The 144,179-nt window shown below is 43.6% G+C and overlaps 1 long non-coding RNA gene across 3 annotated transcripts; it reads right to left on the reverse strand.

Annotated features, from left to right (window-relative positions):
• Nucleotides 1-12,845: 12,845 nt before the first annotated feature.
• On the reverse strand, nucleotides 12,846-113,216 carry LOC128918957 (uncharacterized). Of its 3 annotated transcripts, none has more exons than XR_008469786.1 (5): nucleotides 113,104-113,216; nucleotides 66,766-66,896; nucleotides 63,914-64,046; nucleotides 60,516-60,712; nucleotides 12,846-12,969 (listed from the first exon to the last, which is right to left on the reverse strand). It is a non-coding gene; the product is annotated as an uncharacterized LOC128918957 (long non-coding RNA). The 3 variants fall into 3 exon arrangements; XR_008469784.1 differs by having other exon boundaries at nucleotides 66,750-66,896; XR_008469785.1 differs by lacking the exon at nucleotides 113,104-113,216 and adding an exon at nucleotides 67,064-67,135 and having other exon boundaries at nucleotides 66,750-66,896.
• Between the last annotated feature and the right edge of the window lie 30,963 nt (nucleotides 113,217-144,179).

Raw genomic sequence — 144,179 nt, forward strand, 5'->3', positions numbered from 1 at the left:
AAAACAAACATTCCTACGCCTGGTTTGAAACAGAGACGCTGCCTGGTGTCAGCTGGGTGGATCGCTCCTGTTGTCATCAATCGAATTAAAGTATTGATCTGCCAGGGACCAGGGCGTGTTTAAGGGAGACTCATCATTTCCCTCCCTGGCGACCTCTCAAAAGTGGGGATGCGGCTTACGAGCGAATGTGGCAGGGAGCCATTTCTACTCCTAGGCTTCAGCTCAGCCCCGCACACGGAGCCCAGGAGCCACCGCCGCAAGAGAAATGGGAAATGGAACATGTACCTCTTCCTCGGAAGATGCCACAGAAGCCCCACGACGCTGGTCGTTAGCGAGAAGGGGTGAACGGTTTACCTTCAGAGAGCTTCTGTAAGGAGAAACGCTGAAATAAAACAAGCCGGCAGTGGAGGGAAGCGACGGGCTTGCACGAGCAGTGCCGCCCTGCTGCTCGCTGCCATCCCCCCGAGCAGGTGACGGTGACCCATGCCGAGGGCTGCCTCGCTCCTCCGTGGGAGCTGCCATCCCCCGTGGCACACGGTGGCACTCCCGGCCACAACGGGGGGCCTCGGTTACATCCAATTGCGCAAAGCTGGATCAGGTATCATAAAACCAGCTTTGCTTAGTTAATCCTCTGATTGATTTTAAGGCCTTGCAGAGACTGAAAGACTATTAAGAGATTTGTGTTGGCGGAGCTTCCCAGCACAGGCACCGTCTGCGCTGCCGCTCACCTGACGCTTACCCAGTTGTGGCCTGAGCCCCTTCCCAGTGCTGGGCACCCTTAAACCTTCCGTTCAGATCGTATCAGCTTTCTCTTTGCTGAAACTCCGTCTGGAGACTCACGCCCATAGCGGAGCAGAGGCCCGGCAGGATGCTGACCCCAGCACCAGCTCTCCGGGCATCCCCCAGGACACCCGCCTGGTACGGCGTGCCCCCGTCCTGCCTGGACACCGCTCCAGTAGCCATCATCCTCCCTTGTCCTGTTCCGCTGGGACTCGTGTGCCTGCAGCAATGGTGCCAACACGTTGAGGGGCCGGAGGGTCTCTCACCGCAGCCCTCGGGAACTGCAGCCCCAATGTGCTTTGCTTTTTTCTGCTGTAATTTTCATCCCTACCCTTGAATCTCACCTTAAGCAGTTCCCTTCCCCCGGCTCACAGAGCACGGTGTTGCCTTACTCCTGGTGCTCCGGCTGGCAGAAGCCCTGCAACACATCCCCAGTTGTTCCCCGTCTCACTTCAACTTCCCCAGCTCCGCTTGGATGGGATACAATGTGCTGAGTGTGCAGACGTGAAACGCTTGCTCTTGCCTTTGACTGCTCATGTGCCTGCCTGTTTTCTCCAGCACCTGCCTCCTCATGTCCAGATTCAAACTCCAGATAATGGAGCCCTGCTAGCCTCCTGGGCAGGGTTGTGTATGCTGGAAGAAATGCTGGCCTTGAAAGTTGGGCGTGAGTCTGTGGGATTCTTCAGATACTTTCTGCTACTGGGACTGTCTGGAAGAGCCTGAAGTCTGACCCTCAGTTCCTATCTCAAGTTCATGCCAGAAATGATGCCCGGGTAACTGGCAGAGCGCTGTCCTGGACTATGGCAAAGCAAGACACAAGCAATGATGTTTTCTCCTGCTGCTTAGGCACCTTCTTTGCTGCAGCGGGTGGAAGCGGTCCAAGGAGGTGTTTTTAAGCAGCAGTTCAAATCATTGCTCCACTCTTCAGAGCCCATCCAGGGCACAGGCACCCTGCTGAGATGAACCCCAGGCACCCCCGGGCAGCAAAAGCCACTCATCAGAGACCGCCGTCAGCACAGACTGGTGCGGGCCCCGGATGCCGGGGAGTGGGATACACACAAGCCCAGCTGCAGTGGACTGGTCCCGAGGCAGATGGAAGCAGCAGATACCAGCCTCCTCCCCGGTGCTGGCAGACTGCTGCTCTGTGGCTCCGGCCCCAGCCTGGCATGTGAGACCAGGCTGTAAGTGGTGCTGTTGCTCAGGGAGATGCAGCCTCCTGGATTTCCTCCCTTGGTTATGCTACAGCTGCAGACATGGAAGTCTTGGACTGCACCCAGTCTCTGCTGCGCGTGATGCAAAAGGCACTCCCGAGCCTCACTGCACAGCCCGCTTTACTGGAGACAAATGCTGGGTGCTGCACAGAGCCGAATTCCAGCAGAGCAGGGCACGTGGCAGGTTGCGTATGTGACACGAAGCTTTCAGTCACTCGGACGCTGCTGCCAGATCCGGCCACTCGGCAGCGCGATGTCGTCCAGCAGCTTCTCCGCGGCATGTGCGAGGGCAGCGTGGCGATGCGCAGTCCAGGTCTCGGAGGCAAGAGACCCACCACAGACTGCTAGCTGAGCCAACTGAAAAAGAAGTTTATTGCAGCAGCTTGAAAGAGGATGAAAAACTCAGGGGAGGGCTCTTAATGTGCCAGAGGCCTTCAAATGGAAAGATCCCAAACCAACAAGACCTGGTTCTAAAGCACCAAACTCTCCGTCTGGCTCCGAAACCGCTGCTTGTCCCTGCCACAGGGCTGGAGGCATCACACATCTGGTGCCTTTTGTCGACGTGACCTAAAGAGCAGTCCTTGTACCAAAAAGGAGAGAGAGGATGGGGATGGGGCTCTGCCGGGATTCCCAGCACTGGGAATAGTCCAGCACGAGGTTTGGAGGGTTTGCAGTGAGAACGTGAAGCAACTCTGCTGCTTGTCAGATGACCAGGAAAGGGAGCAGCAAGAAACTGCAAACTGCTCAATCTGGCATCAGCTCCACACAACACAGTGGAGGAAACAGTGCGGAATATCTGGGAATAAGGTCTGGCAACTGCTGTCCGCCAGAGGCTTCTTAAAAGTAGGTTGTGCCAAGCAAGTCCAAAAGACTCCTTTGCTTGAGACACTGATTTTGCAGATGACAGAATTCATTTCTATTCCAATAGAACAGTTGATATGATGCTGCATGATGAACTTAAAGAAAACAGGTGACACTGAACAAAAAGCCTCCCCAGGGCAGAGCCGGGGTGGGGGCTGGAAGCAGGCCGGGGTCGGGGCTCACAGCAAGGGCTCCCTGCTGGACACGGGTGTCACAGCGCTGCCCCCCCCTCGGCGCTGGCTTTGCCAAGCAGCGGGCTGCAAGCTGACCCCACGGAGGATCTAGTTCCCAGACCTGTTCTCTTGGGGAACAGAGATGGACAGCGGGATTTTGTGAGCCTCTAACTTCAAAAGATCCGCAGCCATGCCGGGATGGGGATGTGCTGGGACCATATAAGCTGCCTTGTTCCTGCTTTTTTAAATAGTACGAGAATTTTGAAGCTGCAAGACAGGAATGCGGGCAGAGACCTGACGGTTCCATGTTGCTCAGCTGAGCAAAGCTCTGCTTATTACCCGCAACCCCCAGAGGGAAGGAGGGAGGGCCGGTTCTGTTTTTGCTTAACCAGGGTCTCCTGCCATTACAACATTATAATATCAAAGAACTTTGTGCTGAGAACTAGATACAATGGCAAGAGGAGCCCAGAAAGGACCAAACCTGAGGATCTCAGTGGGGTTTGCTGCAGGAGGGTAGGATTTAAGCCATAGTCTGGAGAAACAAAGACTCAGGGGACAGGATCAGTCTCTAATTACCTTGCAGTTAATGTGAACGAGCAGCAGAATGAGGAGAGGGAGGGGCAGGAGACAGCAGCATGAGAAGCGCTGACCCGGAGCTAGGGAAGGAAAAGCTTAGGCTAGACGCAAAAAAAAAAAAAAAAAAAAAAAAATCATGCTATAAAAAATGACTGGCATAAAACAGGCTCCTACAGGGAGAGGCGAAAAACTTACTCACAGGAAATACTTACAAGGAAATCGGTTGCAGGGTTAGCAGGGAAGATGTAAGAAATGACTGCAGCCAAAGGGCCTTGCCCAGACGCTTTGGCAGGAGCGAGTGGTCTCTCCCTGCGGGTTAGTCAGCTGGCAGCAGTTTCCGAACGGCCCTGGGTACCTGGTACCTGTACCTGCAAAACGAGCGGGCACTGGCAATTTAACAGAGGCATCATTTTCAGCAGGAACCGTGTGGACACGTAACATACTGATATTTCAAAAATAACAGAGACGTGTTATTTAGAAAACACTCTAAAGGGGTAATGAAGGCTATTTCTAACCATCTCTTTTTCCAGGAAAAATGTATTTGCAGCAAGCACCAGGTGCTGTTGTATTTTAATCTAAGTTAAGTGACTCCTGTTCCTACTCTGGTACCGAATACTCAATTACTCTCAATAAATCATGCTCAGTCCCACATCCCCTCAATCATATTAAGGCACCCCTCCATGAGCACATCCAGTCAGACTTCCACTCAATTGATCATGTTCACTGAGAATTCCACTCAGCTGATCCCAAGCAGCAAGGCTTCGGCTGTGCTATTCTTCACAGTCTTTTCCAATTTCTATTCCTAATAACCTCAAACTGCAAACAGAAGGTGGCTCCTGGATAGGAAGGATTTGTCCAAAAGAGGTTTTTCAGGGTAGCGCTTTTCCCTTTTCATCTGTTTCTTTCACTTACTAGGCGCTATTTCTCCCCAGAGCGCAAGGCTCTGCTCGGGTGGAAGCCGGGCACGGCGCCTGGCCACCCCGGCACAGACCGACAGGGAGAACGGGGTCGTTTATCAGGTTTGTTCTCCCTGGGCCTGTTCCAGGGGGATCCCCCCTTGCTGCGGATCCCCCCAGCGCTGGAGCAGGGCTGCTGCGCAGCTTCCAGCACCCACAGCACCCCCAGGGACCCCCCTGAGCATTCCAGGTGCCTCCGAGTGCCGCCGGGGCCCACCGTCTAAGTACTGGCTGGAGCTGGATGGGAATCCGGGAAATGGGCCTTTTCAGACAAATCCTTCTGAGGGAAACAACATTTTTTTTTCAGATTGTCATTCTGAGGGCTCAGAATTTTTCCAAAAATATCCTGACGGAACCAAAGGAATATAATTTCTTCGGCATATGAACTGATTGTACCGTAAATGTAACATTTGATATTTAGACATTCTGACAACAGAAATGCAATCATGTAGAAAACCAATTCATATGACCTAAAACCCAAGTAACAAATAATGTGTTGAAACAGGAATGTTAATATAGATCCTTCTGCGCAATTAGAATGAATCTCGCTAATACTTTGAATATTGTCCAATAAATTGTCTGGCATATCTTTAATGAGATTGAATAACTTCAAACAGTTGAGAATTAGAGTTTGGCTGCACTTTTATAGATGGAGCCAGACAGCAAAAACAAGTAAACCAAATGGTAACGTAAACTTCAATGAGAACATAATTCTACTCTGTTAGTTGACTAATGATTTTGGCTGAAAATGTACATTCACCAAACTGCCCCTTGGTATTGTAGTGAGTCAAATCCAATTTCCTATCATCAAGCTTGTAGATAGCAGCCAAGAAAATTATGTTTAATTGAGTTGAACTGTAACACTGAATTTGTAACTTTGCTGAATGGGGATTGTCTCACTGTCTGGGTTTCTCACCCAGTTTGAGGTTTTACTTCTGCATTTCAGGAATTAGGCAAGAGGCACATGTAGCAAGTTCTTTTGAAGGAGGCTAAACAGAAATAATTAAAAGGAATTTGGACCTGGCCTAAAACCTCTATGAGACCGGAGCCTCTTACTCCTGACAGGATCCAGGAAGCAGTGCTTCCACATTTATTTAACAGTGAGAATATATCAGTTTGTTTGAAAACATGGAAGTTCTGCTACTCCCCAGGTTGCACCTACAGTTGTGGTAGACCTTACTACGAAGCGCTGCCTCCCATGGGAGATGAACTGGCGGTTCCAGCCACGGCAGCCTGACAAAAATTCCCACCAGCAATAAACATCTTATCTGTCAACCTGACCTTGTACTTGGCTATTTCCTAAAAGAACTATCTAAGGTCAGGAGGAGAATTCCTGCTTTGGACTTGCAACTCGACCTTTGAGTTTCAGGATTGGGCCTGTCCACAGCTGAGGAGAGTCTTCTGGTTTCTTCCCACCAAGAACTTGTTTATTGTAGCCTCAGATGAATCTTTCCTATAACTGTGGTTAACCTCTTCCTATGGTTAGGCTCCTTATGATTCACCTATGCTAAGCATTTTGCAATTAAACTCCCCCATAGAGCAAAACAAGCCTTTATTATAGCTGCAGAAGGCCTCTTTGTCTGGCTGAACCGGGTCTTCTACTTTTGTTCCCATGACTTTTTCAAAACAGGTTTGTGAGTTCTCATCCCTGGGTTGCATACTGCTGTGACCATAAGCTTTCACGAGACGCTTTTAAATACAGACAGAAAAGGTGGTGGTGCTGGTGGTGGGGGGGTCTTTCCGTCTACTTCATAGAGACCTCTATTCTCTGAGGCTAATCCTTTGTCCTTTGGTGGAAAACAACAGTCTTATGAGACAGGTGAATCATACGTTCCCCTCTAGCAAAACGAGCCCCCAAAAGAGAGCAAGGTATGGATCTTGGGACATTCCTAAAATCACAAACATAAGCAACTGGCAAAAAAAGGGCATCTATCACGGAAAAAAAAAATAAAAAATCTGCACCGTGTAAACAGCTGCAAAAGCGAATGCATGAAAACAAGGTCTAAAAATTTAAAAGTGAAAGACACTTTTGAGTAAAAAACAGTATCACATATCTAATTATTGGTGAAATCTATCAGGAAAATCTTTTATGTTCTGAAAGACTACTCACAGTTCAGTAACAATCCTTCAGGATTTCTGTTTGAGGGTTTAAAAGCTTTTCAATAAATTCACGGGAAGAAAAGAAAGGTTTAGTTCCAAGTCTGAGCCAAAGTTTGCTGTGTAGTTAAAAAGAGTAAATGAACTTGTGGATTTGACTCCTCTGTTTCCTTCTCACACAGTGTCTTCTACACTTGAACGCCAGAGCACAGAGCCTGAACACGAAGGCTTCATGTTTTATTAATGGTGTCCAATTCATTTCCTGTTTTCATGCTGATAACCTACCGAGGGAGAGGAAGGGAACTCAGGTGGCAAGACCTCAGATCCATTTTTCTTCTACCCATGAACAGTTCACAAGTGGGTATTTCACTAGCAAAATCTCTTTATTGCATGTATTACTGCATTCTCTGGGAAGCTTAACCGGGACGGCTGGCTTCACAGCTGCTGGCGTGCACCTCCGAAGGCCTCCATGTTTTCAAGGCAAGTTCTCTTCAAGGTTATAGCTTTTAGTTTTCCATTCAATCAACGCTCAGTAGCTATTTTCACTACTGCCCTTTCTACAGGACTAACCTCATAATACACCGAACTACAACCCTGGCAGAAATCTCCTAGTCAACCAAAATTCGCATTAGCGATACCATTCACTCTTTGTAGAAAAGCCAATTTGTTCCCTGTTTAAGACAAACCAATGTAACGTTCAGACCAGTAGCTATTCCCAGGGATTTTATTTTTTAACTGAAATAATGTTACCAGCCCTGCAAAATGGAGCAGGTTTTTTAAAAGCCTCATGCTTTCTGCAAATTTCCCAATTTTTTTAAAAAAAGCATAATTTTCTCTGTGTCTGTAATATTTACCATGAGTGAGCATGTCCTTTACAAAAGGCCTTCTTCAATACAGTGCTGAGAGCGAGTTCCTAGAAAAGACTGACTTTTAAATATCCGTATTTATGAGCTGAAGAACAAGAATGTCACCTTACTACTTCAGATTGAAATCCTTCGCAAAAAATTAATTTGGCAGTTGATGGAAATGTTAAAAAGTGTCCCCGTATTCAATAAAGGGACCCTTCCAGGCCCTTCCTTCACCCTCTGGCAGGCTCATCAGATGGGAACTTGCTGAAGAGGGATCAGTCTTGTCCAGTACTAAGCGCACAGGTCAGAAAACCATCCCTCGTTACTGCGATGCAGGAGGAAACGTCCCCTTCTAGATGGTAACCTCTTGTCCTGTTCCAAGGACAGGATCTAGACATGAATCGAACTGTGCTCACAGTATTCTACGAGACAGAGCTACGGTGGGGTGGCTCTTACTGGGGGGGTACTGCCCATGTGGGAGGTAAAATGTATTAGGAAAAAAATGTAAACTGTATCCTGGCACCTGGGGAAGCTTCAGCTTGTTCAGCACCTGCCAGACCTTCTCCACTCTACGTCTTACGGATGTTTGAAACACAGACCTGGCTGGGCCAGCTGTTGGAAAAGCGGACTGAACCTCTGGTTTGACTCAGTAGCAGTTCTGAACACCTTATTAGCTACTTTCTTCTAGAGACATCAAACAGAAGAGATGAATAAGCTAAAAACTGACATCCCACTCAGAGCAGCAAGCTCCCACCGAGGAACGGAAGGGCTAGAGCAGCTGGGTGGACACCTGGCCAGCAGCAGATACCGTGCTCTGATCCTGGGTCTGTCCCGTGCTTGTTCACATCCATGTTCAAGAAAGAATCCCACTTTTCCTATTCTTCAAGCTGGTAATACAACAAAGGCCTGGGTCTCATAAAACACTACTACAAATAACATAAAATTACTTCTCAGAGAAAGACAAGAAAAATGAAATTCCCCCTATGAATCTTGTACTGGCCAGAGATGCTCCAGTCTGTTTCAACGCTTCACACTCCCTTAAAGCAGCAAACACTTTAACGACTCGCCTCCAGCTGCTTCTTCCTATAAAACCCATTGGCCACTCTCCCAACGAAAAAGAAATATTACTTTTTTCCACAGCCTGTGAGCAGCTCGGAGTGGCTGCGCTCCGTGGCAGGGGGTGGGGTTGCACCACGGAGCTCCTGGGGTTTCTTTTAGGACATCTTTCTTTGAAAGATAACCAGAACTGTGATGAGATCGGGAACCTCCTCTGTGTTGGCAGGCAGACATGCACGCCCGGAGGTGCAAGTGCAAGTGTGTGGTCTTGGGTGTGGGGAAGAAAGGAGAAGGGTGGTGACCTGAATGTTGGAACGGAGTTCAGAGTAGACTTTTTTTGGGGTTTTTTTTTTTTGTTTTGCCATTCCTTGCATTGGGAACCCCAAGCATGAAAAAGCAGGAGTTCCCTGCCCCACCAGCGATATAATGAAGGCATACCAAAGATGTGCTGCCTTCTGCTTTCCGAGCCTCTTGGCTGTAGACAGCCACACTTTTCACCCTTCCTCTGAAACCATGAGGACTAGAAATAATATTATTTTTATCAATGAGAAGGTAAGAAAACCCGTGGAGCTAGGACACACAGGAATATCCAAATGCTGCAACAGTAGTCAAAAAGTACGCAAACTGGCAACCTCACTCCCTCTAATACGTTTGACACAAACGTTGAGCTTGGACCTGATATACACAGACCCCTACGCCCCGCCTGAGACTCAGTGCTCAGCTTCTTGGTGTCTCAATTATTTAGCCCCGGACTGCCAGGGCTGGAAGAGAGACAGGACTGAGGAACTCTTAATATCATCCCTTATAGAGAGTATTTGTTTGATGTGTTGTTAATCTCCAGTGACAGGTTCCACAGCCCACCCCCCCGAGCCTGCTCTAACAGTGACCCATCTCTACCATCAGAAGCGTTTCCCTTTTGTCCCCCTCCAGAGCCCAGCTGAAGCCATTATAAGAAACATACAGGAGAACAGAGTACTCCCTCCTCTTTGCCCCAACATTTTACATATACGATGGCTGCTCTACCATTTCCCATTTGTCTTGTCTGGACTGAACAAAACATACTTTTGTCAGTCCCTCTTTGCACACCATGGTTTCCATTTAGTCGTTCTTGCTGGTCACTTCCAGATGCCCATCAGCTGGAAAAGGTCTCACAGATTCCACTTCAAGCCTTACTGCTGTTCAATAGAGCGTAAGAATAACTGCATGTCTTCAAATGACACTCATGCTTGTACACCTTAGTACGGATTTTTTTTTTTTGCAAAATGAGAGCTTAGATTGCATTTTCAAGCAATGAAAGTAAAGTGTGGTGCAGCGCGAGGTGTTAAAGTAGCTGCTATTAATGAAGGTCTGACTGGGCACAGAGAAAAGAACTCATGTCCCCATCCCTAGCACCCAGTAAAATATGTATTGCAAATAATACTTTGGGAATCATTTGATCACGGCCCAGATGGCATTGCTGATAGATCCAGGCATCTGCTTCATTCTTCTTCTCTTTTAAAAAGTTTTATCTAACAATCACTCCCCCATAGGGATATATGGCACCTTATTCAAATACACTTTAGACCTGCAGCTATTGACTCTCCACGTACCTTGCCAGTGTATTTTCTTATCTTTCACTTTAACACCTGAAAACTGTGAAGTCCTGTGTGGAGGCAGCAGGCTTTTTTGGTTGGTTTTTGTTTGGTTTTTTTTTTACTGTCAATGCAATAATCTGTGTAAGAAGTTACGAAGTTTTCTGACTGCAGGGGAGAATGAAACAATTTGAAATCCTTGATCTTTCTTTACGGTCATCTGCCACTTTGAACGCTGGTTATTCTGACGTCGGGCTATACGAGGAGGGATGTTTACCACTGAAAAGTGAGTAGCTGCCACCTATCAAGGCATCCCCAAGCTCTGCAGACGGGTACTGTCACAGGGTGGCACGTTGTGTAAGCACCCCTTACGTGCAAGTTACTCTACATTCTTGGCAGCAGACCACATGAAATTTCCCTTCAGATGTTGATGGGATAAAAAAAAAAAAAATTATATATATGAAAATCACCTTATCATTTACAATGCAAATCTTGGAAGGAAAGTTAGTAAATTAAGTTAGAGATTCGTCTAAATTAAGCTGGCAGTCTATTCTGGTGCTTCAAACTTTGAAAACATTGCTGGCTGACAAAACAAGCCCTGGAATGATTAGCAAAAACCCTCCTTCAGAGGCAGCAGACGAGTAATCCCTTTGAACCTTCACAGCACATCATAAACGCTCAGCAGACTTACAGTGTGGCAGTCCCAGTGCTATCAATTATTTACCCTTTTTCTGTTTACCTTCAGGCAGCAAGTAATTATTTTTAAATATTAATTTAGTTGTGTCATGTACAGTTTGTGGTTTAGCCCTGAGATCTGAGATATAGAAAAGCAAACTGCATCTCAAATCACATTTAGCTAGTGACGCATTGATAGTCGGATCCCCACTCCAGCTACTCAGCAGCTACACTCAACTTCTTCCATCGTTAGAAACAGAACTCCGTTCATCGCAGGGAACTGAAAGCAATTTTCTTAATAGGAAAAGACAGTTTGTTTTTTTTTTAGCCTAGAAGTCCCAGAAATTGTAAAATCTAAATAGGAGAATATTATTTTATTCTAAAAAGTTTTAGTTTTTTTCATATGAAGATTTTTTTCTCCCCCTGTTTTTGTTTCCCTCCGAATTTTTCCCAGAGTGTTTCATTTTCTTTATCCTCAGCTAATTTAGGCTAAAAAGAAGTGGGCTGTTGTTTCTGCAGCCCTGAGAGGCAGAGATCCTAGGAGACAAGAACCGCTTTTCTGCACTGAAAACACCATTTCTTAGAACCTGAAGAGAGAGGATGGCTCCTGTCAGCTCTCATGAACGCCCTTCCACAAGGGACTGGTTCTTTCTTTTTAAAAGTTTATACTAGAAAAACAAATACCCATTGTGATATATTTGCACGAAGATACAGATGCGTGCCCACAGAGAGGTCGATGCAGTATCAAGTTCAGGGCAAACTGCTGGTTCCACGGATGGCAGCAAGACCGGTATCTTCCTGAGGAAAAGCATTTTTGAATTTGGGAATTTTTTGGTGTTCATTTTTCTGCACTGTTGCACTTTCAGCCTTTTCTTAGCATGAGCTCTTGAAAGAAGCCTTGATTTTACCTGTGTCTGAGACAGAATCAAGGAGAAACACAATTCTGACAACGAAACTTGGTATTGCTGGTATTCTGGTGGTGCTTGCAGGCCCCAGGTGCCCAGCTCCCCCCTCTGCCAGGCGCTGCACAGTTCTATAAACACCACAAGCATTTCCTGACAAAGAACACGCAACCACAACGCTGCACTGGAAAACAAATACAAGAAAAACCAAAGGAATTACCTTATGCTCACAGGATCAAGCTAAGGTGAAACACTATTCCAGCGAAGGAATGTTTATAAAATGACCTAGTGAAGATCAGTGTTTCACAAAGAGAAAAACCAAGAACTGCTTTTGGTCAAGTCATATCCTTCCCCTGCCCCTGCCTTTGCCTCATGGATCACGTCTACTCCCTCCCCGCCAATCCTGTCCCATTACTGTTGCACCTACAACCTTGATAAAGTGAATTCACGTTTTCAGAGACAGAAGGGCCGTCACGCATCTTGTTTCAATCTAAGGAGGAAATAGCAACTGCTGATTCACCTCCAGTCCGTGTCATCCTTCCCTCCCAGTTGTAAAGGCAGACTGCAAGGCCGAATACCAGTAGCCTAGTTCATATGCATCCTGTGACTGGAGACCCAGCACAACACGTGAACTTGACTTTTTGTAGCCTGAAAGAAGTCTGCTATCCAACCGAGTAGGTCCTTGGGAAGAGCCAGAAACTTTGCTTTAGCTCTAATCCCTAATATCATGCAGCATGGTTTAGTTTAGACCTTTAATGTTAGCTGAGTGTACTTTACAAAAATTCTATTACAAAGGATTTTTTCTTGAACCAAAGCAATCAGAAGCCTCTCTCTTCTGTTTCCTGAATTCCTACTCGACCCTAGGGTCAGACATCGGTATGCGAATTTACATATTACGCATTATGAAGCCATAAAGCCTCCTTGCTCTGGAATTCTTATGGGACATGCTTACCTCTGACTCTAACGTGGGAAGAAAGGACAAGGACATCTAAGAGGGGGCCAATCAAAACATCCAAAAGCAAAGAAAAGGCATTGTGGAACAGTGTCACAAAAGCAAAGCTTTATTATGGCAACAATACTCTACTTTACTGTGACAGAAATGAAAGTATCTATTCTCTTAAAAAAAAGAAAAGGAAGTGGAGAAAACTAGTTCTGTGATGAAGGAACTTCTGAATAGCAAGTATCTGAACTGGACTTTTCCTCAGCATCACCGTTATCAGGGGCTCCATGGAAACAGAAGGGTCACAAAAGTGATCATCAAACCTGCAGCAAAATTGGAAAAACAGAATCAGAAATTCAATGCTAACCATTAAGAAAAGTATGTTTAAAACTGTTAGAAGATCAGCTGTAGAATTCAGCTCTTCAGACACAAGTGGTAAAACAGTGGGGGCTTGTTCTGACCTGTAGTTTATTTTGGCTCTCTGCAGATGCCTCTCCAACAACATGGCACAAACTGGAGCAATAGAGTGGGCCTCCTGCCCATTATCAAAATTAATGAACTTGTAAAACTTCTATCTGATCCATGGGCATTGTGTCAGTGTTAGCAAACATCTCCGAGCTGGGGAAACAACCTCAATTTGATTGGCTTGGCTCCCATTTACCTCAGTAGCAACACTGACCAGCTGCTGCCTGGACGGATGCCAAGTTTCTCTTAATCTTGGCGAGCAGATTTAGATCATGTAGTTCCACTAAGTCATTTTGTCCAAGGTGAATGAGGACAGCGGCTGAAGAACCAATTCATGTGTTAAGGGTCACGACGGTGGCTCCACTCTTCTCACCAGGTGCCAAGCTGGTACACTCTGTTCCTGAAGCAAGTAGGCAGAAAGCCACAGACCCCCAAAGTGAATCAGTTATTCCAAAAGCGTAAGTATAATACGCATCAAGAGTACGTATATTCTACCCTACAGGGCCAATAATTTATTTTTTCAGGTTAAGTCTGTCTCATCTTCTGCTACAGATTTTTACAGCCAAGTTATTTCTGAACTGAGCTATGAGTGGGTCAGTCTTCTCTTTGGCCTGCTTTTGCTAGGTTGCCTAGTAGCTGTTTGATGACAACAGTTTCAAACTGAACATGGACGCAGGGGAACAGAATGAATCATAAAATAATGGGAAAGAAAGACCTCTCAGCTGGGTAAATAAAGGTTTCTCTTTCTTATAAATCCACACTAATTCACTGTATTAATGAGTAGCACACTAGTATGACATCGCCTTTTCTTCATGGCCAGCTACTGGTTCCTTTGAAAAAAGCTATTGAGAGAGTCACAAAAATAATAACAAAGGCAAGAGCAATTGGAACTAAACATTCATTGGTTTGGATGACTGTGAGTTAGAAACAAATCTAAAGTCTAAAACATCTAAAATAGCACTGAAAATCAGGCCCCTACCTGAATATACATCAGAAGTCATTTCAAGGGTAGTAATTTTGTAGCCCTCACATATTTAAGCATCATTTAACTTTGCTGGTAGAACTTATTTTTCAAATACATCACACAAGTAAAGCTGATACCCATGGTATTGTGCACGAGCTTATTTTTTGAGGGGGGAAAAAAAAAAGAGAGGCAAAAAAGCTGAGTTGAAAGGTTATGTTTAAAAAAAAAAAACAACCCACATCTTCCCACAGACACACGCCCACCCCAATAGCAAAACTCCCCAAAATAGGGAAGTGTGATACAGATCCAGCTCTGGTAATCCACCTATATCTCCTGTTAGAATGAAGTGATGCACAGTCTCCTAGGCATATCGTAGAGATCCACATATCCTCAAACACCTTGTCTAACCATTAGTCATGACAGAGTGAATGAATGAAGGAATAAAAGAGTTATAGCAACTAGACATGTAGGTGACTCATACAGATACAAACTAGTTTTGTCAATTCTATTTTTTAATCAAGAGAACAGGCAGTACTACTGAATATCATACTGTGGGTGTCACAACAGCAGGTTTTTCAGACAGAATTTAAATGAGCAAAAACACAATGCAATGCTCCAGAAAGAATTCTACCACACGGACTAAAGGCAGGAGATGCCATGGTGCAGATAGCTCCAAGTCGAATGCTAGCTGTTTGTACCTCCTGGAAAGCAACATCCAAAACTGTGAGCCAAACCTTAAAAATTCTATGAAAACAGTGTCTCTGTCCTGTCATGGACGCTTCCATTTGGTCTAAAGAGCAGACAATAGAGGTCCTCAACCCAGTGTTGCAGATTAGGTAGAATACCTTAGGAGGTAGGACTGAGGGCTTGGTTGTGGCAAAACATTACTTAATAGCATGGAAAGCCAGCATAAAGGAGAGAAGACAATGTTGTAGTGTTTGCAGTAGTCCAGGCTGCAGTATTATTTTTAGCTTCCAGAAGGTCGGTTGCTTTATGCCAGATGTATAACACTGTTGCTGTACAACCAAAGATGAAAATGGCACAGATTTCTAAGCCCAAAACATTGCTTTCTTTGATGAGGCAATCTCCATATCAGTCACAGAAGATGAAAAACATTATCGTGGATCTATTGTCTACACTACTAAAATACAGGAGTATTTAGAAGCTGAAGCACCACAGACCAGGTCTGGAATCAGCAACAGGAATGCAATACCAGTCCTATGTCATTCCTGAGTGTAACATGCCATACTACATTGCTCATAGTATGAGTGCAGCAGTCAGATACTCTGATTTCAGGTAGAAAGCAGCCTGTTATCAGTTCAAGTTCTGTAACAGCTAGACAAGACCCAGGCACCACTGGTATCTGACTTCAGGCTTCAGCCTAGCTCTTGCTTTTGAAAATTTTCACAAAAGTAAATCTCACAATTAGTGATGTAATTGAGAAGCAAACAGGAAGGTCTCTGATGTGTTATAAATGTTACATGGCGACCTGTTATTTTTTAACACAATTTTCTACGGGCAATTCAAGCGCATGTAGGCAGAAAAACTTCTGTGCCTGAGCGCCCTTCAGTTTCTTCGTGCTTTAAGAGACACTGGCGCCCTCGGCGCTCTTCCTGCCCGGGGACGAGCTGCCCCAGGCACCCGCCCGGGGCCGCGGCCGGGCGCTGTCCGCGGTGCTGAGGGCGGCGCGGCCGGGCGCTGTCCGCGGTGCTGAGTGGCCTCGGCGGACCCGGGCTGCGCCTGCGCAGCCGGCGGATCAGTCAGGTTCCTGCGGGCCTTTCCACGGGAGAGAGAAGTTCCCTGAGCCGTTTAGGAAGTTCAGGCAGACACCAGCACTCGTTATTACCCAGATGAAAGGGAACCCAACCATGAGTTAGGTGAAAGTAAGTGCAGTCTGTTCAGCTTTCTGCTCAAGATGAATTCTGATTCCCACAGACGGTTTTCAGGGACAATCAGGGCAGCCAAGAAAACAGTGACATGCAGAAATGGCTGATAAAATTGCAATGAAACGTCTGTTGACATTGATTTTGAGCCTGCAGGCAGAGATGAATGATTGAAACACTAGGCTTGTTAAAGCTAGAATGCTTTTGATTTCTCTTCTCTGTGCTGAACAAGATTTAGCTGGAGGGAAGTTAACAATCAGCTAATTGACATTGAATTAACCATGAAATGCAGTATAACTACTTTTCTTCTGAAGTACTCTTCAGCAATGCTTTAACAAGGCTTTTAATTATTGATTACTGCTTATAACACACAGTAGATCTCCTTTTATTTATTTTAAAATCTGGTGTCCTTCAAAGGTGTCAGATTGAGTACTCTCTGTAGTTCACCTCTCTGCTAATGGAAACCAAACAAATAATCAAAGAAAAACTGTATCTTCTTCCTCTGGCAAAGCATCATAGCACAACACATCAGTTTTCCCACTGTCCAGTTCAGATTAAGAAACAGATATGCCATAAGAATAAGGTTAGGAAATCCACTGTAACCTTCGGTAAAGGGGAGGAAGTTGAGGGAGAACTATGTTGCATTTTCAGATAATCCACTGAATTGGCTATTGCCTTTGGGACGTGTCATGGTTTAACCTCGGCAGGCAGCTCAGCATCACACAGCTGCTCACTCACTCCCCCACAGTGGGATGGGGGAGAGAATCAGAAGAGTTAAAAGTGTGAAAACTCATGGGTTGAGATAAAGACAGTTTAAGCGGTAAAGCAAAAGCTGCATGTGCAAGTAAAGCAAAATAAGGAATTCATTCAGTACTTCCCATCATCAGCCACATGTTCAGCCATCCCCAGGAAAGTACAGCTCCATCACACATAATGGTTACTTGGGAAGACAAACACCGTAACTCTGAATGTCCCCCAACTTCCTTCTCTTCCCCACACCTTTCGTTCCTGAGCATGGTGTCCTATCGTATGGAATCTCCCTTTGGTCAGCCAGGGTCAGCTGTCCCAGCTGTGTTCCCTCCCAGCTTCTCGCCCACCTCCAGCCTACTTGCTGGCGGGGTGGTATGAGGCAGAAACGGCCTTGACACTGTGTAAGTCCTGCTCAACAGTAACTAAAATATCAGTGTGTTATCAACACTATCTTCATCACAAATGCAAAAGCCAGTGCCATATGAGCTACTATGAAGAAATGAACTCTATCACTGCCAAAACCAGTACAGAACAATAACAGCATTTGAAGAAATGTCACGTGCATAAGCAAAAAAGAAGATGCTTGTTTGCTGCACATCTGAGAACGAGGAATGGTACTGACAGCAGTGGGCACAATTACCATCAGTGCAGCTGCATATGCTGCATGTCAACTACAACAGGGTTACTGCTCAGCACACGCTGGGGAGATGACAAAATCTATGTTGCTAATGGCTGCGGAGACTGTGAGAGTAGAAAATTGCTCAGAGAATTACACTGAATGCATCAGAACAATGACCAAGAAAATACTGGTAAAAATCAAATACAAGAGAAGACAGATTTTTGTGTGTTCAGAAGAGATGACTATTGCAGCAGTGGACATCACTCCTTAAGGTAACTGCTCTCTCACCTGTGAGGTGTTCTCGTTTCCTTACAGTAGCACAGGGACTTGGGGAAACCAGCATCTTCCAAGAGACCTCTATCCTATAAGCAACTTTAAGATAGTGGTCCTTCTCTCTCTGATCCTCTTGGTCTTGTCAAAAAATCATGCCTTGGCCCTGAGAAATCATCCTAATCAAATGTTCATCACTGTAGGAGCATGCTCATCACCACTATCGACACCAAAACTTTTTGTAAAATAGAAATCCCAAGAGTTTTCAAGATGACAGCAAGGCAGGCACATGCTGCCTGCAAAGAGGGGACTGCACGCCAGCAGGGCCGAGCCAGATGGGGCATTGTGGGATAAATCTGTTACACTAAGCACATCAAGGTGCAGCGTGCACAGAACTGTAGGTAAAAAGCTTATGGGAATTTCTCTCCCAATTCACTATAAACGGGGCAAAGAAAATTGTTCCAGTGGCTCCCACCACATCTAGCAGATTACACTGCCTACAGACCTTAACCCTCCAAGGGGCAGCCTATGACACTGTGTTCCCTTTCTATTCTCCACTGCTGCAGTGCTTTCCTTCTACCCTCATCAATAGCCAGGAAACAAGATAAGTTTTAGGGGCTTTTTTTTTTTTTTTAAAAAAAAAAAACCAACCTAAGCTGTATAGCACAATTTATCAAGCAAGCAACACTGCCTAGAGGGAGTGGAGTGCTGAAAAACGGAGAGATACAGTATCACTTAAAGCTCTGAGTTCACACAAAGCATTCCCATTCAGCAGGTGTAGACATCAAAATAAATAGCCCTCTGGCAATCTTCCAGATGGCCTAAATCTCCAGGCATATTCAGCCTGATTACCTTAGATTTTTTTCAGGCTTGCTGTCTCTGCATTTACTTGTTTTAAGTCCCTTGCCAGCTACAGAGAAACAGCTGTGTCTGGCCTAGGGTGTGAACATCTGGTTCTGACTGTCATATCCAGCTGTGAGTCTTCTGCAACACAACTCCATTAGCTACTAGTATAGACAAGTGCAAAATAATGAACATTGGAAGAAACAATTTTAAACTACTCATTCACAGGAAAGGGGGTCTAAATAAGTTGTGGCTTCTCAGAAATGTATCCAAGTATTAACGAAGAGAGCAGTGAGAATATTGGGCAGGTACTCTAAAGTGCAGAGGCCAGAAACAGTTCCCTACTGAAAGGACAGGGTGACTATTACTCCCTCGTCAAATGACTGTTTTAATCTTTAATCCACTTCAGCCTACATTGCTGGATGTCGTCTGGGTGTATATCCTAATTTGCACCAACTGCTATCAATAATAATCAGTGGCACGCTGCCTTCCCAAATCCTGAGACCAGATTCAGGCACTTTAACACAAAAGCAGGTCTCTAGGAAGCACGCGAATGGCAAGGAGAGCTGCAGGATCAAGTTATCTCCCACAGGCACCAGCAAGCCTGGAAGAGTCAGGCAGGCTGGGCAGGTGAGGAGCACTACAACTGCCTGTGCGAAGTGTCTGCTTTGCCTGAACCATGAGGGACAGCCCCAGGCCCTGTTCTGGAAGAGTGTTCAGCAGAAAGAGCGAGAGGGGGATTTCACACATGTAGGTGCTAGTGGCGTTACATGTGCTTGCTGGAATCATCAGTCCGGGCCAGACTGCGCTCAGCTTCTCCCCAGCGAGGACTGGTAGGAATTTGGAAGGAAGAAGGAAGAGGAGACAAAGAATATTAACACTTTCCTGCATGCCTTTGTCTCCATGAAGGATCAGCCAGTTTTCTACACTCTCCATCAGCTCATGGGTAAACTTTGTGGCACACACAGCCCACGTTCTGCCACAGGAGAACTTATAAAATGTCCCCAGACAATCTAAATCCGGAGCATTCAGAACTAGCTCAGGCTTGGACTGCAGACTCTCAGAAATAAAAGAGAAGAAACAAATGTTTACCAAAGCAGCACTGTGAGGAAGATAGAACGGGACTCTCTTGTGCCTCATATATCAATACAACTGCTAACCATACAGTAGGATAAAGCCTCCATCAACCTGTGCAACTTCATTACAAGAGCTTAATTTTATGCTACACCTCCATTTTAGCTACCGATCCTGGTACAGCTACCACAGTCTGTCTCTGCCCAGGGCATACCCATGGCATTGGTATAGCTTGTGTTGCGTGTTCTCTGACAGCCAAATCACTGTGAGCTATACTATTAACTCCTCCACTCTCTCTTCAGATGAACACACACTATCATGTACATTATGGTGATGTTTGGCCTCTGTGTTCCCATGCAAGTTGTGGATTTGCAGTGTGCTCAGACAGAGCCGGAGGCAGCTCTGCTCTTACCCTGTCCTTCCAGCCGTAGCACTATTTCTCTCCTGGGGGAAAATTACAGGTTCTTCTCAAAGAGGATTAGTTCTTGTCTCCCATACGTTTCTGGGCTAGTCATCCAGGCCGCTGGTCTCGTGGGGAAAACGTTCCTAATACACCACTCCTCAATGTTAGGTTTGGCTGGTGGAGCTACGGGTTCCATGGATTCCTCCATCCCCCATTCTCTGATTCTGGATGCATTTACTTGTCAAGGCCAGGGAGTGTAATTAGAGGGAACACGTCCCAGGATGCCTCTCCCACTTCTGGCAGCTGACAGAAGATGTGAGCTCAGCACTGTTGAATTCCACACCTCAGTCACACCCTTTGGAAACTCTGCAGTACATCCATCATACCAATAGATCACAGTGCCAGCCATGGTGACCACCTACAATACTGGGTCACAGAGCTGAAAAGACTGCAGTTCTATTTTATCATCCTTGAAGAGGAGTCTCCCTCACTGCAAGCACTGGCACTCCCATTATTCCCTGCCTACTGCTCCACTTATTCTTTGTGCATTAGTGCTCCCCCTCTTATTGTCCCATGTGTTTTCTTTTGGATGAGTGGGTTTCAAAACAGGCTTGGACAGCTGAAGGCTTTCCCAGTCTTGATTTGTTGGCTGGCTCTTTTTGTTTCTGAGAGGAGCTCTCAGACTGTACTGAAACGGTCTCCTTCACTAACCATTCTTGATGGCCCCCTTCACTAACCATTCTTGATGGCCCAACAGGTTCCCATTATACTAGTTAACCTCAATATTAATACTAGAAAAGTTTTATACAATATAGAAAAAACAATTACAGATGGATCTGAGAGCAATATATGTTTCAGTAGGTTACGATGTCGTGAGTTACTTTTGCTTTCATAGATTTTCTGCCAATTGGGAATTTTCCCTCAAGGAAGTTCCAAAAACCTTCTCAGCCTCTAGGAAACTATTTGTTTGGCGCAGTTAAACTTAGGAGCTCTTAAAATTTTGTCAAACACATCAAACCAAATGTCCCCCAGGCAAAGATCTTGCACAGCAAGTTTCAACCCACACAAACTTCTAGTGCTAGCTTGTGAACCCCTGGAAGCGCAGGCTTACAAAGGACACTGCCTGTAGAGGAGACCTTCTAAGGCTTTGATCCTCCATAAAAAAATATGAATATGAGAAGTTTCCTTAATTTCACCAGAGCTGGTGCACTGGTTGTATGGTACCTGTTTATTCATTCGTTTTGTATCTAACTGTAAGTCTTTGGGGCTAAGACTGGCAGTCCAGGTTATAAAGCCCCTTATGAAATAGGGATCCAGTCCTGGCTGGAAGCTGCTGTATTACAGTTAATCATCATAACAGCCTCAAGGCCTAGCTGTCTGCCCTCTTCTCCCCCCATACTTTACAAAGTGGTAAGCAATCCTTCTGCACGCACCTTTCCAGAACTCTATCTCGTGGCACAGCCTCTCGTGGGAAGCTCTGAATAGGGAACGTCCAACGCCAATGGAAGGCAGGCTGGCCTCCAAAGGAAGCTGCTGCAGCAGGATTTCTTGCACACCTGGCCTCTGTACCAGGCCACATCCACCCAAATTCCAATACTGTGATCAAACCTGATAAAATGAATTTCTATAGATGCTACATGTAATCCAAGTTGAACGTTCACTTTTTTAATTATGCAAAAAAATTGAAGTAAATGATGAATTACTCAAGACACAAGTGTACCTTTATGTAGAATGGTGCCCTGCACACTTGCAGCTCTGTTTCTTATTTATAATACAGTGTAAGTTCAGGTAACTTGAAGGACAAGGATCATCCAGCGATGCAGAGCACCATGTCACGGCCTCTCCAGTGTTCACATTTGTCTTTTCTTACTATACCTAATAAAGCTTAAATGGCAAAAGGTGACATACTGTATGTGTTTTATCTCATTATTAATTAAGCATATTTATCTCTTAAATCAGATGTGACTTGCACCACAACATCAGTAATTAAATTAAATATTGATGTGTGATGGTTGTGCGCCGAGGCTGCATGGGTAAGTGGAATTGCCATATCTAATTAACGTCTTGCAGGAGTAGCCCCATTAGGTTTGTTAGTTAAATCTCCAAATGGTGATACTAACAAAAGCGTAACTACCACTTAACAACCCTAATTAATAGGAGCCTCATCGGATTTGATGAATATCTTCATCCCTTTTTTGGGGGGCTGTTGACTAGAGTTCTGTTGTATTATTGTGAGGTTGTGAACTGTTTAGAACTGGCAACTCTGCTGTGCTTTACCTTCAAGTCTGCGTGGCACGGCTGCCTACCTGCTCTTCTGAAGGAACATACAGCAGCATCAGGAGGTTAAAGATCAGAACAGCACTCGAGAGGACCCTCCCTGCCCTTCTTTCAGCAAGGGCTCAGACTTCCCTCTCCAGAGGAGCAGCATGTTGGACACGTGTGAGAGAGACTGTGTCTGCCTAGAGAGCCCACTTGCGCTCTCTCAAACATGCAAGGTGGGCTGGTGGCCTAGGTTTTGAAGTGTTACCTTCTGCCTTACTATATACAGCAATTTCTCCTTGGACAAGGCTACGAGGATTTCCTTTTTTTTTTTTTTTTTAAATGCTCATTAAATTCCAGTATCTTACAAGCAGTTCACTGATGCTATCACAATGCTGAGTACCATTTTACTGTACGCTGAACTGAGAATACAAAATTACTTCACTTGGGATTAGATAGAGATTCCAGCCAGGATTTCAGGATGAACTGCAACTATATCACTCCTTGCAAAACATAATCCAAGTAGTAGTTGTTACATATTCTGGGTATGTTACATCATTTGAAGTGACTAATGCTCCCGTTCATTTAACTACTACAGATGCTATTCTCCGTTGTGACCGAGGGAAAAAAAATAAAATAAAGTGCATTATGAAACTGTTCCCCAATCTGTGCTTTGGAAACTGCTTCAAAGCTAGCCATCCTTCCCGAGAGTCAGAGAAAATAATTCTCCACTGACAAGACTCCTTCTGCTACTCTTAGAAGTAAATGACAATACAGGGCATTGTGTCTGACCAACTGAGGGCTGATGTAATTCCATCTTCAGGTTCTGGCAATAAGAAGAGTCTTGAACACCAATTTTCTTCCCTTCTTCCTGATTACAGCTCATCTTGGCTGGGCTAAAGATGTTTATTGTTTGCCATAATGAACTGGTACAAGTGATACTTCTTATTCCCTTGTCACCATGTCTTTCTGCCTTTCTTACTGCTGTTTCTCCTACAAGTATCTGCCTCCCCTATTTTATTTACTTTTCCACTTGTGCACAGAGTAAGTTACAATTTGGATTTTAAAACGCTGTAACAATTTGATTAGGAAACAACTGCATATTTTGACTTAAACACGCTGGTCCAACAGCACAGAACTGAGCTAAATCACAGCCAAAACAGATTGTTTGCTAAGTGGAAATGCAAGAGTGAAGAAACATACACCTGTATGCAGACAGACCGATCATTTAAAAATTAGCAAATATTACCGGTAACAGAATCAGTCAGCATCTGTCCTGAGCTTTGTATCTTCAAATAGTTTCCAGGATCAGCTGGTTAAGCAATGCTGGAGATGACCATTTGTCTATGTAAGTAGCCGGTCAAAACATCTTTACGTTCTGGGAGCCCAGGATCAGCTGAGTCCCCCATGGGTACAGTTTTACAGCGTACCGCTCCTCCAAACCCAGGTCTTCAAAGCCAGCACCGCCACAGGACCCTTCAGCGTTACCCATCAGTCAGCAGCGACACAGCTCTGCCCAGCATCCCACACCTTCACCTCCATCACGCCGCGCTGCGCTGCACCCGTGCTGTCTCCCCTGGTCACCCTGCCCGACAGCGCGACCTCAGAACCCACCGCTCTTGGGACACAACCGGCATCAAGACATACTGATACCTCAAGAGCAGGGGCGGTTCGCTGTGCTATTTGAAAGTCATTTCCCTCCTTCACACTCAGTTGGAGCAAGAGGCCGCAACAACATGACCACCCATTTTACCAGCTCTTCAGGCCTTCACAGCGTGGAGCAACAACCGAGATTTTATTTCGTTAACTACTCCGCAACAACGTACAGCTTGTTTTTGAGCAGGAGTTTTCCCAGGCCCTACAGAGCAGTGACCCTCCTAAGAGACAAGCTGAGCACCTCCGATGCTTTGTGGCTGTTCCCAGCGACCGCCTCACTCACTTATTCCTGCCACAGCAGCTGCCGATAGCTGTATTTCTCATTTACTGTACCAAACCAGAAGCCTAGCACACCCCCCCAGTCCCTACACGTCAGGAGAAAGGTGCCATCACATCACCTTTACAGGCTCTTTTCCTCTCACAGGTACCACCCGCCAGCATGACTCAGCAGCAATTAGTCAGTTAATCAAGGCCAGGCCGCTTCAGCCCTTAAAAACAGCGTGATTGCATAGAAAAGGCATTTTTGTCCTTTCTAGAGCCTAGTTAGCAAGAAGAGTCCAAAGGGAAACAGAAAGTGCTAGACCTCGTTTCAGCAGATACTGCTCTGCGAGTAGCACAGCACCTAGCCAGGGGGGAGAGACTTCTTTTGGTCAGACACAAGCGCTACCTCTGCCTGTTCAGCCGGTATAAGCAAGCTCAGAAGTTCTCACCATGCAGATACTAAATGCAAATGTTTAACTGTGACAAGTGCAAACATATTGCTCATGTTTTAGTGAAGCAGCAGAACAAGCTCTCTTTTTTTTTTTTTTTTTTTTTTTTTTTCCCCTACAGAGCAGAATCATACCTGCTTATGGCATGAATCTCCCCAAGCGTTTTGGGATGCAATGTTGGCAGCTCTTTTCCTAACACACTAAGGGCCAAATGAATTATCCCTCGTGCTAACCAACGAGGCTGCCTGTCAGATTTACTGATATTCCAAGTAATGTCTCAAATGAATTTTTAGAAGCGTGTGCAGCAGCTAAGTATTTAGCAAACTTCACCATCCCTTAGGCGTCTGTCTACACTGCTTGAGGAACCTGACTCTCTCATTTTGTATTTAGGATTTTTTTCTTCTTTTCTACTGAATGGGCATGCTCTTGATTGAATGATCAGTATTAATATATTACAACATTTGAAATCTACCAACAGTTTTGTGGTTAGTTTTCCTCGAAGGATGCAATTTCCTTTATTAAGACCCAGAAAAATTACAAAACACACAGATGAAGGTGCATCCATTTGAAATAGTCTTCTACAAGCCAAATTCTAAAATGCATCAAGTGAAACAACCTTCACTACCTTTAATCTTTCACTCTTCATATTTTTATTACACACAACACTTTATTATGAAGATCTTATTATTTTTACTACAGAGATGTTAGATATTTAATAATACTTTAAAGATATATTCTTTTAACGTGTTACGTGTTGATGCTGTTACCCTACTCGTCCAAATCCGCGTGACAATCCTAACTCAACCCAAGCAAGGTTTCTCCCTGTGTGCAAACAGATAAGATTTTTCCCACTGAGAAAAGTCTCCTGCAGAGGACTCTCATTTTATGATTGCTTTTGGCCAGGTGAGGTGGAGCGGCCCTTTGCTCCCGCTGCCAGCCTTCCTCACGCCTGGTTCCTCAGGCCCACGGCCAGACAATCACGCTGCCAGCATCGCACCCCAAGAGAGCGGTCCCACACAGGCACACACTCAAATGACTATTTTCTGCCCAGTGTAGGGATATCTGACGTGGAATACAGATTTTTTGTAATGCCACTGGTCACAGTTGATGGTGTTACTCTCAGAGAGGGCACAAAAACAACCTGAAAAGGAGAAGATATGCTGAAAAACAGGCCTTATCCATAAAGGAGAGGAGATCGTGGCAGACAAGCGGAGGAACAGCAGAAACAAGATAAATGACTCTTTTAGTAAAATGACTCACATTCCAGACTGGTTTGGGACCCCGAGTTACCGCTAGTCAGCCAGCCTGCTCCCTAAAGACAGCACCGGCCTCTGCTCGCCGGGTGCTCGTTCGGCTCCCCCTGTTCCCGTGCCCACTCGCTCATTCCAGCAGCGCTGAGCTCCCGTTTCCCTCTCCAAGCCATCCGAACTTTGATGGCAGTGGAACTATCCAGATTTCATGCTTTTAAATAGCACATGCTGTATTCAATGAATTTCAAAGACACGCTAAACCCAAATTACTGCTATCCATGGATCTTGAGAAGCTTTTATAAATGGCTGCATTACAGTGTAGTACAAAGCAGTGATTTCCATAATGCTTGTCTAATGTATAGAGCATTTTACATAGAACAGGCCCTGTTTCATCTTGAAATGCTTTTTAATTAATTCAATTCATTAATACTGCTTGTCATGGCTAAACTCTTGAGACTTAACAAAAACTTTACTTCAGCAGTTGTCAACACATTTCATTAAAACATATGTTTTTGAATGCTTTCTGATAACATCACTATTCTTCATATGCAGAGTGCAGTACTTAAATGTATTAAACAGAGAAGAAGAGGGCTAGCAAAAACCTTTACTCTATATTGACAACGCTGCCTTTAGAGATGAGGAATGGGTGGGCCAGTCTGGGTGTCATTCATTTCGTGACCCCTAAATTAAGCAAAGTGAGACCTCTCCCACAGTTTACACGGGGACGTCCTGTTCTCCCAGCACCTTTCCAAGGGGTCCTCACTTCTGTCACATTCACGTGAAGGCAGCAGAGACAGAGCTTAGGTAGACTTTGCAGTTGGGCAGACCTTTTAGGTTTGACAGATGACTACATGTTGGACAATATGTTGGACAAAGGGTGGGATGAATTCTCTTTTTCTGACAAGGCAAAAACCTGAAGATTCCTCATTGTTGAGGTCAGATCACTAAGGAATCTCAAACTAGCAGCAAAATCTGGAAATCTGTGCAAGACAAGCAAGCAGAGGGGCAGTACGGGTGGCCTAAAGACGTCGCGGCACTCCTTGACCAGTTACCGGCCGCCCTGTCCGGCAGCAGGCAACGCCCGCGAGGCCGGGGGGGCTGCACCCACTGGCCTGCTCCAGAAACGGGGGCTTCACTCGACAGCCCAGAGGCGCAAGTGCCTCCCCACCTACCAAACCATGAACAACAACTGCTGTCTGCAAGACGGCACCCCAATTTGTAAAGTTTCCTTGATTTCCCAGTGAAGGCGGAGGCCTGACCTCGAAGCCCCAGTTTATCAGTTGGCTGCTATTTTTTGCAGGGTGGGTACAACGAACACTACGAAAGCATCACTCAAGAACCCGTCCCCTGTCCCACTGTCTCTCCAGCTCAGAAAACACCACAGCCCTGTTGACCGCTCTCAGGCGCACTGCTGCAGCTTTTTGCCTCACCTTCCCACTACATTACTATTCTGGAGCAAATTATTAAGAAAGGCCCCTTAATTTCCATAGATGAGTCCTATCTGGACTTCTCTGATCTGTAGTAATCTATAATTGCGGATTTTATCTGCGCTGTCTCAGGGACGTGTTCATCACCAGGAAGGGAACTGTTCCCTTCACAGTCCCACAAGGCAGCCCACCCGCTTTCACGCTCTCCTTCCACCTCCTTTCATCGCCCCCGAGACACACGCTGTCGCGCAGAAGGTACAGCAGCACCGGGAGGAAAGCGCTGTTTTCCCCTCCGCAGCCAAAGACTTCGAATGCCTGCAACAAATTACATAAAAGCAAATTGTCCAAGACAGGGTGACAGCCATATATTAATATTCAAGAGTTCAGAACATTTGACCTTTAAATTGCATACCTGGACAGAATGATGCCTTGTGCTCTGCATATCGTTAACCAGAGCACGGTACTGACCCACGGATCCAGGAATACTCTGCTCCACAGAGGAATGGGATCCTGTTGAACATTTATACATCCTGGATTACAGACAATACCTCCTTCAGACAGATCAAACTGGCGGGGGAGAAAAAGCAAACCTGCCCTATGCCTCCTCCCAACGCTCCACGTCTGTGTCTGCTCCACGTGGAAACATACGGGGCGAGGAACAAGACTGGTAAACTGGCCTTCTCTGGATGTGTGACTTACAGAAAACACATTTATTTTAAACAATAGAAAAAAAACATTTGTCTGGATACTGGTGTTGGGGTTTTTTGTTTTGTTGTTTGGGTTTTTTTTGTTTTGTTTTGTTTTTTTTTTAAGGCAAAATGCTGTCCCAGGAGAGATTTGTTAAACGGCCGAATAATGTAAAACATTGAAAACACTTTCTATAACATTTCCACTGATTATTTAGTGTGTCCTGCCTATATCCCAGGCCATGCTGTCAATCTGTGTTTTAAGCCACCTTTCTGTCTTGCTGGCTACGGTCTCTAATGTATTTTAATGTTGTCTCCTGTGTGTGTTTTGTGTAGTGGAATACTTTACAAATCAAAATGTTATTGGGGAATAAGCCCATGATCTCCTGTGTAACATTTCCTGGCTCTACTGCACACACATCTATTGTTCAAGATTGAATTGGTCCCAAGAAGCATCAGAGCATGTGAAAGCCGCTATGAATTTTGCAAAGTAGCTTCAGGGCAGTAAAGCACGTCAGAAGAATAAGGTACAAAATCTGAAAGTCCAAATTTAGGAATCTCAGTCAATATTAAAGACCAAAAAAAAATAAGTCAATGCCCTTGGTTATAGCTTATACACTTTTGCCTTGTGACATTCCTAATATAGTTGAAAGGAGCATGCATAGCCAGGACACAAAATAAATCCAATTATTAAATAGGTTTATGTGCAATTAAACTGTTAGCCTTTGCTTAATATACATGTGATTCACAAGACTGATTTCATTAGCCTTTTTTTTTTTTTCCCTCATAGTCATCGCATTCCTCTTTTATTCTGTGTTTTTTTACCTCTCTTACAGTGTGCCTTCTATTTAGTCCTCAGGAAATTAAGGTCTTTTGGATAGTGTAATGCGTTTCTGCTTGAGCTAGCTCAGTTGAAATCACTCATATTCAACTTTGCGCAGCATTTTTTCATACAGATATCAAAACTGCCAAGAAATGTCACATTCCACTGAAAGGAGGAGACAGAGAACATGCCTTTATCACAACTAATCTACAAGATTTCCCTCAGAAATTCCAATAGAGCCAATAGAGTTCCAATATGAACTCCCACATCCAGCGCTTCCCAAGGGACCGCTCCAGTCATTAGGGTCCTCTGGCCAACGAGCGCTTGGCAAACAGGCGAAGGGACCAACGCGCCGTCGTTCCTGACGTTAACTACCTTTGTTACAAATGGGATTCAATTCGCCCTGTCGGAAGCAGTAGTATCTTTTTCCACATATGACTGATTTTTTTCTCGTTTTCTTTTTCCAAAGCTGCAGCGTACTATAAGATTAAATTGAAGGTTTAAGATGAATTAATTGTGTACTTATAATAATAACAATAATAATAATATATTAAAAAACCTATCGAGACAACATTATACTTCAGTATATCTGCTTTGCTGAAACCATTTTGTGTGAGAAAAAAATAACCCGTGTCATCCCAATTCACTTAAGGTCCGTGCAAAACATGTGAAACCAAAAAGTAACCAAAAATTCTCTATTTAAATTTCCCTGAAATGAACTGAAGTTTCCATGTTTACTGAGAGACAGAATTCCTCAAGGACATGGTTCAGAGAATTACCCTGATAAAACAGACAGGAATTATAGAGAAGCGTATGTGCGGGGGAAAAAAGAATATTTTATGTGTAACTAAGCACAAGAAATGGTAAAAAATAAAAACCAGTAACAAGAAACTATTTCCAAATTTGTTATGTATGCATACAACATATAGCCTAATGCAAAGTTATATGTTGCAGTTATTTAATATCTTTCTTCAAAGGTTTTGCTAATACATCAATGACTGAACATCTAAAGGGGAAAAAATATTTCTCTTTATAGTTTTAGATAATTGTCCCTGAAAAAAACCCAAACCTTTAATTACAACTCAGATGAAGAAAGCTTGATTTGTGTGCTGTGCCCAAATGCTGAGGAGTCGGATGTAAAATATTTGTAATATTTAGGGAACCCTGAGTTTTACATAAAAGTAAACAGCATTGCCTGAAGGCACAATTTCCAGCAACACAATAAAATGTGCAGTGAATTTATGGCGGCCATCCATTAGCTCTTACCAAGGCAACGTCGCCCATATCTGTCGTCCATCATTATAATAGAGGGTTAATGCACCGAATTTACATAAAAAAGTCATATTGTCTGCATGAATTATTTACACTCTCAGCTGTTTTTACAGCTTGGTTTCAAGCTGGATTCTGGGAGAGATTCTGCCAGTAAATTACTCTGTGGAGACCTGACTGTAGAACTACAAACAGGGCTTGCAGTGAAAAGAAAAGCAAAGGGGAATGCACAAGGCCGTCTGCGGGACGGGAGCACACGCTGGGCTCCCCTCCCACAGGCACAGGAGGAAGAGGTCGGGCAGCAAGAGGCAAGAAAGCTCACCCGAGACGTTCCGTACACGCAACTACGTGTTAGCCGTTTCTTTTTCACGGCTGCACGCATCGACGCAATCCTGTAAATTGAGACACTGTTTAAAAAAAAAAAACACCCTCAGACAACACCACCCCCCCGCCACGTATTTATTGTGCACCAACACCAAGCAATCCACTTGCTGACTTCATGTGAACGCAATTTTTGCCTACTTTTCCTTTACAATAACACGTACAATTAAAAAATGTCAGGAAAACCCCCTGACATTTTCACTGGCAGGGACGGAGCACATTCCATGTCCTCCTTCCCACCAGAAAGCCAAAGTCGCAACATACAGTAGAAAATCGGCAGAGATTTCAGTGAAATCTTCTACTTTCACAGACGGTTGGGCCTAACAATTTCAAACCCCCCTGTTTTTCCAGGTGTGTTGAAGAGCGGGGTCCACGACCCAAGTCCTAGATTTGTGCCTAGAGCGATGGCATCGAAGTGAAAACTTCAGTATACGAAAAGAGGTTCTTCTTGGTTTGATCAGATTTTAGCACACGCGCACAACCCTAGGGAAAGGCAAAAGGAAAAAAAAAACAAAAGCTAAATCCCTAAAAACTCTTTGAAAGCTTGGGAAACAGGTCCCTCGGCAAAGAATCCTCCACAGACATTTCAAGCAGGGTTCGGAAGGTAATTCCAGAGCTACAGACCTGAGAGCCGAGCAGCAGGCTCCCTCCTGCTGAGGTTTACGGCAAGGACGATACATCCTGTCACAACGGGGAAAAGATAACTAAAGGTCCCTATAGAAGCGCGATCTTTTGCTATTGATTTCCTCAAGATTATACCACAGAAACCTTTGTCCCCTACTACACTGCGAACAGCCTATTTCTCATGAAAAACACCACCGTGCGCAGCACACATATTTTGATGCACCCTAAAGGTTCCCCTTGTTTTTAAATTAAAACACCGGTTTCCTTTTTTAAAAACAAAAGGCAGCAGTCCCCTTCCTCTGGCAGGTCTGTGCCTCCTCAGGCAGCTGCACCCGCTGCCCCGGCTCCATCACCCGGTGCAGGGACACCCCCGGCTCCGTCACCCAGCATAGGAACAGCCCCGGCTCCATCACCCGGCGCAGGGAAACCCCCAGCTCCGTCACCCTGCATAGGAACAGCCCCGGCTCCATCACCCGGCACAGGGGCACCCCCGGCTCCGTCACCCTGCATAGGAACAGCCCCGGCTCCGTCACCCAGCATAGGAACAGCCCCGGCTCCATCACCCGGCGCAGGGACACCCCCAGCTCCGTCACCCTGCATAGGAACAGCCCCAGCTCCTTTCCCCCGGCGCAGGGACACCTCCGTCTCCGTCACCCTGCCAAGTGCTCCGGCAGGGCCGGCGCGGCTCACGGCCGGGGATCTGGCAGCAGCTGCTCTGGGAAGGCAGGGGACAAGGGCTCTTTGGAGAAGCGTGGGCTGAGAAGTCTGAGAAAGGTCTGGGCTCTGCCTGAGGATCCACTGTCTTTGTGCAAAGAAGCAAGTAAAGAACGTCACAGAACTGTAACACAGGAAGGTTTGCACAACCACCCCGTTCAATGTGCTTCTGACCGAGGGACCTATCCCTGGAGAATGTCCCTGTCTCTGAGGCCTTCTGCTGCTTGCTCATGCTTGAACAATTTTTACAGCCAAGACTTTTTTTCTTCCCATCCTCGTCACCTCATTTTAGCTCTGGGCTGCAACGCCCTGTCAGGTAACTCTGGACCTTGGACCGAACAGCCTTGGATCCTCCTCTCTCTCCTGTACTTGCTCCAGCAGCACGAGGACAGAACTGCTGCCATCACATCTTTCAAAGACTGTTCCTTATGCCTAAGACAGAACTTGCTGAACTTTGTATCGAAGCCAAAGCAACAAGGACTGCACAGGATTTACTCTGATTGCTGAGCCAAAAGGGGAACAGCAGAAGAACTTTCTGCGCTCCCTGGGGGGATGCTTCTCTCCATGGTGTACGATGCCCGATACAGCCAACAGCTTCACAGTTCTTAGCAGCTTTTGCTGCTCACAAGCTCTGAAGAGCAACAAGAGAGCCTTTGCCCATCCTCATTTTGTTGATGCTTGCCTTTCCTTTCTGATTTGTTCCTGCCTATCCATCCCTTCTGCCCTTTTATCACATAATTCACTTGACGACAGCTCTCTGACAGCCAGGTACCTGAGACTCAGGTGTGCCTCCCTGACTGCAGCAGGCCACCTCCTTGGGAAACAAAAGGAACTCACGTTTTGAGGGTTTTTTTTTCTCTTTTACAAAAGGGAGTGGACATAGACAGATGAAAGATAAGGAACAGCTCTGCTGCTTCAGGGTATATTTTTGCCAAGCCAAGAGACCTCAGACTTCTGCTTGTGATTAAATGTAGTCACGGAAAGCAGAGGGGCTGCCCCAGGACATGGGAACGCTCAGCAATGTCTCGCTACAAGAACGACTTAAGGAACGTGCCTGTTACATTCAGACTGACACAGTGGAAATTGTCTTGGATAAGCAATGACATCCAGCAAGCTCTGGACCACGGTTATTTGATGGCAGTCAGTGAATGTCACCAGAAACTATGAAAGCTACAGGGCCAGGGAGGATTTACCATTATGAAACCCACTTTCTCCTTGAAAAATGGGATTTCAGATGTTATTTTGGGAGTTATTTGAGCTAGCTTGTTTCCAGCTCGTTCTTTGGTTGATTAAAACTGGGATTATCCAATCCAGATCTACCAGGAATTTCCACAAGCTTTACCTGGCTCCTTGATCTGCTATTCCATAATAATCAAGTACTGTAGTTACCGTGGCAACTGACATTAACTGATGCAAGTGATATTAACTACAATTCTTCTGTTTCCTCTACAGCGTATCACACGCTTGGTGTCAGTCTGACTTTAGATCCTGCTGGTCCAGGTCAGAAATCACCCTCCAGACTCCTGCACGGCAGAGCCCATGACCCGACGAGTGAAACCCCGGCACGGTCCCAAGTCCCAGCCATGTTCCCACAGGAGCATCCCTGCTGTAATCACACCAACCCCACAGCTCCAATAGCCGTTTTTCCCCTGGAGGACGTTCAGAGGAAGGCTCTGTGGCCCAGCCACACTGCGAGAAAGCTCTGTACAACAACAGCATGTGGTACCGCCAAATTACGAAGAGACTGGACCAGTATTGGTAATTCTTCCTCCTGATTGTTTACACCCTTTAAATATTTGCAGACTTATCATGCACCATCCTCAGCTGCGGGTGAGCCAAGCTATACATATTTATCTCACTTAATCTTCCCTCATAAATCAATCTCTCCAGTCAATCTCTCCACTCCCTAATTATTTTTGTTGCTCTTCTCTGAACTCCCTCCAATGTGTCAATCAATATCTTCCTGGTAATGAAGTGCTCTGTAAGGAGCACGGTATTCTAGAGGTAGCTGTTCCGAAGCTGTATACAGTGCAACGATGCAACCAATATGGATTTTCAGTCTTCACGGGAAGGATGATCTAATGGTAAGGACACCAACCTTGGGTTTTGGAGACCTGGGCTCAAGTTCCTGCTCCAAGAGACTCTTTGTGTGACCTTGGTCAAGTCACTTCGTCTGTCCTTTAGTTAAGCATCTATAAACACTGTGCTGTTTGGTACACACGATGATATGTGGGGCAGGATAAGGATCCGGCTATTTAGACAGGAAACACTAATACTTAACCAAACAGCAGTTTTCTAGTGTACTTCATTTCTATTGATGCGGAAGTAGGTCCTTGGTACAGCGCTGTTAAACACCACCAGGCAGCAGCGTACCGGCCACGTGGCTTGCCAGTTATTGCACCTGTGACTTTTAGCATTTGCTGTATTGTGACCACATCCTTTTGTTTTACTTTTAGCTGACTCATTTATTGCATATTTATTCAAACATCAGGACAGGCTTCAGTTGCATCAAAACACACATCTTTTGAAATCCCAGAACTGAGTTGTAGATTTCCTTCACAGGGTGCAGGGGGATGCAAAACGTTACGTCTTAATACGGCTGTCAGTACATCGCTGTGCCCCAGTGGCAGGTCCACGGTGGGCTCTGGGGGTCCATCTGCTGCCTCAAGGCACCGCGTGAGCAGTATCAGGCAAGAGTGGGCAGCTGCCGTATGCAGAAGGCCCTCATTTCCCCCATCTTACACCTCGCACCGCTGACTTCCACAGAACATGCACAGAAATCTGCCCGTTGGATCACTCGGGTCTCAGACCAGTATAAAAGCAGGACCAGACTCTTCGAAATGGTTCACCCTGTTACTTTTCCATCAACTGTATAAACATTATGCACCATGAAGTATATATAGAGACACGCAATTAATGCACGATTAAGGCTTCTCTGACTAAATTATTGTAAATTTTTATTTTAAGAATCTCATGTTCTTTTCCTTTCTCTTTTAGAGGAGAAGGTTAAGAGTATCAAAATAACTGAAGAAAGCACAGAAGTCTGAGGATTGCAGTTATTATTCATCAGGCTCCCAGAAATGCATTATAATGTACTATAGGCTGTAAGACTAAAAATTATTCCCCTCTGAAATGGTATTCACACAGCTTCTGCTGTACTGAGGCGTACATCGTAATATAATCATAATAACTAAAGTAAGTTTCCCTTGGGGATTATACCTCTGTGTGATTTAATCCTTAAATTTGTTTTGCTTTCATCCCCAGGAGAAGAGAGATTTCAGTTATAAAGTATTCTTCCTAGAAATATCAGACACTGCACATGCATTCATAATCCGCACTTACATTTACAAAGCCCAGGCCAGGGGGTAAGCAGAAATGGAAGCATAAGTGTTACCATTTTGTTTGAAGAAACATGGGTTTCTGTTTTCTAAAAAAAAGAAAAAAAAAAAGAAAAAAAAAAAAGAAGGGCACAGCGGAGGGAGGAGTCCTGCTCACGCGGGAAAGCTCCCCATATAACTTTCCCCTCATGTAACAGAGGAATCGATCCACTCCGGAGAGGGCTGTCGCTCACAGTGTCTGAAAAGTAAAGACCAGAGAGAAAGGGGCTTGCGTGGTAAGAAACAAAGCCTGGGATGAAATGGACACTTAGTGTAAAACCGCTTCAGAGGGTAGGTCGCTGTGACTTTCAACAGGACTCGGGCACCTGAGGTCCAGGTGTTCCATGACGTTTTGCGGCCAAATTTCAAGGTGAACTTCCAGAAGGACTACGTATCTAAAGCCTCTGAAGCTTGAAGCACAAGTTCCCAAATCACTTTGCTTTTGCGATAGTAATTGGTATAACAGCTAAATGTCTGTAAAAAAGAAAATCTTGAACTAGGCTTCTTAATGATTTAGATACTTTGAGAATTTGTCTATAGCGATCTTGTTTCAACTAATTGACTTCTGCATGCCTGGATCACAAAACAGACACCAGAATGTGCCAGTTACATGCACTGTCCCACGGCTACACAGACAGAAAGCGAACAAGATGCTTCCATGTTCTTTCTTGTCCTTCTAATGCGCACGAGAGAGTGAGGAAGCGAAAGTATCACACCCGAGGAACACCATTTTACACCATCTGCGACAGTGAGTGCTGACACAAGCTGCAGGCCTTGAGTTTTTGACACGCTAGCCATCCACTTCCCGGTCTGTTCCTTCACCTGTGGAACAACTCCCAAGTTTTGTCTTTAGAATTAAAGCTTTCACGTCTTTGTTCGAGGCAGTACCCATGACATGGGATACCCATGTAAGACAGGAGGGTATTTCCAGCTCACATGCCCAGTATTTTCTGGTGTAACCGCACCCGGGTTTTTAGGCTTCACAATGACCTATGAACAACAGCAGAGCCAGAAGTGCCTTCAGCAGGTTTTGACTTAAAGCCTCAGTCATAAAACCCAAAGGTTGAACAGCAAAAAGCTCTACTGCTGCAGGAGCTGCCTAGCAAAATCCATACTACGAAACAGTTTGGAAACAGCAGCTTAAGATGCACAATGGTCTAATAACAGTTACATCTGGTGAATGATATTCTAGCCCCATATGTAGTAATTGCTATCACAAAGTGTGAAAAGAAAAGCAGCCGGAAGCATATTGATAACGCAAGGCCGCCATGATCTGTTTATCCCATTGTTAAGGCTGTTGTTAAACACAGTAGTACTCCACTGAGTGATTTTACCCAATAACAGTGATTTTGTCAGCAGATTAATCATTACTCAGTCATCAGCACACCATGCTTTTCCTCTGTACACAGGTTTGTTCACAACGCATTTTCCTAAGTGAAATGGAATGCATGTTCTTCAGCTGGGATAAGGGTGCTCACCTTTAAAAAAAAAATAAAAAATTCATTCACAGCCAGTTGCACTTGGGATATACAAACCAAAAGGAAAGGACAGTCTAGTGCAGAAAACTTCATTTGCATCACACTAATCTTTATATATTTAGTTATTTTCAAAAAGGTGGTCCTGAAGCACAAATTAGATCACAAAGCAAGGCTTATCCGTCAACAGCTTTTGCCTATAGGAAACTATAGGAAAAGTTCACATTCTGTTACACCTTCTGGAAAAAGTACTGAAATTATCTTCTTCCCATGACAGTTTTCAGGGAAACTGCTCCAAACACTAATTTAAGAAATACAATTCTTAATGAGCCACTTTCAGCAGACAGCAAACCACTACGCTCCTTTTTCAAACATCTACCAGGGAACAAAAAAAAGTAGTCATCTAGTGGAAATAATGAATGCCCTGGCGTATGAGCAATTTAAAAATAGCCTGGGAAAAAAAAAAAAGACAGAAAGACCCGGTTTGAATCATAGATATACTACTAAAGATGAATTACACGTGCAGCTGGTGTGCACGGCTACATGCAATCGCCAGCTGCAGCTGACGTGTAACACACCCAAGGTCGCGCGCAGACGTACGCGTAACACGCGTGAGTGACTCGTCTGGGATGATGCTCGCGGAAGGGGCAGCAGCAAAGCTCAGCCAGTAAGCGTCCCCTTGATCTTTAAATGGTCGATTGTTTGTACTCCACCTTCAAAATCAATTGTCAGTCGCCAAGACATTCCCAGTTCTACTGAAAACAACGTGGAAGCAAAACCATTCTCGTGATCTCTGCAGTCAGGACATAAAGGGACACCCCCCCGCCTTTTTTTTTTTTTTCCTTTTGATTTGGCAGCGTGGCATCAGGAGCAAGGGCAGGCTCCCAAGCTCTGCAGTTGTTTCTGCCACTCAGAAGCACCCCCTGAGTCTTCAGGTTGGACGCCAAAGCTGTGCCAGAAGCTCGTGAAGCCCTGGAAGAAAGAGGTCACAGCAGGAAAATAGGTCCTAGCCGGTTTCTCCAAGGCAGTTAATCAGATTGTACTTGTAGGAACATCAAACCAAGCATGTGCTTCTACTTCCTCATTGTGATGAGTTTAGAGTTCAGTAAGATGGAATAGGAGGAGACCTTTCGACATGAAAATCACCTGGCAGGAAGGCAGAGTCATGCACAAAGACCCACTGACTTCCCAGACCCCACCTTCGGGGTGCAGCACATGGCAGGGAACAGGTATCGCTCCGGCAATCGCAAACTCCCACAGGGCCTCCGGCAGAGCTTAAAAGCTCAGACACATGTTGCTAAAGCTTTATGGGACTGACTTCTCCAGGGAGTCAAAGGAGAGGACAAATGCCTTCTTTTTAGAGTGTTTTAAACGAGCTTCTTCCACAGGCAGCTCGCTAGCACCTACTGGCTCTACAGCAATGCATTTGTGTAATCGCACGCATCGCCACTTCTTGGGTTTGCGCGTGACGGTCTGGGGCACATCGCCCAAGGTCTGGGGTCTCCCATCACTGTAGCAGCTCTACAGCATCGTGCTTTCACATATTTGTCTGGGCTGTCTCAGAACCCACTGCTCAGAGGATGTCATTCTGTGATACTGTCTCGGGGTACATACGTTTAATAACACAGACACAATGTCACACCAAGACCGCCTTTGGCAGTCTGCAAAAAATAACCTGAGACGAGATGATATCGTGTCACAGCTGCACAGCACCAGTCAATATGACAAGTAGCCCGAAACCATAGATCTGCTACGCTAATGCTTTTAGTGGCCAAATGACAAGTACCTTCCCCAACCCATCACTGCTGCTTCCCGTGGCCGAGTGACAGCGAGAGCCCCCGGCTCCGGGGCCGTCCCCTCGCCCCACCATGGCACGGCCGCTGGCCGAGAGCCCGGCCACAGCCCGCGGGGGGAACACGCACGACCAGGGCAGGACTCTCCAAAGAAGAACGTCACATTGCCAGCCACACGCAGCCTTGTGTTCTAAAGCGCCCGAGTTTAGACTGTTAATAAGCAAACACTTACTACACTATTTATTTATAACCGCTTTTCTTCGGTCAACACCTATGTAGGAATTTACAAAAAAAACACAAGTGAAACATTTGAGCCAACATCACTAATAATTTTTAGTCTGAAAGACACCACAGAAATGTTCAACATGAGTCACAGCTTCAACACAGAAAATAAGAAAGGTTTTGAGTAAGTTGCGATGCAGCCTTACTGTGATTTGAGGAGAAAGTATCCTTAGCACTTTCAGCATTTCTGCAATTCTTACAGATCGAATCAATTTTGCCAGCGCTTGTGCCCAGCCTGGTCTGTCTTTGCGACCAGGGTTCTAAGGCACTACGGACACTTTGGGTCTGGTGCAGCCATAGCTTTGAGGAAATGACTCTCTCTCTGTAATGGGTTACGGGGCTACTCTAAGGTGATGTACAGTATGAAGGCACTACACCGTAGCTGGGTTATTTATTAATAGCACAGCTGTATTGATCCCATAAAGCTTTCTTTAAGTACAGGGTGATTTGAATTAATAGCTTTTACCTTGTGCTAGGGGCCATGCAGACACGCTATAAATCAGACAGTCCCTGCCCCAAAGTGCTCCCAAACCAGATTAGAACAAGAAGCAGCAGGTGGAGGAGACAAACTGGAGGGGAGGGAGGAGGAGGAAGTGGAAAAGCAAGCAGCATTATGCACATCAAGCAGAACTCTCTGCTCAGCAACAGCTCGGCACTGCCAGCTGGCAGGGATCTGCAGGCATCAAAGATGAGTCTTCAGAGGGCCTTAAAGAAGGTTAAGGAAGTGACTGTTTTAAGGGAGTTTCCCTTATGTATGTGTAAGAAATAGCCCGCGGGAAAAGCACATGGTGCTTGTGGGTGAAGCAGACGAGCAGACAGCTCTACCTTCCAGAGGGCTGGGTGCCACCGCTGGTCTGATGGGTCAAGAACATCGGCCCGGGAAGCGTGCCTGAATTTCTTCCATTCGCTCAGGTACACCTCTCCGCCTCTGAATGTCTACACAGAACTTTCAGAAGACAGTGAAACAGACTTAAAAGGTGCTAATGATGTAATTATAAAAACACACAAAAAACCCCACATCTCAGCATTTCAAGATAAATTCAAGCCAAGTGCACTGCCAACATGCCACACTCCATGCTTCCCCTTTGAAATAAATGGCTTTATGCACTTCAAAGAGGGCTTTGTTTCACTTGTTTAGCACGAGATGCAAATACATTGTCAGACAGAGCAGAAGAAAAAAATGCATTTTGCACCGTGGGGAGCAAAAATACCCAATACCAGCCACTGAAAGGAGAACGACCTCAGGTTTGGGAGGCACAGCAGGCAGGGAAGGCACTAGATTTCTTCTATCTAGTTTATTCCATTTATAATTGAAATTATCTTTTAAATCAAATCTCCTCGCAACAAGAGCGGTAAAGAGATTTTCTTAACAGAGATTCCCTTGCACATACAAAGCCAGGGTAGGAAAACTGAACGCAGAAATGGAAGCGTGGCCACGACAGCCTTCCATTTCCCCACATAAGAGCTCAGGTATTTTTGTTTTTCTGCAAAAAACCTAGCACTTCAGCAGCTCACACAACTGACACATGGGAGAGAATCTCCTAATATTCCCCGGGAAAAGGATCACCAGATGCTTTTTTCCTTCTTTTGAGTGTTGGAGGACATTTGGAGGGCAGCGTCTGCCCGGAGCCTGGGATGAGCAGGTCCCATAAAGAACTTGTTCCCGTGCCGCTGAGGCCACTCGCGCTGTTCAGGCCCCTCACACCAAGTCTCAGGCAGAAGCGTATCTGCCATCTCCTGGCACTCCCTTCTCAATGTAGGATACAACTGAGGTGGATCACCTCAAATCCACGCCAGAGAGGAGATTATTTTATCTGGCAGAAATTACCCATTACCTCAGAACTCTACAATTAGCTTAAGAAGTGTTTCTAAGAAGTAGACCAATCCGCTTGCTCATTAGCAAACTTGCTTGCCCCTCACCAGCTACTACCTGCTGAGCAGAGACCTCAGCCTTGACTACGCTAGAACTGCAAACGCCCATTCCCTCTGATGCCGACCGGAGCGGGGAGAGATGATGTGACAGACCCTTGAGGCCGCTCTGCCCCATGCTCTCCATGGCGGGCTGCTGCCAGAGGCCGACGCAAAGGGGCCGAGAGGAAAACAAAACAAAATTCACCTTCTTGCTTCTCCCAGCTACTAAGAAATTGTCTTCCTTGAAAAAAAATAAGAAATCTTTCTGTTCTGATCACGGTCCTGTTTCTGCAGAGCTCGTCTGAGACGGGAATTACAGCAGAATCACAGAGTAGTGTGATAATATGGGAATTTCTAGGGAAGCTGCACAGTGGAGTCTCCCGAGAAGGAGATGTGGCTTTTGAATAGCAGCCGATGAATCTAATGCAGGAAAGACAGAAACATTTGTGCGCATTTGAGCAGGATATCCACTGACGCAAAGAAAAAAGTCAGAGGTTGGGTTTTCCCTTTACTTGCCAGCTCTGCAGGGCACGCGAGAGAGATCCTGAAGGACACTTCACACTTGGAAGAAGTTACGCCATCCTGAAATTGGTTCACTCCTGCTCTGGCACCCGCTCCCAACCACCTACTTCTCTCAGGGGTCCCTTCACCATAAGGCAGGTATTTGAAAATGTTATTAACTTTCCTGAGCAAAGCAGAGTAGCTTGCAGGATTCAGAAAATTTTAATCTGGGGCTGTCTGAAGAGAGACTGGAAGGGGGTTGAGGCCTTTCATCTCAAATTTAATAAGGTAGTGGCTAGGGTTGGCACTGCCTACCCTCCCTGTGCTCTCCAGGCATTTCACTCCACACCTACAATTTACTGGAGTCTTTCCACAGGCTTTGCCTTTCCCAGGCACACAGGTGGTATAACTGAGAGGACAAAGGGAAAGAACTTGGTATTGTTTTGGAAACACTCCCAGTCCAAACACCAGTTTCATTCCCCAGCTGCCCTCCACATGATGTAATGGCCGTTGCATACGCACTGCAGTTGTGTCCAGAACCTCTCCGGAGCACCACGCCTGGGCTGTGCTCTCCTCACATGCACTCAGGCTCAGGAATGTTTTAACAGCAATAACTTTCCTCCACCTGCTCAAACTTGGCACCCCGCTCTCCTCTATCCCAAAACAGGACAGGGAAGCTCTCGTGTATTTCTTCCCAGACATTATCTGGCTCAGCACAGTGATGACAGAACTGACTAAAGCTTCATTATGAAATATGGAAACATTTCAAACCTCCTGCTCCAACTTTAATTTGTGCATTATAGCTGCTGCAAGTCCTCCGTTTATCGTAATAGAGTCCTTTAGTTGTTGGTTCATCCAAAAATAAAATTACAAAAATGGATTTAAAGAGAAAAATACATTTAATGAGTAGAACTGTCTCTGCAGCCCTCTCCTCTGCGCCGGAAGGAATGGCTGAGATCCTGGCACAAGGTGGGAAGCTCAATAGCTGCACTCTGGCGCAGCTGCCAGAAAGAATATACTTAAGAACAGAACAGAATCTTAACATTACACCATATTTCTTCCAGCAAAAGCTTCCTGTGCATAATCCTGTGTGGCAGGTAAATGCTGCAAGTCAAGTTCCTGAACCCGTATCTGGTGACTTACAGAGGCCCCACAGAAACTTCCATTTCCTATTCACAACATCCGTACAACATGTTCCTGGCCTCGGAGGATTTTTTGGTATCTCGGAGGGTATTTCGATAGCCTCTGAAACAATACCTTAACTGAAATTAAAATACAGCTGGATTGAACAAGTGAAAAATGCTCTGCCCAGAAATAGGTGTCTGGGTGATTTGCCTGCGTGTGCTGCTCTGCCATTCGGAGTTTTCATATCCATTTCGTATCGACTTGCAAGCTGAAGGCCCCAAGCTTTGTGCCCATTCCTTTCAGGACTTCTTAAAAATTGCTTCCTTGAGAGGAAAACCAAGAATGGAAAAGTCTAACTTTTCTTTCTTCTTTTAGAAAGTGTCGTATCTTGTTTGATCTTAGCTCCTGCTGTATTCCAATATTCTCAGTTTTAGCTTCTATGAACTATTTCTCCCAATTCGTACCCACACCTGCAATTCTAGATACTATGGATCTTCCAATTGCTCTGTAACACATTCAGTCAGCTTAAAGGGGCATGGCTGAGACCTCAAAGTTTATAAATAAAGTAAGAGCAGATGTGAAATTGGCATCAGAACAGTGGAAGGTTAATGCTACCGCTCACTTTCCCAAAGCCATGTCAAAAGGGTTTACACAGATGACTAAAGCCTCCCTCGTTCTCCATTTCCTTTTACCTGCAAGCTGAGTCCTAGCCCAGAAGTCAGCGGTTTCTGCAGGCAGGCGAGAACGCGGATAGGATGACTGCGGAGACTCGAGCTCCCAACGAGAGCCTCCGCTGCCAGAGACTGAGGCCAGCTACAAACCTGTCAAGCGGATACTTACTTTAGCAACTGGCAATTTATGAATATTTTTGGCTCCCTGATCTGTGTTTCTTGAATAAATAAGGTAGTGGCCTGCGTCACTGGGAATAAAAGGGAAAGTTCCTACTGTATATTCTGTAAGATAGCATGACCTTGAGGACAATTTATTTCAGGGGGAAAAGCGCAGTAAGACGTCTTACAGAGTGCTCAGAGAAGCAGACCCTGCTCGTTCCCCAAATGTATTCAGAACGGAGGCAAACACTTCTCACTGCAATTCAAGGCTGCCTGAGTTTTCACCTGTAGATACGCAGATAAACTTATATCATCGGCTCCCAGGTTTCTGTGGGCTGGTATGTCAGCAACAGCTACAGTGATTTAGTGCAACAGCTCCAAATGGATTAAATCACAGAGTCATTTGAATTTTACCCAGGCTTGTCACACAAATCTCAGAAACCACTGTCTTGCATAAAGACTTCCTCTTGATACTCCTGAGGAGTCATGACATAAACCAAAAATTAGGTCGAAAATGAGAAACAAAGATTTCTAGCATGGAAAACAGAGGCTGCACAAACAGTACATTTGACTGAAAAATCTTAATTGCATTATGGTAGCAAATTCCTGTATTTCATTCAGTATATTTTTCCCATTTTTGATATATTATCATGTGTCTTATAGTTGGGGTTTTTTTTAAATCAAGCCACTTTTTCTTTGATTTCCACTCAAATGGAATATTCTTCAAATATTCCCCTCTTCAAAAGGAATGTTACTGTATATTAAGTTCTGGAATATTTTAGTAAGTACAATACCACTAGAATGTTCCCTGTGTGCACAACCGAATTTCTTTTCCATTTAAGAGCCTCTTCAAAGGGTGGCATAGCAAGAAGAAATTTTCTACTGACCTCACTGAAGCTAGATTTCACTTTCTATCTTGAGTGATAAAAACGAAATGCATTCCAGACTTTTCTTCTGAGTCCTGTCATGCATCCCAAAAGCACTGAGTTAACGGCAGCTCACGGAACAGCTCAGCCTGTCTCGGGACAAAGAACTAAAGTTGCTAAATGCAGTTGCTTTTATTCCAGTGAGGCCAAGTGGGGAGAAGAAACTCAGGTGCAGGCAACTTGACTCAATTTCACAGTGAAGGCAAGTCCTTAAAGAAATGATGCGCAGGTGCTTCCCTAACGTCACCTCTTTCGGGAGGCTGTTCAAAGGCTCTTCGGGCTCTTTGCACTTCGACTGACTTTAGACGATTAGCAGCGCTCTAAGCACACAGGATCAAGTATTTGCCTATAGTGCACATCCACTGGAATAATCACGTAATCTCTTTCTTTGTTTTTTGAGGCAGATATGACTGTACCTGAAGGAGATACTGATCTACCTACCTAACAATCACAAATACCTTATAAAATATGTCTGAAATTAATCCATTGTGAAGGTAAGAAGGGAAAACATAAATATCCTCATTAACTCATACATACACACACAAAACTTTACATAACATACGGAGTAGTTGGAAAGATGCCCGCAGACGTAATTGCATTTCTGTGTGAAGAGCATTTACACTCTCTCATCTCTGCTTTCCCCATTCATTTTAGTAATTACATGGAGAGAAGCAGCTAACACGCTTGTAATTAAAACCAGCAGTGAAGGGTTTTTAGGTGTTTTGATACAAGAGAATTGACATGGAAAGCGAGCGGAGCTAGCAGGAAAGGATTACTACAGTCACATCGGAAAAGTCTGGGCTGGAGCGCCCACGTGGTGCTCGTGAGGGCAGCGTGCGGCTGCGGGCGACGGCAGCACAAGCCCAGATCACACACCCTCTCCACATGAGGGTTTGCTAAAAGATATTCGATCACAAGACCTAGAGCTGCTTTTTGCTGCTGGAGACCTCTGGCCACTAAATTCACAGAGTGGAAAACAGCCGCTTCGCACCATCTACGTTGCTTCATTTTCTATCTGTCTCATTCAGCATTTTATTGGCAAAGGCTGTTAACAGTTATTTCAGTTTGGTGGGTGGAGTTGCTGTGAAAACTCCAGGTCTTCTCATTTTAATGATGAATATTCATGACTCAAGCAATCTGTACCAGGCAGACTTTGTTGCCCTTTCTTTCCCTTCCCTACTAACCAAGTAGTAGCTGTGCAGAATGTTATAGTTGATGTGCAAATAATATTGTCTTTCATTTTAAAGTGAAAACTGGGCAATGTCTGTGCTTAAGCTGGAAGGTCCTTGTATTGAACTGAAGTAGGGCATGCTTGTAGCCCAAGTACCAAGAGCTCACACAAAGAACTAGATACTAGATGGACCGCAGAAAGCGTGAACAGTAATTAAGGAGTCACATCTTTCCCTGGGAGCTTCTGCCTCAACAAAGTCCAGAAACTAGCTTTGGAAAATGTGCCCTCTGGGCCAATTTACAAAAAAATCCCCAGATTTTTCCTCTAGGCTGTTTCTATGGTCATCTGAGCATCTTTGCAGCTTCCTGCCAACCAGGCAGGGAAAGACCGAATTCACATTAACACTCGGTGTTCTTTTAGCAAGAACAGAAGCGTTCATTCCAGAAGAGACACATGTGACCAATACAAGCTGTCAGTGATATTACGCAGATAATAACAGAAATATTATCCTGTGGTAAGTCACCACTGCTGGATGAACTCCATGATAGGTGAATGATTCTTGAGTATTCTTTGTGAAGTCTGTAAAATACTCCGTAAAATACCCAGCTGTTTACAAAGCACCGAATAGACAGAATTCCCCATTTTGCGTTCAGAGTTGCCGTTACGAAGGGCAAGGGGCCAACACCACTTTTTTCAGTATACCACACCATTTTGTAGGCTGGATTTTAGATTTTGAATATCTTCTGCTTGTGAAGGAAGAACCATTCCACGGTACAACATTTCGAAGACCTGTGGCACAGCAGTTTGCACCCTATGAAATGACACAATGCACTACACGTAACGTACACGCATGTCAGTCCTGCAAAATCATACCTCTAATATCCTCCCAGAGGAACTCCACTCACCTACTGTAAAAAACCCTGAGATGTGGACAGTGCATGCCAGGACACAGACACTGAAAAGTTTTTCATCAAAACAGTTATATTAAGAAAGATCTCTATTAAGCCTGAACTGTAATTAACCCTTTAATGCTGCCCTGATGATCTGTTCAGCTAAACTGACCTTCATGGCTTTGGGAACTTCAGCTTGGTCAGACACTGTATGGAGACAACATTTGTCAGGAGGGACACAGTGAACGGCACGATCGAGTCCTTACCTGAGATAAACATACTGAGACAAAAACTGAAGCTTATAAATACATCCAGTTTACCTGGCCAGCACACCCAGAGCACTGGTCTTGGCTAGTATTCTCCCCAATCACTCTCCTTCCCTGAACTCTCAAGTAAAATATATTTTGTACTTCAGACTGACCGCAGAGCACTCAGGTCTCCCATGTAGTGCTGGAAGGTTTTGGAGTATGTATGGGTGTGGGTGGGTTTTCTACAAATTCTTCTTAACTAAGAAAAGCTTACCTTGCTGCGAACACCTACAGAGGCTGGCTCTCATGATCCATGTGTGGCACCAAGGCGTCTGTAAGTGCACATACGGATCACATCAGTGCAGGGAGGATCAAAACCCACGGCTTTGTTTTCACCTGCTAGAAGTACCCGGTTGACCTGTTTGCCCTTCAGCTGAATCTATTTGGGGACTGGGAACAAGAACCCTTTAAAGAGATTTCTTTTTGAATCATTCCGGTTGGAAAAGACCCTTGGGATCATCAAGTCCAACCCCACTCTAGTTGCTGTCCATAGCCTGGAAAGGGTTTCCTTCTATTAAAAGTGATCTTTCATAACCAGTCTTATGGTTCTGTTGTTGCCTTGCAAAAAGTTCGAGTAACTGCCGTAGCAGACTTAGGTAATTAAAACAGATAATGATCCATTTGCCTATGTTTTTAAACATGAGTTCTCAGAAACAGGATTTCTATGGATACAGGGCTGCATCATGATAATGAAGTACTGGATTTCACTTTGCATACTGAACTAGTTCACCTCCAAATCATAGCACAAAGGAGAGAGAAGACCCCACGGCTTCAGCATGCCAATGCTGCTGAGAACGTTCACAAGTGAGCGTGCACCATACTGCACCACCGACCATGCTGGCAGCGGGCAGCGCAGACTGGAGCTCCCACCTCAGCAGGAACGCATTCAACACACCATCTGCACAGCTACACAGGTGGACAACACCTAAGCATAGCAAATATCTTTTAGTCGGAGAAGCAGCTCTTACACGGCCTCCGGTGGATTCAGTAAAAGACAAGTTGGACCAAAAATGTCCCGTGTTCTTTAAGTCATGCCACCACTTTAGATTTCTTCGATAGCAGATGGGCAGCAACCATCAAGCTGATTTTGCCATAGGCTTCCTCACAATGGTTCAGAGCTGCCAAAAATGTCACAAATTGCAACGAGAGCAAGGACCCAGCCCTTCTCTCAGTTCCTTGCCCAACTCCCTGATCCATTTCTCCCCCAGCTGCTCACCTTCTTTGCTCTCCTTTGTCAGCTTTCTTAACTCTTCTTGCAAAACTAATACTGATGGGAATCGAGGGAAATATTTTGTGGCCAGGGCCACAGCAAACATGAGAAAGAGAACAAGATCTGAGGATATAATGAGAGCCACGTGGGACTTGCTTTTGTAGGTTACACTGTACGAAAACTTTTTTCTTGCCAGTTCTACAGGGTCAGAATAAATATTTCAACCAGCACTTGCTATCTGGATACTTACTAGGGCACTGCTGAGGTGTGCCCAAAGCAGAGGCACTCAAACATTATTCCTTAGAGACCAGCTAAAGAGGTGTATTCGAAGGCCTGGCCAGATGAGAGGAACAAACTGAAAGCAGGATAAGAATATGGGAATTCCCACAGCTGCAGTAGGTATAGAAAACCCATAGAAAGGCCTATAGACCCCACAGAGAGATAACAAAAGGCGAGGTAATACACGCTTTGGCAAATGTGGCTCCAGTGACCATTTTCCTTCACCAGATTTGTGGCTTGTTTACCTCTAGTTCTTTCACTAAAATATATAATTGGCAGTTCAATTAAAAAGACAAGAAGTGTATGCTATGGCAGAGCCTCAGGGTACTCTAGCCTGTTCACTAACAAGGTCAGGGAACATATTTATTGTACTATTCATCAGAGAAAAACAGAGGGAAAACTACCCTAGACCACATACAGCACATCACACAGGGCACGGGCCTCCTGACACACACCTGCTGGGATGCAAACACCCCACCACAGCAGCCCAGGGCAGACCTGCCTGTTCTCCTACCTGCAAATTCAGATTTTTGGAAAGAAGGGTGCACAGAGACACCTGAAGAGCAGTTTCAGCTTTCTAACTCACACTTTTCGGAAAGAACCTTGAAAATATTCACCAAAGAAAGTATTTTTCTCCTTTGTTGTCCTTTACAGTGCTCTGCCCAGAACAGGGCAGCTGCCTCTGGTGACGGGCTTGGGAGAACAAATAGCCCCCAGCAAACACGGCTCTCCAGCCCCAGTCCTGTGGAAAATGGAGAGGCCAGCAGCTGCCTTGTTGTGCTGCTTGAGGAGCTTCACCCATCCTCTGCCCTGCCTGCGCCCGAAGCCATCGCTGCCCTGTCCTTGCGGACCCCGGGGTCTGGCCCGGTGTACAGCCGCGCTGTGCTCTTGGCCCTGGGTTGTACAGCCGCGCTGCCCAGCCCTGGAGTGGGACCCGGCCAGCTATCACCCCACAGAGCCTTCATCCCCATCTCCCATCGCTGCTCCTGCCCTGCTTCCCCCCAGACCAAAGTGCCGAAGGGGACAAACTCGCTGGCAGTTTGACAGGAGCTGCTGCAGAGTTTGAATCCGGGCCTCCATGGAAGAGGGGTCAGATCACAGCTCACTACCACCTGCCCACTGAGACAAGAGAGTGCATTTTTTTTTGCTGCAGAATCCTGCTGCACAGAAGTGCGGTGCTAATTTCCTCGGCCGACACAGAAGTCAGGCTGCTACAAGCTTATTTTGGCCTCTTGCCGTGGCAGAGTGTGAGAGAGTGACTGAAGCAAGCAGCATACGAGTCAAGTGTGGGAAACATGGGGCAGAGATAAATCCTTGTTTGCATCACAGGCCGGCAGATGGACCCCAGGAAAACACACAAATCTTGAAATGAAATGTTGTATCTGAAAAGAAGAAGGTGCCTCGGGGTGGCGAGAGCAGTGGACCTTCCCAGGCACATGGGCCCAGACTCGGCCGGGGCCAAAGACGGGGCAGCAAAACGATGCTCTGAGCTCTGGGAGCTGAAGACACTGTGGGAACGAGGGCTTGTCGCTTTGTACTTCAGGCAAAGACACCCAGCAGGGAACGCATGAGTTCGATTTGAAAGAGAGCACAATGGTGATGGGAGGGCGCTCCCTTGGCTTTCTTTGCCAAACAAATTTTAAATCAGAAATTTGGACTGGATTGCCGTTTATTTTTCTCCAACAATGGAGGAAGAAAGGTCTTTTCCATTCGTTTTCAGTCTCTCTCCGACCATGTTGCAATGTAATCTGTCTGCCCTGCTGAATTTTCCATTCTTAAGGATCATCCACTCCAGACTAGTGCTGACCGGGCAGGACAAAATTATTTGCCTACTACTTACCTGAATTTAAAGATCAGTTTTGCAGTAAGATGAGGTCTGTAGTTTTGGGGCATATTTGTTTTCTGTGGATATCTGAGCCAAGATCTGCAGAAGTGGTTTTCATATATTTTAAGTGGGAATGCATGAGTAAGACAATTAATTCATGTGCTATCACCAAGTTCTGAGCTGAGACTGTGGCAAAGAATTGACATTTGCGCTTCATATTGTGCTGCTGACTTGCGTTCCTCTGTCCAGTCATGGAACAGGCATACTTTACAAAAGTTAATAATTAATTAATACAAAGCAAATTTCAAAAGTTCACATAAAAAATTTACTCCCAAGCATTCACAAACTGTTTTTTACGATACGGAAATATGAAGTGGGAATCTCATGAATAAATCTAAATAATGAGGGCATTTGAAATCTAAGATTCACTTGGCAATATGTAAAAAAAAAAAAGAAGAAAAGAAAGAGACAGAGACAGAAAATACGGCAGAAAGCCAATTGTTTTGGCGCAGTGAAGCCGAGAGCTCCATGGCCGACCCTCGCACACACCAGCCCAGGGCCTACGGGGAGCCCAGGCCTGCGGACGCCCGGAGGCACCCGCCTTCCCCACGGCCCACTCCTGCCCGACAGCACCCTGGAAACACCGACACGAGCAGGGGACCCCGCAGGCCCGAGGGCCCTCCCTGGCCGAGGGGCCTCCTCCCCGCCACCCCATCGGCCCCCCGACCCTGCCGGCTCCGGTGCCACGCTCCGCCAGCCCCCTCCGCGCCAGGCCAGGGCCGTGGGCCCCAGAAGGAGGGAGCCGCCCTGGCTGCAACCCAGGCAGGCCCGGCCCGAGGGCAGGAGCGAGAGGTCGGTCAGCACGGGCAAGAAGGAAACTCCTCGAACCTCCGCGGGCAGGCAGAGGCACACTGGCTAAGGCAGAGTGGCACGCCGTCCAGCACCAGTCTGTAACCGCGGGCCCGCCCGTCTCCGTGCCGGGACAGGGATCCCCAGTGCCGCTGACCGCCAGGCCCAGCCCCACTGACTGCCAGGCCCAGCCCCACGGCCTCCACCAATGTCCCGGCGGCCGGTGCTCGGCGGGCACCGACTCCTGCTGCGGCGAGGGAGCAAGTGGGCCCCAGGCTTCCCACAGCTCACAGGACTTAGAAACGCCTGCTGTATTATGACAAGGTAGTTGCTTTTGAAAGAGAAATAATGTAAGAGTAGAGGACACAGAAGAGCTCTGCCCAAGGCAGCATGAAAATAAGCAATAGCAGGTCTCTCTGATGAGTTTCTCCAGTGTGCCCTGCCCCTCTCAGGAGACACATCAAAGGGAGACGGGGAAATCAGTCCACGGCAGCGAGCCTGCTGGAGCCCGCTTGCTCAGCACAGGCAAAATTAATTAACAGGGAGGCAGAAAAAAGAGCCAATATGAGTCTGATTCTGTCAGGGAGTGCAGCACTGACAAACAGCAAATGCTAATTCAGGAGTTTTCCATCTCTCCACCTGCCAGTGGGAAAGAGGAGCACGATTTAGATTTGAAAGAGACTGATACCTCTGACATGTCGCACGATTCCACATCTACCACTGCTGCCTGGAAGCCTACAAAAACTAAAGGTAGCTCAAGAGAAACTCAGCCGTTGTAATACGTGGTCTAAGGAAAACACATCAGTGTGTTGGTTATTGCTGTCACAGAACACAAAGCCAAGGTGAGACCTCACAAACAACAGGAGAAGCCACAAATAGCAACCTCTTACCCTGCTATCAGTGAGCATCTCATCAGAACAAGACAAGTATAACCAAGAAACAAGTTAGGAGAAATTAATTCAATTTTATTTGACATAATAAACACCAAGACTTATTAATGCTGCTTTTCTATGTACTGAACACAACAGGGTTGGAAACATGAGACCCACGCTTGCAGGACGAAACAAAATATCAAATGGAAAACTCTTTAAAATGCAGGATTTCCAGGCATTCAGGTACTGCAGTAGGGAGTCCCTGGAAATGCTCATAAACTAATTAGATTAAAGATGTAAAGCTATCACTCCAAGGGTATCATTGCTCTCCTATTTTTTCTTGCTCATAATTCAAAAAGGAGATGAAGCACCTGAGCCCAGTTTGGGACTAGCAATTTCTAAATAAGAAAGGACAGTGTGGCACTATAAATAAGCATTAATATTTGTTTTATTGTAAAGTTCATCTGGTCAAGCTCCTGCCTTTTACAGAATGCTCCTATTGCTATTATACATCCAGGCGCATTAAAAAATACCACTGAAAAAGGGGCTTGCTTTATGTCCCGAAGAGCTGCCGAGCCACTGTTCACAGAGTACTCTCTGCAGCCCTGCGGCACAGCTCCGCTGAGCCAATCGCCCGTGAACATTTAGCAAACAGCCATTGTGCTGCATCTGTTCGGAGCAGGTTTTTTTGACTACGCGACAGGTACGTTAATCTGTGTGTGTTGCCTTCTTTTTTTTTCCTCTGTTCATGGATATTACACCCATAGTCCTCAAATCTATATAATACAGTTAGTCTGGAGAGCTCCCACGATACCTTCTAAACTCACGTCCAAAGATGTACGAGAACAATATAGCAAGAGCTGGCAGTCCTTGGCTACCAGGCACAAAAAGGCATAGCCCAAGAGACGGGTCCACTACTGCTATGCTTTCTAGGGGCAGAGGAATGACTATCAGGCTGCCATCTGCCCAGTAGTTAAGCAAAGTAACGCCTGTTTCATCTAGACTGTAAAAGGTGCTTTGTTCCGAGTCAAATAGAATCATGTATCAGCAACATACATTAATAACTGATAACACATAAATATCCAGTGCGTTTAATACTATCGAACTAATTAGGTGTTGGTTTGCCAGGAATAAAGGCGAGGTTTAAAAATCCAAGATGACATGATTACCACTGAGTAAGACATTCTTGCTCATCCTGAACACAGGCTAAAAGCTTAGGTGACTGAGACGAGTCACCAGGCTGGAAGCCAAACTTATTTCATGCACTAAATTTGCAATGAAAATTCTAATGAAGCCATCCTGACAAGCTAAAACAGTGCTGCTCTGGCCAGAGGTCCCCAGCTCACTCTGAGGCAGATCTGGAAGCACTAACTGGCCGAAGGGCCACTCGGTGCATGGAGCGCACGTGACTGCTGAAGCTAGCATTGCAAAAATTCAAGACTGCCATGAAAACTTGGCAGTCCAGATGCAAAAAAAAAAAAAAAATCACTTGCCACCCTTACTGTAATTGTACTGAAGAAAGTGCTTATTAAACACATGTACCTGCTCTACTCAGGTGGAGAATTTGTTCTTCTATGAGCCCGAAACACGGCATGTACTAACCTTTCCTTCTGTGTGAGAGAGCTGGTGTTAAATAGGGTCAGAGCCACGCTTGCTCTGGGGAGAAGAAAGGCTCACTTTGAAGACAGGCTGGTTACCCTGTTTTTCTTCCTACACCACAGCTTTCAGATTGCAGCTAGAACTTGAAGGGAGTTGTTCCCACAAGCTCTCCAGCCCAATGTCTCCACCCGAGAGGCTTGAGTAAATAGCAGAAGGAAGGTCTGGATATGAATCAGATGGAAAAGATTCAGCCCTCTCTCTGCTAGGTGTGAGTTCAAAGGCATCCATGGCTGAACAGCTAAATCAAGATCCCTATCTGCATGTGAGGGCAGAATGGAGCGTTCAGTACTAATGAACTGCTCACCCGTACAGGCTCATTTCTAGGTGTAGTGTGCCAGTTTGTAATGGAATCCAGTTGAAGAAGTCCATGTACTGTTGTACATAACACCAAGAGGTGGAAAAGTCTGATTGTTTTAGGAGACCTTGCATAGAATCATAGAATAGTTTGGGTTGGAAGGGACCTTTAAAGGTCATCTAGTTTCCTCTGTTTCCTTTCTGTTCTTCAGCTGCCTACAGCTGAAACCTTGGATGTGACCTCTCAGTATCAGCACTCAGCCTCACTGCCAGAGGAAGATCACAGACGCCGCAGAACGTATCACAGAGCGGAGAGCTCAGCCTACAGCACTCAGGTCCATGACAGACCTCCTCCTCCTTGCACGTGCTACGACCCAGAGCAGCCTGTCATCACAAACAGCGTGCAGGATCCATTCCCCATACGCGCACTTCAGACCTGAGTTTTGCTACATGACACTCTGCTCAAACACACAGGTTACATCTACGCATCTGCTGGCACCTGAGCAGGTACACTCCAGCAAATTCAAGTAAATATACCCATGCTGCAGCCGCATCTTGCTGCATTACACCTACAGAAAGCAAGTTGTGCCATGATGAGCTTACGTACAAATAGGCAGAAGTCAGGGACAAAGGGAAGGATGTGTCCACAGAGAACAAAGCAGCTCAGTGTCAGCACTGGGCTGAGAACACAAGTGCCCCTGAAGACCTACTGCCCAGTGACAAATCTGTTCACCTGTGCCATTTCTGCAGGTCATAGCATCCGTGTCTGTGTTCCCTTGTATATGCAGGCACGGCCCTAACTCCTCACCACCAAGGGTAGCCCACTTGTTAGCCGATGCTGGAATACAGCCGGAGCCCACAGCTAGGGTGTGCCTGTACCTCCCTCTGTGAAGCTGCCTGGTTTATTATCTGTAGAACAGCACACCTGGGAAGATGAGCCAAATAAGTATTAGATATAATCAGATACTTTCTGTCTTCAGGTGCCACCCATGTGCACACCTTCCCTACAAGCTGTGGAGTGAACCTGCTAACAATTCTATTAATAACGAGCAGTATAAGTAGGTGAACTGGATGAACTTGTGTGAAAGCAAAACCCCAGAGGTAGATCAGTTGCTCTGTTCAAAGCAAACAGATAACTATCCCAGGCTGCAGGCAACTCTCCCTCTCCCCCTTTCCCACCTCCTCCTTTGGGACATCTCCAGGCACGTCCAGGGTGGTGCAGCCTGGCAAACAGACGTTCAATCAGTGATTTATACATTTTAAAAAAGAATCACAAAGCCACCAATGACCCTGGGAAATGGCAAGTGCCAGAACGTCCTCTGAGGACTCCCCCTTATATTCACCTTCACTGTACCTGACACTGCTAACGCACAGAAGTAAAACTGTTTGTTTCTCAGGGGGTTGTGTCCCCCTGCTTCTCACCTGCTATCTGAAGTCCCCATCTACCTGCAGGATCACAGCCAGCCGGCTGCGCTATCACGCAGAGGGGACTGGCTTCAACTGAGAACCGAGCAGCAGGAGTGGTGAGCAATGCCTCAGACACAGTAGCCTCCTTGCAGGCAAAGCTAGTCACCGACTGCCAAGAGAAGAATACCAGAACACGCTGCAGCGTTCACCATTCCCACTTCTGATGCAAAGCCTGAGTTTTGTGGCAGCGCAGGGAAGAGCAAGGGACAGACTCTGGAGTGTGGGTTTGTTATTCGGTGACTGTGCCATTCACAGGCAAATCTTGCTGAAATCAAACCATGCACAACCACACGCAAGCTGGCAGTCAGAATAACGGGAGGCTGAGGCAAGATGGGAGGCTCTCAGACAGACATTTTTGTACCCCTGACAAGAATTGGGGATTATGATCGTCAAGGGGCCACAGGCTTAGCATTAGTATGATGAGTAGGGCACTGCCAGAGAGGCAGAGAGAGATGGCCTCAGGACCACAAGGACCGAGGAAGGACAGTCTCCTCAGCAAGATCTCAGGTACTGGTAGGCTTCTGAAACGCATACACTTCGCCTGCCTCTCCTCCCTTCTTCAGATCTAAGGACAGGACTCAAAGGCGCAGGCAGGGCTGCCTGAAGAAAATGAGACATAACCTCTAGTACTGCAGGGAACGTTTATGATGAGGTACCTGATCTGAAATGCACTTGCACAAAGACTCTGCAAACAGCCCCTTATGGTACAGCTGGCAACAGCCCGCACAGTGTTTCTCCACCTATACCAAGCTCTTCAAAATAGTCTCTTCTCAGCACAGGGCTTAGCATACCCCTCTTATGGTAGGAAATGATAGCTTCTGGCTCCACTGTCAGTGTTTTCCTGATCTCACCATTACACCACAGCTCTGTCTTTTTATGCCAAAGCCCGCATGGTGCCATGGTGCTGTTCTATGGCCCATTTATCTCTCATACTATTCCAAAAAATGTCCAGAAGAAAAATTTTTTTTGTGTCTGTGCACCAAAAAAAGCAGAAGGCACATCTGATTCTTCCTTTGCACGAGGATATGTATTCACTGATGGCATCTTTTATAAACACATCATGTATTCCACCTAAAGGTGCTGTGTGCTCTGAAAGAGCCAAATATATTAGCATTCTTCAACCATAACTTTTGAAGTCGGCATTTGACTATTTTTGCATTTCTTCCAGGTTGTAGTTAGACAACTCCTAATTCTACGGGGAAAGCAAAGACTATAAAATGCCAGAGCTCCACTCTGCTGAAATAACATTAGCGAAATATCAAGTTCTTTATGATGTCATGAGGGATTCCTTAATGTGACTATAGCCTCCTAATGACATCATAAAAAACAACTGCAACATCAGAAAACAGCCAAGGGTCATCAATCAGCCCGTCCTCTCTCCTACTCACCAGGGGCAGCAGCCCAACTTGCTCCTATCTGCTTTTTATGAGCAGTGTTGTCCGCTGAATAGCACACAGAGAAGAGACTAATAATCATACAAATATCAGGGAGAGCGGTCAATCATCACCTGAAATGTTGAGTACACCTGAGGGAAATTCGGGTGCTGTAGCCTGAAGAGTCTGCAAGTTTAGCACGTAGAAGAGACAACGCTACTCCCTTAGAGGTGACCCGGTGTTCTCTGGGCGACAGGCAACACCAGTTCGCAATTCAGTCATTTTTAAAATGAGGGGAGAATGGGACTAAAAAACGAGTTCTTTGGTTGCTCTATTCATCCTCCAGCCGTAAGCAAAAGCTTTTTCCATGTTGCCCAGATACCCATCTGCATGTCCCATATTACAAAGACCACACTGAAAGGAGGCTTTGCATCCTCAAATTGAAATGGGTGATAGTCCCAACAAGACGCAGTGACTGCCAAATCCTCTGGCAAGAATGGAAACAGCCTCCTCCACATTTGAAAATGCAATGCCTCGGAGTTAAAGCCTCATTATACTCTCTTAGGAATACTTGGAAGTTTTCCAGGGTTGGGGATGTCTCGAGGAGTTTCCCAGACTCTCAGAAAAAACATAGTGACAGATACTGTGGTCTCTAGATGTTTCACAATCACTCTTGGAAGGTGTTTAAAATGGACCTTCTGCCAGCATAGTGCTGACCAAAGAAAAGGTTGGTTTTTTTCCAGATAAGAAGGGAAAAGCTCTGGTTCCTTACCTTGTTCCTCACGATTTTACATATGTTTATGCAGTGTGCTCCTGAGTGGGCAGGCTGTAGTCAGGGTACTTTACAGTGGGCTGTAGAAAATCCTACTTAGGCATCCCCAAGCTTGACTACTGTTAAGGAATTGTAACTTTTACAGGCGTGGATCCTAAGAGGTAACCAAGAATAGGGGCTCTGTGCTAAGCACTGAACAACAGAGAGCACGACCTGCTTAGATATAAGAACTTCTATAGCTGGCAAAAGGGATAAAATAGCCCAGCAGAACAGACAAGCTGATGGAAACAAACAGCATAACACTGCCATAATTTAAGTAAAGGAGAAAATTCAATGCAACATAAATAAACAGGAAGGGCAGGAGAGGACAGCCAAGAAAAAGGGTAAGAAGTGCACAAGTTGAATGCAACTGAGGTGCAGAGATGTGCAAGGGAAGGAGGAAAAGGAATGACACAAAACTAACCACACAAGGTAGTAGCAGTCCAACGTGCAGAAAATCTTTGAGATGACTACAAGTACTGCCTCAGCTTATGATCTGGAGCCCCCGACCCAGCTCTGCTCTCGTTTCCCAACAGGACCAAGGAGCCAGGAGCGGAATTGTAGGTGCATGTGCAGCCTGGCTAGGTGACATCCTCCCAGCTTCATCTATCAGGGATCAATGGTAAAGGCTCCTTCACACACAAGAGTGTCCCACTCCTGTACAGACCCCTGAGTCTTGTTCTCCAATACAAAGCAGAATTGCAACTCCCCAGAACTGTCCTATTCAGTTTCCCCATATTTCACTCGAGGGGAAAGTATGACTTTCAGCTGGATTACTGCCCTGGGCTGCTAGCTCGTACTCATACCCAGAATGAACTTTTTTATTTTCTGAAATATGTAGCTGCTATTTCAAAAAAAAGCCATGGAGCAGAATAGGTTTCAGAATGGAAAACCAAAATGATATGCAACTATGTGAAACAGTTAACCACCTTGGCAGTATTAGAAACTGAGAACACCAGACTCAGAAGTCACAAAAAACCCCACCTTTTCTTCGTCATTCCCCACCTTTGGAGGTACCAGGAAGAGGAATTTGGTACAGCTCTAAAACTAACTGAAACTGGAGATCATCTCTTGGCTTAGCATGAGAGTGCACTTGAGCTTTCTATAACTCCGAACGCTTTTAAGCTGGTGCAGGGTAGAACCATCACCAGCTTTGTGTTTCACCTGCTCCTCTCTCTAAGCAGCTGCAGGGAGAAGTCTGTTTTCATAGGTGATTTCTGAAGATCATGTTTTGACTTTACTTCAGGGTTCCTGTGTCTCAAACCAGACTATGGAGAAGCGCAGGGCACCCTTCTCCCCTCCTTTCCACATCCTTCCGTAGCTGCAGAAATGATCTTAAGGACAAACAACAAGGCAACAGCTCAAAGACTGGCCACTCTGAGGGCCAAGTCAAGTAAATCGATAGAAATGAAAGTCATGCAATTACCAGGTGAGGGAGCAGCAACCCCAATACCTCTTCTGGGGGCTCAGAAGTCTCAGTTGCTCTGAGATGCTTCTGTCACCTTCCTTGCTCCTTGTAGCGCTCTGCTGGCTGCCATCTGATGAGTCCCAGTCCATGCCAATTCCCCACCCTCGATGCGTGCTGGGCCAGTAATGTTTACCCATTAGCTACAAGGTATTAGACCACCCTCCCCTTTTATTTGTTTATTTCCCAACATGAGGAAGAAACAATTTGTGTATTTTTTTAAACACTCTTGAGGAGGCCGGAGGGAGCAGAGCGATTCCTGAAAACAGCAGTTCAAGTCCCAATCGTGCTTACAGTATCCACCTGAGGGCAGTTGCTGGGACTTGCGGCCATACCCTGCTCAGGATGCCCCACGTGGCATTTTCTGCAGCAGACCACGCCGCCTGTGTCCCTCTGTTCAGCCCAAGCCTGTTCTCTGGTCAGAAGGTCCCCAGCGCGTGTCTCAGGGGAAAGTGGTCTCAGTGGAGCCAGCTGAACACGGGCTAACCACCGATTAGCCAAGCCCAAGGGACTGGCTGACCCCTGACATCAATCTCCTCGCTTTTTTTATGCCTTGCCATCAGCATCCTCTTAGTTCCACCCAGGACCAACGCTAACTGCCGACCCACAAAGCCTGATGAGGTCAAGCACTCTCAGTACTGCCGCTGCGCCAACTCTCTTCCTCGGGGTTTCTTTCAGTTTCTCTTTCTTTAGTTCCCAACAGCAGTCCGATGCTGAGCGGTGCTCTCAGACAGTTCATTAATCTAAGGACACCAGAGCTCGAGCAGATCATTTACAAATCAGCATGAAGTACAGAGAAAAGGAGGAGCCCTGCTGCTGGCATTTTGGATAAACAAGACATTCAATAATTCTAATCTCAGTGTAACTCGGCTATTTCCAGATTATATAATCCCACTCCCGAAAGAAGGTTATTTGAGCAGACTGTCACATTAAATAAACGCATTTGCCGCATATGTTAATTGCGGTAGAAAGCTGTTAAGCAAATAATCTTGTTGCATCAGAATGTTATTCTTTTAGCAGGTCTGTTCCTTTCACGGATCTCCAATTCACAAGCCGTGCTCTTTCAGAACGCACATTTCAGTTTAAGGCAAAGGAATGTGTTCACTGAACTGATCAATTTTTTTATCACGTTGACTTTTGGTTAAATTTTAAGGCAAGCTGCGCCACAGAAGTAAATTCTTTTAAACAGGTTTATTTCTACAGCAAGATTTCAATGGAGAGATTTGAAACTACATGTGGAGAAGGACGAACAAAAAACGTATTTTCTTAAGAGATATTAGCATTAATAAATCCTGCCGTGCACTGCCCAACACGCCCCACTCTGATACTCGTCATTTACTAAGCTCTTTTTATCACTTCAGGACCAATATTCTGTGTAAAAGCACCCGTGTTATGATCGTATTTACTGTTACTACTTGTTACGTAAAAAAAAAACCCTTAGCTTCATGTTGTTCTTAAAAAATGTCTGAGGTTTTGATCACACATTTCTGACTCAGTAAAAAGAGGAACACGTAGCATATACAGGGAGAGAATACTGGTATCTTGGTGCTTCTAAAGTCACACAGTTTAGTTTCTTTAGGCAAGTGAAGGAGGCTATAATGAAGGAGAAGCCTACACAAATCGGAATACACACAATCTTCTGACAACCGCTGAGTCTGCATCTTTCTTTTGTGGAATCTTGTAACAGCTGGTTCATTTCACATGCAAGTGCAGGAGCACCAGTGGTGGAAATACGGAGCAGACTGGAAATGGACTGGTTCTAAACCGGCCATTGGCCTCTCTTCCTTCAGAGTGGTAGAGAATATCAGCTTCTCACCTACAACCCTAAACACTAATTAACAATTCAAGTCAAGAGCCATTCTGGGGCATCTGATGGCAGTTTTCAAGGGGATAAGGAAGTTCCTCTAATAACCTCTGATTTTTGAAGAGACAAATGTGATCTTTGTAAGCCTAAATTTGTACAAACTCATGCCTGAATTTTAAAAATAAATAAAAAATGTGGTCAAATGCATGTCCCTGGGATTCTTCATGGGATCAGAAAAAAATTCAGAGGCGTATGTATGCGCACCGTGCATCCAGACACAAGAAATTCCATGGCATCCTTACCTGTAATAGGTGCCAAAGCATTCTCAATCCATATTCACCAAAGCTTTGTTCCATCTGTCACCCCAGCAAAACTCTCTTAGTTCTGTTTTCGGTAAGCTTATGCATCCATGTCATTTCACTTGCTTATCGGGATCTCAGTCACACTTCTGCAAGGCTGTCAACCATATCCTGAAGGCACAGAAGCGCTTGAGGTATTCCTGCAATTAGAATTTACAGGGGAAAAAATAATCTACTGATGATACATAAAATCTCCAATTTAATTCAGTCTCTCAGAGAGTAGCCAGGAAGACCATTCTGACAACAGTAACCACTCCGCTAATGTCAGCAGACCTGACTCTTGGGGAGAAGATGAGCTAAGTGAGGCCAGGTCAAATTCACATAATTACTTTTCAGAGCAGAAACACATTTCGAAAACCATATGCAAGCAGTTTTAATTTCTCCTTTTGACCACTTCCATGTATTATCAATGTACGTTTGCACTTCGTGTAAAAGTCGATAAACTGAATATAAAGAAGCTACCCAAAGCAATCTCCTTTCACAAGCAACTTGCAGGAAAATGTTTCCTTAAAGTGCCTCTAAATGAACCACATCGAGAAAATAAAGAACATTATGATCTGCAAAAGCTGTGTGCTTGCTAGCCATATACTGCTTAAGCACAGCATTCATAAAAGGGAAGCATAAAACCCTTCCCGAACGGCTTTAGGGAGTGCTGGAGCCAAGACAGAGGGAATAAAAACGGACTAAACTTGCAGGTGTGGAAAACAGCGACTCAGGAAAGTACAGGAGTTTCAGAAATTCAGCAGAGCCCCTTGGCAGGACAGCACCACGGAGGCGACCTGTATGGGACCAGCCACAGCATGCAACGAACCAAGACTCAGTTCTGTCAGTGAGTCTCTCTGCAGCTGATCTGATCTTAGCTGGAAGTCTTCTTCTTACAGAAACCTTGGCAAAGAGGTCCCTTCCAAAGCTAAACCCACCTGGTTTTCCGTGATTCCAAGGTGGTTGAACACAGATGTTCCAGAAAAAGGGACGGACCAATTTGCAATGCTAGGTTTCTTCTTGCTCAAGGGGCAGTTTCCTCATGAAACAAGGTAGTCATCAATTCATATCCAAAAGAGATTTGATCACAAATATAATTTAATGATTTAACTGATGCAATTACATGCGCAACTAACATATGATCTCTTTATAATCTCTACTGTTCCAATAGTATACTGGTGTCTCCATACGGCCGCGGTCACATTCAGCATCAAGCGACTGCAGGATTGAACTGCAAAAGCCCCTTAACTCTGCCTCAAGAAAGCAAGATGCTTAGGAACGTGCTAAAGCCTTGTCCTGCGCTGCCAGCCACAGCACCGGCAAGGTACCGTCGTCATATGGAACACCACTGTCTGCTCCTCAGCCAAAGAGACATCACCTCTTACGTGCCACTAACTCTGCATCCAAGAAGCCAAGGGAGACAAGCGAAGACAGTTTCCTTATAAACTGGCTGGCAGAATCCAGTTTCAGAACAAACGCTATCTGCGTTTTACCTTGGAACGCCAAACCAGATCAGGGGACACCCTGGTTCAGTTAGGAAAGGATTTGCTGTAGTCAGGGATGCCTGGGCACTCAGCTTCAGTATTTATTAGGTTTGGCAAGATTTGCGGGGATGTCTCCCTGGCCACCCTTCTCTCAGTCTTTCTTCAACTGTGTCGAACATTGTTTCAAATGCGTAATTTAAAAATGAAAAACGCCAGTCAAGCTCCATGAAATAGTTTTCAGAAAGTTTTCCAACCCTTCCACCTCTACCTTATCCTGTATTTTTAACGCCAAATTGAACTCAGTGTCAAATGTCTGGTGGGATTCTTCTCAGTACTGTGTAGAGAGCCTGGCTAGTCACGTTGGTACGTAAACCTTAGCATTTCACCCAACAGTTCCCCGGAAATTGGGGGTTTTGAGGTCATCCTTACACTATTCTCATTCTGTATGTAAAATTGAAGTTAATGATATCTGGGCCTGTGGCTCTGGTCTTAACAAGGCCCAGTGACTCAGATCTTAGCTGGATGGTGCTTGAATTTTCACTTATGCTCCAGACTCCAGAAGACAAAGAGATATCTGAAAAAGCCAAAAGGACATGAACAAGGGGTAATGCATATCCAGAAGAGAAAAAACCTCACAATGCTAAAATGTGGAAGGAGTATCTGAATATGAATTCCTGGTGAGAAATACATTTTTATTTGTAGGAATAATATGTTGCAAAATCTTCCGTATTCTTCAGAGCTTGTTTCGAGAGCAGCGTGTGAGGCTGAGGATCATTAAAAGTTTCTGCTGGCAGTGGGGCATCTCCTGTTGAGGCGCAAAATATAAATTGGTCTGTGACAGGAGGAGAGGCAGCAGGAAGCGAAACACACGCTGCTGGGTGTTTGAAATTCATGAGTCCTGCAGTCCTCATCTGTTCTTGACTTGTACCATCTTTTTAGGGTTTTTTTCCCCTCTGACTTCTCATTAGGTTAAGCTGTTATTTGTGTTCAGAATCAAAGAAGGAAAAATGAACGATAAGAACACAAAATATTTTATGCTTTTGTGCATATGTAGGACTGCAGAGGGTGCCAAGCCCTTGCGTGCACCAGGTGAGCAGAACTAAGGCTGGACGGCCAATTTCCTCGGAGATCCGACTTGCACAAGCCCTGCCAGCTGCTTCTGCTCCACCTACAAGCAAAAAGCACAACCCTCCACTACACCAGAGATCAGAGAAACACAGCTGTATGTGGTTAGACAGGATTTAAGGGCTACAAGTATATGTTAGACAAATATCTATTTTGGGGATTTTTTTCTCTTTGCTGCCACAAAAGGTTATTGCTGACAGCTGTATATGAGAAATTACAGTGTGTGTAGCAATCCTGAGGACACCACATGAAATTGCGTTACAGCTGTGATGGAAATAAAAGCGACTCTTTTTTTTTTTTTTTTTGATGGAGCCTATTACACAGAACTTCAAGTCACATAAAAACAATACTGGCAGTCTTAGATTTTCCTATTGCTTGAACTGGTAAAAATCCAGCCAAACTGAAGGAACCAGGAGGACAACTGCCGTGATCCTGAAAGTCTGTTCTGAGGGGAAAGTTGCGTGCTCCTGTAACACCTATTCATATGCCCTAAACCCTTAGTTCAGCTTCTACCGTAGGTGAAAAAATGGCACACGGGACTACTTCTGGTTTCCTTGCTTTTTATTAAGTCAGATCCTCATGTGACTCGTTGACAGAACTGAATGATACGATGAAGAGGTAACACTCCCCCATACCTCAAGTGGAAATGTCTTATTTTTGGCAAAACTCCTTCCATTAGAAAAAGAAGTGTCTATTGTGGGTCAAGACAGAGATTCTACTTAGATGAGCTGCAGTTTGTTTCCAACTCACATCAAGATCCTCTGTATGCTGCCGAGTAAGTCACTTGGTCTCCAGGTGTCTCAGCTTCCCCGTCCTTGCTCGCTTTGTCAAGCTCTTGCTTTGGGCAAACAGGGCACCCCCTTGACTTCGCCTCAAGGCACTCCTGTAATAGAAAATAAATATTAATAACAATAAAGAGTGCTTGGACACGCAAGGCTAACTGCGGCCTGCCTCTGGCTGTCATGAATATGAACTTTGCAAATTTGTCCGCAGAAACTACAGTTGTGTAAAACTGTCATAACCACCACACACACTTATTGAAGACGCAGCAGCAACTCCTTCGCTCTTCCAGACTTATAACTATTGTCCCAGCATTGCAAGGTGATTTCTCTTCATGCACTTTGTTTTTTATATTAAAAAAAATAGCAAATGCTGTGGTATAATGCTAATGGGAATGTCTCTTTCGGTGTATCAGTTTATGTCAAGCAAAAAACTCTGAATTCACGCCAAATGTAAAGTCAAATGTTTTAATGATATTAACATGAGATATTAATAACCTGTGAATGCAAGTAAAAGCTAATGAGATTTGCCTTTTATTGGTGTCAGTAATCAGTATTCTCTATATGCAGATGGCAAAACCCTGATAAGCCTTTATTTGATTATTAGGGAATCTAGGTTGAATATGGGCATCTTATTCAAAGGAGTATATAAAATTGTTGATACTGTCTGCCCTTTTCTCCCTATAAACATTTGTCAATTCACTCGCCATCTGCTGTTCTGTGTATACACACGCCCAGGCTAATGTTAGCTGAGGTTGCAATATAGCTACGTTAAATAATTTTATCTGATTTGTTGGATGATGGTATTTCTAATGGAAAACAACATGGTAATTTCAGAATGTTACTGATTAGATGAAAATGATATTGCATCAAAGTTACTTCCTTAATTTATTCTGAAAAAAACAAGAAGGATTTCTCTATTAAGATGCTTAATTAAAATCTATCTGTCTCCATACAAAATCTATACTTCAGGTCCTGCATGTCATGTCTGAAAAGAACAAAGGCTGATTAGCATCTTTTACACTCTGCTTTTCTTTTTGTCACTTATATATTCATTACAGCAATTCCAGCCAGGTTTCGAAGGTCTGAGAGAAAGGGTGCTATTATACGGCCTGGCTGAGCACAGGCAGAAGAACAAAAGAATGCAGCTGAGCTTTTTAGGTTTATAGAGAAAATGGGGGTGTGGTTGGCGTCCAGATGGGACTGGGGGTGGGGTGTGATGGGGAGCAGTTCCCACTTCAAGGGAATCTGGGAGAAACGCGTCACACAAACAACGTCACAGGAACTCACGCTGAAGTCAAACTGCACCTTCGCTCTCCCAGAGTTTCAGGGTTCCCTCCCAAACGTAGAAATGAAATAGGAAAAAAAAGCGACCTGAGTGGCAGCAACACGGCACACGCACATGCACGCACAGAGACACAAACACACGCACAAACTTATGCACTCTCACAAACAGGCTGGTAAGAACAAGGGAAAAAAAATTCAATTCCGTCTCTTTCTGAGTGAAGCAGTGAGTTACATGTTTCCCAGCCTTTAGCGCCTCTTTCTTTGACATATTACTTACAGAGAACTCTGAGATCTCTGAATACAAGAACTTCCCATCTGTCCTGCTCCTGAAAAATGAAGGCTGCATCAGCCCAAATATCCTCATTGGATGTGGTGCATCATTTAGCTGCAAACCAAGACGATGCTGGTTTAAAATAAGAAGGGCATATACTATAAAATTCTTAAAATATCCTTTTATATCGTACCCTAAACAAGAGAAGGAAGGCCTAGCAATACTACATACTGTTATTTGCATGAGTGGAAAGGAAAATAACGAGGTTAACTCGTTGGAAGTTGGTCAGAACATATGGGACAATTCTGTCCTTGCTTACATTTGTCTGCAGTGGGAAAAGTCTCCCTGCAAGCCACGGCATTTGTAGAGCCGTACAGTGAGATTCCTGATCAGCTCCTCTTTACTGCTACACCTCAGCAGATTCTAAGAGGTAACGGCTGGCTGGGTTTGGGAGCAGTGCACGTGACACCCACTCCCTCGCAGTAATCCCCAGCAAATCTTCTGACAAGATGCCTCTTACTAGCCCCAGGGCATCCGGACCATACTCGAGTACCACAGTCTCCCTGTCTGAGAAGCATGTCTGCCAACTCCCCAGCAGGAAATGTTAGATGAATTTGGGGAATATTTTGATATGTGGAGCAGGGCTAGAAAAGCGTGTATTTTGCTTGCCTGCGCAGGGTCAGCTGGCCTTCTCTCGAGCGCGTTTCCAGCACTCCCGGCATGTCACACAGGAGCCCGGAGCATGGAAGATTTTTCTCTGGGGTGTTGCAGGTGAACACTAAGAAACTACTTTCCTCTGCTCTCCTCATCAAAAACAGATCAGGAGGGGGAGGGAAAATAACAAGAAAGCAGTGTCTCCCTCGCAGTGCCCATTTTCTTTAGACTTACTAGTGTAAACGTGCTCCAGTCTCGTCCTTAGAGGCAGGGCTCCGCTCAGGCACAGGGCTGGATGCTGGTCTGACAGGCGCTTAGACAGGCCGAGAAGATCCAAAGGCAGGAGAAGCAAAGAGTGGGATGAGCTTTTGCTACTTTGTGCCAGCATCGCTTTGACCCAGAACTGTGATCAGTGGCCAAGTTCCTTTTAGTAACTTTCCAAAGGAGCTGAAAATATCCTTGGTACCCAGCTCTGGGTGCAACACAGATTATCCCAAGCATCCATCAACTCACTTTATTAAGCGACAGCACCAGGCAACACTCTCTTTTTAGATCAAACTAAAATATATACGAGACAGTTCATTTAAGGTGTTACCTCTTGTTCTTCTTACTTAGCACTTGGGAGATGTGTGAACAACAGCTGAGCAGGCTACAGAGCTTCTCCCAGGTCCTAGGCTCCGCGAGGCACAGAAAGCGTCCTGGTTCTGCTCGTACCGCAGAGGAGAGGAGTGCAGGGGGCTGCCTGGGAACAGACAGGTGGGAAGGGTCAGCACAGAGCAAATAAGCTGCAAAGCAGGGGGGGACACGGGGCTTGGGTACAGACAATTGGAGGGACGAGAGCAAAACTGATGCCCAGAGGAACGGTGGCAGACAGACGTAAGGGGCTGGTCAGGAGAGTGCCGTGTATACCTGAATGCGTAGGACCACCCAGTGTCAGCCCCAGAAATTGTGTTCTCCAAAGTCCTTTATCCTCAAAATATCTGCAAATAAACAATTAAAAACCACATGGAAAAGTGAAACAGTCTGTGACGCAGTGTGCATTTGCTCATGTCTCCTATATTTCTTCCTGTTATCCCTAGAACAACTTTTTTCCCACACTACAAAGAAAACTACCATCGAGTGCTGACACCTCCACCACTACAGGCTGAACAGGGTTCCCTATTTCAGAGACTACAGATTAAGTAGGAAATACACTAATGAGACAGGAACCCAATAAGAGACCATTAAGCCAAACTATTCAGCCTGCTCCTGATGGCTTATTGTCCTACGCAATACAGATTATCTACTTAAAGCGGTCTATATCATACTGCTCATTTCTGACCTTTGCAATTAAGAGCGTTGTGGACTGGGACATTTGTACTACTCATGGAGCTAAAGAAAGAAGATAAGAAACAGGAAGCAGCAACCCAGCTGTTCTGTGGGTGAAGATACAGCTAAGTTTTGGGTGGGTTTTCTTTGTTTGTTTGTTTTTTACAGCAACCATAATTTCATTTAAAACTGGAATAACATGTACACAACTCATGTTCATGCTGTAGTTACTACACACGATAAAATAACTTCACAACGCATTCGGCCATATACTACTTTAGTACGACTAATCCATTCCATTTCTATCACAGGTACACAGGCCCTATAAATATTTAAGTATAATAATATAATATATTCCCCAACAATGGTGCTGCGGTCATTCACAATAAAACCAAAGAGGTCCCAACATTTCCCCAGAAACCTTCCCCTCTCCTAAATTAACTTCTAAGAGGCTGCGTTACAGCCCTCACTTCTAACTGTGACACGGACTGACTTGGGTGGGGATTGCAGAAACGTTCGCACAGTTTCTGTAGTCTACCAACCTACAAACTGCCTTCTTTAAAGCCACGATGCATACAGCACGTGATATATCTCTCCTGATCTCTGAAACTTAGACACCCTGAGAAGAATAAAACTGTGACAGTGACACAGCCTCAGCAGAGGGACAGGCCATACCCCGCAGAGTGTCCACGACCCTCTCAGTAGAGTAACGCCAGGGCCCAGATCACGCAGGACACAGAGCGAGGGGAGGGAGAAGCCGCGGGAGACAGCGAGGCCGTAGTCCCGGTGCTGTCAGTGCTTTTCCCTTTTTGCTTCTCCGAGGCTCTGGCATCTGTGCAAGGCCCCTGACTCCCAGAACCAGGAGACTCTGCTCAACAGACCCGGTGGCGAGACAGGCGGCTGAGCGCGTTCTTCTTTCATCACGGAAGGATTCCCTGCTGCTCGTAATCAAGATCATAAACTTGCAACCGGAGCCAGTCTGAGCGCTGTGATCCCAGCCACACTTACTGCTGCTAAATCCACCCACACGGACACATCCACTAGCGTTCAGATCTGCCGTGCAAGAGCAAGAATTACACGAGCTTCACTGGGTTCACGTGATGCGATGATACAAGGCAGGAGCTGTAACCCAAGAGACAAGGAAAAACGAAACTGGACAAAGCTCTGCACAGAACAGGATTATGAAGAATGATCCTGAACTGGTCCTGGGGAACGGGCTCAGCTGCTTAATAGATCCTTTTTGTCTCTTAACTTACACAGTGAAACTTCCAGCTTGTGTTTGAGCAAAGTACAACAGTCAAAATCTTCCTCTGACAAACAGGTACTCTAAAATTGAAGAAATTTACACAGTAATGTGTCATTTAATTTTTGTTTCTTAAAAAAGCAAAGTGAAAACAAAAAAGTAAATGTCCTCAAACTGAAATAAATGCATCACCAAGTTTGTCTGACTGTACAGGCTATAGACAACAATTTATTTTAGCAATGTGACATAGCAATGTGACATATTGCCACACTACGTTTTTTATACATACGCATGTAAAGACCGGAACATTTCCTATTGTCTGATAACTCGTTGCTCATTTAATTGGTTTGTGTTTAGCAAAGCGGCCATTTCTCAGCGGGGATAACCACACGCCAGCTATCAACTTTAAAGTAAAACCAACTATTAGTTGACAGTAAAGAAACAATCTGTAAGGCATCTTAAAGAATGCAAATCTTCATCATAAACTGCTGCATGGAAACGCGCAAATAGAAAGACGGCAGCAGGCAAAGTTTTCTTGCACAGAGAAGAAAAATATGTACAAATCCGGCTTTCCCCCCACCTTCACAGCAGTAACAGCGTATGGAAGAGACAGCCTTCGGATTTTTTTCCTTCTCATCACTAAGAAGGATGCCCCGCTGGGTGCAATCAGGTCCCTGAGCTCAGGGCTTCAGCCGGTGCGAATGCCGAGATCCCAGGGCCGTCCTCGCTCAGCGACACGAGTCTCGGACCAACGCGTGGCATCCCACGCCAGCCTGGGCTTCTGATTCACGTTTCTAGGTTCATTTTTTGTTTCATTAACCTCACAGCAGTACAAAGTAGCAAAGCATTCAGCTAAATTTAAACCACTTACATTGCATTCCACTAAATATGGAGTGGATGACTTAAAGCTGTAAGGCCAAGGTGTTGCACAGACAAGCACTGAGAAGAGTATTCTCATACCTCACAGCTTTCATTTTTCTTTATCCCTGTCTCACAGGCACTGCCAGAAATTAAGTCTGTCTGATAGAACTCCCCAACATCTGTAAAACTCTTCTTTATTATAAGCAATGAAGCTGAAATTTTCATGTTATTTGACAGTATTTTACCTGCATAGTTGCATTCTCTGAGAATTCGAGTTCCCTTCTGTATTTGCCACATACGCATCACTGTGATGATTCCTCTTCCATATATTGATGATTTTCTTTTACACATTTGTTGTTCATACGTTACGTACATCAAAATGTCATTAAATGCCAGGGCAGGAGCAATAAGATAGCTGTACGTACTTACTCTGTGTGATTAATACTGAACGTAATCTTGCTCATAATACACTTTTACCTGTAAGTTATTACAAATGGTCTGAATATTTTCACTTCAAATTACCCTGAAGATGTCGTAGTGTTTGCTTACTTCTAATATAAGTCTTTCTATCTGTCACCATTTATCAGTGGTGCCTAGGCCAGAAAACATCCATCCATCCAAAGAGAATTCCCCTTAAAACAGTAAATGCTTTTAAAGTTGAAGCGCTATATTCAGGATGCTAACAAGAAGACTCGCCCAAGTGTGGGACTCTCTCTGAAATCAACGCCAGTCTCTCAATGTGGATGCATCAGATGTGACCATGGAACAAGAAGAATAATGCTTACGGTGAGTGCTGTACGTGGCCCGTTTCGCTTGCTTTTGTGACAAAGTGCCCACCGTCCTGGGCGCAAGGAGCTCTGCAGCCTTTCCACCACCTCTGGCCACAGAGAGCTCCTCCGGACGACGCGCCGGCTCAGCTCCAGCACACCTTCACGCCGTCTTCCCTGCTGTCGTGATCGTTCATTTTTAAATGCACAGAGTGAGCTTGTTGAGGAAGGCACCGTGTCTTCTTTGGCTTAGACAAAATTTAGCATAATCTGGCTTCTGAGGGAATGAAAAGAAATACAAACTCGCCTGTTTTAATTTGCAAGTTACAGGGCTTTCCATAATACAATACTCTGCAGCAGTGCTTTTGGGAAACACAAGTTTTCATTTTTCCGCTTTTGTATTTCTGGATGTCCGCGGTGCATCCCCTCTTCAGATGTATTGAGGCTAGTGACTTTTGCTGGCTTTGTGCAGATTTCGGTTTGAGTGCTTTGTGGTTTATTTGCTCATTTGGAAAACACTGAATAACCAAAAATATTAAGAATGCTTAAAAATAATACTAATTTTTACAAGTGTACATTGTAGGCATTAATTCTGTCTTGCAATTTGGCTGCAAATGAAACCAAGAATTAGAGTTATGACATGGAGTTTCCACACCCACATTAGTCTTTCTCAACGTTCCCATCATTTATGTGAATTTGTTGTTTGTGAAGTTGTGCTTAAAACCAAAAAAAAACCCCAAACCCCAGAAAATCCACAAGTGGGACCTCTTCAACTAGCACAGCCTGCTCCATCTTCGGTTCTCTAAGATCATAATTCTTACGCTTTTGATTCCCTTAGTCTTGAAACTATAAAAATCTCATTTCTCTAAGCTCTTTTATTGTTACCCACATAGTCAATAGTGTCATTTTCATTCATATCATTCTGTAGGGAAGCGAGAGGAAATGAACCAGACGGAACAGAGCTATAAATAAGAGTCAGCTACGCTGTTCCAAGTGCAGATTCAACAGCATTCTTTCAAAACCACAAAAATACAGCTTGGGAATTATGGGAAGTTTTCTTCTTCCTGGAGTTCTGAGATCAGCTTTCATGCGGCGGCCACCCTTTACTATTGACTTATGCGAATAAAAGATGCATTTGCTTAAAACTAGCTCTGTGAGTACAAACAACAGAGCAGGCTCATATTGCGTGCACACGTCAGCTCACGCTTATGAGAAAAAGAACTCAAGAATCATAGAACTATTAAACACAAAGGATTCCACTTAGAATTACTTCTTAATATAAAGAGTCTTCAGGCTAAAGAGGAAAACCTCAAAGCAAATGGATTACCATCGGTTCCTTACAGGCTTGCTGTGCAATACGATGGATTGTTTGCTTTGCAGCAAGGTACTGGTGTGTAATACTGCTTACCTTTTTGTGTGGAATTCTGGAGGGGAAAAAAAAAGAAAGGTGTAAAGGCCGCAGGCAATTTCCTTGGACTGACAAAACACTCCAAATACCAGCTTTATGTAAATCCCTAGGAAGAAAACAGGCCTACTGGTGCTCTGCCGGAGACTCCCGGGCAGCAGCTTCTGTCCTTCTCCCCAGCAGCCTGACACGAGGGACCCAGTTTCACCCAGGCTCGGGCGCATTTGCTCCACCGAACGAACCTCCTCCCCTCGCCTGATGCACGGCCCTGGCCAAACAGCAGAGCGCACGGTCTGAGCTGTGCTGTGCTCGCCATGAAAGGGACATCAGGTCTTCTCATAAACAGGGGAGGACACCTTGCAACCTTCACAAAGAACATAAGCCAAGCACACGGCTCAAGACGTCAAGAAAGCTCACCCAAATGTTACACCCTTTTTCTGAAGAACATGCTTGGTCTTGAAAGAGAAACACAACTTGACTCCAACTCAGACAGCTGAGCCAAGACTTACACCCTCCTTAGATCTCTGCCTCTGTCCACATCTTCAAACACAACCCATCTGTTGGCATTTCTGAAGCCAGCTACCACCTGACCCTTCTCTTTACAACATCGGCAGAGGAGATGATTAGTGACTGGTAGTGGTAGGTCCAACTATCTCAAAGAGATAATCATGCTGTTACTTGAATCCTAAGCCTATATACTTTTTCTATGCCACAATCAAGTATTAATTCAAGAAACTAGCATGACTAGCTGCCTGGGGCAATGAGCAAAGATGCTGCTATTACCATGTTTCATGCAAAAAAGATCGGGAGAAAGGAATTTGAAGAATATGACTCTGCATATTCATCCATCTCTGACTGATGAGTGAAGGCTTATCTAACGTTAAAACTTCCCTGAGTTTGGGCAAACATACAAGCAGCGTGTAAAACATTTGTGAAAGAGGAAGCCCAATCAGACCAACCAGACAGAGAGAACAAAACGGGGCAGAGCCCGGAGCCGTTCTTGCAGCCGGCAGCAGCCTTGGCCATGCCCTCGGCAACACCCCGGGACTGGGCAGCAGAGCAGCACCAAAACCACCTTTCCAGCAGCAACGGAGAGCATCCTGCGGCGATGACGGCGTGATGCCCTACGCTGCGGCAGGCTCACGCCTGCACATGCTGAAATTAAGCCCACGGCTTCACACAAAAACCCGGAGAGCTCTCCACTGGGGAATGCTAGGGATATTTACCAAAACCTTCGTCATCTTGTGTTGGTATAAACAACCTTCTGCTTGTTTTATTTTTGACAGTAAAGCCGTTAGAGATGATGCTATGACTGAGAATCTAGACAGCATTTAGTGTTCAAGGATTCTGAATTTTAGTATTTCTCCTATTGCCTCTTTTATGGGAACTATTAACTGTAATTTAAGCCCAAAATGTTAAAAGCAGCATACAGATTTAAGGATTCTTTCACACCAATTAGAAATAATTTCTGTCTGCACTTCAATGAATAGGCTTTTACCTTTTGTTACAGTGGAAAATCACTTATCCACTGCAGCAGAGGACATCTGCATAGATTTGTTTCTTATTATCTTTAATGGTATTGGCAAACACAGAGTTAACACATTTCTGCTAAATGTATCTGCAGTTGTTGGAATACCAGCTTCTAAGAAAATTACAAGTTTAAGTATTCAGTTAAACCAAAGTTACAAATTAATTAACATACTAGTAGAATATTCCAAGATGATGTCACCTCATCACTCACACTGCACTTGGAGGCATAAAGGAAGATCCTCTGTCTTGACTCACAAGCAACCTAGAAATATCACGACTGCAATCTCTGACATGCTGGAAAATGCTAACGTATGAAAGGCCAATCTGTGCTTTTAAGAGAGTTTTGTTTCCACTGTTTTTAAGCTCTATTTTCCACTCCCTTCCTGAATGCGTTAACTGATTGTGCACAGACAGAAAATACAACTCAGCATGGATAAAAAAGCCTTAATTGTTTAATTTCAAAATTTTAACTGCCTATAGAGGAATAATGGAGAACAATGTCAAATATTCACTATCACACTATTTCACTGGTGGTCTTTGTCAAAACACTAAGGTTAACCTAAAATGCAGAGTTTTCCCCCGTGATTTCTCTATATTGTCTCCCTGAATTGTCTGGTCAAACCCGTTTGTGTGGGCTGTGACCTCTTAGTTCTCTGCAGGCCACAAGATCATGACCTTATGAAAATTGTTTCTCTTTTTTCTGCCACTGTGAATACTATTCTTAGGTCAGTGGAGAGGAAATTTTAAAGAGAATTATCACCATTTTTGGAAAACCATCTCTAATATCAGATCAGAACAGAAAAGGCAATTTGTCTATTATTACCACGTATGTGTGTATTGTAAAGATCTTTTTCTGCTCTAAATGGCGAACTGAAAGGAAAGGTTAAATGTTTGCTTGCTTTTACCAGACAACTCTGTACGTCATCTCACGTGGCAAGTGGCCACTGACGAAAGACAGCAGTAGCTTTGGATGTCAGCATCTAGAAGACATCTACTAACACAGAAGAATAAATTGCTGAGAAAATCCTAGAACAGCTCCAGTTGCACTCCCAGGTGCAAGACTTTGCGCTTGTCTTCACACTGCAGGTCCTTCCCACGAGGCAGGTCCTCTTCTGTACAACTCTCTCACATGCTTCAATTTGTCTGCTGCCTTTGTTGTTAACTGACAATTTGGAAAATCATTGAGGAACCTGAGGAACCACCTGCCAACTCCCACCATCGCAGCTTTGAAGAGCACCATGTAGCTGTGGTGTACGAGGGCACGGACTCCAGCTGGGATAAGCACGAAATCGTTTACTGCTTCTCAAGCCTTGGCTTTTATACCTGAGATCTAAAATTTTCCATGCACTCTGCTAGACAAGTAAACGCATATTTCAAATTGCTTAAGATAAGCTCGTGAAGCTATTTTCCTTCCATGTTTATACTGAATCAGTCCCTCTTCACTCCATCCGCATCAACACCCGCGTTCCTGTTTCTGTGCGCTCTGTTCACCGTGCCTTTGGCCGCACGCATCCCTCTGCTCGTAGATCTGCCACACGTAGCCTTTATCATGTGAGGCTTCATCAGATGATGTCCTGCCTGATGTTGGGAGAGCCTCATCTGCTTGTCTCAGCTCAATAAACTTCCAAACTAGGTTTTAAAGGTCACAAAATACAAGAAATGTAGGCAGATTCACAACCTCCATAAACAAAAGGTAGCTGGTGCCCTCTGTTCCCTGTCCTAGCACAGTACTGTCCTGGAAGGGTAACCAAAAGGCAAAAAACTGTATTTCAAAAATTTCACAGGCAACTGTGATGCCTCACAACTATGAAGAGATCAGGAGAAACATTTAGACCAAAGTTCTGCAACGACCCAAACCACGTATCTTTGGATCCTAGTGTCTTTTCTCCTCTTTTTCTCTCTTCTTTCTAAATACCAGTAGCAATCTGAAAAAAAAGCAATCACAAAAGCTACTCGTAATTTGTGCAGTTCTCAAGTTGTCTGGCATTTTAAGCAATAAAATAAGGTTTTACGTCCCACAACTCTCCAGCCAAAAACACCTGAGACTCTCCATTAATGTTAACGCAGCTGTATTAAGAGGATTCGCCCCAAAACCTTTGACTATATTCTGAAGGGAAAACCGGTATTATCAAACACCGTTTTTATCTTTATTAGCTTTTTCTTTACTAGCTTTACTCTCTTTTTTTTTCAGCTCCACTTCAGTGACCACATATAATCACAAAAATTTATTTTTCATTCAGCCTTTATATTGTTCCCTGGCCCCTTTGGGCTGCTTCTAGCACCTCCCTACTCACTGTTCCAGAATATATTATAAAAGCAATTTTGGCCAACGGCTCCCACAAGAGTGGGCCCTCGTCGATGCATTGCGCTGATCCAGCTGAGTGAAGGAAGGGGACTCTCTTGGCGTTTCCCTCACGCCTGACGCGCAATGCCACCTCAGAGAAACTGCCTGCAAGTGCTTTATTTTGACTATGGTAACACAACCTCTATTTTCACTGGGGGTCTTTTGCCTTACAAAGTTATAAAGAATTAAATTGATTAGAACTGTCTCTCAAACGATCTTTTAAGGGCTCTTCTAACTCAAACCTTATTTGCTGTGGCATCACCCGTTAACATGCAGAGGGCAGGTACACACTACACACGCACACAGATTGCGCAGTCGCACCAGGAATTACAATGAGCGCACCTACAAATAACCCAACGCTTGGGCAAAATTTCAAGTCAATTAGGCTAATCCATGCTACTTAAATGCATAAAGAAGATACCAACTGAATCTAGTTTGCTCTCTACCGCGCCCAGATTAACAGGCTGGTGACCACTTCAGTACTAGTACAGCTACTTGTGCGTGTGCGGTGATTCTCCAGTAGAAATCAAGAAATCAGCTTAAAACAAGCATCTAGTATGACTGGAAAAAAGGCTGAAATACGCAGAAACGCACCAATGTCAAGTCAAAAAAATTAAGAACTATGACACCAGTTAATTAAATGTTAAGCTCAGTGGTAGCCATTTGGGTTGTTTCTTTTCCTCTTTTTCTTCTGCAGAGCATCTACGGCAGAAATGGTTTCCTTTTAGCCACCTCCATTGTGTGCAGTAGGTTAGTCTCAACCTGGTTGACGGTTATAAGGGTTTATAAGGGTTTTTTGCTGTTTTTTTCCCACACATTTATGGGACTTTAATGCCAGTACTTCCACCTGCAAGAAGCCAGGTACCTTCCTCGTATTCCCCAGGGTGCTGTAAAAACAAACTGTACAGACGGCAGGCTCCCATCAAAAGCTGGACCGTAAAATATAACGCAGACAGGTTGGAAACATGCAGCGTGTAGTTACACCTGTAACAGTAACTTCCAACAGATATTGCAGAATACACAGAAATCACTGATAATAACTGAGAGATTATCCTTATATGCGAAATTCTTTGTCCCCTAAACTATTTTGAGCTGAAAATGCACTTTATAAGAAACATGGGATGTAGGATTACAGCGTGTTACAATATGATGATTGGATGTAGAATCCTCACAAGTCTTGTTTCTTATTTTCATTCCAAAATATTTTGTGTTTGTTTACATGCTGGCTTTACTTTCTCCGGTCCTGCGTGCCAAGTGATGACAAATCTCACCTTTTCTGGGCCAAATGGATAACGCAGCTGCCCAGGAGCCACGAGACTACCTTCAAACGCGTGCTGTGCTGTCACACCCCACGCCGTCTCGCCCTGGGTCACACAGAGGGGAGCTGCAGCACAGGACTGGGTGAGAACGTTGCCTCTGGCACATCCAACAGGAGTCGGTAACGCCAAGGGAAGATGACTCTAGCAGGACAGGCGAGCCTGGCTCTCTTCTCCAACGTTACACATAAATGGTGAAAATGCATTATGAGTTTTCATTACTTTTATAAAACTGTCTTCGAAAGGACTGCTGAAGTTGAGAAGCGCTATTGTCAAGATTTTACACAAGAGGTTCTGGAACGCAGGGGCGTTATGGTCTGGTTAACGCACAGAAGTCAACAGGGATTTCCTATGAACAAGGAACAGAAGGGCAGTATTCGGAATGCTGTGCTGGCGCTTCAAACGCTGTCCCAGACTTCCCAAGTGCTTTCATTTCCCCTCCTTTGGCATTCGGAAGCAAGGGAGAAGAAAGGCTGGCGAATTGGCCTTCTGGTGCCAGCAAAAGAATTCGGGGGCAGAGACATAAATACCTGCTCTGGGACAACTCCTCAGAGCTCCATGTTTCTTTTGACAACAACAAGGGAATTTTTTCTTATTGATTGCTTTTTTCAATTGAGCTTACCACATAGAACTTCCCTCAAATGATTCTTCCAACTAATCTGATAGAAAACTAACCTTGTTATATTTATTGACAGAACATTGAAATAAATATTATAGGTCTAGAGGGAGTGTTTCAGTTCATTGATTATTTTTTTTTAAGGAAATAACAAACGCACTGTATCCCCCTTGGCATATTATGCTGGGAATAATCTGAAAAAATGCTTACCTTGTTCAAAATGCATCTCAAAACAACCTTCTTCCAGTCCCCAAAGAGCAGGCACCCTCTAGAATAAATCTGATCTTGAGCAAACAAGCAATTTGCAATTTTAATTGTTTGCAGAATTCTCCTTCTGCGCTTGTTTAGGAAATTAAAAGAAATCAGTTCATGCTTTTATCTGCAGCAGTGAGAAGACGTGAAGTTTGGGGGAATGTAATGTGTTTCTTAGGGAACGGGTAGGGCTCAGAATCATCTAGTGGTAGTTTAATACATCTCACTGACTCTTTCAGTATCCTTCACTACGTGCTCCCAGTAGACCGCTTCTTCCAAGGCTGGCAGTCAGGGCACTAGCCTGGCCAGCATCCTTACTGCTCCCACCTCTGCTCTGGAACCTTAAAGCAGGATCATTCATTTGGCAGAGCGTGGGACGAAGGATAAATAAACCAAAAGAATTTTTGGGGCCAAGGAGGAGAAAGGTACAAGGGAAACGTGCTGGGGGCTCTTGAATGTAGGGGAAGAAATTATTTCAAAAATTATGCATAGTTCTGAAGAAAAACATACGAAGCTGAGCAGAATTTTACTCAGTTTTGCTAAATACGGTACTTGGTATGAAAAAGCTTTTCACAAATAAGGCAACACTCAGATGCTTAAATAAGGTTGTCTCTCCTCAACAGCATGAAGGGAAGAGCGACCACACACAAATAGCCAAACGGCCTCTTTTGCAAGATTTACAGGCAACGCACCAGGGCAGGTTCTCTGCCTTCCCACAGACAATAATTTGAAATAATATGAGATGATAAATGCAAATGCATTACAGTGCAATGCCACAAAGCTCCCCAAAACACTGTCACTTTCATTATCCAAACAGCCTGACGCTACCTATTTCACTCTGAGGACCTAAAAAGACACTAATTTTTTTGGAGGTTTTAAAACCTGAAACTAGACCTTGGAACAGAAAGAAACAGAAAAAACCCCAACCCAAACAACCAAAGGATCCTACGGTTAGAGTCTCTACCACACGTGAAAGCACGCACGCAGCAGAAATGCTTCAAGCCGCATCTCAATTTTATTTACCTTGAGGGTCCCTCACTGAATCAAAAGCGTTGCCAAAATTGTGAGGAAGCTTTCTGTGATTAGAAGACCAATGCCTACTTTGACCAGAGACAGAATATGATTATACTCCTCCCACAGGACCAAGCACGAACCTCACCTGTACGTGGCTCGTAGATGAAGAGCATCGCTACTGCAAGTAACTTATTCCTTGCCAGGAGTTATATCCAGTGCGTCTTCTGTGGACATTATGGATAGAGACTTTGTACGCTACTGCAAAACGCGACACGCGAAGCCTTCTGGACAGTATCTGTTCATGAAGAACTACAGGATTCTTTTCAGCTCAGCTCACTGTTAGAGCTTTACCTTCTTAAGCAGACTCAGAATTCTTGCCATAAAAGAATTGTTTTGCACAAGTTTTGCAATAATGATTTCTTCCCAGCATACTGTGTTTTGACTAACCTTGGAGAGTATTTATGAATTCACACTGTCTATGACTGTGTTACATGTAGATTAAGCCACTGCTTTTGATGCAATTTTTCCTGCTGTCATTGTGTAACTATTCAAAAGAATACGCGGTTATTAAGAAAGGAAACAAAAAATTATCTCTTCTTGGCAAAGTTGGTCGCCATTTGGTGTTCACGGTTCCTGGTTACCCACTGACTGTCCCCCACTGGAGATGCGTACCGTTTCCCAAATACTGCCGAAGGCTCTTTTAATGGTCCCAGTGAACATGTTTTGGAAACCTACATGAGCACAGTTTTTTCCTGCTGGCTGTCTTGTGTCCGTTTGCTCAGTGTGTACACACACGACAGGGGAACGCCCTGTGTTTCTCAAACATTTCCATTTAAGACAGCGCAGTCTCTTTGCACTCGTATTTGTACTTCGGAACGCGGAGGGTTGGTATAGGAAGAAACGGAGAACAGTACGGTCAGTGTTTCTGAAACCCTTTTCTGATCCTTAAGCAAATGATTGCAGCCCTCGTCACCAGCAGCATTCAAACTTGCTTTGAATCAAAACTCTAGAGCGTATATTGACTATCAGCACACAGCAATATAAAATATCCTTTGTAAAAACAGAAATCCTTCAGGATCTATGCATGACATTTTAACATCCACATTTACTAGAAAATCTACAATAGAATAGTTCCAGCTGGAAAGGACCGACAACGATCATCTAGTCCAATTGTTACCTGGTCTGATAACAAAAGTAGACGGGAGGTGGTATGATCAACGTATCCTTTGGGCCTTGCACGCTGCCACCTCGTGGTAATCCCGACCCATGGTCTAGAACCACATGGGCCACAAACACTAAACATTCGCTTAAAACTCGAATACGAAACGGCAACGCTACCTCCTGGCATCACCTCCTAGAAACATGAATGAGCCAAAACGAGCGTGTAAGTTATACAAACCCTAGTGCTGCCTTCTGCTTTAAAGGAACTGCTCTTGTTGCACCATGTAGCAGCTGCCTCAAAAGCCCGACTCACTCGTTTCAGGCTTTTCCACACACAGACAGCATCTGTTACACGGAGGGTCTATAAATTCCTACAGCGCCATTCACGACACAGTCATTAAGAGGGCTGTATACTGAAAGGTAGATCATCATTTAAAATGCCATTTTAGATAACGCTACATTGAAGCAAGGCACTCAAACAACTCTTCCGAACTCCCAAATGGGTAGAAATGGAAATGGGACCCACTGGAGCAGACTGTGGTACCATTTACACTGGACCAAACCTGCATTAACTACAGTGAATTTGAAATATTCACCCTGGAATAAGGACAAGACGCTTGTAAGGCCTGTAAGGAAAAAAAGAGCAGGAAAACCTTTAGGAAACTGAAACCCAGGCATTGCTACATCTGCCTGAACACGCTGAAGTCCTCCCAAGGTGTGCTGACACCTTTTGCTCGCTGGCACGCTCGCCAGTGGAAGCACCGCCACCGCAGCCAGGGCTGGGTTACTCCGGTGGGTAACCCGCGCTCCCGCGCTGCAGTTGCCGCTTTTGAGCAGTACTGTACACAGAGGCAGGATAGCGCCTTCTCCAGCATTTATGTTGCCCCTGTAAATTGGGGACAGAGGAAATCAGCAGGTTTTACCTGCATGATGCTGTGCTTTGTGTCATACCAAGCCAGAAAAATCAGGATGTGGATGTCACCCTGCTTAGCTCCTCCGACCATAGTCTAAACCACTGTATCCCGTGGACTGATGAGTGCAGTCCCTTCGTACACATGCAAATCACAGCTGTTGATGACGACACGTTAGCTATATCTTGGAGAGGAGCTCTTAAAATCTGTGAAAATATGACATACAGAGCCTAAAACTAATCAAGTGGACCAGAGAGCTGTTCAAAAGGGGTCTGTCCTAGTACCAGTGCCAGTAGCCACAACAGCAAAATCAGGAAATATGAAGAGTGAACATACAAAGCCAAACTAAAGCTGCATCCGACTCACGATTACGTGTCTAACAGAGACTATTAGCACACACACAAGAAAGATGGCAATAACCACAGACACATCGCTTCCCTGGATACTTCCTGACCTCCAGCAACCTGGTGCAATTCCTTTCCTTCGGGAATTGGTCCGTTCAGTTCTGAAAACACACGGACTTTGAGGGAAAGAGAACAGAGGGACAGGTGGCCATTTGGTGCGAACTGGCATAATTCCATGGACTCCGCTGGAGTCACAGGTCTGCAGCAGGCACCCGATGGCGCCAGTGTGTTCAGCAAAGAGAATTCACTCTGAGTGTGTTTAAGAAAGACCAACACCTGGGCAACAATATCAGTTTAGGTATATATTTACCCAAGGTTTTCCATAGTCTCTCGCTCCTCTGTATCTCGAAGGTAATTCACAAGAGTCGTTCAAATGATAAAAAAGACAGCTATTGCCACTTTTTTATATTTTGAAAATGTAGCATCGAGGACAAGTCAAATATTTTTTGCAACAGTTTTTCTATTAGTAGCTTTGGGGTTATGTGAAATTGTACTTGCACGTGGACTTAATCCCACTGCTGCACATTTTGCTTTCTAGAACCTCGGGTAATTGGCAGCAGAAGGCAACCCTTTACAATGCAATACCTTCTGCTGGGCCACCACACTGCGAGACCACAGAGTTGATAACTCTCCTACCAGGAGCTGACAGACTACACTGAAAATTGGAGGGTGGGGGGGAAGAGAGAAAGAAAGAGGGGGAGGGAGACACAGAAATACATTTTTAAAGATAACCTGGAGGCAAATATAATATTTATACTTATTTATCCTCACAGCACAATCATAAGCCCCAAAACATGTCTAATGAGGTGGAATTGCAAAATGGCCATGAGTCCTACTTACTTGGCTTCTCAGTGGTCTCTTAGCAGTCACATGGATGTATATATTTCAACTATGTGACTGCTGCAGGCAAAACTCCTGTAAGTAAGAGTGAGAGTCACAGCAAGTCCTTAACTCCCAGTGGTATTCATCCACAAAAATGCCAACCAAGGAAAAACGAGAAGACAGACAAAAAAAGTTGCAGGGGCAATTAAGCACTGCAGACAACTGTACTTAGTGATCGGTTCACGGTTGCAGGCATCCTCTGCTCAACTGAACTTTCATTCACGGTGTTCCTCAACTCTTTGAATGGCCTCAACTCTTCAAGCCTTCAAAAGGATCAAAAACATGAAAGAAATCAAACCACGTCACAGAGTTATTCAGTGTCATCACAGAGGAAAGAGCCCCAGCCTGGCCAATACTGTATCTTCCATCTTTCATTTAGCAGATTCCAGTTTTATTTCAAGCCCTTTCAGAAAGTATCTGATACTTCATAAGAACTCTGGATTTTTCTACTGATGTATTTTAATGTGTACATTAAACCGGCTGCTGAGTTAGAACTGTTAGGGGACCTAAGGGGACCAGGTTAACCATCACGTTTTCCGAAACATGGTCCCAGATTACTAATGTGCTGAAAATATTTCCATTTGTCTGAATGTCCTGATTCTTTTGCTCCTTCTTAAATGTTAATTTTTTAGATGTCGGGTTTGCAGCACTTTAGAACCAAAAAAAAAAAAAAATTTCCCACCAGAAAAATAATCAAGCAACCTCTAAGGCATCTTTGGCATTACAGAAGTATGAGGGTCCGAGCTGAGCCAGCTAAACACCACTTACTTACTTGGACACCAAAACATTTTGCCGTGGTTCTGAGGAGCTGTGTCTTCCAGCAAGGGCAGGGAAAATTGCAGTTGCTTCAGAGCATTTGGAGGTAGCGACGGACACGTCCAACTACCTCAACACAGGCACTGGAATTGGGGAAATTTGGCTCAAAGATGAGTTCTGTAGATTAAATTAGCTCTGTAGTGATTACTTCTTCCCTCTCCAAACATCTAAGAAATTCTAAAAATTCTCACCTATTTTTAAATGAGTTTTCAGACGTGTTTGAGCTTGGCAATTCAGATACTCCCTGCACAGCTCCCACCCAGCTGAAGAGGTGATGGGCACATATGTGCATTCCCAAAATGAACCTTCAAATGAGGAAGCAGAGTCAGAAAAAAGGGGGAGCAACTTTCAGGATACTGTAATACAGCCCTAATAATAAATCACTTCTAGTCCCAAGGAGCCGCATTCTTTGCAAGCTGGAATTAGAAGCATAAGGGAAAAAATTTAACCCGTAGCTAGAGAATTACTGACGGTTTTAGTTATTACTGTTTGAGTACCTTCCGAAGCGACCATCAAGTCTGATCCTGCCATGACATCTGAGAAGTCCCAAGAGGCAACGCGAGCCATGAACAGCCCCGGATCCAGCTGCAGCCCCACATCTGCTCAGCACCAGCGCACGCAGAATCACCGTGTCTCCCACTCCCGGCACTGAAGGGCTTACGGGACTTGTTTTCCTCATTGTATTGCAACCGTCATTGCAGGTTCAGATTTATAAAAAATAGAAATGAATACCTGCTAAAGGCTGTAGAAGACAGTGTGAAGCTACTTTTTAAACTATTATATGAATGACTCGTTCACATTTACTTGGAACAGACAGCCTGAGATGATAGAAATAGATCCCCAAGAGGTATCATGTCATAACGCTGTGCAGTGAAAAGACGCGTTCTAATCTCCATTCATACTTGGTGCCACAATTAGATTTGGTAGACGTTAAGCTTCGTATCTTTTAAACTTTCTCTGACATTGCAGATTTCTCTCTCTTTCCCATCCAATTTATAAGGCTTTATTAAGACAGTAAGAATAAACGTTATCCTTTCTCTTTGGAAAGCAACAAAAATGTTATCCTCCTCTTTGAATGTTATTTTTTAGATATTTATGTAACTAAACAATAATGCTAAGAGAGAACTGACATTATTCCGCTACAGACGTTGATTTGGTGTTGGCTTGAATTCCTGTGAAGTACATGATGACCTGCCGTGTAATGTAACAGCCTGAAACTGGGTGCTGGTGTATAATGTTTATAATTAAAGAAATACTTAACTGTTTCGTGGGATATGAGAAATCAGCCTTTTACATTTATTTGTGATCTCCTGTAGAAAACAGAGTGCCACCAGCCTGCAGCCAATAATTTAGCTTAATCTGCTTGATTCATTCACTGTGTCTTTCACTTCTAAGACATAATTTCAAATCTAGCCCAGACCAAACTGACAGAAAATCTTTGTGATCTGAGTCACGGGAAAGGTCACAGTTAAAGAATTTCCTAAGCTTTAGTCTGATTTGAACCACAGCAGCCCATAATGTGGAATAAGTAAGAGCGTCACAACACCTACAGCCAGGAGATCTCCGAGCATCCTTGATCTTCCTACGCAACACTACCCTGCTGATCGGGATCCTAAATATCTTCTAATGAAGAAAGAACGTGCAGCTCCCCTACAGACACAAGCCTGCCTGTTCTCAGCCCCCTTTTCGGCTGTTCCTGTGGCAGCTGGGTGGTTCGTTGGGGTTCGGTGTTGCTCCCCCGGGGTTTGCGGTGCCGGAGGGCCCTTGTTCTCAGCTCCTGACATTACCACCCGCGTCTGGGGAGCCAACCTTTTCCAGCCAGGATGGCTGGCAGCTGGGACACAGGTCACATCTCCTCCGTGCAAAGTCTGTGACAGCCACTTGACCCTCCTTAGCAGAAAGCGAACGCGTTGTCTGCGGACAGAACGGGGAAAATGAAGCTTCTCTGCTTTACGGATTCCTCACCCTCCGCACACTGAGCCATTTATCTTTGCCTGTGTGCCCCACGTACAGTCATATTTATGGACCTGTGGGGGCTGTAAGGAGCTTATTTATTATTTGTTTTCATTTAATGATCTCTGTCCTTCTCCCCTAGGAACACCCATACGCACTATGCAAATCGTATTAAGCCCCTGGCAATAGTGAGAATGCCTTGAGCAGCAATATCTGGTACATCAGCTCTCTGAGTGCAGGAACTTGGCTACTGAACCGAGCCCTCCCCGCGCCCCCCCAGCCACCTTCATTTGCCGGTCCTGTCATTCCCTCCCTGACTTACAGCCTTTTCTCGGAACCAGTTGGGGTTTGCTCCAGACCCCCTTTCCCCCGACAGTAACTCTGGGGCCAGCGGTTTCCAAACACTGCTCCGTGAACCCCCATCTCGCCTTTTCACTCTGTGGACCCCCATCTCGCCCCCTCGCACCCAGCACTCGCGATGCCGCACCAGGACAAAAGCAAATCAAACACTTTTCTAGCAACGATCCTTAATTTAGGCAATGACTTTGATTGGATGATATGGGCATTGAATGATCAAATACCTGAGGAAAGACATTGAAAGAAGGGTCAATAAATCATAATTAACTATGATAAAAGGGCATCCATAATACGGAGAGAAGGAGTGAGAACTGACAAGAATTCCTTCTCTCTACCCACAGCGTTGCAGAAATTTAGGGACAGTGGATTGACCCACACAAGAAATGTGTGTTTCTTCGCAATGACTTCTATAATCTTTGCCAATTCTGAATCACGTTTTCATATCTGTGATACAGGGATAAAAATTACGAGTCACCACTGTAAAAATCAGGGAGGTCTGAACTGCAAATAAAACCACGATCACAGTAAGAATCACCGCTTTTGTTAAGGGAAAAACCTGATGTTTCTTACAAGCCCTCGTCACGAGCTTTATAGTGCCCAGAGCGTGACTGCCTTGCTAAAAGTCAGGTCTAACAAGTCAAATAACACTTTCAAATGCATTATTTTGAAAATATATACTACATTTCAACTTATCCTTCATTATCCTTATCCCTGTCTCCTTTTAGCTCTCTGCATTGCTGTTTTGCTATTCTAGTCCACATGATCTGCACTTTGATTAATTAATTTATTCTGATTATTTAACTCCTTTTTCATTTTTCCATATTCTTCTTCCTTGATTTTTCTTTCCCTTATCTCCCTGTCAGTCTTTTCTTTGTATCTCTTTCTATTTCTGCTCTCAAGTAATTGTTTTTCTTTTCATCTCTGCTTCTTCCATTTATTATCTTCATATATGGAAAAATATACACTAATACCTCCAGGGAAAATAATCCACAATGCAGACACTCAGCGAGAGAGAGGGGAGATCCAAAGAAGCTGCAGCGCTGAGAGAGATCTAGCAGAGACAGCAAACTGAAGATTAGATATGGTTTCGCAAGAAGATACGGCTACAGAAAAGGCTAATGAAATCTTGTCAACATATGCAGAGGCATCACCTTGTGTTACAGACCAGAGAGATTTGAATCAGGCCGTACAGGGATTTCTTGTTAGCTCATATGGAATACTGCATCAGGTCGTATCTACGGTGTTGCCTTAGCAGTACACCCGTCTGTCCAGGTATTCATGTAGACTGTATCACCAGTGTCCACTACAGAACCGACAACAACCTAAAGGGAACTCAAAGAGGATCGACAGAAAACCAACAAGGAGCGCAAAGGACAACTGCAAAAAATGATGGAAAATGCTGAATAGGACCCTTAGCTTGGCCAGGAAGGGGTTAAAGAGCTCTGCCAAAAAAAGTGGCGAATATCGAACATATCTGATTATCAAGGAGGGACAAATGCATTTTCACGCCATGCTCAAAGAGATAAAATGAAAACAGGATAGCCTAGGCTAAACTTAATGAAAAGCTTGAGGCTGTGGAAGAGTCTCTGAGGCAAGAAGCCTGTAAGAGTCATTACTTGGGACTTTAATAGCAAGACACAGATTTTATTTTTTTTAAATTGTCCCCAACCATGTGCTGAGATGCTACACTTCAAGAAATGCTCCTATCAGAAACAGTAACTTTTAGTTTAACTTGCACCTAGATATTAGAATCTCCCTCTGAAATACTGAAGTCAACAAGCCCCTCATTTCAGTGACCTTCTTCCAGACTCACGCTCGCAGGAGTCAACCCAGGAGAAAACCATGGAAGTTCCCTTCCATTCAGCAGCAGTTGTTCGAGATGCACGTTCAACCTTGGAGCATAATGAGCTTTATCTGCTGCTTGACCACGCTGTAAGTCAGCGCTAATAAAAATATACTATAAATAATTAACAGTAATTTAAATATTCATATGTTGTTGAGGGCAAGGCCTTTCATCAGACAGTTGAAGACACATTAGTGAACCATGATATATTTCACCACCGTTAACTTTATCCTAAAAATGCCACCCTAGTGCATTGAGTAATAAGGTATCACAATGGCCATCAGACAGTTTGCTAATATATAACTACAATATTCTTACTTGATAAACTACAATTTCAGAAATCGTTGATTCATATGAGCAAGCTTTAAAAAATATTGGAAGCATTCATTTCATTTGACTAATGCTGATATTAGGCATTTATATCTTAAAAAAAAAAAAGGAAAAAAAAAAGCATTCTTTCCCTTTTTTATCCAGGAAAGCGATTTTTCTTCCACAGCATTGGAAATGTCACCTCAAATTGTCACTTGAAGGTAGAATTGCTCCTGAGCCAAATGATAGCGTATATAACTGCAAACACCGTCTCCCCCAGGTGACTTTAGGAGCTACGGTTTCCTTTTCTGTAAGTGTTCAGATATGTAGCTTTGCCTCTGGAGCTGAACAGAAAGCCAGGTTGAGTGTATGCTCTCCTACCCATATGCACACGTAACTTGGTATTAACATGATCCATACCCGCACAGTGATAAAACTAAACAAAAAAGTCTTGGTCTGAATATAGAAGTGATGCTGGAAGAAGCGCTCTGAGTCTCCCTCTGCGTGTGGTGCCACCCAGAGACTCCTTTCCCGGCTGAGTTTGCACCACCGACAATGAGCTGGACCCAGGGGTGTTATTAACCCCCTACTATGAAAATGCAATACGAAAATGTTCTTAAGTGCTTTGAAAAAAACCACAATGAGCTAATAGTTAAATTTTTTTTTTCAAATCGGAAATACAGAAAGTAAAATTTTATAAATGTGAAAAGTCAACATCCGAATAGCATTGTTAGTTCATTTGCATTTCTCATCTGCGTTGACTACCCAAGCTTTCCTCGTGAAACGAACAGTCTGCTGCCTCTCAGTTCATGTTAAATTTATTTACTGAAGTACAAAAGATAGACTCAGTAGTTAGAGAACGGAGGCACGGTTAGCCAGGCCACCCTCCGATACCACTGAATACTTGACTTTTGCAAAAAATCCCCACATAAACAGAAAACCAAACTCAAGTTACTGAAAGTAATCATTTTGCGTACTGAAAAAAATAATTTCTTCATAATACAGTTGCAGAGGATGAGCAGTAATTAGCGCAATCAGGTTTCCAACAAGGAAATTAATCACAAATGCCACCCCTCATTGATTTGGCATGAGTGGTCCAGTGCAGTTCAGCAACACTGCTCCAGCCCTTGGCATTCGATGGCCGTGGATTCACGTCCTCGTCCTGCACTTGGCCCCTGACTTAGGGCCAAATCAAAAAGTCTGCAGTTCTCACTTCATTCCAGGAGGGATTTTACTCGATTTTTACAGTATATCCTACTTGCTTTAATAAGAAGTTAAATACCTGCCATTAATGCAGGTATACCTCCAAGAAGAGGTAAAATGTGACTCGATGCAGTTTATCTGTTGGATGTTTTCAAACCAAAGGACTTCTGCTTTTCAAAACAGCTCATAGCAGGAAGCTTTGGGTTTTCTTCTCCCTCACGTTTTTTTCCATGGTAAGATCCCAAGTGCTGCAACCTTCTGCACAGAACAAAAAGCTTTGTTCTTGCAGCTCATTCGCAAGCGTGCACCACTGACAAACAGCATTCAAAGCATCCTTCAGGAACTGGGTCTTTTTATCCCATTATCCTGCGAGTAAGCCAACAGAGAAGCTCGCTGCGGAACACCCGTCTCTGCTCCCGCGCTCTCGGGTCCATCCCGACAACTTGGCTCCACTTGGTACAAACACTGACCAGGGACACCAGCTCCTACTCAGGAATGGAGACAAATCTTTTCCCCCCTCTCATTCGTGGTCATACATTTCCATCAATATTATTTGTTCTACATCAATCCACAGCTAATCAACAACTTAATAGAGGAATAACACACCAAATAGCAGCTTTTGCACTTACTTCCTAATCCTTATTCTGTTTCCCATTATGCGTAATAACTGTATGCGTTCCATATCTGCAGTGAACATGGTTTGCACAACGGAAAAAGAGAGAGAAAACCCAGATTTCATTCCTGAGTTTGCTACACCGGTGGGCGAAGTGTTGTCTGTCTCAAACAGCCCACCCGTATAACAGGAATAATTACACTAGCAGCCGACAAAGCTGAATTTGTACAGTGTTTTGAGACCCCTGAACACTAGGGAAACAAATATGTACTATGAAAAATCACAGCCACATGGATACAGGAATGTCATTTCTGTATTAAAAACAAAAGCAAGAAAGGAGGATTATATTACTCCTCTTGAATGGTTACAAGATATTTGTTACCAGAGCTTATGCTGGAAGGTCACAGCTATTCCCTGACAGCTTTGCCTTTCACTGAACTGGTTTTTAACAAGTAGGTGGGTTCAAAAATCACTTTTTAAAATCAGGTAAGGAGTATTTCCACGTTCATCTCCTGAACCCGTGACACACCCTTTAAGTCACCTTCCTGGTATTCAAAACCTCTGTTAAGTCTGCCCTGTTGTAATTACCGGGCAGCCACTGCCTCAGGATAAATCTAATAGACTTTTTGGCACTGTCAGATTAAAACTTACCTATCAACTCACTGCAGTGCTTTAGCTCTCCCTAAATCTGTACTTGGGAGAGAATTTATGACCAGGAATCACATTTTGCAAAATGATTAAAGTTACCAAACATCCATAAAAAGTTGCAGTTGTAGATAGCATTTTTTTGAAAGCCTGCTTAATTTATGAGAGGTGGAAGGTTTATTGTCATTTAGAGTCCACAGTGATGCAGCAATTTAGCATTTTGCCGAAGCTGTACACAGCTGCTGTCTCATTTATGATTTTTACATGTTTTTAAATTACCGTGTTTGTAACTGGGGGCGTCTGCATACTGGGAACAGGGAGGGGGAAACGGACTCTCCTCATTGTTCCCTACCCCACCGTTAAAATGCGAAGCAGGTCACGTTCCTCCTAACGGGACTGTGAACCTCGCCGTGAGCTTCGGCACTTACTCTACACCAGGGTCCCTCTCTCCTCTCCGCCCAGCCCGAGTTCTGCAGTAAAATGAAATGAAACGCAGGTGTAAACTCCTCTGGTGCCAGTCCAGCACTGGAGATCCCACACGGACCTGCCACGTTGACACAAACGGGAAGAGTTTTGGTCAGGCCATTGCCAGCAATGGGACGCTCTGACAGACACGAGCCAGTGACCTGCGCGCCCATAAAGCAGGGTGCTCCTAAGAGGAGACATCCTCTAATTCTGCCCTGCGTTGGTGTTCTTACCCCCTTTACAGGTAGCAGAGGAGAGGAAGGTTTCCGTCATCAGCTTATGGCCAATTGCCCGTATTTCAAGTAACAGATGAAGCGCTTCTCTGGATGTTAAATCCACACTGTGATGTCAGGTTCTCCATGCAGGAGGATCTGCAAGCTTCCTAGGAGGTCAACCGCTATCTCCTTAAGAAATATTTACTTCACATCCTCCCTTCAGGCACTCCCAGAACGATGAGATGCCCCCCAGCATCTGCAGCTTAACAAAGACTCTGCAACATCATCCGGTAAAAAGTAATACTTGTGCGGCTCATTTGCACCGACTGCTTGGTGTGAACAGGCAACCCAGCATCAGGTAGCGGAGTGGCGTTTCCTATGTTTAGAGATGTCCGTATCAAAAGCTAAGAAGCTCTTACTATTGCTCACAGTTCAAGCTTTTGATTCCGCATGTAGGTCAGCTCCTTCCCCACCGTGAGGCAAATTCACCCCGACCCTTCAATAAGCTTTGACAGAGACCTGGAGAGTTTTGATTAAACAGCAATTAAAGCTACCAACGCCGTGTTAAAGAAAGACAACGACAATTGAAATTGAATCCGTGTAAATGCTGGACATGGAATATGTGCAAATGCCCATTTGGACAATGTTTATTATCTATTGCTTTACAAGATTTACTCCCATTGGCAAATTGAGCCGGTTGTAGACACTGGACAGACGATGTCAGCATCCATGTCCTTCCAGCTGCTCCCCGTACAGCTTCTTACCAACTGAGGTTCTGACAAGCATCAGCACGGCCACGTGCTCGCCAGCACCGAGCCATGGGGATTCCCAAGGTCAGACCAGCGCAATGTGCAGATCTCCACGTGGTGTGCAGCGGACTATCAGGACCCCTCACCTGCACCTGTCCTGCTATAATCAGTAATTCCTTTATCTTATTTGGTGTTAGTTCATTTTTTCATTTTTCATTTTACCAAGCTGGACTTGTGTTTATAACTGAAAACTAATTAAAGACATTTTGATTTATCTCTGTAAGAAATCCAGTCTCTCCTCCTTGAGCATTATAATTTTCCGGTTTAATTGAACTCTACATTGTGTTTATGATGTAATTTTAAGAATCCCTAAAAACAAACTCAAAAGGCTCTTTTCATTACTTCTGAATTTCTTTTGCAACAGGCAGTGTTTTATCTATGGAGAAGGCTGGAGTTCCTGTCAATTGTAATAAAATCCAAATGCTTCTTAATAACTGGAGTGAAGTCAAAAGGAGCCACAACAATGAGGAATTAGAGATTAGCAGCAGTAATCATGGACTAATTGAAACAATAACCTATTAACTGGTGTCTCGGCGGTCCTTGCAGACCCAGGAAGCCGTATGTAACTGAAGCTGGCATTCCTGCGCACATAGGCTTGTCCTTAATGAAATCCCCATATTGCCAGGAAGAGACCTCACATTTTCCCTTTCTGTGAAAATATAAAATGCTAATCACTGGCATTTAGTTAAGTTTCATAATCAGGAGCACGTTTCATGCTAAAGAACTACAAATTAGCTATTTTTTTTAAAAAAAATACAGTTTAGCCCTGCAGCTTTACCATTAGCAGTCACAGAGATGTAAACTCTCGCTCTGTAAGCAAATCATTTTGTTGTCTGGGTTTGCTTCCAGAGTAGGTAGATGCGATATCATTAAGATATGGCATGTTTAAGTAATTAAATCAATATTAATAAGAGTGAGCATTAACACATCAGCTTGAGCAAAGCAGCTATGGCGAGTGTTTGGAAAGGTCACCCCTTCGAGGATGCCCAGCGCTCCCGGTCCTTTCCAGCTCATGGGAAGCTGCTGCCACCACGGAGCGCCCACCGCAACACAGGGACGTGGTGTCACTGGACAGAAACCGAGCACCTGCCCTTCCTTCGTTCCCCAAGAAAGGGGACGGCAGATGTTTGATGACCAGATACGGCTGGTGCAACCCACAGCCAAGGGATTCACTGCAAAACTCCACCTACCTGTGCGGAACACGGCCCCAGTTTGCTAACGCTGCTGATACTGGAGAAGAAAGACCTGTCAGAATTTAACCCTTCAAAAATAAACAATCCTTGGAAACAGCAAGTGGGGAAATTGCCAACATTTGTCTGAATAATTCTAGGAAGGGACCCAGCATCAGCGCGCGCTGTCCTGCCGAGCATCTGTGCCAGGGCTGAGGGACAGGCAGCCTCAGATCTGTAGAGCAGAGCTGTATGTGATGTAAATGTTGTCCATCATAAAAATCAATGGTTCTTTTGCTAAGTGGTCAATATTTATTTAGCTTTAGCATTGTTTAATTCAATGCATCAATTAGAGATAGTGTAATGTCTGATTCGGTCCCAAGCTGCTGTTTCTGTTTGTCGTTACCTCATCTGTTTGATATCACTCATGTCTTTAAGTCTCTGCTCTTTTGTCCCCTTGCATAACTCAAGGACAGGAGTAATTGACGTGAAACTTTTAAAAATTAATTTCACCGCGTATGCCACTAACAGAGAGTGCAAGTCCTCAGAATCATTTATAACTTCATGGTGATTGGCCCTGACAAAACAATACCTTAAAAACTCACGAAAGTAAATTATGGTCCAGGCAAATGGCTGAACGCGAGCTGGGCCCAAGGCTTGGAGCGCAGCCAGGCAAAAACAAAGTAATGCGCTTTTGATATTAATAACAGAGATGATATTGATCCGTAAGCCAGTGTCACTTCTACGCTCAGGCAAGGAGATTGCTTCAGGCATTTAGTCCACTGAAAGCCACTTTCCATATAGGCCATTTAATTCTGGGAGTCTTTAATTATATGAAATGGAACCCAGTTAAAGGGCCAGATACCTATTTACTCATCTTAGATATGGGCTGTGATTCAGGAAGCTGTCAAAAAGGTATATAACTCAATTCTTAGATTTCAAAATGCAGCCGTCTTTTTATATGTTTATTTCATCTGTGTATTTCTTTGGCTCGGAGCCTGCTGGGAATTTGTAGGTACATGGACTCAAATTATAGGATGATATTTTTCAAAAGACCTGAAGCTGATCTTCCTTTTTTTTTTTCTTTTAATAAAATAAATATTTTTTTTTTATACAACAAAAGCAGCAACTCGGATAAGAGAGTCAACATCTCTTACTAAAACACAGGATGCACTAAAAGAGACACCACACCCCTACAGTTTGACAACACCCTCTGTCACATGTGTGTTTGCGCACACCTGAAAATGCATTTGTTATCCTCAGACAAAAGTGATCAGATTTGCATAAATAAACTACTTGACTTAAATACACTAGAAGAGGTTGTCCCTTAAAATTTCTCCCCAGGGAAGGATACTGAGGAGCCCTCGGGATTGCTCCTATTCGTGCCTTGTCCTCACCTCTCAGGACAGAATTCTCTAGGGCTACGGGAAGGGGAGCGCGTACGGGACTGCCAAAAGGGGAAAACAGGGTAACCAATGCTAATGAAAGTCTGCTGCAAAACTATACTTCAATTTGGCTCCTACCTGTACACACGGCCCTAATCAAAAATCCCTCTTTCTAAGGCTGGAGTACCTTATTTTCTGCAGCATGAATTTATTACCGACAGACTGAAGCAACCACTCTAGTATATCGCTGTGTCTTACGCATAAGCTACCTGAGGAACTAGGTCCTGCTTCTACAACATGAAAGATAAATTTGTAAAATAACAGATACAATTCAAAGGCACCTCTCCACATAAAGCAGCAGGATGAAGAAAAACCCAGTAATCTCCCCCATTCCTCTGGGGCTCCACCAGCCCAGCGGACACAGAATGTACCACCAGCCCAGCGGACACAGAAGCTATTCAGTGGCCCGTTCACACAAGTATTTCACTAGCCTTCAAAAAGGTTTGCTGCCTCAGAGGCAATCCTCAAAACGGATGGAAATGCCAGTTTTGCCATAACTAGAGAACCCACAGAACTTGTAAAAGGTGGGTAAAGGGAGATGGTACCATATGGGTATGATGGTATTGCGGGTCCAGAGGAGGCCACGAAGATGATCAAAGGGCTGGAGCCCCTCTGCTGTGAGGACAGGCCGAGAGAGCTGGGGGGGTTCAGCCTGGAGAAGAGAAGGCTCCAGGGAGACCTTCCAGCCCCTTCCAGTCCCTAAAGGGGGCCTACAAGAAAGCTGGGGAGGGGCTGTTTGCAAGGGCCTGTAGCGACAGGACGAGGGACAATGGTTTAAACTAGAGCAGGGCAGGTTCAGATCAGACATGAGGAAGAAGTTCTGTACACTGAGGGTGGTGAGACACTGGCCCAGGTTGCCCAGAGAGGGGGTGGAGGCCCCATCCCTGGAGACATTCAAGGCCAGGCTGGATGAGGCTCTGAGCAGCCTGATCTAGTTACAGATGTCCCTGCTGACTGCAGGGGGTTGGACGAGATGGACTTTAGAGGGCCCTTCCAACCCAACACATCCTATGATTCTGTGATACCAGCTTGGTCAGGCTCTGCCCAGCCCAGCAGCCATCGCACAGCAGAAGACGGGGCCATAGAACCACGGTGGTCCCCCCACTAACAAGAGGAATGTGCGGCAGCCTCTTGTAATTTAACACTGCTCATAACAAGTTTTGAGGACAAAAAGACGAAAACTTGCTTGGTAATAATTTCAAGGCACTATCTGAACAATATGCACGTCGTCATTTCAAAGACTTTCACATTTCTCATTGACACTTTGTGGTCTCAAAATGTCAAAGGATTACCAAAAGTACTCCCTTTAGACTGTAGAATTCATTAACCTCATGAGTTCAAATTTCTTTTATGCCCCAAATGAGAAGAGTTTTAGAAAAATCAATGTTGTTGCTCATTTTTGTGTCACACAAATACAGTTCTCGCTGTTGTGAGCGGCTGCTGCAGCTCACGCAGCTGACGGAGGAAGACTCTGCCGCACGAAACATTTCTCCTGGAATTTGCAACAGTTTGTCTGTTGGGGTGATTCCAGGTGGAAAGCCTTTAGCTCCTCAGTCCATGCGGAGGGTAAGTTCAGCTCTTGAAGTCGAGGAAAATAAGGGTCCACCAGCTGACACATTAATAGACTTAAATGTTGCCATGCAGTGGTGCAATATTATAGTCATTCTGTATATACTTGAGGTCACACAGAAAACGACAGGAGAGCTCAAGATCACCAAGAAATGACTAATTGCTTTTGTTGGTAAATTCAGACGTTAGAGAGGCTGCAAGAGAGGGAGTCTGCCGATTTGTCTGGAGGGCACCCCTACTGCATTTCTTAAATGGATATATTGGTACAAAATGAGCAAAACGCCAAAAGACAAAATGCGTCTGAAAACAGTAAAGAACAAAACCACCGTGTTGCAAATGCTACCACCCAAGCGCCCACAAATAGGCTGTCTGCAGTAAACATTCATTCAATTTAATAAGAGTAGTTGGGAAGGAGAAAGGTAAAAAAGATTTGGTGCTACGCCAGCATACATTTTTCCTCGGTAATCTCTCCTGTTTCTCTCTTAATTTCTGTAAATAAACAAGGCTGGCCATCTGCCTACTTTGGGTGCGGTGTTCGCGTGCCCTCTTACATTCTCTCTTGGTTTTTGACTGAAAACCTCCAAAACGAAAGAGTTAACTCACTTTCTATATTAAATATTTACATAAAAATGTTCAGCAAGGTGTGTGTAAATTATAAATAATGTAAAGCAGGACTGGTCTCGGTTAGAGCTAAGAGACCCAAATTGTATCATCATAATACATTATTCACATATAATGCATCTATTCTCCTCCATTAGTGTTACTAGAAAAAGCCCCTGAGTGCTTAACTTGAATTTGGAAGAGTGTAATAAATGTGAGATAAACAAATAGCAGTGGGGATGCATCTGTAGTCAAACAAGTGTAAATTAGAGCTCAGCCTAATTCCTCCAAACTACACGTAGGACAAACATGATGCTCTCCAGAAACAAGAGATCAGTTACAAACTGCAAAAAAAAAAAGAGACATAATAAATCCAAATTATTTGATATAGTTCCCCACCACCACTCACCCTCCCCCCCCTAAAAAAAAAAAAAAAAAAAGGTTTCCATGGAGAACAGCATTCCACTGAATATTCTCCAGCAAAGTTACACTTAAATAACCTTCGTGTTGTGACAGAAAATGACACGTGTAGAAAATACAAATTTAAAAACACACTTGCTCCTAACGCCCAGCGTGTGTGCACCTTTCATGGACACAAGAACAGAAACATGCTCTGATGCCCCGAGTCCTTCTCTGCTGCTGGTCTATCCCATACGGCTCTTACCATATGAAAGAATTTTAAAATAAGTGACTTACAAAAATGCTATTGGTCCTACTTATTAATACAAACCACAAATATATGTATGAAAATGCGAAAGTACTGTGAGTGTGCTAGAGTGCGTAGGGATTTACTCAGGACCTGTACCTGCTCACACCTCATTTATATCCATTTATCTTTAGACTTCTATTTCCTGCAAGCTTTAAGAGGTGGCTTCTACCCCAAGCCTCCTCCCTCCCTGAAGGTGACAAAGTGCTGCCAAGGAGCCAGGACGGGAAGACGAGGCGCCGCCAGCCGCAGCGAATCTCTGTCCGCGGGACGCCCTGCAGTGACAGACCCTCTGCAGACACCGGCCCGCTCTCCTGCAAGCTTGGGAAAGCCATCCCTGCTGCTGTCCCACCTTTTCCCTTCAACTAGAGAGCGCCTTTTCCCCAGGCCCAGAAAAATATCATCAGCTGCTGATTACTGAGAGCTTGAGAAGTGATTTATTAACTTCCCACTTGCTCTCAGCTCTGGGACATGACTGGGCTCAGCAGCAGCCACCCGACTCCTTGGGCTAGTTTTGCCAGGTGTCTCCTGGTGCCTCGAGCCTCTCTGTTTCTCTTTCACACGGGTCTGTATTACTGCAGTATACAGAATTGTTTCAGTAGTTCTTGGGGAAATTTTTTACTTTTTTTTGGTATTTTCCTGGAAGTGAAATAAATAAATGCCCTCATCCCCTCAACAACACGAATATTCCTGCCTGTTTGGAGTTCTGACTCGTTTCTCTAGGTAACGCTGAAGCAACTTATATGTGAAAGCAATTATGGAGCCGAGCAGGCAGCACCCGCTGACGAACAGACGGTGTCTACGGCCCGCGACTCGTGTTCTGCTGACTAACCCAGCAGAGGCCCACCTCACACTGTCAGAGTGGCAAAGTCACTGAATTCCGATGGTCATTTTCTCACTCCCAGTGATTTCAACAGAGATGTCTTTCCATTTTTTATGTATTTTCCCACAATACACACCTCCTTCATTGAGCTGCCCACAGGAAGACCATTAAGCCAATGCTGGACATTGCATTTAAGAGAGACATCATTCAAAGTGTCCTCTGCTTCCACCTCTAGTTCCTTTTGACATGTCTCTTACAAATCACGTACATATCTCTCTTCATCGGAGTAGGCTGGGAGGAAGGAAGAGGATTCTGAGAGACTAAGTCATATTTTTCTCCTACTTTGCAAGCAGCTGCTGGTCTAATGGCAGGGAGGTCTCCTGGTGGCACACCTCTTTGTTGCAAACGGCGACTCAAACATCTAACCTGAAAAACCAGCATGGATAGTACCGGTGAAAAACAAACAATATGTCACAAAGCCTGAACAGTCACAAAACAGAAAAAAACCCCCAACCAACCAACTTGCTCGAGGCCAGCTTCTTGATTTCATACAGGCCAAAGAGCTGGGGAAAAAGGCCACTTTTTGCAAGTGTGGCACAAAGAATGTGGTGAGCAAACACTGCTACAGCAACGTTATCCAGCGACTACGAAGGATGTTTTGGTGTCAGAAACAGAGATTTTGCCTCTGCCACTATCCCAACGGCGGAATCTCAGGTCTCCTTTGCGTTACTGTTTCCTCAGCTGTGGAGAGACAGAAAGAGTTTCCCAGGCCAGGAAGGTGTTTAGAGATCTTCAGGTGCAAGCATTACTGTAAGCACAAAGAAAAGTCTCTTTACTAATTATCGGTACACGTTAGTGGAATGGCAGTGCAGTGTGTTCAGTCGAGCAGGTCCTAGAACACCACGCTGTGGTGCTTCGACGTAACGTTAATATTTAGGCTTAAGCGCCTCTCAAAGGCTTTATAAACAACTCTCCTTGAAATGAGAAAGTCAAATACTACATGAACAGTGTTACTGTTGTTCTGCAGCGTTGTTTTTTTAACTATTTATTCCTGCTAACTATGGATGCTCAAGTTCAAGAAGAAGGGCCTCTGAACTGCAACTCAATTGCAATTTGAATGACTTCCGCGTGCCAAGGAATTTTGCTGTGAGGATGAGACTTCTGGCAGCAGCACGGTCCTTTTGCTTTCTTCCTGCAGAGCTCAGGGACCTTTGCTAAAATAATCAAATTTATTATTGGAGCAAGTAGAACAGGAGTAAAATAGTAGTCTGGTTAGTGGCAAGTCTTGAACAAATAACACTTCCAGCACAAGGGAATTTTCACTGACTGAAGAGTGAGTTGGGGAAACGCATCTTTAATAAAGACTCTTTAGTGGGAATTTCTAATAGCATTTATAAGTTGCATCGTCAGCAATTAAGAGGTCTTGTGCTGACAAACTGCACAGAGATGAACATGCAGTTGAGAAACAAGAATTTCCCACAATGCTGGAAGAGTAGAAAATTCAAAAAATTAGGAGAACGCACATGAGGAACACTCTGAAGTCATACCTTGAATACAGGAGGCCTCTAGCCATTAAAGTCTGTGCCCATCCAATAGGGAAGGCTAGATAAACTGCTCTGGGCATTTCAGGTAGGCTAAAGACAAATCAATTTGCTAACGCTTGATGGGAAGCCCCCCAAAATTGCTTCAACCTTTGAGCTTATGCTAAGAACTTCTGGCTCTGACACAGTTCTTATACCAGGAAATCTGTGGATGCATCCACTGCAGGTGTCCAGGGCACCAGAAAACGAGTTAAAACTCCACGACAGGATAAAATAAAAACAGGTATACACTCACGTATACCCCCAGGTGAGACAACACAGGTCACAACCTGGAGTTATGTCCCAAGACGGCAGTACAGCTGTGTTGTCTGATTAACGTGGATGTCCAGAGAACTCGGAACCAAGCGCAAGTTCAAGGTCGTGGGTCTTGGGAACAGGACGAGTAAGACAACCACCCCAGGATACAACCAGAGAGGACAGACAGGAATTGCAGTGAAAGACATGAATCATGAACAAGTCAGTCTTAGGAACACTTCTGCAGACTGGAAGGCAGAGAACCACACCAGGAGCCGACTGCAGGCACCTGAGAAGCGACGATTACAAGCGCACATGCCAAGACAAAGGTCACAAACTCACAAGGGTGCCAGGACAAAGGCTCCAACACAACCTGAAGAGATTGCCAAGCAATTCCGACTGGCAGTAGAATAAAGAAACATCAAAGAAAATGACTGCCATGTGCATTCAGAAATGGAGATTAAGATTTCACTTCAACTGTATTCTTAAAACCTTCCCCTTACCCCTGAAGCAGATACTTTTTGCTAGATACTTTTAAGCCGTATGTTCCTCAGATGAAGGGAGTCAGATGCTCATACTGTGATAAAATGTCCAGCATGATGGGATCCAAATTTCAAGTGGGCAATATGTATGTTAATTCAAAGATTAGATAACAACTTTATAATATCCTAGAATACATCCCAGGCAAAACCTACAGAAAAACACTCCAGAATCACTAGAGAAAGTGGACTTCAAATAGCAAACTTTTTTTTCCCCTTTGTAAAGTATTTATCCTCCTCCATTCATCAACATCCAATTAGCTCTCAAGCCCTTTCCCTAGTGCTAAGGGTTTCTTTTCAACGAAACAAAACAGTATTACAAAACAAAACAAAGAACACTAGCCCCAAACAAAACCCTCCATGTAATTAATTAATATAGAGACGGATTCACAGAAAAGCTGAAAGCGCAGTAACAGCAACAGAGAATTCCCTGTATAAGCTACAAGAGCTGCCGGGAGCCGAGAACTGCAGCCTCACAGCCCAGAACAAATTACTGTCCCCGACGACGGTGACAACGACGATCACAGGGATGCATTTGGCAGTACAAAGATCTGGCAGATCCGCTGTCACGGCTTCTCCTGCTATTCCAGGGGATTTCCCTGGCATTCATGTGCCGATGGAAAAGCGTGCATGAAATTAATGCAGGCGTGTATGCCAACGTGTGACGGAGTGTGGGTAGCTATAGAAACATTAGCAAAACCTCATTTACTTATATAGTTTAAATAGTCAGTTAACAAATTAAGCAGTATTTTCTTTATCAGCATGTTTTCTAAATACGTAACCCTGTTGTTTTCTTCAGCCTGTATCACGAGACCTTGGTCTCTCTCTCACTAAGAATTTCATAAACAAATAGGTGGAATTACTTATAAACAACCTGATTTAATAAGACACGAGGATGACTATAAAACCACTTCTATTATCGCACTAAAATCCACTAAATTATTCACCAAAGATAATTACATTAAGTGAATTTATAAAGTTGCATAAAACAGAAGGGAGAGGAAGAACAAGACAGATCTGAGGACCTCATATTTTAATAGCATTTCTCCTGAAAAAAAAAGACTACGTTAATCTCATTAAATGTTTAGTTTTGTTTATGTTCTTTAACTTACAGCACCCATCATTACTAAATATGCTTTTTTGGCCTCTTCCCATAAACAATTCACTAGAAATAGAACTGTCTGGTTTAAGACCAAATGCTCCCTTACAGTATTTGCATCCCAGTCTCCCACTGGGGCAGCAGACAACATTCAGACCCTGAATGCTGACTAAAAATAAACGGTAAAATAACTGACTTGTTTTCCTAGCTTTTGAAAAATGCTGTGTAAAGAACAGCCTGAAGTGTGAAAAATGACGTGATTCTCACAATTACTGCAGCGCAAGCTGATGAGGGTGTTAACTAACGGTACCAAGAAAAAAAACGACAAAACATTTTTTCCAAAATTTCAAGAGGAATAGTATTACTCGTGGGTATATTTATATGCTTATTTAATGTGATAGTGTCCCTTTAAGTAAACTTGTCACAGAAGATTTATTTTTTCCCCCTATTGTCTAAGAGTATAGCGTAAGGAGTACAAAAGGTCCACTGGCCAGGATACAAACCCTAGGGGCGAAGGCTCACAAAGCGGCTGACAAGGAGAGACTGGGTGACACAATGAATGAAGTGTTCCCAAGGTCCTTTTGTTACAGATAGCAGAAATAAAAAAAAAAAACAAAAACAAACAATATTTGATGCAAAGAAATTAGGAATAATGCTAGTATCAAAAATACTAAAATTGCAGTGTTCAAGCACCGGAAAAGGTAGCGGATATCAACTATTTAATTATTTCCAAATACTTTATCATCTATCTAGATGTAATAACTCAATTTTATGCCACTTTCATGGAAATCTATTTCATTATTTTCTTACTTCCTTTAGTTTTTCCATCATTCTGTTCCAGTTAATGAATACATGGATTTTGAATATTAGGTGAATAGTCCTTGCAACTGAACACAAAAGGAAAACGATGCAGATAGCATTATGGTCCCGCTTCTTCTCCTTGCATTAGGTTGGAAATGATATGCAGTAGGGATTATGCTTTGTTTAAAGCCGAGCCTCTGCCTCTAAAAGAATACATTATACAAATCTTCTAATGTTGTTGAAATTCCCCAAAACTTGATTGTGTCAGACATAATGTGGCAATGAGGTTCTTATCCCTACCTTATGCCGAATAAATATCTAATATCAGAGAGTATAACCTTGGAAAAGTATACACTAGGGAACATCTCTGCCGTCAATAATTCATAGTGCTGTTGGTGGGAAGGTACATCCAGCTCGCCCCTAACATTATTCGGAATGAATTCATTAGTGCCCCGGCAGCCCCGGCGCTGGGGGAAGGGGAGCGCAGGAGCGGCTTCTTCCTTTCGGGGCCATTAAAAAAAAAAACAAAACAAACAAAAAAAAAAAACAACAAACCTCGGAATTATTCAGAGGAGCACCCTGTCTACGGAAAGCAAAACAAACACCGCCCCCTCCTCAACACGTCCATAATCAGAATTATTTGAGGGCGCGAGCATGTGTAATGCACATCTTCACACGCGCACGTGCTGCAGGGATTTGTCTTGCCTTTTCTAACCATCGGAAATGCAGGGTCGGCTTCCCTGGCCCAGGGCAGCCGGAATTATCCTGCCGAGGAACTGGAGTAACGCACTGATGAATGAGGCCCCCAGCAGTCCACGTATTAATTCTACTAATGTTAATCCAAAAATCAATACATTCAGATTCAGTGATGTTTCTATAGGCAAAAACACAGGTGCCATTCAAATGAGCTCAAAATAAATAGTTTTCTGATAGTATGTAACTGCCTTAAAGCGACTGCAATTTTCTAATTAAAGACAAAATGAGAGTTGATGTGAATACAGTTTGGGATCTTTTGCATTCCTGTTTGCTCTTTAACTGTTATAGTTTAAATGATTTAGGAACCAGAAGAGTAACTAAGAAACTCAACAGCCATTATCCCAAATAATGAGAATTTTTAATGCAAAAATCAATGTTTGTTATAATGAAAATAGATTCCTCAGCTCCTGCAGGGTGAGATGTACAATTCTTTTTCAGTATTAAAGAGAATGCGATTGCTTATTTTCACCAACATGATGAACATTTTTATTCAGGAGTAAAAATAAAATGTCAGAATTTATTTACTGTTACTAAACACGTATATTTAACCAGCAACTTCCACCGTATGACTGAAGCTAAGGAAATCGGGAATGATCTTCTGTGAATCTTTCAGAAGCTTGAGGAAAAAACGCAAAATTTCCAAAAAGCTCACTCTGGGAAAAACTTGCCTTGTTGCATTACAGCTTCTGTTCAGATGGTTGACCAAACTCTTCATCTGTTATGTCAAATGAACCAAACTCAAAAGCTAATAAAAAACCATCTTAGGCAGGTTTAATGAAGGAAAATCAAATGCTTCTTCCATAACAACATATCAAAACTGTTATCAATGCTGAGCACATTATGATTATGATTATTATGATTTAGAGTTGATGCATGTATTTATGGTCATTTTTGATCTCCAAACATTAGGAAAAACATTCATATTGATACTTCAGAGCCACAGTCTAGTGAGAGCCCAGATGATCTAAAAGAACGCACAGAAACTCATGGGCTTAAATGCTTCGTTTGGAAACCCTCTGTGTATTTCTCAATAGCCGTATTTGCCTTGGTTTCTCACCCAATGCCTAAGAGGTGTGAAATCGGAACATGAAAAAGAAGAACATATCCTTTAAAATGCTTTCTTAGGTTTTTCTTTGAGTAACAGGCGAAGAACAAGCTCTCGCTGGAACAGAGTTACAGCAGATCTGCATCGGAATCTTCAAACACTCATCAGCAAGAGGTTCGGGGCCTGCGAGGGGTTTGTGAGCTCCATTTGCATTGATTATTTTGGTACCGCTGCCTTGAATAATACGCTTTTTTGGCAGCTGCAATCTCTAAAGGATGCCTTTTGCAGAAATGACAGCGATGAAACGTGTGTATCAGACATCAACGCGTAGGAGGGATTTCTTGTAGTGATACAAATGTTTGGGAAAAGCAGAGTCCTGATGGGCGCATTCGGGGAAGGCAGGCAAAGCGGGGCTCACGAGAGCCGCGGCCACTTGGCCTCTGCTATCGGCTACTTGCGTGCTATGGGTTATAACCCGCTCAGGCGGCACAGCACACACCGCCGCTGGGAAGAGCTATACCCTTCCCTTTGAGAGTTTTAACTGAAGGAACTTTTAAGGATAATTGGTGTGAAAACACTGCAAATCCTGCTTTTCAGTAATGAGGGAATTAATTTGTGCTTATTCAGTAAAACACAGCAATAATTTTGTGACAGATAATAATTTCAGTCACAGCTAAACTTCACAGGTCAAACCTGATGGTTCATTCTCAAGGTTCATAAAAAATATTAGCAAAATATTTTCAAGAAGAATGTTACTTTTGTATCATTTTGAGTAAATCACGACCTGCTCATAGGTACAATGCAGACAGAAGTAAAGCCTAAATTCTTTGAGTAAATTACTCACTGTGCTGTATTTTTTCATTTTCAAAGTAACTGGGATTGACACTAAATAGAGAACAGTCATTTTTGCCTACAATGGCAGAATTCAGATCATTAAAATAATACATAACTAACCAAGAAATGCAGCTGATGTAGGAACTTTCCCTAATTTACACATTCTTTGTACTAAAACATACAGGGCCTCACATGATGGAATCTGTACGCATTCGCATAAGCTGTTCCATTCTGGTGCGTGCTCACATGCGCCTTTCTGAAACAGCCTTCAGAATTGAAAAGTATTTTATTTACAGCATACCAGCTACCCTGTGGTGCAGGACGTCTGCCTTAATTATTACATAAAGAATATTAAATAGTTAAACGTCTCTATGCCATGTAACAGGTTTGTTAACAAATGGCATATAGGGAAGAACTGGCCCCACTCAAGGGTTTATGAAAGCACGGGCTCCCCCAGGAAGCATCACAGACTTACGCAGTATTTCAGAAGACTTACAGCAACTTTCCTCAATAGCCAGCTGCTTCCCGGCTAAATATCTAAAATACCTTAAAAGTACGTCTTAGAAAGATGAACAATATTAAAGTTTCAGGACGGGGCTACTTTCAATGAAGGGGTTTTCCTAAAATGCTTCATCTTTGTTGTTGGAATCCCACACTTCAGGAAGAAGCGGGACAAAGCAAGAGTCATATTTGCAATACAATTTCTGGGACACGAATATATTCACTTCAGAGGTAATAGCGAAGCAAATTTCAACAGAGCTTGGAACAAACATATATGTGAAAAACCGAGCCCTTTACTGCAGCGGAACAGCTTTTCGTCTCTTCCTTCTTTCTCCTTTCTCTTTAGCATTTAGGAGTTTGAAAATCTGTAATGCATCTTTTTCAACATGCAGGTGTATTCGCTATCAGCTGCACTGCAGGCCCAATCAGCATACATAAACTCTGCCCCTAAGCAGTCTGTACTGGTTTATACAGAGATTAGGATTGCTTTGAATTACACATGCAATCAGGACATTTCAAAGAGCAAATTGTGGTCATTTTGACAACTATACAGCAAGCTTAATTTCAGGCCCAAGTATATATGATATTCAGAGATACAATGAGGTAATTTAACCTTTAAAAAGGGGAGTATGTAGTATAAATTAGTAGAAAAATCATGACACTTACGAACTTGTTCTAAAGATGTATTGTTAGGGTTTTTTTCAGGAAAAAACCCACCAGTTTCTATTAAGAATAAATTAACCACTAAAGAATTCCATTGATGGCCAATTCATACTGGAAGACTATTTTAAAGTTAGAAAAGAAAGGAAGGGAAAAAAGGGAAGAAAAGAGGGAGGGAGAGAAGAATGCAAATACGTGCAGAAATACCGTACTCCTGGCACGCGGTGCGCAGAGCAGCAGCCCCCACAACAGCAAGCTATCCTGCTCAGGGGGTAGGGGCTGCTCTCGGAACAGCCAGCTTTGCAGAAAAAGCAGACATCCTCGCTGTAAATATATACATACACAAATATATATATATATATGCACACCTATGATTTATAAAACCAGTTCTATTTTTCGAGGTATGTGAACCCCAAGCATGGAGGGGATCTCACGGGAGGGCTCGCTCTGCCCTGTAAACCAGACTGCGAAAGCTGCAGCGATGAACATAATGCTGACCACACTTCTCTGGAGATCTAGATGTTGTTTAAGCCTTTTATCCCAAAACATCCTGCTACCTAATTAAAAAAAATAAATAAATAAATTTGACATGCATTTGAACCCCAGTCTCTTTGACAACTTTTTCCTCTCTGTAAGCTTTGAAGGAATACCTACACAACTTTCTTTACATGCTTTCACTAGTCTCTTTATATGTTTTACCAACTTCTTCAGAATAAAAACATCTCCTCTTCAGTCGGGATTTCATCAAGCACCCTGTAATACCTTGCACAGGCTTGGGAGATTTGTTTTTGTCAGCCTTCCCCTCCAGCTGAGGGAAGATATGTTATAGCTCAAACCTTTCCTGAACACGGGAAATCCTGAGGCTTGTGTGCAAGAGCTGGATCGAACGGTCCCAGCAGTTCATCCTGTTCTTAACCTTTGGGGGTCTGCACAGCCCCGCTCCAGCTCCCAGCCCACACGCACAGGAGCTCTGTCTGGTCAAAAGACACCTTGGGCTGAAGTGACGTTACCTGCTATCAGCTGCTCACTCTGTAGCGTGATTTTTGCCTTCAAGTCCTCTCCATATTTGAGCAGTACCACAAATACTGGATCAGTAAGTGATCAATGCCAAGAGAAGAATATGTAAGGTAGGAAATATTGATTACCAGGACTTCGCATGGCCTTTAGCAAAGATAACGCTGCTCTCAGCTACACAACTCTCATATTAGAAGCATCCATGCTTTTTCATTAATTTCTGCTACAGTCTGTCACCCAGTACACTATCTCCTTTCAAGTAAAGGATTTGTGTTAAAGGGCATAAAACCTAAACTTGCTTTATAAAACTTGTTCTTTGGAACGATGGAGGGTTTTTTTCACATTTTGATTGATAGCAACATCATCATCTTTGTCTGATTTATCACTCATGATTTTATACTCGTGCCAAAAAGGGTTAAAAGCCCATCCTTTCCAAGCATTTAGTACCTGACCTTTACATGGCTAATTTTACTACCCTGACAGAATTTTAGACTTCTGTATTCCCTAAAATGCACCGTGACAGTAGCTGGAATCTTCTAATTTCTTCAAACTGTGTCTTCCCAATTATTTATTTAAGAGCTGTATAGATAAGCTCTCCATTCTCACCTAGATCAGTGATAAGAGAGGAAATGGCCTTTTTAGAGTGTCTCTGCTTTTTAAAGCAGATAGAAATAATAAGGTTGACAAAGGAAAAAGGAAAATTGAGCATTATGAGGGTAATAACTTAGAAAGTGTCAGATTCGGAATAATTGAATTCAATGACATTTAATGCTATGGAAAACAATAGCAGCAGCCCAGCCGCCCATCTGATTCATGTCTAGTTCATGTTTAACAAAACAAGGCTAAGGGTCACGCAGTCATGAGTCCCATAAATAACCTGTTAATGGGATTTCCAAACAAGCTGTCCTCAAAATGGTTTTTCGTCTCACAGAAAGAATATTAAAATGCAAATGGATTCGGGCTGTGTCCTCATAAACAACCATGTTCATTTAACCTCTGACCTTAACGTTTAACTGCCCATTCCGCAATTTGTACGGTGTTAGCCACAGCACACCGCTCCAAAGCGCTAACTTTGAGAAGAGAGGACTCAATGAAAGGGTTACTCGCTGTGATGCTCAGTTAATCATGGCAAAATGACTTTATAGGCATAAAACTATTCTTTCAAAACTACCCTTTAACTAGTTGACATTTTTGCTAAGGGAAGAAAAAAAACAAACAAGCAAAAAAATAACGAGCAAGCGCCAAGGAAGGTATTTGGAAGCCCCGACTGCACAGTGCCTTTCAGCGGAGGCTGCAGTTCGGCATCACCCTCCGGCCCCGCTCTCCCCGGCAGCTCTCACACTTCCACAGCCCCAAGCCCAGACTTTCTGGCCCCTTTTCTCCAGCAGGATATTCCAGGCATTCCCTGCAGCAGTTTCAGTTGCCTCTGTAAAAGAACGTGGCTCTCTTTCTTACAGTATTAAAAAAAGCCTACCCGCCTGACATGAATAATATATAAATCAGTCTTTGTCCAAATTCAACCACATCTCTCCTCCCTGCTACTCCTGATGGGTCCCAGGGAGAGCCCCTCAAAATGCCGATGGAGCTTGTCTGACCACGGACAATGTCAAATTTAAACAGCAACAAGCAAAGTATCTGGTAACTGTTCCCGTGTGCAAGTAGGAAAATCACAGTAAATACTCACTCAAACCAAATTAAAGTATGAAGGTTGCTCTTAACAACTTGATTTTAAAGGAAGTAAACTAAATGAATCTTTTTTGCACGCACATGACTTCTGAGAACGGGCAGGGTAGGAGCCCCTTCGCGGTGAACTGTATGATACGGAAGGGAAGGGAGAGGTCGGGACGTCAGAGCACTCTTACCTGGCAGGGCGTCTGCGTTTTTTCGTCACAGAAGTACTATTCCAAAATATTCACAGCACTTCAGCGTTTATCACATACTTGTAACTTGTAGAGAAAACTGCCACAGTTGAGACTGGATATTAAAGTTGTTTCAAAGTTCATTGCACAACTCGGTGAGGAGGAGGAAACAACCTGAGCTAACAGTCTTTAGAAAGTAATTGCTGTTTTCATGGTTTCTAGCGTTGGACTATGCCTGTACCCTCAGCTGATTATCCAAGTGGCCTGACTTCGCACGTCAGTTTTGGATTTAGACTGTTTCTCAATAAGTAAATTCCTTCCTGTAAACAGCTCTTTGAGGGCACAGTTTCCATTTGAGAACTGTATCAAAAAATACCAGACTTCATCTATTTTAAGTTGAATTAATCTATTTTGACTTGAGATTACAGATTTTTTTCAATAGACCCTAAATTCTAACACAGTAACTCTGCGCACTAACTGAAAGATTCTCAAACTCTGTTAACAAACTCCAGAGTGACTGCTGTGCTCCAGTTAAAAAAAAAAACCAAACCAAACCAAACCCCAAAACAATGAACCAAACAAGAAACCAAAGAACCCCCCAACTGATTACTCATCCTGTCTGATTTGCTGTGACACCTCGCATTCTGGATAAGAGTCGGCACCGAGCAGATTAAAATAACGTACATTATACTGCTCTGATATTCAAGAATAAAAAACATTGTTTGAAATCAGTATTTATCCTATAATACATTATTTTATATTTTGTGAAAGCTTACAGTGGGTTGTCAAAGGGAAATTTCTTCAGGGACATTCACAGAAGTTTAGCTTTCCGCTTACTCCTATTTCAAAAGCTGTTTTTCCACTGCGTCCATGCAGCCACCACGAAGTTCTGGTACTTTATTCCCAAGCTGATTTCACAGATAGCTAGAAATTTATTTGGATGACACATTCAAGAAGGACACAACTGTCCAAATCTTAGCATTTTCTGTAATTGCGCATTGTGATTTTTATTTTCTAAATTGCATGATGAATTAATTTTCTGTTGAGATGGATGTAATAGGATTAGGCTGTAAGATATTTGAGCCATTATCATCAACGTCTTAGAACCAAACTCGATGGTCATGGATGAGGTAGAGCAAGATCGGTATCCCAAAAACATGAATAAATCCCCAAAGCATAAATCGAAAAACAATTTTGTCTGGCTTTGCTTTAGAAAAAATTGTCAAGGTTTAGCACAACGTCCCTCTGCTTCTAAGACATCTAAAGCACCTGAACTTTGACAGAATCGACAGGTTTCCTGATGGAAAACTTGAACTTGTTTCAGCCACCTTCGTTAGCTGATATATTTACTGTCATAAATTCCCAATCCTCATCCTACCCCCACGAGAAGTTTCCCTTGCAGGTGTGGCTCAGTCAACGCCTCCCCTCCGTCATCAACAAGACATCATTGGCAGTGTTTAAGCTGTACCTCATGGATTCCCTTCTGATGTATTTTTTTCTACGCCAAAAGCCTAAATATATTTTTAAATCCAACACCGATTTCATGTATCTTAAAGGCAAAAACAAACCGCAGAACAGGGAGCACATGGGAAGGCCAGGCAAGTACTATCATGTCTAAGAGTAACATTATAATGCTCATATCCTAAACGTGGTAGAAGGTAGATTTGTCCCACTATTTCATCGATACACATCTGGAAAAAAAGCGTTTTCAGAAAAATCTAACTTTGCGCACAAGAGTCTCTACTGAGGCCTTGGACTGCCCGGTGACTCTACTGACACAACCTGTACTCGAGACTGATGCTTAGTTGGTGGCGCCATTGGCTGACCAAAGACCATTCCTTAGAAGTTAAATCTAAGCCCAGAAAAGTTAGAGCTGGAAACTTTTTTTCTGTAACAGGCTGAAAGCAGAGTCGTTAATGCTGCGATCGGTCTAATCCAGAGCATTTGTCGCTGCTAATTATTACGGACAAGCCTCTTTATTGAACCACATCCTCTTATCGACATTAGGATGCATGAGCCAAGGCTGTTGTTTTAAACGCACTCATTAACCACACAAATCAGCCCTGTTGACAGAGCGCTTTTGAATTAAGCTTCAGACTGTAGTCATTGGACAAGGAGCAATTTATAATGCCATTAGCAACACTTGCGAAGGTTACAGGCATCAAAAATTGTTCAGCCGTAATTATTCTTAATGGATACAAGGAATAAACTGACGCAGGACAGCTTTTTCATTAGCTTTCAATCAAGGCTGATGGCTTTGAGAAATGTACAGTAAGTGCGTTTTGGGGAGAAATAATGATGTTGCAGCACCTTTCATTGGAAAATGCTCTCAGTTCAGAACTTACTTTTAATAACCTTAATTTGATATAATTAAAAAATCTGATTTGCTTTGAAGATCTTGCAATTAATTGTTTTGGCTGCTGTTTAACCCTTTTTCAAGTGTTCATCCCAAACACACTAAAAAATAAAAATCTTCAGATTCTTTGCATTCCCCCGGAAAGCATCAGACTTTTGATTTCCTACACCCCTAGTAACTAAGCACAGATTTTTAAAGTGAACTCCGCGCACTTAGAGAATGAAGGGAATTTCACAAAGTTTATCTGCCCCTGAAAAAGTACCAGCACATACACAACGCTCTCCGCAAAATTCAGTCACAGATTCACAGACGTGATCTAGCGATTTTGTTCACCTCCAAAGCAATACATCCTGAAACCTTGGGCTCGCACCTCTCCCAGAGACACGAGGGCAGACACACGTCACCCGCTCTTCTCCCCTCTTAGCCAGGCCAACCGGTACTGCACCTTGGCCTGATGCAGTATCAGTTCCCGTGTTCTCTGTCCAGTGTCCCCTTACTACATACTGCAAACCTGTCCGTGAGACGCTGTCGTTTATGGAAGCCAGAATCATTGCGAGCACGGCAAAGGGCACAGTTCCAGTGCCATTTCTCTCTGAGAAGCAAACCAGCAGAAATGGCATTTCACCAGCATTTCACTCCTTCTGGTACAGCAAGGTACCGGCTTTCGGTTGAAATATTTATAATTGTTGCATCTAATGAGTCATCCTGGTGCTTTATAGGTTAAGAAATGCATCCAAACTGTAGCGGCTGTGAAACAAACATGGATGTCAGATTCGCTCTGCACCAAAGTGAGAGATAAGTGATGACTTCATATACAGGTGAATTTGAGTAGCAGTTGTGCCAAATTTTATCACACAATTTGTCATATTTTATGCTTTGTTTTACCATAAATACTGGGATCAGATTATTACATGGAGTAATATTCCTTAAAAGACAAAATTTCTAACACACACACATGCAAACGATGAAAAACAATAGGTCTAAATATGGGCAGTTCAGAAACCAGAAAGCAAACAAGGTATCTAAATTTGTTGTATTTTTAAAAATATACCCCTTCCCAAGAAGTATTATGATTTCATTACCTAGTGTAAAATATTAAAGCCAATTTTGGTGCAAAAAGATTAATTACCCTTGCAATGCTGTGCACCAGTTGTGATGGCTACCAAAACTGACAAAAATACAAAAGCTGTATCTGTCTGTATCAGTTATAAACTGCTACCTTCCTGAAGGGTAACAGTACAGGAAAGTGATTCAGGTGAAGCACTGCCTTCTATTCCAGTGCTTCTTACTGTTGTTTTACTCATATCGTCACAATTTTGAGTCTCTTGCTCACTCATTAGGAAACAACCAGGATCATAACAGCACTGTAACAAAACAACTTTTTCTGACCAGAGGACATACATAGAGATGAGACGTCAAATCTCAAGTCACAAGCAAAGTTCTTGCATGGCAGACTCTCTAGGACTGATCGGATGCTATTTAATGTGAGTTCCTGCTAAAGCTCTTTGTATTTATTGTTTACTGTCCCCTGGCGGTGTGATTAATTCTGACACAAACGTGCACTGGAGGGTAGGAGAGGTGATACTCATGTTCAGGGATGCAAGGAGTGAGGAAGAGGAAAAAAGGAGAACATAGGTCCATGTTGCAGAAGAATAAATTCCTCAGAATCTAATAAAATACATTCCACTTGGTTTACAGAGGTTGTGTATGATGGCATCAGCCCCCCGGGGTCCTGGGTTCAGAGCACTCTAAGGGAACAAGTCCTCCCTCCTTTGATCCTCCCCTTTCTCACGCTGGGCCACCTCTGCCAGGATTATCCCACACTTACCCGATGGACACCCAAATCCCCGTTTTCTTTCCCCTAGACTGCAAGAGCTAAGAAGGTTTATGCTCAACCAAGGGAACCTCTTTTCTGATGCCACACACATGCTCTCAGTGATTACTTCCCAAACCATTCTTTCTCTAGACAGATGAATTTCTAAGAGCAACACTGAAATTAAATTCAAACCTTACTGCCTGTATCGTTAAAGACTAGCAATGATCTTACTTCCATTCTCTATTTTTAGAACAATCTATCTCACTTTTTAATGACTGACCTTGAAATTATTCCTCAAGGGCACTGTGGGAGTTCATTTCTGTCGCCTTAGTTCAGGGATCAGCCTCCATGCAGAACGGGTCCAATCACCGTCGCAAATACCGTAATTCTGACACTTAGCAACACGGTTTTGGCAGCCGTCCCTCTACATCTCTACAGCACCTGACCATTTCACTCTGGTTATCCAGTTCACCCTTGCCAGACTCCTTTCCGTTAAGGATATTTTACTGTCATCAATTTTCATAAAAGGGCCCGCAGTGCATTCAGACTTTGTGACTCACCGGTGACAGCAGACGACGTCCGGCATCTTTACATGTGTGGAATCTGGTGTTCCTGAATCCCAGTCCGGTGCCTGTGTGCCACCGAACGCTGCTCCCAGCGGACACAGCAGCACCACCGGGGCCGCCTGTAAGACAAACAGCAAACAAAGTCCCTGAAGAAAGAGGTGGTATGGAAGATGATGAGATCACCTAACGATGAAGGAAATGAACAGGGGAATCAAGCAAGCTGACATCCAGATTTGGGATGATTGTGCCTGCACGGTATGTTTGCAGCTCATTTAAAACAAGTACCTTTACATACGCATAATTCATTTCAGCCAGTCTGTCAAAAATTCCAAAGGCCACAGACTTAATGATTTCTCTAAGCATTTTTGTGAGGAATTTCACAACAAAATCCCTTATTCATGGAGACAGAACTTTTGCCCTGAGATTTCATGGAAAAAACTGCAGTTATGTTTGGGAAAGTAAAAACCAAAAAAAAGCACAGACCATCTCACGTCAGAGAAAAAGCTGTTAGATGCTGTGCCTTCCCCGAGACTGGAGCGAGAACATGATTCCAGCCCCTGCACAAAGCAAGTTATTCTTGTCATTACAGCAGAACAACTACAGACTCAATAAAGAAGAATTCCTAACATCTGCTGTAATCTCACTTATCACCTCTGCCAGAAGAGCACTGAAGTGAGTGGTGTGAGGAAGCAGACTGATGTTCTCAGGTAGGAAAGCAAGGAAAGCACTTGAACTGATCCTGGGAGAGAAGGGGACTTAAAGGTTCAAATAAATGCCTAAACTTACAGAACATCACAGAACTCAGTCCTCTAATGTTAGTCTGTCTCACCCGGATCACCTCACCCACCAGTACAGAATACGTGTTGGTTTTCCTCCCTTCTGACCATTTCCATGAAGTATGTCTAAAATTTTTCGTTCAGCTAACACATATTAACGTACAGACACTTGAAGACTATGGTGCAGCAGCCTACACTGTAAAAAACTAAAGTGCACGGTATGGCATATAATAAAATATTACACCCAAATGAGCCTATCCGAAGACACACAGTCTGGCTGTTTATGTCTCTACCTAGAAGACTGTATGGGTTTTCAACAAGTGGAAGGAATATTTAATAACTAACCCCTGTGCTCATAGACACTGAAAGCTTATTATGCAGCCCAACGGTTCACGTAGTTGGCGACTGGCTTGCATGAGTTAGATATGTCCCTTATAGCAGGATGCAAACCTACGTTCCACAGTTATTACCTGGCAAGGGCACTCTGCTCCTCGGCCAGCACGGAACTACTGAAAGCTTTCCTTTGCTTTCCCCATGAAGAACCCATTCCTTCTGTAAAAGCTTAAGGGATAGTAACTGTTGTCTTGTCATTGCGTCAACCTAGCCAAGGATACTAGACAACCAGCATGGTTTTGTCAGGCTGACTGTGCTCAGGAGAACTTTCAGATATCGAGCGACAACAGATTTGACTAGAACTGCTGCAAAAGTAATTGTAAGCCAGCAGCTCCCCCAGTAACAGCAGGTGCTCTGAAGAAGACGAGCCTGTCTGGCTTGGAGTCCACTGCAAATTTGGAGGCTACAGGAAAGAAATACCATCCACTTGTCCCTGGGGACAGCAGAGGCCCTGGGTTGCAGTCTTAAACACAGCACTAGGCCCTGGGCCTTCTGAAGTCAACCACGAGTCACTGGCCAGGAGTCTCCTCTAGTCTATAGTCTTTGCTGCCAATTATCAGAACTGAGGAATGAATTTTTTTTCTAGAAACTCAGGGTGACAGTTCAATAAGACATAGAAAGAGTACTGAATAAAATCTACTGAATCGAGGACTACATCTGTCAGCTTAAGTAGGTCCCTGCAAAGATGCTGCCACATAAGCCTGGCTCTCAGCTGAGTAATCAACAATTTTATTTTAAGTATTTTCCAAAGACTGATTCACTACTTCAAAAATCCATTTTTATAGTGATTAAAATGTTCAAGTCTAGAGGATTCATCCTTTTACCACCATGCATTGGTGTTATCTAGCCTTTTCTCGTATACCTACCCTCTTTTCCATCCGCGCCATCCCACTCAGCTGCCTGAAAAAATGGCTACTCCTGCCCATGTCTCTTTTGCACGTTAATTAAAAGACAAGCATTGAACATGCAGCAACAGGATTGCTATGAATTGTTGCCCTGGTTGAGTTCATCTGGGAAAATGGAAGATGACCCCCAGTGGAAGAGCCAAATGGTGAGGTTTTAATTTAGGGACTTCTTTTCAGGTCTATGCTATGAGTTTTAAAATATTTCTTGCTTTAATAAAATAAATTCTGAAGTCCAGTTACAGTAACAACATCATTTCTGATTCTAATGCTATCCTCAGCTCCAAACAATGGATGGGATGGAGGTCCTGCTCCAGTCTATTAGAAGAATTTAATGACTATTAAAAGGCAAGCAGAGATTTGTATCACTCAGTTGTTCAGTGTCATTGTTCCAGTCCTCGCAGTGGAGAAGCAGCACATTTCTTTTAAGTAAAATATTGCTGGGAACTCACTGCTTCAGCAATTACCTCTGAAACACATTGTTTTCTCAAAGCCATTAACATGTCAGATCATGGCAGTGCTTGACATCCAAACACGCCTTGGAGGGCTGCAATTCAATTTAAGGATCACCTCCTCTGAACAGGCCAACCTGCAAATTTCACAAAATCAGAGAGAAATTCTCAGGGCACACTTTGATCATGCTACTTCCTAAATTAAAAACAAAACTGTAAGTGTTAAACATCTTTAACAAGACATTAAACCTCAGCCATAATCCAGGAAGGGTCCCTTAATGAGTAATGGCATATGTTGTGAAGGCAGTTATCTCCTAATGTTCAATGCTGAAACAGTGCGATGGAACGGCACAGTGTTCAAAAGGGATGTATCATCACTAATGAGAGGATAATTTGAAGCTGCTCTTCTGAGAACCCCAGAGGAGACTTTCCATTGCTGCAGGATGGCGAAGGATGCAATGCTCCATCTTATCACACACTTTAAAGAGGAATGGGAAGTGACAATGTGATAGAACAAAAGCTGAGACAGAGAAAGAAAACGGGCTGCGTCATTTGCAGAGTGCCTACAAGGGCTACCGTCCTTTGCTCCCCAAAGTAAGTCTTGGCACAAATTAGTCGTGTCTCTCTACTCCTCTTCCCTTCACCCAGCTGACCACTAACGGCATCCTAGACACAGCAGAGCGCTGCCCTAAAAGGGAGCGTGGCGTTGGTATGGGCCTGCTGTGGAACACACCGAACACTGCAAAGGATGATGATGACAGGGGAGGAGTCCGAGAAGCGACAAGTGAGGGCCATGCTCAAAAGCAGGAAAAGAATCCAACTCCTCTTTCATTTAAAAAAAAAATAGAAAGCTCTTCAAAATTAGGTTTTGAAGTTCTTCCCCTCATTTCTTAGCACCGTCTTCTTCTAACATGTTATAGTTAGTCATTGTGTTGGGAAGACTCTGATCTCCGCAGGGAAACAGGAAGACAGAGGCCACACACACGAACAGAACAACGGAACTGGGAGGGGGGAAGCTTCCAACCACGCACAGCCTTGGGTTTGTTGGCAAGGTCTTTTGTGGGGCTGGGGAGAGCAGGGAGTTGCCGAAGTTTCATCTGCTAAGTCTGCCTTCCCACCCTTACTTAGAGACGCGCCTGGCCAGCGGGAGGCACCGCGAGGTGTGACGGTCTCAGCACAGGCTCTCCTGGCTCCAAGATGAACCGCTGCAAACGCAGGCAGGTTATTTGTAACACCCTGCTTTTCTTTTTTTCCAGAGATTTATCTTGCAGAGAAAAATGAGCAGTTTGTGAAGAAAGAAAATAATGACGAAATTAAAGGATTATAGGAATTTCGTAAGAAATGTAAATATTTCCTGGGCTTACTGAACACATGTGATAGGCCTGGGTCCGGTTCACACAATGGCTCATGCATTGTATACAACAGGAGCTGCCGCGTGCAATTTAGAGACGGTCAGTCTTTATGAGCAGAATTAACAGGGACAAAGACAACAGACCTGATAATTTTGCACACCGCTTCTTTATGTGAAAAGCGGAACCAATTAATCCCCCCACATTCTATTGGCAGAGTTTTCACAGAATTGTAGTGAGTTTATCTCCGGCCCGAAGGGACTAGCATTCAGCAAAGCAGCACGCTGCTGGCATTTCTCTCGTCACCAGTTCCTTGCTCTGCAAGACAGTGTTGCATGCAGAGGAGAGACACGTCAGAACGGGTTTCTGCTCTCACCGTCTGATTGAGGGGAGGCCAGCTGTGCTCCTCTAACAGTGACAGAACGGGACAGGGGATTCAGCCGAAAACAGACACTCAAGTCAAAGCCTGCCTGTGATTTTATTGGTACTCCTGCAAAATTATCGTTCCCTGTCCAGCACTTTCTTTACTTGGGTATTTTTCGGTTTGGGTGTTGTTTAGTCGGATTTTTTGGTTGGTTGTTTTTTTAAGGCTTATCTTCAGAGATTTAAAAGGAAAGCTGCTGGAGACCACTTGTAAATGCTTCTTGTAATACTGAAAAAGCCTCGATTGGGTGACAGAGTAGTATTTAATAATCATCAATATGAAATGTGTAACTCAGCCCTCCTCCCTTGACCCTTCCCCTCCTGTAAAGACATATGCAAATTAAGTGAATAACAATCAATTTGAGATGTTGCCATTTGCTGAAGCAGGCATTACTGGTTTCTACCTGATTGTTCCTGCGTTTAAATCAAGGGAACTGCTTCCAGAGACAATGATGACTTGACACTACATCGCAAAAGTTATGACAGGCATCAGCACTTGGGTGAACCCATATTATATTTACTGAATTACGTTTGTTACTTCTGCAGCACCCCTCAGCTCTGTAGAGAAGGTCTTTTAGATGAAGACCCAGCTGGCCTAGTAGCCTGGGCCTGGCAGTGGTCAACAGCTTACGCCCAAGGAAGAGTCTACACACAGGCATACGACGTAGCAATTTTTTTCCAAAATTCTTTCCCACCTTCTAATCTTTAGTAGCCTGGGGGCTTCTTGAGCCCAAGGTCACATGTACTGATGTGAAACTCCAAACTCAAATTATTGACCAAAAGGTCTCCACCTCCGTTTGCAGGGTGGGAGGGGGTTTGGTTAGGTTTTTTGTTGGTTTTTTGTTTGGTTGTTTGTTTTTTTTTCCTGGTCCCCTGATGCCTCAGTTTCCTAGCTGACTGCTCCACTTTAAGCAGGGGAGAGTAACCTCTTTTTTCACTGCATGGTTTACAGTGTTCACCCCCCTCCCAAGTGGGGAAACAGCAGGGGGGCTTAAACACTCACAGGGGCAGAAAAAAGGACAAGAAAACCGTCTTTGTTCCAGGCAGACAGTACGAGGTCATGTTACTATGGCAGCATGAACCATTTCCCCTCATTCTAGCTAGTAGTTCAACTTTGCCCATAGTTTATTCCCTGGGAAGCCTCATCGAGAGTTCAGGTTTGTGTATGCGGGGTCAGAGGTCAACAGCAATATGACAATGGCCCAGTCAAAAGAAAAGAAAGCTATGATACAGCAGAATCAGAGAGTGGGTTCACCAACCACTGGGGGCTGGCTCGGACAGAGAGGTTAGAATTCATCCTCTCACTTTAGCCTGAAGTTCCTGATTTAGCTATTTTGTGCGCAGCATACAGAAAGCCCGCACGGTGAACAACAAAGATGACACCAGAGCAAACAGTAAGAGATGAGAAGACTGTGGATCACGTGCCCAGTGCTGGGTCGTATTTATGAGCTAAATTACTGCTACATTTACAGCCATCTTGGATTAATGCCGTTATTTCTCCTGCATCATTCCTTACAACTGTGAACAACATACTAATGGGATATAACTTCTGCACACCAAGGCTGCAAGTAGAGAAGCTGGAGTTTCTGAATAAACACGTGTGTGTGTATATATGCACCTGTGTGTATGTAAATTCTCCAATAAAAAGGGACAAGTGTAGACTCTAAAATATTTTTTAAAGAGCAAGAGGTAAAATGTGCATGTGAGTTAAAACACTTATTTCATAAACCTTAAAAGAAAATTAAGAATTATGAGTGGTTTTCTTTCACTTACTGTGCCCAGGTACTCAGTTTCCATTTAGTTTACCATATTCTTTTCCATACAACTTCTGTTTTGCTTTAGAAATTGTTCAGTTGTCTCGCGTCCCAAAGAAGAGGTTTCAGAAAAATGAGTCCATAAGTAATGTTTCCTTAGGCAAATAACCAAGAAAAGGAGAAAAGCTGCCCAACAGGCAGCTGTGTCATATTAGTTCCTGTTACCATGGTCCTATGCTACTCACTGGATTGGAACTGCCTTATTAAAATGTCCTTTCATAAAACTCAGTATATCCTTTATGGATTATTTTCATTTACATAAGAAAAATAACTGTTTTGTTCTGAAAAACAGAATCTTTCTCAGGAGAAAAGTGGCTTAAATTTAAAAGCCGGTTACAACCAAAGCATGTTGCTCCTCTTTAACTGAAAAATGATCTTAGTAAAAGCTACAATATTTTTGTGCAGAATTTTCCTGAGGATCTCCCACAAAAAAGAAATGCCATTTTAACAGCTTCGATCAACATAAGGGCCAGGCAGCTGGATTCGAGCTCTCTAGTCCCCATGTAGTTCTACGCTTCACAGCGTCTTCACTGCACGTTCATGTAGTATAAGGAGAATACCACACAAAAAAGGGGGACACAAGAATAAGCCCAAAAAGGCTCAGTTCAGTCCTTGGGATGAATTACTCTTTAACCTGTCAGAGCAGTTCAGTTGTCAGAATGAAACCACAATCAAAGGAGATGTCTGCTGTTGGGGTTTTTTGAGTTCGTCCTGCGTCTCCACAAACCCCACGGCCACTGGACCTCCTGCGCTCGCTCCTTCCCATTCCTGCTGCCCACCTCCAGGCAGCAGTTGGGAAATGTGATGGGAACATGAAAATGTAGTTACCAGACAGACAGGTGGGGCCACTTCACACAGACTGAGGCCCCGTTTCTCCAGACTCATCGGAAGAGTTGTGCTTGGGTTGCCACCAGCAAGACGTGAACATGGTCCACGGAAGTTAGAGGCAGAGAGGGATAAGGTCGAAGTTTGAACCGCATTTGTTGCATTGCTCAGTTGGAACCTGCACATTCTGCTTGTGACAGCAATTCTGCCTCTCACAAAGTGAGCCCTTGGGATGGGGAAGAAAGGAAAGGACCTGGCAGTCCGGGGAAAAAGGAAGAGCCACACAAGACAGTAAAGAAAATCACTATTAAAAGAGGCAAGAACAAACATCTGTGAGATTAAGGTTGCTCAAATTTCGCTGGTCTTTATACTACAATCCTGAGAAATATTTATGAGGAAATCTGGAATTCCAACAGCAGCACGGGAATTGCAAATGATTCAGGGAAGGCAACACGTAAGACGTCACAGCAGACAACTGTTTTCTAAATCTTCACAGGCATTACTCCAAACCAAAAGACTTACTTTTCTCTTACACAAGGGTACAAATATTTTCATCATCCAACTCAAAGGTCTGAAATCTCTTTCAAATCCAGCAGCACGTCCCTGAACATTTCAAGTGATAAAGAGAATTCTACTAATGCCCCAAACATGGGAGAACACCATCATGGCATATCCTTAACTAACGGCCTCTAGGCAGTACTCTATTTCTGGACAAGGGGGAATTGCTACCACATTGCGCTAAGAAACATTTTCCATTAAGGAGGAAAGTAACGTAAAACAAATTAAATATAGTAAACAGTTCCTATTGAAAAACACTACTTTTATTAAGATAAGACACTGCAGAACTGTCCACTTATGGTGAAACATTGATTTAAAAGATCACTCCGGTCTCACTGGAGCTCAGGTATTTAAGTGATATTCAGGCCTTTCAGCAGCTCACATTACAAGGACTCCTTCCACCCCTTCCCCAATATTCTTCCTTTAATATTTGACAACAAGACGCGCACACATGAAGGTATTAATTGCGTAGCTTGAATTAAGCCATTTAACCTCCACTGAAATCCCATCAAGAAAAATCAATTCAAGACTGGGCTTTATACTACAGCAACCAAAACATGATTGGTACCCGAGCTAGACAGCCTAAAGTTCTATCAGGTACATCTACACTGTACTGTAATCATTTCTGTGACTGCAGGGTAGACATCTGTAGCCTCTGGAGATTCACCGTCAAGGCCTCAGGAAAAACCTGTCCAATGCTTTTTCGTAGCAGATGAACGCAGATCTCAAGGAGGGACTGTCCCAGAAAGACGCGAGTAAACTGAAACAGTTCCTGGAAAAACGTAACATGCACACCTTATTTCCTTATCTGTAATCTAAAAACTGATTTGTCTTCTCCTATTAGAAAGGGAGTTGGCGGCTTGAGAGATTTACAGACGTAATTCCTCTTGCCCTGCACACAGGCATGCTCTGGGTTGAAAGGATTTTGTAGCCTATCCCATAGGAAGCACCATTATTATATGAAGAGAAATGGAAATACATCCCTCTTTCAAGCTACAGGGCTGATATTCTCATTTACGGCACAGTTGCGTTCTTGGGCGGTGTAAGACAGCTCCCTGTCATAGCCGTCACTGCACCTCAGTTTCCTGCGAGAGGGAGAGCCCAGAGGGAAAATGGGGTTTGCTGAGCTTTAGTGACCTACGTTAGTCACCATGTTCACGTGACACCTCCTTTCGTTCCCTTACTTGGAAAAGAACAGAATAGTTCAGTCGGAAGGGACCTACAACAGTCATCTCATCCAACTGACGTCAGTCATCAGCGGAGATGACACGAGTAACGCCTCATTTCAGAAGCCTAGTAAGGAGAGCAAACGTCTCTATGGAACTGAAGGTGTGAGGAATGGGTGGGTGTTAATAGCAGAGAATTTTCAATACTTAAGTGCATAATGAACCTAAGCAGACCATTAATTTTCGAATGACCTTAGAATGAAGTAAATCCAAACTTTTAAGAAATACTTCCACCCAAACAATAACAACAGCTATGGACAAGGCTATCGTAACAAATAAAATCAGCTCTTTAGGACAGACGTATTTGTAAGACTAAAATGCATCTTAAGCAGTCAATTGCCAAGAGACTCTAGGTTATATTTAGTTATCTTAGTAGTTATTTACATATTTTGCCTATAACCTTTAGTTCAAACTTACCAATTGCAACCACTGGAAATCAACATAGGCAAGAGAGAAAAAAACCCATGTAAATGCCTACGGCCAAATGGAAGCATTCTGCAAAGTGGTCTTCTTTTCTCATCAGGCTGTAGGACAGACACCAGTTTCTTCAAGGAAGACCGCAAAGATTCATACATACTTATCTGCCAAATAAAGAAAATTTTTTTTAATTCTCTATTGGAAGCTGCTAAATAATTTCCATTTTTCAAGTAGCAAATTATTGAAAACAACTTCTTAAGGATGTCTTATCAATTTCTGTAGTTACTAAATGCATAACAGAAGGATGAAATTGGCTGAAACACCATCTAAGTTTTAAATCTCTCTCTGGTTAAGCCATAAACCAAAGATAAGTGATGTATGTCTGGGGCCAAATTATCTTCAGAAGGATTGGATTTATTTACTGAACATGCCAGATGCGCAGAAGTCAGCAGGAAGCATTTATTGATTAGCCATCGACAGCACTGTGTCCCCCTCCTGCACCATATTATTGATGAGGTTTACTTGGTCAGTGCGCATTTCTAAGCTATTGTCTCCTGCAAGTGAACAGCACAATGGCTTTGGAGGAGACGCAGGACTGGAGAATAGCAAAGAGATAAAAAGTCTCCGTGACAAAGGGCCCGGGGCAGCTGTGCTCAGTTCCTAGACTGAGAGAAGCAGAGATAATCCACTAATCCTGAACAGAGCACGCCTGCCACCCAAGCTGAGTTCCAGAAAGATTTCTGTAGAAATAAAGAAGCACCTTTCCCTTTCACATCAGATGTTATGGGTGTTATTTGGTCTGGCGGCGGCTGGGAGCAGTAGTTCTTTTCATCATCATCGTTCTTTTCCACTGCAGGATGAGTCTGCTGTTTTCATAGCACTGACTGAGAAGGATATACTTTCAATTCTCTCGAATTTAGAGAAACAGGATTTAGAGGAAATGAAGCAATTTGGTACTCTAAGAGCCTGCTTTCATCTTTTTTTTTGCATCTTTTTGCTACGTTGCATTTTTAAAAGTAAATTGTGGCAAACTGATCCATTCTTATGGATGGCCAAAGCATGCCCTTCACCTAGAGGTGTGTTAAGCAATTGAGATGAGCCAAGAACCTGCTTTAGCTCTTTCTAAAAGTCCAACAAAATTTTCAGATACTCTGCTAGCTTTGATATAATTAATGAAAAAATCCCCTCTGTTCTGGTGGGCACTTCTCAGTCCCATTTCTGTGCTACAGTCCCACACAGACTTAGTTACACAGCAGTATTAAGTGTTCCAAATTTTTACGTTCTAAGGCAATTGTCTGCATCTCTCAAGTGGCCTGACTCATTAACCACCTGTAAAAGCTGCATATCAGGTGTAATCTATTTAATGAATTAGGACTTAAGCAGGACTGTCAGAGGGGAAGCTCATCAAAGACCTATAAATTTTTTTATTAGCAGCAAGAACTTTTTTCATAGAGAAGTAGTGTTTTGTTTCCTTTTCTTTAAATTAAAAAAAAAAAAAAAAAAAAGCAGCATCATCCATGCTTTCACCACCTGCAGTCTGTCCTGGCAACTGACCAAGAGTCTGAGGGTTGGATTTAATTTGCATAAATCAGAGCTGATTACAGTTACTTTCCTCATTAATACACTGAGTACTGATTAATAATCGGTAATACACAGAACGTACTGATGCATCTGTATGTGTCTGAGTGCATGCTCCACGCCGAAAATGTTTCTGAAAACAAAACTCCTGTTCCAGAGCGCTCATTCTCAACCCACAAAGGACGACCAGTCTCCATCACAGCGCAGCCTTTGTTCCGAAGGGAAGAGAAAGACCCCATCGTTTCTTTAGTTCCTACAGGACACGGCTTCATTTTGGGCCCTGGGGGAGGGTGGAAAGATGAGGTACTGTCCTGGTCTCGGTCCGGTCCCACCCAGCTGCTCCTGGGCACCCCGGGTCCCGCAGCCGGGCTCCCTCTGCAGGAATCACCACCGGGGCGGGGGGGGCAGGAAGCGTCCCCCGGCTCGTACTGGACAGAGGGCCGGAGCTCATTCAACACAGCACATCCCTCATTTCAACATGACAATATACATTACCTACCAGCATATTTATTGCTTACACAGATGTGAGTTATTCACATGGAAAATTGATTTATCTATCAGATAATTAGTAAACTTCAATAATTGCAAAACCCTCTTAGCAATCAGTTGACATTTAATTAACATACAATAACTGTCCTATTAAATCTCCATTAAATACCTGTTGGAGTTAATTAAAACCATATGTAGGGTTCCACAATTCCTGGGGAAACCACATGGCAGTTCAACAACAGGAAGCCTGGAAGTGAGCTGCTTGCTTATTTGTGTTGCGCTGAGTTCCTCTACTTTAAGGTAAGGACAGCACTACCTTTCAGATTCTAACACTTTATGATTGTGTAAAAACATGAATGAAAGAACATGAAATGCTCTAAGACTGTCAGCTGGACTCAGCTGTAAACCTTCTTTATTTCTTACACACGTGTGTGAAGTTCATGGGGGGGGGGGGAGGTTGGCTCACCTCAACTGACATTAGCCACAATATGAGTTAAGTCTTAAAAACATTGCACCAAATTCTCTCAAATCAACAAAAATCTCACTGACTTCACTGAGAATTTTGCATGAGTAATGTCCGAGTATAAACCAAGTATTAGTTTCAGGGGTTTAGCCCAATATCTGTGAAACATTAACCCAGCCTAAGCATTTCTGAGGAATTTTGGAATTCAGAAAAATAAGGACAACAAAACTGGAGTGGAAAAGCCAAAGGCAGCTCTGGCTTTGGAGGCCTGTCCTCACAGGAAGCTACGCACATGGTCATGGAACAGATACGCGCTGTAAGGAAGGAGGACATTGAGTCCCATAGCTCTTAACCTAAGAAATCTGGGACCTGTTTTCCCACCATATTTACCAAGAGAAGCACATCCAGTATAGCTCAAGGAAACCATCACTCATCGTTTCTCAGCTGCCATGGGCCTGCTCTTCTCATCTGAGTCACTGTCTGTGAGGGCTCAAATGAAGATCAACGTTACACAGTCTGACGATGTGACACGGACACGCAGCACGTCGAGGCCTGATTTGCCTCAACAGCGTGACAAAGATGCAGGCACTGAGGAAGCCAAATCTCCCTCATCTCCTGGGGCATCCTCACTGAGAAATAAAAAATAGAAAGGAGGAACTCCATAGGCTATTACCCATCCATCCATGTCTTTGGTGACACTAGCTGTTCAAGAGAAAGCTTCAGAACAGAGCTGGAACCCTGCACAAGGGAGCAGGGAAGCATACGTGACACACGCTTGCCTCTTCATTGAACCGCGAACATGAAACCCTTCCTCAGGTCCATGTTAGACTCCATGTTAGGTCACGCGTACACATGCACAAAGTAATGCCTCCACACTCAACAAAGACAATATTGTCTGGGTCTAAACATACTTTGGCATACGGGTATCCAGTATTTTGGTCATAGATCAATTTAAAAAAAAATTAAAAAAAAAAATCAATGATGGCTTCCATACACTTGGGTCCAAACGTATTGAATGCTCAGGTAACTCCAGAAGCACCACGTCGTTTAGTAGTTACAACCGACTGTTTATTGCTGCTGCTGTGCGAGGAGATATATAAGCACATTCCGTAAAAAATACAAAATGACACAATCAATCAATCCCCAGTATTCACAGTCCACAAAAAGAAAACTCCTTGCTGCATAGGAGAAAAGAGATACTACTTACAAGCAAGGCACAAGGCTCTGAGGGCTAGAAGCCAGCATAAGCAAGCTGTCCAAACCTAGACCAGACTAGTCAAAGAGATCAGAGAACTTGTAACTTGGGCAACAAGCCTATAACGGCTTTTGTGTTACAACAAATCTTTAAACATGATGCTAAACTTTCATGTAGCGGGACAAATGGACAAATGATGAATAACCCACCGTGTTCTTTTGTATGTCATTCTAATGAGATTATTTGGAACTAACAATGGTTTGACTAAATTTGTCCCCTTTCTCACTGAGACTTACTTTGCTGCCTTTTGCTAAGGTAGAAGCGTCTTCTTCTGTATGATCAGATAGACAAAAGGTGGATGATACAGAGAACTTCCCAAACACTCGGCAGAATAAATTATACTTGAGTTTTGCTTCTACTCAGCCCACTCAAAGCTGCTCATAAAATTAAAAAACAAAACAAAACAAAAAATCAAAACCTGAAGAATCCCAAACTAGCCTCTTCCTCTTGCAAGAGACAAAAATGCAAACATTTAGCACTACTGTTTCATCGGCAGCACATGAACAACTCCGAGCAAGTACAAAGTCCTTTAAAATGGAACTAAAAAAATGTGTAGTAGCACTCATATTTGTGCACGTTGCTGTTTAAAGTAAGTCAAAGTCAGAATAAAGTCAGATCCCAGAAAACATCAACAATAAGAATTTGGAAATCTACCTCCTTGTTGTTGACCTAGCCTTATAGTATTCAGGAATCCTCTCCTACATACAGTAATTTTCTGAACACCTAAGCATATGTATAAAAGTGAAATCAAATGACTGCCTCTGACTTGACAGAACTGCTGAACTAAGAACCATGCATTGTCCTCTACTAAAGGGCATCACCTTGAGAAGATAAAGCTTTGTAAATGTTGCTCTAAAAGTTAGTATTCTCTGCTATTGGCTATTTTATATATTTACAGAGGTAGTAATAATGATCTTCAAAGAATGATGTTGCCTAACCACATTTTATGCAACCTTTACAAAACCCAGACATCAGTACTTTGTTAGCAGATGCACAGATTTATTTATCACTCTCAAGGTACTAATGTATACCTAAAAAGGGACCCTGTTTTTGAGAATAGCAAAATAGATACTAAAAAGGAAAAGAAACCTCTAATCAGACAGAAAATACTGGTCTAAGAGCGAGGGGCAATACTCACAGTAATCTAGGGACATCCAGGTTATAATGAGAACACATGATGCATTATTTGTGACTTAACTTATTTTAGTCTGAGGTCCCTGAATAATTAACCTGCTTTGTTTCAATTCATTTAAATGTCCATATCCTACTGCTTATGAAATTGGAATGTGTTCTACAAAATAAACAGTCACATTGCTGCCAGAGCTGTACAGAGACTGACATGAAAAACTGTATTCCTGATGATTCTTAGGATTCAAGTATTTTGCTCAAAATAAACATTAACATTGCTTTGTTAAAAAAAACTAACTTTGAGAGCAAGTATTTTATCTTAATTACAAAAGAATACAATTGAATGTTTTTATACAGACATTATATCCAATCTTTTGTTTACAAAAATCTCAAATAAAACAGATTAAGTTATTTTATAACATTATCTCTATTTGGAAATTGAATAAGTGGTTTAAAACGAATAAATTATTGTATAATATCAAATCCCAATTATATAAAGATTTAAGTGCAGCGAATAATACTGTAATTCATGACCACTGATAACGTGCGACTGAAAAGGTATTATGCTTACGTAAACAGAAACTCAGGTAAAGGGTATATGTTTATGCAATCAACTTTTCCAGTGGCACCATGAAGGATATTGAAAATTTCTAGTATTTCACTTGATGTTACTATCCCATTATATTTTATACCGTGCCTTTCTAATTCTCCTATTTTTCTTCATGGCTGCATCTCTGCAATACAAACCTGTTTCCCTAACTATTAAGAAATATTACTGTTGCTGGAAATTCATCTGTCATTTTACAAATCTTTTTCAAAGGAAGAAATAACAAGTTGTCTCGGTGAAAGAAAATAACATGGAAACAAAAATAGTATGCTCTTTGCTCCCACAGGGACAAACCAAGTAATATTTACCTCTGACACGATAAACAAAAGATCAGAAAGGATTAGGACTAATGGCTCTGTAAATAGTATATTCATAAGAGAGGAATCCTGCTAGAATCGCAAGAAAATTGTATCCACTTTCAGCTGCCAATTTTTGAGGAACATCCTGATTTTTTAACTCTGTATTTATGGAACAGCGTACGATGGCAGCAACTCTGCCATCACCATCATCATCTTTTTACATTATTGCCAAGATTTCTCCTGAAGAATTATTAACAGTCTCTTGCGCGGTAGCAAGTAGGCACATTCCACAGAGGTCATTTGCAATGACAGCTACGTTTTTGAGAGCAGCACAAGAGCCCACCTTCCAGAAAGAGCTCACGAGTATCCTTACGTAGGACTCAAGTCAAGGGGACCCTGGGCAGAGGAGACCAAACACCCACTTCTGAGTGTTTGTTTCTCTCCAGCTGTGGGTCAAAGGCAGGATAAGAACACCTAAAGCACAGCGCAGGCAAGTCAACGCTCTAGGGATGTGTCAGGATGCTCGAGAGTCACAGACACACGCCCGCTGGATACACCTTGAACACCTAAGCGTGTTATGTTCTAGTAAGGAGTACATGAGGTGGGTTACACCCAACTACCCGCTGTTGACAAGCAGTGGCTCATCCTTCACAGATTGGTGTCAGTGCAATATCACCCTGCTGATTGCTATTGTATGTATTCATCCATAACTTCGCTAGTTTATCCTGTTGCAGGGACTGCAAGACCATTCCGGCTAATAACAGCCAGCCGCCCTAAACCCTAATTTCTGTGCCATCTACCTACATATGAGGGAGACTACTGACCCGGACGCTGCCACAGCCTCCAGAACACACACCCAGCAAACGGCCCACCACCCTGCAAATCACGGCGAGCAGGCTGAGAACAGCCACGGCTGCACTGCAAGGACTACGACCTGAACGATAAAATACGCCTGGAAGAAACAAGGAATGCACAACAATATTTGCATACAGACTAGCTATTTGTACAAATGGCTCTTAATTAGTAATATGGATAACAATCATAACAATACATTGGCTAAATAAAGACATATGCAGAGTGTGAGGTAAACAGAAAAGCTTGCAGGGAAGAAGCTTTAAAGAGCTTAGACAAGTGGACAGAGACGAAACTTATTTCTGTTCTGCTGGTTCAAAAATCAATGAAGCTGTGAAAACAAAAGACATTTGTGTATTCATCTCCAGTAAAAACCTACCTGCCACGACCATTTTTTAGTTTCACATTGCACAAAGCTGAAGAGTTACAGTGAGATCTTCTACAGAGCATTTGCTTGGACCCCTTAACGCAGCCCATGTCCAGCATTTGATGCGTAGGAATTTTTAGCATGTTAGGTTTTCCTATTTTTTAGCTTCTTATTTAATACACACACTGCAACAACATATTACAGCCCATTTTCTCAGCCGAAAATTACAGACAGACTTCATCACTTTGCAAGAAACCTGCTCAAATCCCACAAGGGAACTGATCGGCCAAGCAGTACTCGCGCTCCTAGTCCAAAAGGAGTTTAGAAATATCAAGGAATCCCTTCTTTCTAGCAGAGCCTGCGCAGGAAGCTGCACGGCGTCTGGTGATGTGCTCTTCCTGCCTGCGACACTCCTTGACACCAGTCTCACGGCTGAGGTGAAGTGGGACACATCTGCCCCCAAAACAGAGCTCTGGGGAAACCACAGACGCTTCTTCCCCAGCCTGGTGTGATCTCTCTCTGCTGGTCTGGCATCACAGAAGTACAACACAAACTCCACTTGCTACGGTCCCATGATGCACTGGAATGGGAGCGATGCTTCCTTAGGTGACCTTCATTAATTTCACTTATTTTAAGTTTAAACGGAAGAAACAACAACTGAACACAAAAACAGGGCACATTCTCGCTTCTAGTACATGTATGTCCTTTCACAACTTTGTTTAAAAACAAGAAGTTAACAAAATTCAGGACCGAAAATGTTTGTTCTTGAATTACAAATAACCCCAAATTAACCTTAGGGCACACCAAAAAAATAGCCTGAAGTCTATCTAACCAAGGCTGGTTTGGCTAAAAAGGTAAGCATCAGGGAGGTCAAGGTGAGACCGTACTTTAAAGACATACTCAAAGTGGAAAAATCTTCTGAAATTCTGTCTTATTTGTTTGAAGATAAACTCACAGCACCAAATTTCTGAATATTTCATTCTCAAAAAAAAAAAAAATCTCTCAAGTGAGTATTCTCCATGACGTACACTTTTGTGTTACAAACATGCTCGACTTCTGACAACTGCGGTGGTGCTACACAGCCCGTCCCCACCCCAAAAACCCGCTGCGGCGTGAATGTGCCCCTTCTACATGATCCGTTCTAGCGGCTGCAGGGTATTTCTCTTTTCCTTAGTTAGTGCACTGTTTAAGAAACTCAAGTTGAGTAGAGTCTTCGTTTCTTTCTTTCCTGCAATGCCATACGATTAATAAACAGACACACTCAAGAAAACAAATGAAAAACTACGCAGTTGTGTAAAACCTTACAACACAGCTTTGCATCCATCACAGGTGGACACAAGGTCTTCCCACAGCACTTGCAATACAATTGGAATTCAACACTAAAGAAGAAAATTCCCCGAATAAAGGATGCAAAGATTGCAATCTAAATAGAATGTTGTTAGTTGAAAGAAATGAATGTAGAGTATTGAATGTTCAAAATTGTGTTGAATTAGATAAGCAAATCCCATGTAGACTTTGTTAATGATTCATAATCAGCTAATAAGCTCATCTCTAGTAGAATAATGATCCATGGACCTGTTAGCTCATTTATCACTATGTTTTACAACACCGGCAAAGAAACTAATTAAATCCCAGCATCATTACACAGAATTCCTTTTAATAGAGATACAATGATGCACTAGAGGCTACAGATTACACTGCAAATTGTACCAAGAGATTCCGGACAGCGAGTTTTAATTAACATGTTAGCAAGAAGCTGCTCACTTAAATAATAACTAACTAGGAAACATCTGCACACTCAAAAACATTGGAGGAAGGGGAGAGTAAGGAAAGGAGCATTATATGAGGTACTGAAATTGTAGACTTTTTCTATCAACAGCGAAAAGCTGTTGCTGTTCACTGACCATTCGTTATCCAACACAAATCAGAAGGCAGAACTCTGGCTCCAGATCGGTGTTGAAGATGCTGGTAGGGGCATTTATATCAGATTACCAAAAAAAAAAAAGAAGCCTGTGCATCAGTACCACGAGGCCAGTGCAGCTGGAGCACCTGCCAGCATATGGCAAGAGTTCATCAGGCAGAGAACAATAAGCTGTTATCTCATTTTGCTCATTGTGGGAGTGAAGACAGATGGGTAACTGCCCAGAACTGTTCCCTGTTTTCCCTGTTACGCAAGCAAGAGAAAAGAGTACTTTTCCAAAGAAATAAAGGAAGAACTTAGAGACAGCACAGAATGAAGAATGAGTGAAAGGACTGAGTAGTCCACCAATACTCACATTCAAAGGAAAGACAACTCTGTAGTGGGGAAAAAAACCCAGAAAGCAATCACTCGTATTCCCTTTTCACCTGAACATCCCAACCTAGAGCAAGAAGCACACACAAATCGTGCAGTGAATCTGAGACAAGAAATGCCGTTTGCAAGTATCTTTGAAATGCACATGTAAAGGAACACGCAGCCCTAAAATGGTGAGTAGATGCTATGACTGAGGCGAAAGTAATCAAAAAGGCACAACTCTCTAGCAAAATACCCCAAGCTTCATTGGTTTTGTCTTTTACCACAGAGACACATCTGAAAATGTCTAACAGGTCAGGTAAGCCGGACAATGTTGTGATACAGTCTGTAACATGACAGTACATCTCTCCAGAAGAAACAATCATTGGGGAATAGGCAAACGAGATGGTTTGGAGAGAACACCTTTTGTATCTTACTGACTACATCTGTCACTCGATCGGATACCGGTGGTGTGTGCCAGTACTGCAGGGAACCCACGCTCTTTCTTTTAAAAAACCTAAAAATAAATACTGTACCAGTTTAATTCAGGGGTACGAGCTCTGTCACAGCCTGTGTTCCCACACCTCTTAGGAGTGGGTTTGATAGTGTGAAATCACGAAGCTTACCTTGCCTTTGTTTCTTTAGCTCTACAAATCTGGACTATTATGACCAAGGGAAACACTGTTTTTTTCCAGTTAATGTTTCCTATTTTACAAATGAACACAGTTTGAAGATAACTAAAAAAACAAAGCGCTTGGCAGTGCCACTTTTTCTTTTCACAGTTGAATTACTGGGAAACAAAGAGCAAATACCAAAAATCTGGTTTTGAGTTTGGTCTTTTTAAAAATTAGTTCTCAAAGGACTTTATTACTTTATCACTTAAGAGTATTGCATTCAAAGAAAGCGTCCATCAGAGCAATTGGTCACTCCAGCAGGATCACCAGCTTCTCCTCATTGATTTCTTCTGAGAATTTCATTGTCTGATGAAATGTAATTAAAGACTCTGATGGTGCCAATTAAAGAACTGAAGGAACTGAAGTTGGTGTTCACATTATCACACGGTAAAACGCAGCGATGCTGTAAACATCCATTAGCCATTACAGTTCTCATTAGTTCCTGAAAACAACTCATTAGTGTCCTTAGGCATGACAGATAAGTATAGTAAATGAGATAAATCTATCAATATATTCATTGTGTGCAAAATCAGGGCTTCCATCATCATACTCCACACAGTGACAATCAGAAGGTTAAATACACCTTCTGCTAGAAAGAAAGATAAGATACAGAGCATCTAGCCAGAGTGTAGAAAGACGCTACGTGAGAAACTAACAAAGACATCAGACATTTCATTTCTACATAGGGTAGGTTCATCGGAAGTTCAGGTTGCTATGAACTGTCACAGTTGTTTAGTTGAGGCTAAATTTTAGAAAATGTATCGATTTAACTTAAACTGCTGTAATTTACAGACTTATTTCAGACCTGAGGGCTGTCAGTCCGTGGAATTCGGTGCAGGCTTCTGGTTACCTATATAATACCTCAGCAGATGGATTAAGAGCTAGACAGACACATCCAGGCACGATTAGGTACAAGTCGTATCGCCGCACACTGGTAAAGATGCCAGTATTAGACCAAGCACCACTTTCCAGCATGAGATACTGAAGCTCTAACCACTACCAATCACATCCAGAGTACAGACGCATACTTTCTCATATTAATGTCTTTACTTACCAGCTATTTTTCATTCTTCTCTCTCCCACCTTCTCTGGACCTACGCTAACTTCATGAACTCTTTTGACATAAGCCTGCCATTAGATCCTTTTCTTGCACACCTGCTCCTTACCACCAATTTCTGTATCTTTTTAACATTACACGTTCCCCTTTTCATATTATCTTTCAGAGCTCTCCATTGAGAGCAACAGCTTTGCACATCATTGTGGGAAAACTCTGTAAAGTCTTCTGCTGAAGTGCAGCACAATCAGAAAAGCAAAACATCTGCTGGGATCCACCCAGAATGAGAGAGAAACCAACAGTGCTAATACTCTTTAAGTATTTAGCCACTCTTTAAATCAATAGTATGGCCTTGCCCAGAATACCAGTTTCATTTTGCTTTATGTCAGAAATAACACAGCAGGAAGAAAAAGAATTCAAAGACAGGTCACAAAAATGGTGCCAGGCCAGCAGGAATTTAACTACAAGACATAATTAGAAACTGGGTCTGCTTAGTTCAGAAGGAAGAAGATTTCATGCAGTTAATACAAAACAACAAACTGGATAGGGAGTGAAACAAGAGTTCCTACTTACTGCATACAGGAATACAAGAACGTGATAAATAAATCTGAAAAGCAACTAGTACCTTTAATGCAATCTTTAAAAAAAAGAGGGGTTGGGGAAAGAATGAAATTGCACATAAAATTCTGTAGGGCATAACACAAGAGATATTGCTATAGATAAAGAAAACTTCTGCAAGTGAAGGGCTTGTAGCACCAGTGACGTTGCGATGACTCAGACATAATTTAGAGACCGTAGTCACGCCAGGCCAAATGACTGTTCCAGAAATTCGAGAGAGAGGAGAACGTGGCCTCTGAAACTACTCTACCTGTTCAGTGTAGGCAAGGGTATGGCAATTGCACAGGTGTAGAAAGCACACGTTGTAACCCTCTCTGTAAGGATAAAGACGGTGATCCCCACAGACCTGGTGCATCAGGCTGGTACCAAGTCTGTAATCACCCATAGCACAAACGAGACTTTTCCTCCAGGTTACCAGGACTGCAAGAAAGCCACATGGTGGCTTCTCCTCCAAGTTCAAATGAGGAAGAATATGTTGTATTTTTGCCATTCTTTGTACAATGGGATCTATTTTAAATGCATAACATGGTTTATGAGACATTTTTAAAAGTACCACCCAGATGTTTCAGAATGGCCTTATTTAACGGGGGTTCAGCCAATTTCTCCACCTTGTCCACCGCTAAGTCTCTTGCGACAGCAGGGTTCTAGCAACAGTCAGCTCACCATACTATGGGAGGTAAGTCCTGGTTCAAATGCAAAGATGCAGTCATTCTAAATCATTTTAACACTATGTACTCCCGCAGTAATAGAACAAAAGTGTTCAAGGAATACTGTGACCTTACTGCCCCCTATTCTGAAGCTCAGAAAATTACAACTTTCCCTGAGCTATGCATTCTGAATGGTTCAGCAGGGACAGGAAAGAACCCCCCTGAAAAGGAAATGACAGTGGAGATGTGGTTTCTCTTAGTTCCATAAAATTGTCATTCCAACATGCCATCTGTATTGCCTGATGTAGAGGCTTGTGGCCACTTTATGCAGAAAGCACTGTGGGGAATGAGCTCATTTTTATCCTGAACTGGTCTTTGGAACTCTTTGGAAAAATGGGCTAGCAACCTCCAAACACAACCAACTAAACAGACACAAGATGTCCAGGGTATCTCTCTCAAACACTTCGTGTCATACTGGGCTATTTTTTAATTCTTGACACACAGAATATATTATGTAGTCATTCATGCAATGAGGACCTCAGGAAAAAGTCCAAGGATTATACCTTTTCCCATATTTGCTTTTTCCCCCCTCTGTAAATATCTGCTAGCGTGTCAGTTGCGTCTGTTATTTCTTTTTTTCTACCAGTGTCAGCCTGCTCCTGTGGCCAAAAGGTAACAGGTTAGTACCCACCGCAGCAGAGGTACCGTCCGAGTGGTTTAACTGAGAATATATGGGGCTATTTCTTTTGGACTACTGAGTGCTCTACGCGTTTAAAGAATTGAGGGTGCTCAGCACTTTATACAGTAAGATCGGGATTCAAGATCTCAAGGTCCATATTGTGTAACAGAAATGGATATTCATACGCACATCCACACACTAGGTCTGCTTCCATCTATTCCACTTTCCCTGCCAGCTTATTGGACTCTCGCTATGCTATTTCTTATTATAGGAAACGCTATGTTTATGCTATTCGTTACTATAGGAAACAACAACCCCAAATTTAGCTATTGTTTATGCCTTATGTTGAAACTCAGATGTTACACAGAGCTACCAGAGGAGAAGGATCTTAGTTTTATTAAACATATCCTTTTGGGTTTGGTGGGTTTTTTTGGCCTACATTTCAGTAAGTAACTGGGGGGGGGGTGGGGATGTAAAGTAACCGTGCAACAAACCGAACAGTCCTTTCCCAACAAAAACCCTTCGAGTCGAGCATCCACTTCTCGCATCGGTCCGTAACAGAATCCTCAGCCTCTAAACACTGAATGGGAAATAAATGAACAATACCAATCCTAATTCACAATTAGCCGAATTAATGCCAAGTTGATTAGAATGCTTGTAAGAATGTGTGATTGTGGGGATGAACAATGACAGATTCATTACTTTTCTTTTTAACTAGTAAACATGTTTGCTCTTTCCTCTAGAAGTTTCCTTGTTTTCTGTTTTAGAGCTTTTCCTCATGATGCAAATATCCCTCCCCTTCCCTGCTCCCGGTCTCACATTTTTGCCCACCTTCCTTACATACAAAAATGTCTATGCCAGTTATCCCCTGAGCAAGAACTTCCCAAATAAAGTAAAGCACGAACAAATTACTTTTTTTTTTTACATAAAAACATATTAGGCAGACCTCACAGCCTCTTTGTTGGATTTTGAAGGGGATTCTGGAGGAACAATGAAGCTTAGGTTTTGAGCAAAGGTAATTTCAGGAGGTGGAATCACAGCTTAAGAAACTCTCCAGAGAATTTTCTTGATGCAAAGCTAACAAGACTTTGTGATAATTTCTTAGGAACTGGCCTCATTCCAAGTTGGATTTTAAACACAGATTACAAAGCAAACACCATCCCCCACAAGTATTAAGAAAGAAGAAAATAACAGAATGGGGGCTGCAGAAATGGTCTCTATTGTGGGACCAAAACCCGTCAATCAAGCAGGTTGACAGGCATCAGAGATTGACAGACAGGCCCTCTCTCTTGACTTCAGTTATCTGGGGGAATGGGAAAAGTGTCTGCAAGAACATGTTAAATTGCCAAAGTCATTACCAGTCACCAATTACCAAAGAAAAGATAACAAGGTGTATTTTAGAAAAATCGATGCAACAACATGCATTTCAATAAAGCGAGTTTTTCAGAACTTTAGAAAACAAAATGAACTATTTAGGGAATACATGATGGTTTTTTCATAGAATACCAAGCACTTTACTATGCCAGCAGGCTTTGGAGATTCATCACTATTCTCTCTATATTTTGTATCGGGGCCAGAGGTCAACCAACAAATATTTCCCTTTGTCTCTTCTTAGGCTTAACCTAAAGAAAGAAAGTAAGCTCTGTATCCCAATGATTAAATCTGGGTTCTGTGCTTGGCAAACTACAGTCCAAAAGCCATTTTGCTTCCCAAGTGCACTTATTTCAGTTGCAGGAGTAAATTCTATTATATGTTAATAAGTTACAAAAAAAGACCAAAAGGACCTTGATATTTACTGCCAGATTTGAGTTTTTCATTCACCCAGGCTGAAAAGGCCCCTTATGAATTGCGTCGGACCCACTGCAAGATCTTCGGATAGGCTGCCTAAGCTGGAATACCACATTTCTCTCACGTCAGTCTATTCAAAATTTTTAGGTAGTCGTGACCTAAGTCAAGTGAAATGAAATTTCTTCTGACAGAAAAATTAAGAAGCCTGCAACTAAGGCTTTGAGAAAATAAAGTCTTTGCTGTGATGGAAGGGGGCAGCCCCTTGTTTCTCTCTTCCTTCTGCCAGCACAATCAAGAGAAAAGCAGGACCCTTTTCAACATAAATAAAAGTGTTCACTTATCGTGAATTAAAGTGTACTTGCCTTCAGATTTTCCAAGCTCTCATAACAGTAATTAAATAACATAGCAAATATGTTGAACACATAAAATGAATTAATTTTTTCTAGATTGCTGCCCACTTATTGTTCGTTGAATTATTCCAAGTGCTTTCCTTCTTTTAATTTAGCTTGCATTAGGTGGTTCACCTTCAGGAGCTGCCTCCACTTTCAATGGAAACAAAAGGAGGTTTTCTATTGCTCCCATTCCAGCTACGATCTGCAAGAATATGATGATGTTCTACAGGGGATGCACAGACAGCACTGAATTCAAAGGGGCCCTCTTCGGCATCATATCTCTCTGCTACTGTGTCCAACGACACACGACGTGTCCCGTATCCTGCAGCCTCCATGATGGCCCATGGAGGGAAGTATGGAAACTGCTCCTCCAAGCTTTATTTGCTCTTGGATACCTCCTCAGGCTTGCAGTGGCTTCTATTAGTCTGACTTATGTAATTTTTGTGGTTTTTTTTGAAAAGAAAAAGAAAAAAAAAAAGAGTCTGCAGTGCAGTTTGATGATCCCACACACACGTTATACCCTTTACTTCCTGAGTGCTCTGAAATAATCATTTTGTACAATCTACAGTAAGGGAACTTAACACTTCACCTCAAGAGCCACCTTGTATCCGTGTGTATCACATACCAGACCATATCTCTGTATTTTCATAGAATCACAGAATTGTAAAATAAGTTAGGTCTGGAGGTCATCTAGTCTCACCCCCTGCTCCAAGCAGGTCTAATCAGATCCGCTTGCTCAGGGGCCTGTCTAGTCAAGTCTTCTGAACACCTCCAAGAACGAAAATTTACCCACGGGGCGGGGGGAATATAAATCTTTTTACCACATCTAAGGGGAACGTCCCACTTTCCAATTTGTGTCCATCGTCTCTTGTCCTATTGCTGTGTACCCTTGAGAAGACTCTTTCCCTTCTTTGTATCCTCTAGTCAGGTAGCTGTGGACAACAGCAAGGTTTTCCCTTAGCCTTCTCCTCTTAGAATATTTTTTTTAATTATTTAAATAAAAGACTAAATACAGCATTGCAGCTCTTAGCTCTTCACTTACTAGTATTAGGACAAAAATATTCAAAACACTTACTTTTACCATGAAGGGGGAAAAAAATCCAAGACAACTGAAAATGGCTTGCAAAAGACCTCTCAAAATCATTCAACTCAAGAGGTAAAAATTACTTAACTAGCTGAATTAATTAGCTGAATCGCAGATGAGGGACCATAAATGCTCCCATACTTCTAACGGTAACCTTCTATGGATGTGCATTCGGAAGAAAAAGAGCATTAGTTCTCCTGAACACCAGAAAAATGCCTGTATAGAGAGCACCTCAATCCTGCTGAAGCTCTATTTTGTTGGCGTAACCTTGTACTGGTTGTCTCCAGCAGAAAGACGTACCCAGAGTTTTAACCTTGAGTTGACCAGCTCCTTTTAACATGTATGACCCTGATCTTCAGAAGGGAAGCCACCCCTGACACACAGCATTAAAGCTGAACAAATGCCAAAACCAACACCATCATAGCAGATGATGATGATGATATTAATTCTGAAATGCTTTCTATTGGTATTTTTCATAAGTTTCATGACACTTTTATTTTTAAAGAAACTTCGGTGGGACAGAGACTGATTTTCAGTAGCACGTCTGCACAGTGACTTTGGGGGCAGATTTCCTTACTCCTTCTGAGACTCAAAGGCCAAAGACTTTCACTGCCAGACAAGCTGATGCCTTCTGATGCAACCTGGGGAGCTGCAGTGACAGCAGCAGGAGCTCCTTGTAAGGGTAAAAAGGCTGTATTCAAGAAGAATCGTTTTGTTCATGGGAGCAGGCTTGTGTGACTTGCTCAATTAATAGGAAGTAGGACAATTGATCTCTTTGGTGCGCTTTTGTTCCAAGTCCAATAACAATACCCGAAGTCCAAAGAGTCCTAGTCATTGAATTACTTGGGAACAACAGCCGATCCATTCTCCATGTGTCTGTAATTACATATGAATTAATTTACAGCACTCCTGAAGAACTGCCTCATGTATCACAACATAGTAAGAACAGAAACCAAGGAGGAGAGGATATAGGAAGTAACTTCCAAGGTTTATTATTTTAAGGTCGAATTTTCTTTGCTCAGGGATACACAGTCTTACTGTCACACACCAAGGAGAGGAAAATACAACCCACATTTAGCCTAAAATTTCATATGAAAGCTCACAAAGACAAAACCAACACAATTAGGAAACCCAGTCTGTAAAGAGCATTCAAGAACAGGAGTCAAAACAAAAATGATGTAAAAAAAAAAAACTTTCTATGAAAATTATTTTAACAATAAACAAGCATTTATATTAAGATGCCATCTGCAGTCTTAAATCTGATTCTTCGGCATGTGTATATTACAATGATTAGAATGTCCCTTACTGTTTCTTTAACAACATAAAAATATTAAGTCATCTTTTCTTCCCTACAGATCTAGAGAAATATGCAATTTCAATCATTCATGAGCAGCTGGTCTGGACTGCAGATTCACCCTGCCACAAATGAACGGACAACACTACGGTTCATCCATAGCTTCTGCTTGAGATGGTTGCCTAAACCCCACACGGACACCAAGCCTCACCTGCAGGACGCCATCCCGTTTTACTGAGGCACAGAAAGCTGAGTGACTTGCTGCTAACCTGAAAACAAGACACAAGTCTTTGGCTATCTGTCTGTTAATCAGTATATTAAATATTTCGCTTTCCACAAATGCAAGAAGTATGACCATAACTCTGCTTTCGAACAACTGCATCTTTCATTCTTGACATTAAAGATAGAATTTGTATCCTCAGGAAAGTAGCAGCTTTTACAACCTGCACTTTAACTCAAAAAGGATTAATTCCCACCTACCCCACCCCTAATTTATACATTCAGAGGTAAAGACAAGACATCCGTTCTCAACCGAAAATAGTATGACTAGGATTTGGCGATTATCTCTCTACAAAAATTACCTAGAAGAGAAAACTAAATGACTATTAGAAAGTCTTTCCAAGATCCAAGAGTAATTCACATAAAAGGGGTAATTACGGCTTGTAATTCATGCAGGAGATGTAAGGCTGGCACAACAGACACACCCCAGCACTGGCTGGCGTTTCCTAATAGTCACATCCTATTAATAGTGCTCCCGTGTTAAGCAAACACATTAACAGTAATGTGACACACTCTGAAAAACTAATAAATTTTCCAGAATAAAAACATATAAATAAAAATGTTAGAAGAATCATTCTGTTCTTAAAATATAAACAAATAGGCAACATAAATACCAAAAGCAAATGTTTTGTGTTTCACTGAGACCAGAGCTGCTCTCGTCACTAATGAGGTCACTGCACACGCGCCCATTATCCATGTTGGTCTTTTCGCCCACATTAGGAGTGTGCTTTTGACAGAAGTCCCTTCATCAGCCCTTTTCACTGTGCTTCAGTTTGTGCTGCAGAGCTGGCGTGGAGCACACCAGCGGAGTTCCTTGGCATGAAGCTACATCAGGAGATCGCTCCAACAGCTATGGACATCGAGCCATCAGAGTCAGCCCAGAGCAAGTAAAACCAAAAACCCTCTGAAAAACACAAAGTTTGAACCTCAGCACTAACCATGTAGAAATCCGCACTCACTGGACTCTGCTAGGTTCTGGTGCAGACATACACCACGGTCCCTTGACAAAACCTGTTATTAGAGTGACGCTGCTAATGTACGCATGGATGCAGGAGTTATATTTCATATGTGGGCCCATTCTCTCTGAGTTTGCACTGGTTTAATCTAAATGAATCAATTCTATTTGCCAACAGTTTACATCAGGGTAGCACCAGTCTAAAGCAGCCGTACTTTAGTTTAAAACATTCAGTGGCTCCTAGTCTTAAAGGAAGAAATGTTTAGCAGCAGGTTTCAGACTTGTAGCACAACCTTCGCCAACGCTCCAAAGACTTATTTGGAAGATCTTAATTTACACTCTTGATCCTCTGCAGTCTCCGTACCCAGGCAGGCTGACGTTTGACTTATGTACCTCTGCCTTCCTGCAGAACCCTCGCACCAGATAATGTGATCAAATCAAAACTACTTTCCATACAATTATAAAACATAACAGGCCACAGCAAAAAATGTAAAACCTCCAAAGCAGCTCAAAGCTAATTAATTTCTATTACTAGTGAAAGAAGAACCACTTAACGTGTCTTTTCTTATTTAAATTACCATTGACAGCACCTGCTTTTTTTATTCTTGGGAAATCCTGCTACAATACTAGTTAAATTATGTAAGACTGTAGAATTTATGAAGATAAGGCAATTACCATTACAAAAACAATTCCAGGTTACAATTTATGGTGAAAAGAAAAGAGTTATGATACTCTGTTAAATCATTCAGTGATGCATTACATACTTAGTTAATCCTTCTAGTTGTGAAAATTTAGGGCTAAATGGTGTCATTGTGTTCAGTAATTAATTATTTTGTTTCATTTAGTGCATACTTCATCTATATTGTTAAGGAATAATGCAACTTAATGAACAGCAAATGCACAAGCCCATGTGGCAACCGTGTAATAAATATAAATGACCAACAGGAGGCAGGAGAAATGACTGAATCCCCACAACATCAGCCATAAACTTTGTTATTCAAGTAGAAGGCATCTCCTGGTACCCTGACGTCCTGATCTCTCTGACAAAACAAAGCTTACATAGAATTTCCTGCATGATCTCTTCTTACAGCAGATCCAAATACCTCTGTTGAAAACAACAGGCCCAGACTCGCACCTGCTAACCTGCCCGTGCTTAAAAAAAGAGATTGCCCGTCCATAAATACACCTGGTCTGTGCAACATGGCTCTAAGTAAAACAACCGGAGTGTTTGAACAGGCTTTGCTTCCACGCTTTAAAGAAAAAGGACTTTACAGATAGGTATGAAAGACAAAATCCACAATTCCATAAAGCTTTGATTTCTTTTCACAGGAATGGCAGAGGAGAACTCTTCTTGGAATTTTAGATTATTTTTTTTTTCTTCCTGCTCCAGACTTTTTCCACCTTCAAAAAATAATGGCTGGACTCCAGTGCCAAGGGGACCAAGACTGAACGTCAGATTGAGGCGTAAGGCCGTGGACACCCATGTCCCTTTACGCTGATCATAAATACAAGTGTTCAACCCTCTGCCCAGGTAAATGGCAGCCATCGCGTAGAAGAGTTAATCCTGTGTTCAGAGGGAGCTTCTGTCTGGGAAGTCTAACACTGGTTATGCTCCTTCTGGCAGAGAACGCTCTCCCTCAATTTAGAGGGCACCCTTCTTTGGTATTTTGTACTAAAGAACAACAAGAATTTAACAAAAATTATAAAACAAGAAAAGTTATGATTGCAGCTGTCTAAGCTGCAGCATTACATTGCGCGGAAGAACCACACAATACAGAAAAATCACAAAGGAACGGTCTCTTCTGGACTAGGTACCTTCATCTTCCTCTGAACTGCTCGATGCCAGAGTTCACGTGAAAACACATTAGGAACCAAAGGTGCTTTGGTCAACAATTTGCTACAAAGGAAAAAATTCCTAAGCCAGAAAGGTTTGAAATCCTCAGTCATACTGATGTTAGAAATCAGGTTCTTTTGCATGCACATGTGGCTGCTCAGATGCTCTCACAGCTTATACTTAAAGGATTCAGTAAAGAACGTGAAGGACTTTTTATAGCAGGAAATTGCTAAACAAAAGCAAAAAAATGAGCCTTTGGTCAAACAACAGATGGTAGCTCCAGATAGCCAGAAATATTTGCAAACCTCACACAAAGGCAACTTTTGCTTCATTCTGGTTCAATTTCTGTTTAATAGGAACAGACAAAAACTACATAAAGCACCTTCTCTATTCTTCATCAAAAGTGTCCAACAACTAGGCCACACGTGCATGTATGGCCACATACACAACCAACAGAGAGAGAGACACAAGACAACTCCTTGGTGGAGACTTTTCTTAGGTTAGCCATAAGAGAAAGTAGCAGCTTGTGTAATATTTACTGCGAGGATCCCATGTGAAAAAAATAAGCAGCTCCATTTTTAGCCCTTCAGAATTGAAGATGATATCATAAGCTTTTCTCTTGTCCACAGCTGTGCTAGTCTCTACTAGAAGCAGCTCGGAACCTCTCTGAATGACAGCATTCATTCGATTTGGGAAAACTTTACTCCCAGAAGAGGAGAAGCAGATCATGATCACTTCCATTAATATGCTGTGCTGTCAAGCCTCAGAGCTAGACAATACACAAGGATCACGGAAATCCAAAAAAATGCAGAGTAGTGAGACAGGAATACAAGAAGGAAAGCAACACCCTTGAAATAGTGTAGCCAAAACTCCCATTCACCACTCACACGGCAGCAGATTAATTCAGGGTGTTTGCAAGAGTATGGGGGGCTCCTGTCCAACCTCCCCACAGGAATAAAAATGTAGTTAGGAGCTTTCCGATCTCTCTTTGGCCCTGCTCATACCAACTTCGTGAAATTGAAAAAACTGGTGTGGACACGTGAGTGC

Source organism: Rissa tridactyla, chromosome 18 (genome assembly GCF_028500815.1).
Source record: "Rissa tridactyla isolate bRisTri1 chromosome 18, bRisTri1.patW.cur.20221130, whole genome shotgun sequence".
Classification (NCBI taxonomy): Eukaryota; Metazoa; Chordata; class Aves; order Charadriiformes; family Laridae; genus Rissa; species Rissa tridactyla.